Below are 144,179 nucleotides of genomic sequence, written 5' to 3' on the forward strand. Positions count from 1 at the left end.
GTGAGTTTCATTTGCTCCCTTTTTAATTGCTTTTGCAATATACATTTTTGGGCTGAGAATACATGCAATTTATTTTAAACGCAATGGATACAAGTACATACTTAATTCTACACTGAGTTTAAACCGAAAATCCCTTAGCTTTGGTAACTAGTAACTGCCAGTACATAGGATGTGGACTGGTGGACGCGAATAATAGTATATGGATCCATAGGGCTTGACATCCCCGTCCGAGCTAGAGCGCTAGCCTTTTAACGGACGTGTGTTATTTGAGTTTAGGACACGTTGGTTTACGTGTATTAAAACGAATGGGGTATTTATCATTATAACGTTAAAGTTTAGTTACCAGGGTGCTCTGTTATGTAGAATCTATTGATAAACGTTTCTGGATGAAACAACTGAAATCTTGTGATCCATTTTTATATAATCTATTGATAAACATTTCTGGATGAAACAACTAAAATCTTGTGATTCACCTTTACATACAGATTATACGAAACAATAAAACTATGAACTCACCAACCTTTGTGTTGACACTTGTTAGCATGTTTATTCTCAGGTTTACTAGAAGTCTTCCGCTGTTGCTTATATGTTAGACAAGCTATGTGCATGGAGTCTTACATGACATACTTTTCAAGGAAACGTTGCATTCACCAAATCATCACCATGTATCTTATTTTGATTGCATTGTCAACGGAAGTACTATTGTAAACTATTATTTACGGTGATTGTCTATATGTAGAAATCATCAGATGTCGAAAACTTTTGATTTAAATATTCATTTATGGTGTGCCTTTTCAAAAGAATGCAATGTTTATAAAACGTATCATATAGAGGTCAAATACCTCGCAATGAAATCAATGAATGACGTATTGTCCATATGGATTTGGAGCGATCGTCACAATAATGGATGATTTGCTGAATCAGATTCGAAGAATGTAACATATTAATTGTGAATTTATATATCTCTCGGGTATTACCTACCCGTTAAAAAAATTTTCACAATTAATATTTTGTACAAAAGAATTTTATTACAGTCTTTATGAAAATATATATATGTATATTTTCTTCAGATGTAACATAGATTTAATGAGTTAATGTTAAATTAAACTCATTTGATTTACGGTTGAAACTAGAATTGAATAATCCCTAAAGGCTTTAAAAAGTACATAACTTTTACGCAGTATTTCTTTAATGACATTGAAATTATGAATCAATACTTCGTTATTTGTTGATGTATGATGTTCGGTTCGTGGAATTCTTGTGAATTTTGCAAAGTACGAATGACGTTATCTGAAAAGTTTCGGGTACATCAATGATGAAAGTGTAAAATCAAATATATACTTGATTTATTATGAATTGGAATTTGTTGAATTGTGTAGTTAACGCTGGTTAAGTTGAAGTCGAAGGACGTACATTATTGCATATTTGTAATATGAATTAACCGAGTAGTTAAGATTCACACACAATAGCTTAGCACGGAAAGATTTATTTCAATATATATATATATATATATATATATATATATATATATATATATACATATATATATATATATATATATATATATATATATATATATATATATACATATATATATATATATATATATATATATATATATATATATATATATATATATATATATATATATATATATAATATACATATAATTTCTTCAGAGGGAATGAGTTAATTCTTCATAACTCGTTGATACAATATACACGTTATTGATTCGTAATGATGTCCACAGTGATTCTTGAACTGACGGAGTTTGTGATGTTATCGGTGTTGTTGATTCGAATGTTGACTGTACTGACGATGCTGGTAACGCTGACGGCACTGTTGATGCTGCTGGTAAAGCAAGTTTAGCTTGTTAATCACACACCATTTTTGTCAGGGTTTCTACTCTTCCTTCTATCATTTTGGTTCGCTTAACTGATTTATGGTTAGGGCTAGATTAGATAATCTCTAAGACTTTAGAGATTACATAATCGCCGCGGAATGTTTCTCCAATGAAGTTATGAATTAATACTTCGTCAGTTATTGTTGTTGGTACTCCTTGGTATCTATGGTGCGTATGACGTTGATGCTCGTGGGACAGATTGTGAAGTTGAGGTTTACGACGCGGTTGTGGTTGGAGGTGGTAATGGTACTGTAAGCATTGATGATGGTGGTACTGGTTATGCTGCTGATGCTGCTGCTGGTGTTTGTAATCCCTGCACCATATTCTCCAAAGCCACTACCCGAGCACGAAGTTCGTTGACTTCTTCTATTACACCGGGGTGATCGGTAGTTCGGACGAGCGGATAAATATAATCTAGAATTTGGTGTAATATATAATCGTGACGAGATACTCTGGAAATGAGCGAGAAAATGGTGTTTCGGACAGGTTCGCCGGTAAGTGCTTCAGGTTCTTCGTCAAGGGGACAATGTGGTGGATGGAAGGGATCACCTTCTTCTTGTCTCCAATGATTGAGGAGGCTACGAACCCATCTCCAATTCATCCAGAATAGGTGATGACTGATTGGTTGATCTTTTCCGGTCACACTGCTTTCGGAGCTTGAATGGGATTCCATTTCGGAATCTGAGTGACTTGAACTGATGACGAATTCCATTTCGTACGATTGGATAAAGGATTTTTTTTTTCGATATGAAATGATTTTGGTAAACGGATGGTATTCTAATTACATAGAATATATATATATATATATATATATATATATATATATATATATATATATATATATATATATATATATATATCGATCAAAAGATTTCGTAGATTACGGAGGACTTTGCGGGATATGTCAGGCAAAGTTTAAAGTAACAGATACGATAAGATATGATTTAGCAGATATGCTAAGATATGAATTTTTATCTATATACTATTCATGCAATCAATGCAGCAAGACGTGTCTTGACTTAAGAATAATAATCAGGTAATTTTCTAAGGATGGTAAGTAGATGATTTCTGACTAAAAATGATAAGCAAAACTTTTGGCATGCCGACACGGTCGAAGTCCAGACTCACTAATGCATCCTAACGACTTATCAGTTAGACACACTAATGCAGACCTGGTTCGCTAAGACCACCGCTCTGATACCAACTGAAACGCCCGATCCTAATCCATCCGGACGAAGTCCGCATCGATTATAAACGAATCACAATAGTTGGTTACATCGCGAGGTACTTGACCTCTATATGATACATTTTATAAACATTGCATTCGTTTTTAAAATATAAACTTTCATTTACATCGAAGGTTGACAGATATGCATACCATTTCATAATATCCAAACTATAAATGACTTAATCTGTCGTTTACTTAATAATAATCTCTAATGAACTTCAATGACTCGAATGTAACGTCTTTTGAAATATGTCATGAATGACTCCAAGTAATATCCTTAAAATGAGCTAATGCACAGTGGAAGATTTCTTTCAAACCTGAGAATAAACATGCTTTAAAGTGTCAACCAAAAGATTGGTGAGTTCATTAGTTTATAGTAATCATTTCATTTTCATCATTTAAATAGACCACAAGATTTCATATTTCCATTTCTCATAAACATACGTCCCATGCATAGAGACAAAAATTATCATTCATATGGATTGAACACCTGGTAACCGACATTCACAATATGCATATAAGAATATCCCCATCATTCCGGGATCCTCCTTCGGACATGATATAAATTTCGAAGTACTAAAGCATCCGGTACTTTGGATGGGGCTTGTTGGGCCCGATAGATCTATCTTTAGGATTCACGTCAATTAGGGTGTCTGTTCCCTAATTCTTAGATTACCAGACTTAATAAAAAGGGGCATATTCGATTTCGATAATTCAACCATAGAATGTAGTTTCACGTACTTGTGTCTATTTTGTAAATCATTTATAAAAATTACGCATGTATTCTCAGCCCAAAAATATAAAGGGTAAAAAAGGCAAATGAAACTCACCATGCTGTATTTTGTAGTAAAAATACATATAACATCATTGAACAAGTGTAAGGTTGGCCTTGGATTCACGAACCTAAATTAATTATATATATTTATATGATGGTCAATATTTGTCTAATAATAAGTAAGGTCATAGTGTACCACAATCCTAATGCTCGAGACTAATATGCAAAAGTTAACAAAAGTCAATTTGACGCAAAAATGATTTCCAAAATTTATACATGATTATTATATAGTCTTAAATATCGTCGTTTTATATTTTTAAAATATTTTTAAAAGATTTATTAGAGTAGATAATATAATTTATTTATTAATAAATAAAACTTTATATAAAAATATACTTTTATATATCTTAGATAATAAAATATATAAAGTTTATTGAATATCATAAAAATGTTATGATAGGTTTTATTAAGATAATTATATTATTTGTATTACATTTTTATTTGATAAAATAACATTGATAATAATAATAAGTAAAAGTTGTATTATTTTGTATTAATAATTATTATTATTCTACTACTAATAATAACAATATTTATATTTATGAAAATGGTATTATAACAATATGATAATTCTTATTAATAATGAAATTTTATATTAACAATGACATTCCTATTAAAAATAATAATTTTTGTAAAGATACCATTTTTAATATTAACTATAATACTTTTAATAATAATTGTGATATAAATAATGAAAAATGATAGCTTTATCTAAATCAATATCTTTAAATTTCATCATGATACTCATACTCATTATTTCCTAATCAATTTGTTAATAGTTTTTAAATCGTCTTTTATATCGCGTTCATTTTAATGATAGTAATGGTAATCATACTAATTAAGTATTACTAATATTAGTTTTAATAATACTAATAATAATAAATATTATGATAAGGATAACACTAATAACTATTTTAATAATAATAATAATAATAATAATAATAATAATAATAACAATAATAACAATAATAATAATAATAATAATAGTAATTGGATAAAAGTTAGAACGACGATAATAACGACGATAATAATAATAATTTTTACAAAAATTCAATTGACGATAATTTCTAATCCGTTCATCGAATCCGTTCGATATCTAAAGGAAAAGTTCTTAATTTTTCGCTAGCTTTCCAAGGACATGCATATCTTATACCTTATCTCAACCGCAGGTGTAACTAGTTTAAGATTCAACATAACCTATCTAATGGCAATATCAAAAGTACAAGCATGCATAATCCTATATACTCGAGCACTAGTCAGGGATACACTATTAGTATGTAAAAATTAAATTATGAGTACTCACGTATCAATATTGAGATTCAATATCGCAGAAAAGGTACGTAAACGCGACGGAGATGATAAACACTAGATTGGCCTTACGAGCATACCCATGAATCATACTTATCACCTCCATAGCTATAACCCATAATTTCCTTAGCCCTATCCTACTCGAAACCCAGTTTTAAAAAAAAACACGCGTATGACCTCGTCGTAGTATTTTATTTATATTACTAATAATATCGCTCCTACTAATAATAATAATAAGTTTAATAATAATAATAATAATAATAAATAATAAATGAGTATGTATATGTATATTTAGAGAAAATGAGATCGAGCTAGATAAAAAAAAAAATGGTACGCTCGATATTTATAGAGATTTTTAATCTCACCTACTACCTAAACTTCCATAATTTGTGGCTTTACTACGTTTACCTATCATATAAAAAAAACGTGGAAGTGATTAATTTATATAATATTTAATATAATATATTTAATCTTTAAAATTAATTAAATATTATATTATATTTACGCTCATGGTAAAAATATAATTTTTACAAAAATGACACGGTCGTGGTCTCACGACTCATGTACCGCTTTCTGTTTTTCGAGCGCACTTTCGTACGTTTAGAAAACTAGCCTTTTACGTGTACCTTTTACAAAAATTAGACTTACTCATCAATAAATTTCCTTTATAAAAATATAACTTATAAAATTGAGCGTTGTGGTCATTTACCTCTATAAATCAGTGACTCGTTGTTTATCAAAATATATTATTTTAAATCAGGACGTTTTATGACTCGTACCTTTATCAAAATATAGACTTAAATAAATGAAAAATTAACCCACTCAAAGTGTAACTTAATCTTTTAAGTAATTTGTTGACAATTTTAATGATATTAGTTTAGATCAAAACGTTTGTTGACTAATTATAATATAATAATTCATCATCTCGTAAAATATATATATATTTTCAATAAAAAAAATAAACTCGTATATATCGTATATAATGGAAATATTAACGTAATAATATTATATTTAGTTTTTCAAACTAATAATAGTTCAAAGTCTATTTTAAAAACATAAAACACGTAACGTTTACACTCTAAACCTATAATTCCTTTATACGCTAACATTTATTTTAGTTCCCTTAAACTTTCTAAATATAATAACTTAGTATCGATCGAATCAAATAACAAGGGTTATGAAATTCAATCCTCCACCAACTTTTTTGCCTAATCCTCAATAATTAACACTTTTGTTCCTATATACAATCACTTTTCCAAATATTCCGAATACCGTTAAAAATAAGGGTTTCCTAATTCAAAGTGGACCTCATAACAGAGACTATTCATCCTAATTCAATGTATCTTATAAATCAATCATTTTATATTTTCATCTAAATCCATCGATAAGCATATTAAACTTATATTGAAATAAAATACATTCTTGTAAAGTATTATATATCTAATACCTTGTTAACGCCTTCACTTAATAAGTACTATATACACACATCTATATACACATAAATGTTTGTGAATCGTCAGGCATGGTCAAATGGTAACTTGATTACATGAATATAGATTTCAAACTTTCGAGACTTTAACATTATAGATTTTTGCTTATCGTGTCGGATACATATAAAGACTAAAGTTTAAATTTGGTTGGAAATTTTCGGGTCATCACAGCCGTTACCACCGTTGCAGGGGTAACTGGCGGTCCTTTTCACGGAATGGTGTCGATGGTGGTTAACGAGTGGCGGCTGGTGGCGGTTCCGGGTCACTAACCATAGCAAGTGGCCTTAATGACTACGAAGAAACAAAAGAAGTTTAATCTTAGAGATGAACATAGTAATATTATGGTGAATGACAATGAAACTTCCCAATTTTTTGATGCAAAAGTATTTCTAAAAGGTCAAGCACTCCTGTTCTGAATATTTCCAATGATTAGTTATCAGGTGGAGAACATGAAAAGGGTGTGACCCTTTTTTCTAGTTGTGTCGTTGGTTATTTAGTATGCTAGTACTTTTTGTTTCGGCTTGTAAGTTCTAACTTGTTTTATGTATGTCTTAGATGATGCAAGGCGGTTGTGGTTGTTGCTGTTCATTGTACTTTTATTTGTTATTTTTTTTAATAATATTCACCGGGTAAATATTTTTATTTCAAATAAATAATTTCGTAAATGCTAAAACTTGACAAAATGGTTGTACTCGTCCATCCCGTAAATAATAGGTTGTTACACTATTTATAATGTGCATTTTATTGTAAAGATATTAGGACATCAAAAATTAATTTATTTTCATAAAAATAACATTTGGGGGAAAGAAAAAAACTTAATATTCATAGTATATAGATTTATGACAAAATTACACGAATAGTCCTTGTGATTTGCCACGAATAGTCTAAACTTGATTTTTTTAACATTTTAGTTCAGAAATATGCAATTTATTCACGGATATTTAAAAAAAACTTCAGGTCCAATTAACCCAGGCATGTGGCAAACACGCGAAGGCAAAATCATCATTTTGTCATAACCCATTTCACAAACCATGGCTTTCTGGTGTCTCTTTAACCTGGTTACATTTCCTTCTCTTTCTCCATTCATCAAAACTCATTTTATAAATTCAAATTCATTCAATCATAAACCCATCTTTGAAATCAATCATTCTTTAAAATCTCTGTTAAAGGGTGTTGCGATTTTGGAGTTTGTCTTAAATAAACTCGTCAGATCTAAACGTGAAGGTTATGAAGAATGATTGAAATCGAACAAATCTGATCGGTGAAACTGAAAATGAAAAAGAGGTTTGGATATGGTGGTTTCCGACGAAATCAGTTTCGAACGTGGTGGCTTACTGACAAAATTAGTGGTCGTCGCCTGAATTCACACAACAACCGTCTTCATCTTTATCTTTATCTTTATCTTTATCCCAACTTTCACCTAAATGCTTTTTACACACACCATAAAAACACACACTAACACAATTACATGTTCACAACTCAAATTACTTCATTTAAAAGTCAACCCACATCTTCAAATTACTTCAGTTTAAATCTGTAAAATTTAATTTCAATTCTGTTTATAAATGGGTAATCGACTTATATGCAAAATGAAAGGTAACAATAATGGGTCAAAAAGTAGTAGGCGATTTGGGGGTGGAAACCGACCACAAAAGAAATTGCAAACAGATGAAGAGTTATTAAAAATGCAAGCTTTATCACTTGCAATTCAACATCATCAATCGTCTCAAAGATTTGAAGGTTCAATTTCTCGCCGTATTGGATCCACTAGTTCCCGCTGCCAGAATATCCATGTTTCCGATCCAACGTTGAGTAACCCTAAACAGCAAAAACAAGTTAGTCAGTAATTAAATTTGATTAGAGTTGGTTTCCTTCTGTTTTATAATTGGCGGGTTTACTTAGATTAAGTTAAAGTTGGATGTATCTATATGTATTTATGTTTAAGCATGAGTTTTTTTTTTTTTTTTTTTTTTTTTCATGCTTTCGTGTGTTATATATATATCGGTGTGTGTGTCTCTGTATGTATGTATGTATGTATGTATGTATGTATGTATGTATGTATGTATGTATGTATGTATGTATGTATGTATGTATGTATATATATATATATATATATATATATATATATATATATATATATATATATATATATATATATATATATATTGTTTGTCTGTATCAGGGCCGGTTCCGAGAATTTGAGTGTCCGGGATGGTGCGAAGTAAAAGGGCCCCAAGACCCGTACAAGGATAATATTTTTTTTTTGGCCCAAGGTTAATACAAGCAAAAAGGCCCAAAATTACATGGACTAGTATAAGGAAATTTTTTTTTTTTTGAGCCCCTTAAAAAATTGAGCCCTGGACATATGTCCACCTTGTACCCCCATTGGGCCGCCCCTGGTCTGTATGTCTACCTGAAATTAAATGGTTATGTGCACTATTTTATTCATGCTCTTTGCCCTACTGTTGTGCATTACTGCTATATGTGTCCCCTTTATGGTTACTGTGTATGGTTGCTTCTTGCTAGGCGCGCATTACTCGTACATGTACGTATCATTTGCCCTATCTATTTCGTTCTTATGAGCTCTTCGGGTCGGAGGTCCTTTAGGAAGCAATCTCTTTTGCGCTAGAGTAGAGGGAGGGACGACCTTATCTAGGCGCGGGTTCTATACCCGCGGGTGGATTAGTGACTTCCTTCTAATCTAGGGTACGAGGAATGATTGTCTACACTCACCTCCCTCATACCCCACTTTCGTTGGATTGGGTATTGTTGTTGTTGTTGTTGGATGCTTTTTGTTTTATTTTTGGTGTTTAATTTAGTTTGATTATTTAATACGATGACGAATAGAAATAGATATGTATATATTCAGTTTATATGGTTGTGTATGAGAAAATAAATAAAAACAAATATGTATAAGAAAATAAAGCGCATTTGTGTTTAACTTGTGTATTTTGTTGATGGAAGAAGATGATGAAATGGAGATGAAAAAGTTAACGGACAAAAGTGCAAGAATTGTTCAAACTTGTGTAAAATGACAAAAATACCCTCGTGTGCCCCGTATGTGTCTGGGTTAACGGATTAATTTAACGTCTGACAGATGGCTAACTATCCACGAACGAAATTGCGTATTTATGGACTAAAAATGTTAAAAAAGTCAAGTTTGAACAATTCGTATGATTTTTAGCAATCTACAAGCACTATTTCTCTTTGTAATTTTGTCATATTTAATATTAGTATGTACTTAAAAAAATGTTGAAATTCATCACGTTTTATGTTAAGTACATCGATACAACTGTCAAATACAAAATGAAATTTAAAAATTGATCAATATTGATTTTTGGAATGTAAACTTTTTTCTTTCTTTTTATTTATTTATTTTTTTTTTTATAACGTTAATCACATGATATTAATATCTGAAAATTGATATTTGAAAATATTTATGAAAATATCACCCCCGTAACCTTTTATTGTGACATCATGATAATATCACCACCAACAAATTCTCCAGTGACTATGATATAAACTCACGATATTCCCCTTAATTAACCATTCTACTCTCAAAAACCAATGACACGCTGTTTCCATGGTGTCAAAAGCCTTAGACATCAACCAAGTAGAGTAAGAGTTAGAGTTTGCAATACAAAAAAAAGGGTTGGAAGGCTATCAACAATATCAACAAAAAAAAATTTATATCGTCCCTACCATGTGTAAAGATTCTGAATTTCTAACATATATTTGTCATTTTTCTAATTCAAATTTTCATATTTCATTTATTATGATTTTCCGTATATTCCCATATATATATATATATATATATATATATATATATATATATATATATATATATATATATATATATATATATATATATATATATATATATATATATATATAGTTGAGGAATCAAATTAGAACTTTTGACCCTGAGATTTCAAAAATACACTGAAATTCGAACAAAAAAAAAAGAAATTCGAACAAAAAAGTGGGAAGGCGAACAAAAAACGTGATATTCGAACAAAAAAAAGGGCGGGCGAACAGAAAAATGTGAAATTCAACAAATTTGTTTCTACATTTTTGAAATTCGAACAAAAAAATGTAGAACACGTGATAGTCGAACAAAAAAAAAATCGAACGAAAATGTGTTCTACATTTTTGTAATTCGAACAAAAAAAAAATTGTTCATCCGTGTTTTTTTGCTCGAATTTCGTGTTTTTTGCTCTAATTTCTTTTTTTTTGCTCGCCCGTCACTTTTTTTGCTCGAATTTCAGTGTATTTTTGAGTTCCTAGAGTTCTCACACTAAAAAAGTTCTCACTAGATCCTCTCCATATATATATATATATAGTGAGGATCCATGGAGAACTAGAGGGTGTAGAGAACCGAAAGAAACAGTAGAATGAACCTTCATCTTGTTGCAGCCTGACCTTCATCTGCGTGCAGATTGACTCAATCTGCGTGCAGACTGACCTTCATATGCGTGCAGATTGACTCAATCTGCGTGCAGATTCAGCTTATTTTGTGTGCAGATTGATCGAACAGATAGAATCAGCATATGACCTTCAATTTGTGTACAGATTGAACTCAATCTGTGTATAGATTGAACTCAATCTGTACACACATTGAGTTCATCTACAAAATTCACCTACCGAATCGAATGTGCAGATTCTTAAATCAATCGAATTAATGTTTGGAATTGATGTTACCTTGTTCCAATAGCAGCGACTAGAAGATTTTGTGAAAGATTCAAGGTCTGAAAACAACTGAATCGTAAAAATCAAAGTTGCAGTTCATCTTCATCATTCGTTCACTGTTCATCATGAAATTGAGGAATTCGATGATGATTTGGAGTATAATCCTTCAAGGAAGTTGACAATCGCTGCCTTAGGATCTTGTTTTAATCGATTTTAACTTTCAATTTTGTTGATTTTGATGTCTGGTAAAATTAGGTCGTGGTTCGCTGGGTTCTCTCCTATTGAGAGTTCGGCCAGGATCCTTTGACTATATATATATATATATATATATATAGTCAAAAGTTCAAACGAGAACCACAAAAAAGACGAGAACTGCGAGAACTTTTAATTTACGAACATTTTCACATGTGATTAGATTAAATTACTCATAAATGTTGATGAAGAGTAAAAATGAACATAATATAGTTTGAAAAAACATATACCTATATAATCAAATATATAGTTATCCGTTCACAAGTGCATATTTGTTTGTGTAACATGTGAACACTTCATATAATTGACAATTTAACAGGTAATTTGTGGTAATGAACATATGTTTATTAATGATATGAGCATTAATTAACATTTGCATTTAATTTGTTGCATTTAAATGCATAAAAACAATAAAATTAAAAAGTTCTCGTAGTTCTCGCCCTTAGTGTGGTTCTCGTTTGAACCTGCCCATATATATATATATATATATATATATATATATATATATATATATATATATATATATATATATATCATTAAAACTAGCTACCATCGATTAAATAAAACATAACAAACAAAATAGTAAACTCAAGTTTAATTAATTTATTAAGCCAAACTTTATTCTGAAACTGATTAACCAACAATTACTCCCTTAATAAATTTAATACTCCGTATATATAGTCCAAAAGAAATGAATACTCATATAGAAACATAAACATTTTTCAACCAAAGATACAAAAGATAAACTAGTAAGATTCGTACCTAAAAGCGACGAAAGAACTAATTATCTATAATTGAGCTTCACCTACCAAAACTAACCTTACAACTGTAGACGTAACGGAAACCAAAAACACTAAAACAGCACATGATCAAACCAAACAAGCATATACAACCAAGAAACTACCCGAACATAAATAACATACAGGATCCCGAAAGCCTTTTTTTGTTCACAAAAAACATACACAAAAAACACCACAAATAAAATAAAGCTACAAATACAAAGGATCTAAAATTTTTTTAGTTTACCATCAATAAGATCCCGACAACTCTAGGTATCGTTTTAATCTCTTTTAGGTTTGATTCTACGATTCCGAAAGCCTGTTTTTATTCGATTAAAGCTTGTTCTAGTATTTTCCGCCTCTAGATCGAGTCTACGTTTGGTCTAACATCCCTATAGCATCTACATGTTTATATCAATTTCTTATGTGGGACACTCATTAACCGATTAACTTCAACACTCACCCCTTAATCGGTTTGTTCATGCACGTATATCATATAGTGTGGCTAATCCGGGACATGTTCATTTACCTCTCGACTTTTCACGGACCTATGACCTCTCCCTCATCATGTCCCAAGTCATCCCGATTTGAACAGTCATTATTACAATGATTACATCTGTGTTGCCTCGCTGTGATATCATTTGCAGGAAAATCATACCCCTTATAAAATCACACTCAAACTCACTAATATGAAATGGAATAAAAAAACTTTACAGTAGAAAAAACACAATGTAGTTAGACGGTTGTATTTGCAATATTTATTTTCATATTTACCAATTAACTCAACAATCACCCCTTAATCTTTTTGTCCATGCATGTGTATCATATAACGCGGCTAATCCCGGACATGTTCATTTACATATCGAATTTTCAAGGACCCACTACCTCTCCCCTGGTTACGTTCCAAGTCACCCCGATTTGAACCGCTGTAACCACAATGATTACACCCGAGCAACATAGCTCTGATACCATGTATAGAATCGTTTATTGCCCTACAACATGTCCAACATATAAGCTCATGAGTTCCTTAGCACTGTAAAATCAATTGGTGATTGAGTAAGGTTCATCTAATATTATATGCACACATTAGTTGCTAACACTTTTTATGTGAGACACTCATTAACCGAAAAACTTCAACGTTAACAGCTAACTTTCATTTTGAAAAATATGAGGTGGGATTGATAATTTGATTTGTGGTATTGTCTTTATTCGAGAAAGGAGAATGTGATACTGTCAAAGTAATAAGTGAAAGGACAAATTTTCCGATGTGCTAGGCATGTGAGAAAAGTTAAAACAAATTCGAATGATCATCGGATCTATTCATAATTTGTAAATTACAAGGATTACCATTAAAAACAACTAAGAACCATACCCACAAATTGAGATAAATCACAGCCACTATCTGCGTAATTATGTCTTTGTTCAAGAACATGTCATTTTATTTATGGTACGAAAACTAGTTAGACCATTCCCAACCCTGACTGTGACGTTACAGGCAGTTGGTGCGCTTTTTGGTCAAAAGTGTTATCTGACTCTGACTGGACAGTCTCAGTTTCTGACCTTTTTTAAACCAAAATGTCAGTTTTCAGTGTCAGTTTCAGTAGGGTCCACCAGTTTTTTATTTTTACATTTTTTTATATAATTTAACACATTATTTTAAAAAAAATAACTAAAAACAACATTGATAATTTAACAAAATAAAAAGTTCAGACATTAAAAAAAATTACATAGTAGACTTAAAAACTAAAAATAACTAAAAATTAAAAAACACATAATCAAACTACTAGTTGTCCTCGTCTTCAGATGATTCGTCGGGTGCGTCAACCAAACGCGAGAACTGATCAAGGTACAATTTTTGAAGCTTTTCGATATAATCTTTGTGACCCGGGTTCTTGATATCATTGGCATTGAGGGACAAAACACTAGCACCTGCAAAAGTTGTACGGAGTGCCTCTTGTTTTTTTGCGTATTTGACACCTTTACCTTTAGTTCGTTCCGCCTTAGCCTTTGAAATAGTTTCCAAAGCTTCATCCGCTTTTGATGAACGAGTCGATCGACTTGTCTCGCTAGAATAGTTTGATCGTGCCTTTTTGGCCTTTTCTGTGACAACCCGGAAATTTCCAACCAAATTTAAACTTTAATCTTTATATGTTTCCGACACCGGAAATTTCCAACCAAATTTAAACTTTAATCTTTATATGTTTCCGACACGATAAGCAATATTTGTTAAGTTAAATTTCAAGAATTTTAAACTATGTTCATACATTCATTCAACCTCGACCAAGTTCCAAAGAATTCACGAACCATTAAACGAATATGATTATATATGTATATGTGTATATATATTATAACTTGAAACGTAAACAAAATATTAGATTAAATACTTTATATGATTGTATCTGTTTCAAAATGTTTATCAATGGAATTAGAAGATAAGATCAAATGATTGAATTATCAGATATATTGAATTAGGTACATCAACTATCGATGACAAACTACTCTTCATAAGAAAACCAGTTGAAACCGGGTGTAGAATCCCGACGATCCGAAATCGTGAAAATGTCCAAGGACGTATCCTCACTTACTTATAGCATTGTCAACAAAAGGTCTCGAGCAAGAGACATCGACTATTACTTCCAACTAAATTTCGGGACGAAATTTCTTTTAAGGTGTAGGTAATGTAACATCCCGCCTTTTTTCCGTTAAATTTATTTTTAACACCGTCTTTTTTTTTAATAATACCTTTCGTTATTTAAATTCGTAGTTTCCGTTGACTAACGTTCATAATAATTCCGTCATTTAATTATAACATCTCTCGTTAACTTGCGTTTTAAAAATATTCGATCGGTTAAATCCCGCACCCGCTTCTAAACTCGAGGGACTAAAATTGACACGGGACAAACTAGTTGACTAGGTCAACTAGTCCACCCCAATCACCACCATTCAATCACCTCCATCTCTCTCTCTTTCTCTCTAGCAAGAACACACACACAAACACCCAATTCAATCATTCATCATCTAAATTCGATCTAGGAGGCTTACAACAAAACAAATTACATATTTGGAATCCTCTCTTCATCCTCTACAATTTGATACCAACTTCATCTCGTTTGGGTAACATTTCTAAAACTCTAGATTTCTCTAAATTCGTGTTTTCAACTTGAAATTGTGTTAGTTAGTGTCTATGGCTCGTGTCTAGCATGAATATATGATTTACTTGCTCGATTTGTTGTTTTGAGTAACTAGTTTGAACATTTGAAATGGGTTTGCTTAATCTTGCATTTTGGAAGATTAAATGTTGTTAGATTGTTAAAGTGCATGTTTTAAAAGTGTTACTAGTATCATTAGCTTCGTTTTGATGTGTAGGTTGATTAAGAAAACTTCAAAAACATGATTATTGATTTTGAGATGTTTGACTAGGGTTTGATAGTTCTTGACATGAATTTTTGGATGCTTGAATGCCATGAAATGTAAATTGTTAGTGTTTAGTAGTAATGTATGCTTCATTACCTTCAAAACGGCATATCACATGTGTGAATTGGATTCCCGAAACTTAAAATGCATTTGATGAACTTGAAACTTTGAAAATGGATTCTTAATGATCACTTGACGGAAAATCGGTTATTGAAATTGATGTTTTTGTTTGATGAAACGTGTTTAGTTGTCTTCTTTGTCAAATTACCTTTCCAACGATATATAGTATGCATTTTGGATGTTTTCGGTTCATAAAATATGTTAATTTGAGTTTTGGTTCGTGACTTGGACCATTTTTCTGCAAACTGCATGTTTCCCAGGTATTGCGCGCCGCGCATATACCCGCGCGCCGCGCAGAATTAGAAATCCCAGATGTTTGCCTTCGTGGTTAAGTTTTGACCAGGATTTACACTTGGGTGCGCGCCGCGCAACCCATTGCGCGCCGCGCATACTGCCCAGCTCATTTTGTCTTTGTTTTTCATGTCACAAAAATGTTTCACCCTTTACTATAACCCCGTTTACCATGAAACTTGACTATTATGCTCGTATATGACTTCTCATCATGAGAAAATTGTCGGACACCCGACCCGACCCGTTGACCTTGACTTTGACCAAGTTTGACTTTTAGTCAAACTTAACCAAACAATTATACGATCGTTCTAACATGCTTAGTTACTTGTATCGTGCATGAAACTTGACTAATTGATTCACATGCTACATAATCGAGTCGTAACGAGCCATAGGACTAATTGAACATCTTTGACCGTTTGTGTTTACCGTTATTGATACAACCTATATGTTTAGGTCAAGACTAGCTTTGTCTTTGCACGCGTCTACTTGTTGAAGTACTTTATTAACTCTTGCACTCAAGGTGAGATCATAGTCCCACTTTTACTCTTTTTGAACTTATATTTGGGATGAGAAAACATAAACGATTCTTTTGAACTAAGTGAACACAAGAACGGGAAAACAAACATTCTACATACGAGTTTAGAACAAAAATCCTCAATTCGATTATCATTAGTTACACTTGCCGGGTGTAAGCGAGAATTTATGTTATATGGCCATATGGGTTGACAACCCTCATCTTTGACGGTTCGCTACCGTCTACGGATGAAATATATTTTCGAGAATCAGTGTTTGTTCTAGCACTATGGATGGGGTATACAATGGATGGAATGTTAAGCTTTGATAATTGGGTGCTCGTGAAACAAACTTTTAGAATGTATTACTATTATTTCTTTGATGCAAATCTTGTGGTTCACTTGTACTTACTTACTTAAACCTATGATTTCACCAACGTTTTCGTTGACAGATTTCTATGTTTTTCTCAGGTCTTGCACGATATGTGATACATGCTTCCGCTCATTATTTGATACTTGCATTGGATGTCGAGTATACATGCATTTCATGGAGCGTCTTATGACTTTACTTTAAACCGTGTCGCCTAGATTTCATTTGTACTTATAACCTTGTAACTTAACTTTTGGTTGAACAATTCTTTTAAACTTTGGAAACAATCTTTATGTTGAAATGAAGGCGACATATTTTGGTCAAACGTTGTCATAAAGACTTATGACCAGGTAATGGGACCCATGTAGACGACGCCGTCACTTGACGATTTGTCGGGGTCGCTACAAGTGGTATCAGAGCCTTGGTTGTAGGGATTTAGAGTTCATTTGTGTCCACCCCGAGTCATAGGGTACATAGGTGAATCTAGACTACAACCGGCATATAGACTGAAGTAGGAATTATTTGACTAATTGTGCATTTATACTCGAACTCTTCTATCATATCTAACTCGTATTCGATCTTGATCTTACGTTGATAAATTTTGTTGATGCGCCACCTTGACTTTATGAAGTAATGTTAAATGCACATGAGAATCAGGGTAATATAATTTCCGGGATTATATTACGGTGATTCACATGGACGTTCCGACATTATGACATAGAGAATTTAAGGCGAGTCAAGGAAAATTTTCTCTCTATTCTTATTCCATGCCACGGTTAGTATTGTTGAAAATACTAACCAACGATATTCTTGTCTCATGAAGGAACAATGGCTCACCAAGGTCAACACAATACTCCTCTCGAAACTCTAGAACAAGCTCTTCAACGAATGATAACCACCGCCGTGGGTACGGCCGTGGCCAATCACTTTTCTAACAACAACAATCGTGGAGCCGGTAATTCAAGCGAAGGTTGCTCCTACAAGAACTTCATGAAGTACAACCCTCCCACTTTCGATGGAACCGGAGGACCGGTTACTCTCACCCGATGGTTTGAACAAACAGAATCCGTTTTTAGCATAAGCGGTTGTCAGGACCAAGATAAGGTCAAGTTTTCCACCCTCACTCTTACCGGTATCGCTCTCTCATGGTGGAACACGTATGTACAATCAGTGGGTATCGATGAAGCCCTTACACTCTCTTGGACCGAATTAAGAGAAAGAATGATCACCGAATACTTCCCGCGCGATGAGACTCGAAGGCTCGAGCAAGGTCTAAGGAATTTAAAAACGGTCGGGAACGACCTCGAAGCTTATAATCAACGGTTTACCGAACTAGTCACAATGTGTCCAAATATCATGACTCCCGAATCCCTAAGAGTCGAACTTTACATGGATGGCCTCCCTAAGAACATTCAACACAGGGTAATGACACCTCGACCCACTAACCTACAAGAGGCTTTAACAATGGCCCGCCATACTTTAGACACGGCAAATGAAACGGAAACGCCGGCACCAATGGTCGAGAACCAATCGAGCGGCAATAAAAGAACATGGGAAGCCTCTCAATCAAGCAACCACAACCACAACAACCTCTCCAAGAAGCCTTTCGCCTCCAACGACAAGAAAGGCTATACCGGAAAACTACCTTTTTGTAACGAATGCCACAAGCATCACTTTGAAGGATGTGGCAGGTTTCGCCACCGGCGCCAAGGACCCGTCGCTCGAAAGATGCCCAACGCACACAGAACGGGTGCTTGCTTCGAATGTGGCCAACTGGGTCATTTTAGGAATGTGTGCCCAAATAAGAAAATCAACCCCAACGCACGCCATTGAACTTTCAACATCGACACCTAGGATGCCCGAGACGACGATGGACTAGTCACGGGTACGTTTCTTCACAACAAACCGTATACTTCATACTTGTTCGATTCGATTACCGCTAGACGTTTTACAACCAATACTTTGACTTGTACTCATTACCTTCCATCTTTTCCCCTAGATACTATTTAGGCGATTTAAGCGACCAACGGAAAAATATTGTGTGCCTATAAATATTATCAGAGGATATACGTTAAGAAATTGAACTCGACACCAATAAAACTAAGGAACTCAAAACCTATTCATTAAGGAGAAATTGTTGCCCTACATTTATGTATAGATTATTGTGAACTAAGAAATTTTCGGTTGGAAACCGATACCCTCTCCCTCGCATCCATGACCTCATGATTATTTGCACGAATCCCGTATGTTCCAAATCGACCTCCGTTCCGGTTATCATCAATTGGGGGTTAAGTGAGACGATGTCTCCTAAGCCACTTTCCGAACTCGCAACGTTAGTTGTAAATCTCTCTTAGTACCGTTTGATTTATTTAGGGCTCGCCCGTATCCATAAACCTCTTGAACCGCGTATGCAAATTCATATAGACTAATCTGTTATCGTATTTATAGATGACATCTTAACTTATTTAAGTAAAGAAGGAAAACGAACAACATCACCATCTTACGCTCGAACTTTTGAGAAAAGAGCAACTCTATACCAAAGTCTCTGAGTGAGAATTTCTGTTGAACGAAGTCCAATTTTCTAGACCATGATGTTTATGGTCAGGTCGTTACAATCAATCTCGAAATCAAGCCACATGTAATCAGGAAACTCTCCCAACTCAGACCTGTATTCGTAAAAATCTTAGATCTCACCGGTTGTTACCGAAGATTCATTTCTGACTTTTCTCGTGTCACACGACTTTTAAACTCGTTAACTCACTAAGGAAAACTCTAAACCTCTCCGTGTTCGAACCTTGAGCGTGATTCTTCACACCAACATTTCTAGTTAAAATCGTATAGCAACAGATGGAATCAAACATGGAAATATTTCTACTTGAACGCCGAAAGGCATACTCTCTCGTCTCAAAAATCAACATAACTAAAATTCGTTATTTTTCACGAAGAATTCGAATACTAAATTGTGGATCAGATCAATTTTCTCGTCATCCCGTACCACACTACCTACCTCTGTTATTTCACCGTCACCGTCTAATATTACTGGAATTTAAGATAACACACAATCCAACGATACTTCACTCTTCTTTGACTTAACGCCCTTGTGTTTCTGATAATCGGTCAACTATTATTCAACCCCGAACTATACAACTACGTGTACTACCTCGTTTCTCTTTCAGACTTCAACTTTTGACAACTAGAGGCACGTTATGGCAACCTCGAGATGTAAGCTCATCTTATCCTAAGTCCTCGTTTCACTCCTATCTTTATCGCTCGCACTTCCGTTTAAGGGAACTCCTTGTAACATTTCTCCATGGATAGAGAAATTCATCATATTACATTAGTATTCGCCACGAGGGTGAATAGTCCTAACGAACATTTTTCGAACCCTAACTGACTTGTTCAAACGTATCTTAATAGATTCTATTCCAACACGGTGTATCTTTGTCAATTATTCCGTATCGAAATACTCGTTTCACTTCTAGTTTTACAAGAAACCTTGGAGACCCGCTTAGACATGAGTACCGCGTACCACCCACAAACAGACGAACCGAACAAACGAACGATTTACGTCTTCGAAAGACATGTTTCAAACTTGCATGGTCGCTTTTAGTAGATCCCTCTTACAATAGTAGTTACCACTCGTGTCTTCACACGCACTTTCCGAAACCCTATATGACCGCTAATGTCATACCCCTATTCATTTAACCAAAGCATCAACCACCGAAATCTGAACTCCATCAAGAAACAACAATTGAGATCGTTCAAGTCCGAGAAGGGCTCGAGACAAACCATTGTCGCCAGAAGAGTTATACCAAACTTAGATGAAAACCTCACCAAACCCCGTGTGTAACCGCGTAATATTGAGAAACCGCACCTTGGAAGGGTGTGATCCATTTTGAGAAATCAAGAAAGGCTATATCCGCGATATTGAACCTTTTGAAACCTTGGGGGGGCATTGGAACCGCTTCCTACCGTTTAGAACTTCCGACTCAATTAAGTTTCCGTTTACCCTACATTTTTCGTGTGACAAACTTAGAAACGTGTCCTGCGGAACAGGAACGTGCAATCCTGCTAGGTACATCAACTATCGATGACAAACTACTCTTCATAAGAAAACCAGTTGAAACCGGGTGTAGAATCCCGACGATCCGAAATCGTGAAAATGTCCAAGGACGTATCCTCACTTACTTATAGCATTGTCAACAAAAGGTCTCGAGCAAGAGACATCGACTATTACTTCCAACTAAATTTCGGGACGAAATTTCTTTTAAGGTGTAGGTAATGTAACATCCCGCCTTTTTTCCGTTAAATTTATTTTTAACACCGTCTTTTTTTTTAATAATACCTTTCGTTATTTAAATTCGTAGTTTCCGTTGACTAACGTTCATAATAATTCCGTCATTTAATTATAACATCTCTCGTTAACTTGCGTTTTAAAAATATTCGATCGGTTAAATCCCGCACCCGCTTCTAAACTCGAGGGACTAAAATTGACACGGGGCAAACTAGTTGACTAGGTCAACTAGTCCACCCCAATCACCACCATTCAATCACCTCCATCTCTCTCTCTTTCTCTCTAGCAAGAACACACACACAAACACCCAATTCAATCATTCATCATCTAAATTCGATCTAGGAGGCTTACAACAAAACAAATTACATATTTGGAATCCTCTCTTCATCCTCTACAATTTGATACCAACTTCATCTCGTTTGGGTAACATTTCTAAAACTCTAGATTTCTCTAAATTCGTGTTTTCAACTTGAAATTGTGTTAGTTAGTGTCTATGGCTCGTGTCTAGCATGAATATATGATTTACTTGCTCGATTTGTTGTTTTGAGTAACTAGTTTGAACATTTGAAATGGGTTTGCTTAATCTTGCATTTTGGAAGATTAAATGTTGTTAGATTGTTAAAGTGCATGTTTTAAAAGTGTTACTAGTATCATTAGCTTCGTTTTGATGTGTAGGTTGATTAAGAAAACTTCAAAAACATGATTATTGATTTTGAGATGTTTGACTAGGGTTTGATAGTTCTTGACATGAATTTTTGGATGCTTGAATGCCATGAAATGTAAATTGTTAGTGTTTAGTAGTAATGTATGCTTCATTACCTTCAAAACGGCATATCACATGTGTGAATTGGATTCCCGAAACTTAAAATGCATTTGATGAACTTGAAACTTTGAAAATGGATTCTTAATGATCACTTGACGGAAAATCGGTTATTGAAATTGATGTTTTTGTTTGATGAAACGTGTTTAGTTGTCTTCCTTGTCAAATTACCTTTCCAACGATATATAGTATGCATTTTGGATGTTTTCGGTTCATAAAATATGTTAATTTGAGTTTTGGTTCGTGACTTGGACCATTTTTCTGCAAACTGCATGTTTCCCAGGTATTGCGCGCCGCGCATATACCCGCGCGCCGCGCAGAATTAGAAATCCCAGATGTTTGCCTTCGTGGTTAAGTTCTGACCAGGATTTACACTTGGGTGCGCGCCGCGCAACCCATTGCGCGCCGCGCATACTGCCCAGCTCATTTTGTCTTTGTTTTTCATGTCACAAAAATGTTTCCCGCTTTACTATAACCCCGTTTACCATGAAACTTGACTATTATGCTCGTATATGACTTCTCATCATGAGAAAATTGTCGGACACCCGACCCGACCCCGTTGACCTTGACTTTGACCAAGTTTGACTTTTAGTCAAACTTAACCAAACAATTATACGATCGTTCTAACATGCTTAGTTACTTGTATCGTGCATGAAACTTGACTAATTGATTCACATGCTACATAATCGAGTCGTAACGAGCCATAGGACTAATTGAACATCTTTGACCGTTTGTGTTTACCGTTATTGATACAACCTATATGTTTAGGTCAAGACTAGCTTTGTCTTTGCACACGTCTACTTGTTGAAGTACTTTATTAACTCTTGCACTCAAGGTGAGATCATAGTCCCACTTTTACTCTTTTTGAACTTATATTTGGGATGAGAAAACATAAACGATTCTTTTGAACTAAGTGAACACAAGAACGGGAAAACAAACATTCTACATACGAGTTTAGAACAAAAATCCTCAATTCGATTATCATTAGTTACACTTGCCGGGTGTAAGCGAGAATTTATGTTATATGGCCATATGGGTTGACAACCCTCATCTTTGACGGTTCGCTACCGTCTACGGATGAAATATATTTTCGAGAATCAGTGTTTGTTCTAGCACTATGGATGGGGTATACAATGGATGGAATGTTAAGCTTTGATAATTGGGTGCTCGTGAAACAAACTTTTGGAATGTATTACTATTATTTCTTTGATGCAAATCTTGTGGTTCACTTGTACTTACTTACTTAAACCTATGATTTCACCAACGTTTTCGTTGACAGATTTCTATGTTTTTCTCAGGTCTTGCACGATATGTGATACATGCTTCCGCTCATTATTTGATACTTGCATTGGATGTCGAGTATACATGCATTTCATGGAGCGTCTTATGACTTTACTTTAAACCGTGTCGCCTAGATTTCATTTGTACTTATAACCTTGTAACTTAACTTTTGGTTGAACAATTCTTTTAAACTTTGGAAACAATCTTTATGTTGAAATGAAGGCGACATATTTTGGTCAAACGTTGTCATAAAGACTTATGACCAGGTAATGGGACCCATGTAGACGACGCCGTCACTTGACGATTTGTCGGGGTCGCTACATTTGACACCTTTACCTTTAGTTCGTTCCGCCTTAGCCTTTGAAATAGTTTCCAAAGCTTCATCCGCTTTTGATGAACGAGTCGATCGACTTGTCTCGCTAGAATAGTTTGATCGTGCCTTTTTGGCCTTTTCTGTGACAACCCGGAAATTTCCAACCAAATTTAAACTTTAATCTTTATATGTTTCCGACACCGGAAATTTCCAACCAAATTTAAACTTTAATCTTTATATGTTTCCGACACGATAAGCAATATTTGTTAAGTTAAATTTCAAGAATTTTAAACTATGTTCATACATTCATTCAACCTCGACCAAGTTCCAAAGAATTCACGAACCATTAAACGAATATGATTATATATGTATATGTGTATATATATTATAACTTGAAACGTAAACAAAATATTAGATTAAATACTTTATATGATTGTATCTGTTTCAAAATGTTTATCAATGGAATTAGAAGATAAGATCAAATGATTGAATTATCAGATATATTGAATTATGATTACAAGTCTCTGTTGAAAGGCCTACGTTGATTTGAGAAATCTTTCCATTTTAACAATATTCGGAAAATGGTAAAGTGATTTATAAATAAGAACAAATTGTCAATCATTGAGAACTAGACAAAGGATAGTGGAAGATTGAATCTCATAAAGACTTGATTGATCTATTTAGTTTCAAACGTACAAAAACGTTTTCAGTTTAAAAAGAACTTTATTATTAAAACCTATATAACTTTTATAAATATCTTGAACCACTTTTGACAACTCATTACTTAACTAGTATGATAAAGATAACGATATTTATATTTTATTTTATTAAATATATATAACGATTTAAATTAATATTATATATATTTATACGCGTATTATACGTACATAGTTTTATACTTTTACTATACTTAAACTTTACTTTTATTTTATTTTTACTTTACTTTAACTTTAATAATTCACTTTAATAATTCATACTTTAATAATTCACTTTAATAATTCATACTTTAATAATTCACTTTAATAATTCATACTTTAATAATTCACTTTAATAATTCAAAAATCTATTATAAATAGAATTCAATAGGTTTCATTATTTCATAAAAACTTGAAAATATTTTTCTCTAAACTCTCTCAATCGATTTACATATATATATTTACTCCGTATTATTTCAAGATATTATTAGTATACATAAAATATTACGACAGAGTGCTGTCCGAGTGATTTCGAAATTGTTTTTCGAGTAGGATAGGATTAAGGAAATTATGGGTTATAGCTATGGAGGTGATTGAGTATGGTTCATGGGTATGCTCGTGAGGTCAATATAGTGTTTATCATTTTCGTTGCGTCTACGTACCTTTCCTGCAATATTGAATCTCAATATTGATACGTGAGTACTCATAATTTAAGTTTTACATACTAACAGTGTATCCCTGACTAGTGCTCGAGTATTTAGGATTATGCATGCTTGTACTTTTGATATTGCCCTTAGACAGGTTAGGTTGAATCTTGAATTAGTTACACTTGCGGTTGAGATTAGGTATAAGATATGCATGTCCTTGGAAAGCTAGCGAAAAATTAAGAAATTTTCCTTTAGATATCGAATGGTTTCGATGAACGGATTAGAAGTTATAATCAATTGAATTTTCGATATTTTTATTAAAAATGATTATTATTATCTTCGTTTTTATCGTCGTTCTAGTTTTGTCTTATTATTATCATTATTATTATCTTTATCAATAAAAGGGATTAATCATTAAAAACTGTTATTTTTTTTATTATTACTATCGTTATTATCGTTAAAGTTATAATTAGTATTATTATTATTATCCAATTATTATTATTATTATTATTATTATTATTATTATTATTATTATTATTATTATTATTAATATTAGTATTATTATTAGTATTATTATTAGTATTATTATTATATATATATCATTATTTAAAAATGGTTATTGTTATTGTTATTGTTATTATTATTATTACTATATTATCATTAAGATAATTATTAGTATTATCGTTAATAATGTTATAGTAACTATCATTATTAATATTAGTGTAATTAAAACAAGTATTTGTAACACCTAATTATTTTGATTACTATTATTATCATTATTATGAACACGATATAAAAGACGATTAAAAGCTATTAAACGAAACGATTAGGAAATAATGAGTAAGAGTATCATGATGAAATTAAAATATTATAAGATATTGATTTAGATAAAATTATCGTTCTTATTATTTTTATCATTACTATTATTATTAAAAGTATCGTTAGTATTAAAACTATCATTTTAACAAAAATTATCATTTTAATAGAAATGTCATTGTTACTATAAAATATCATTATTATTATTATTTTAAATAGAATTATTATTTTAAAGATAATATTAAAAATTATCGTAAATATTAAAGTTATCATAATTAGAATTATCGTTTTATCATAATGCCATCTTAGTAATTATAAATATTAATATTTTTATAATAATAATTATTATTACAAAATAATATAACTTTTACTTACTATCATTATAGATATTATTTTATTAAATAAATATGTGATACAAACATATTTTACTACGTGTAATAACTTACTTTAATAATACCTATCATATTATCTTTATGATATTAAATGAACCCTATAAATTTTATTACTTAATATATATAAAAGTATATTTTATTATATAAATTTAATATAAAATTTTATTTATTAATAAATAAATTATATTATTTACTCTAATAAATCTTTTAAAAATATTTAAAAATATAAAACGACGATATTTAAACTATATATTAATCATGTATAGATTTTTGGAAATTATTTTGAGTCAAATTTACTTTTGTTGACTTTTGCATATTAGTCTCGAGCATTAGGATTGTGGTACACTATGACTTGACCTAATTTGTTAGACAAATATTGACCAACACATAAATATATATAATTAATTTAGGTTCGTGAATCCGAGGCCAACCTTGCACTTGTTCAATAACGTTATATGTATTTTTACTACGAAATACAGTATGGTGAGTTTCATTTGCCTTTTTACTCTTTATATTTTTGGGACTGAGAATACATGCGCTTTTATAAATGTTTGACGAAATAGACACAAGTAATTGAAACTACATTCTATGGTTGAATTATCGAAATCGAATATGCCCCTTTTTATTAAAGTCTGGTAATCTAAGAATTAGGGAATAGACACCCTAATTGACGCGAATCCTAAAGATAGATCTATTGGGCCTAACAAACCCCATCCAGAGTACCGGATGCTTTAGTACTTCGAAATTTATATCATGTCCGAAGGAGGATCCCGGAATGATAGGGGATATTCTTATATGTATCTAGTTAATGTCGGTTACCAGGTGTTCGCCATATGAATGATTATTTTTGTCCCTATGCATGGGACGTATATTTATGAGAACTAGAAATGAAATTATTGTGGTCTACTAAAATGATGGAAATAAATTATTATGATAAACTAATGAACTCACCAACCGTTTGGTTGACACTTTAAAGCATGTTTATTCTCAGGTGTTAAAGAAATCTTCCGCTGTGCATTTGCTCATTTTAAAGATATTACTTGGAGTCTTTCATAGCATATTTCGAAGAACGTTGCATTCGAGTCATTGAGTTCATCAAAGATTATTATTAAATCAATTTATAGTTGGATAGTGGATATTATGAAATGGTATGCATGCCTATCAATTTTCGATGTAAAGAAAGTTTGTCTTTTAAAAACGAATGCAATGTTTGTAAAATGTATCATATAGAGGTCAAATACCTCGCAATGTAATCAACTATTGTGAATCGTTTATAATGTATATGAACGGGTCCTTTTAGTTGGTATCAGAGAGGTGGTCTTAGCGAACTAGGTCTGCATTAGTGTGTCTAACTGATAATTCGATAGGATGTATTAGTGAGTCTGGACTTCGACCGTGTCTGCATGTCAAAAGTTTCGCTTATCATTTTGTGTCGAAAATTAACTACTTATCATCCTCAGAAAATTACCTGCTTATCATTTTTAGTCTAAGACACATCTTGCTGCATTGATTGCATGAATAGTGTATAAACAAAAATTCATATCTTAGCATATCTGCTAAATCACATCTTATCGTACCTGTTACTTTAAACTTTGCCTGATATATCCCGCAAAGTCCTCCGTAATCTACGAAATCTTTTAATATATATATATATATATATATATATATATATATATATATATATATATATATATATATATATATATATATATATATATATATATATATATATATATATATATTCTATGTAATTAGAATACCATCCGTTAGCCAAAATCATTTCATATCGAAAAAAAAATCCTTTATCCAATCGTACGAAATGGAATTCGTCATCAGTTCAAGTCACTCAGATTCCGAAATGGAATCCCATTCAAGCTCCGAAAGCAGTGTGACCGAAATAGATCAACTAATTAGTCATCACCTATTCTGGATGAATTGGGGATGGGTTCGTAGCCTCCTCAATCATTGGAGAAAAGAAGAAGGTGATCCCTTCCATCCACCACATTGCCCTCTTGACGAAGAACCTGAAGCACTTACCGGCGAACCTGTCCGAACCACCATTTTTTCGCTCATTTCCAGAGTATCTCGTCACGATTATATATTACATCAAATTTTAGATTTTATTTATCCGCTCGTCTGAACCGACAATCACCCCGGTGTAATAGAAGAAGTCAACGAGCTTCGCGCTCGGGTAGTGGCTTTGGAGAATATGGTGCAGAGATTACAAACACCAGCAACAGCATCAGCAGCATAACCAGTACCACCATCATCAACGCCAACAGTACCATTACCACCTCCAACCACAACCGCATCGTAAACCTCAACTTCACAATCTGTCCCACGAGCATCAACGTCATACGTACCATAGATACCAAGGAGTACCAACAACAATAACTGACGAAGTATTAATTCATAACTTCATTGGAGAAACATTTCGCGGCGATTATGTAATCTCTAAAGTCTTAGAGATTATCTAATCTAGCCCTAACCATAAATCAGTTAAGCGAACTAAAATGATAGAAGGAAGAGTAGAAACCCTGACAAAAATGGTGTGTGATTAACAAGCTAAACTTGCTTTACCAACAGCATCAACAGTACCGTCAGCGTTACCAGCATCGTCAGTACAGTCAACATCCGAATCAACATCGATAACATCACAAACTCCGTCAGTTCAAGAATCACTGTGGACATCATTACGAATCAATAACGTGTATATTGTATCAACGAGTTATGAAGAATTAACTCATTCCCTCTGAAGAAATTATATGTATATTATATATATATATATATATATATATATATATATATATATATATATATATATATATATATATATATATATATTGAAATAAATCTTTCTGTGCTAAGCTATTGTGTGTGAATCTTAACTACTCGGTTAATTCATATTACAAATATGCAATAATATACGTCCTTCGGCCGCAACTTAACCAGCGTTAACTACAATCTCTGTCACAATTCAACAAATTCCAATTCATAATAAATCAAGCATATATTTGATTTTACACTTTCATCATCGATATACCCGAAACTTTTCAGATAACATCATTTGTAATTTGCGAAATTCACAAGAATTCCACGAACCGAACATCATACATCAACAAATAACGAAGTATTGATTCATAATTTCGATGTCATTAAAGAAATACTGCGTAAAAGTTATGTACTTTTTAAAGCCTTTAGGGAATATTCAATTCTAATTTCAACCGTAAAATGAGTTTAATTTAACATTAACTCATTAAATCTATGTTACATCTGAAGAAAATATACATATATATTTTCATAAAGACTGTAATAAAATTCTTTTGTACAAAATATTAATTGTGAAATTTTTTTTAACGGGTAGGTAATACCCGAGAAATATATATATTCACAATTAATATGTTACATTCTTCGAATCTGATTCAGCAAATCATCCATTATACTCCTTACTTTCACAACAATATACATTCTTTTATAGAAATCAAAACAACCATACTCATTCAAAATTTAATTACATATTCTGATTTTGAAATCTCAAAATTCAACTTGAGATATGACTAGAATCATCACTCTTAGATCCTTACATCTTTCACAAGCTATATTTTGACTTCAAAATTGTGTTAGAATATCAAATGTATGTTAACGATTATAATCTGTGTTCAAACCCTTCGAAAATTTCTGAAGACACTTCGAATGATGAGTAATCGAGATGATGATCCAACCACATGTTACCCACAGTTATGTACCTGAAAAACTCTTGAAACCAAAGTAAAAGTTTAAACAACGTATCCGCGTCAGATTCTTTGGCATTTATTAGCAAAAATAACTTTGCGACTCCTATTCAAAGTAGCCAGTTTTGTCACAGCTCCAGCAAATCAACTTCGACTTTTCAGTCAGACTAACCTTATTATAACCTTGAGATATACACCATCGTTACCAGGGAACCTTTTACATTCCACCACATTATTAGCAGATGTACCAACAACTTCATTACCCTTTGACTTTAGCCTCTCCAAAAAGTCATTATAATTATTCATTGAAACTCCATCATTTACTCATTCGCATCTTGTAATGAGAATTGCCATACGAATCATTGGAAATTAGCAATCAGTATTTTGAAATCTCGCAGCATGTCTACGCCAACAGTTATATGTGTATATATAACGTCTATCTTCTGGACTTAATTTGAATGTGAAGTTTCTGAAAAACACTCCGAACTACGAATTGGTTCTCCGAAAATGGAAAAAATGCTGATGAAGCAGCAAAAACTATAAACGACTTTAAACGGTAAAAGCTGGATGATAATGATGAAGTGTGCTGGCAAAGCGCAGAAAAAGAGAAGTTTTGGAACTGGAAAACGGATTGAACAAAGTAGGAAGGAGGCTGTGGACAAATTACAAAGACTGAACCTGACTTCAAAGGATCCAAATGATTCAGTACCTGCTGAAGTCATTAACGAATACCTTGCTCCTGACTCTAAACCCCTGCGGACAATATTCTTCATCATCCTCTGATATTAGAAATTCTAAAATATCATCATATCTTTCATTATAAATATCCTCCATATTTCTGAAGATATTTTCTTAATTTTTCTTATTTGAAATCATTTACCTCTTCGCGCTATCTGTATTACATCATAAATGAAACTAGTTTAGTTTCTAAATTCTGAAACATTCAAGTTTAAAATAGGAATATTTTGAAGTAGTGTTGGGAACTGAAGCATGAATTAGTATAATATAATGACACTTGATCAATGTGATTATATTACAGTAAGTCATGCTGAGTTTCTAAATAGAACGTGATGATTCACAGATCATAACATCATCATGTGCCATGTTATACGACTCTTGTATTCTATTTAACCTCTAAAATATCAAGAAAATATTTCTTGATGATTCGGCCTTTTCCAAGGTATTTTAGTAATTTGACAAGTCAAGATTGTGCCATCACAATTTCCTTCCTAGAACATTAACAATGTTCATTCCGAAATTCATATATGTGAATTCTGGACCATTACAAGCGGTGCTTAATAGCAAGAAGAAGAAACGAAAGGACAAAACTCCGAAATAGAAATTGGGGTATAAATTGCAGCAAATAAAAGAGAGCATTAACTGTGAATGATAATGATTATAGAAGACAGAAGCAGAGACTTTGAAATATAAGGGAACATATAAAGCCCAACGACAAACCAGAAATTATAAACCATATATATCGATGCATATAGCAATATAAAGACATGGGAGAACTAGAAACACTATAAACCCAAGAGTATAGTAGAAGTAAATAGATTCTTCCGGCGGTAGATGAAAAAGAAGAATGACCGATATGAAAGTTAGAAGTATATCGAGAATCAGAACTGGATGGAGCATATTGATGAATACTTTAAAATATGAGTTGAGGGGGAAAGAATAGAAGGTGATGAAATATGACTAGGAACTTAGAAATCAATAGATTTAACTCACACAATAGCAGAATAAGTGAATCAAACCCTCTAGTGAATAGGTTAAGTTTTTTTTTGATTAATTTAGTTAAACCACAACTAAATCAAGTGTGATTAGATCAACACCTAGAGCTATTATTCACCACCTGGGTGATTTGGACTGAGAGAGAATCGGAGGAGCTCACTAGATTTGAGTGTGTGTAACAAATGAGAGGCTTAACCTAAAATGAAGAACATAAGACTTTATATACCCCTGCTGTTGACTCACCCATACGATTCATTCATCACACGTGAGAGTTGGCTTCATCAGCCGTACGGGTGATCACTCACTCGTGTCTTCTCATTTAGATTGTAATTGTGACTTAGCTCAGCATCAACCGTGCATATGAGCCTGTCAGCCGTACTAGTGAGGCTTCACTCGTATGTCTGACTAAGTCTAACATAGTCAAACATCTAAATCTCGTTCCTGCAGTTCCTGTAACCACATACAAACACGGATAAGATAATAACGAGCAATCATGGTGGCCTGTAAACTGTTGTACCTGCAATGGACGTGGGTAGATGTCTAGGGACTTGCATAAAATGCATCAACAGAAGGTGTGAGTTGTAAGGAAACGAAGGAGGTGAATTTATAAGAAAATCTCTGACAGAACAATTAAAATGGACGATCGCATTTAAAGCAGATCCTAATTCCCTTGATTACCGGAGAGTCAAATCTTATTACGAAGATTTTCTTCAAATCCCTTAAAATCTGGGAATCAATCATATCTACGTCAAATGATAAGATGAATCTACACTTACTCATTTCACTCTTCTATGTTAGCTTCATTCGTACTCTTCATATAAATGGATTGTTTATCCAAATTATTCTCTGATGATAAAACTCTAATTTTCAGCCCGTATGCATCATGAAAACATACTTATTATCATTCACGACCTTTCCACTCAAATTTCAGGACGAAATTTCTTTAACGGGTAGGTACTGTGACATCCCGGAAATTTCCAACCAAATTTAAATTTTAATCTTTATATGTTTCCGACACCAGAAATTTCCAACCAAATTTAAACTTTAATCTTTATATGTTTCCGACACGATAAGCAATATTTGTTAAGTTAAATTTCAAGAATTTTAAACTATGTTCATACATTCATTCAACCTCGACCAAGATCCAACGATTCACGAACCATTAAACGAATATGATTATATATGTATATGTGTATATATATTATAACTTGAAACGTAAACAAAATATTAGATTAAATACTTTATATGATTGTTTCTGTTTTAAAATGTTTATCAATGGAATTAGAAGATAAGATCAAATGATTGAATTATCAGATATATTGAATTATGATTACAAGTCTCTGTTGAAAGGCCTACGTTGATTTGAGAAATCTTTCCATTTTAACAATATTCGGAAAATGGTAAAGTGATTTATAAATAAGAACAAATTGTCAATCATTGAGAACTAGACAAAGGATAGTGGAAGATTGAATCTCATAAAGACTCGATTGATCTATTTAGTTTCAAACGTACAAAAACGTTTTCAGTTTAAAAAGAACTTTATTATTAAAACCTATATAACTTTTATAAATATCTAGAATCACTTTTGACAACTCATTACTTAACTAGTATGATAAAGATAACGATATTTATATTTTATTTTATTAAATATATATAACGATTTAAATTAATATTATATATATTTATACGTGTATTATACGTACATAGTTTTATACTTTTACTATATTTAAACTTTACATTTACTTTATTTTTACTTTACTTTAACTTTAATAATTCACTTTAATAATTCATACTTTAATAATTCACTTTAATAATTCATACTTTAATAATTCACTTTAATAATTCATACTTTAATAATTCACTTTAATAATTCAAAAATCTATTATAAATAGAATTCAATAGGTTTCATTATTTCATAAAAACTTGAAAATATTTTTCTCTAAACTCTCTCAATCGATTTACATATATATATTTACTACGTATTATTTCAAGATATTATTAGTATACATAAAATATTACGACGGAGTGCTGTCCGAGTGATTTCGAAATTGTTTTTCGAGTAGGATAGGATTAAGGAAATTATGGGTTATAACTATGGAGGTGATTGAGTATGGTTCATGGGTATGCTCGTGAGGTCAATATAGTGTTTATCATTTTCGTTGCGTCTACGTACCTTTCCTGCAATATTGAATCTCAATATTGATACGTGAGTACTCATAATTTAACTTTTACATACTAACAGTGTATCCCTGACTAGTGCTCGAGTATTTAGGATTATGCATGCTTGTACTTTTGATATTACCCTTAGACAGGTTAGGTTGAATCTTGAATTAGTTACACTTGCGGTTGAGATAAGGTATAAGATATGCATGTCCTTGGAAAGCTAGCGAAAAATTAAGAACTTTTCCTTTAGATATCGAATGGTTTCGATGAACGGATTAGAAGTTATAATCAATTGAATTTTCGATATTTTTATTAAAAATGATTATTATAATCGTCGTTTTTATCGTCGTTCTAGTTTTATCTTATTATTATCATTATTATTATCTTTATCAATAAAAGGGATTAATCATTAAAAATTGTTATTTTTTTTTATTATTACTATCATTATTATCGTTAAAGTTATAATTAATATTATTATTATTATCCAATTATTATTATTATTATTATTATTATTATTATTATTATTATTATTATTATTATTATTATTATTATATATATATCATTATTTAAAAATGGTTATTGTTATTGTTATTATTATTATTACTATATTATCATTAAGATAATTATTAGTATTATCGTTAATAATGTTATAGTAACTATCATTATTAATATTAGTGTAATTAAAACAAGTATTTGTAACACCTAATTATTTTGATTACTATTATTATCATTATTATGAACACGATATAAAAGACGATTAAAAGCTATTAAACGAAACGATTAGGAAATAATGAGTAAGAGTATCATGATGAAATTAAAATATTATAAGATATTGATTTAGATAAAATTATCGTTCTTATTATTTTTATCATTACTATTATTATTAAAAGTATCGTTAGTATTAAAACTATCATTTTAACAAAAATTATCATTTTAATAGAAATGTCATTGTTACTATAAAATATCATTATTATTATTATTTTAAATAGAATTATTATTTTAAAGATAATATTAAAAATTATCGTAAATATTAAAGTTATCATAATTAGAATTATCGTTTTATCATAATGTCATCTTAGTAATTATAAATATTGATATTTTTATAATAATAATTATTATTACAAAATAATATAACTTTTACTTACTATCATTATAGATATTATTTTATCAAATAAATATGTGATACAAACATATTTTACTACGTGTAATAACTTACTTTAATAATACCTATCATATTACCTTTATGATATTAAATGAACCCTATAAATTTTATTAGTTAATATATATAAAAGTATATTTTATTATATAAATTTAATATAAAATTTTATTTATTAATAAATAAATTATATTATTTACTCTAATAAATCTTTTAAAAACATTTAAAAATATAAAACGACGATATTTAAACTATATATTAATCATGTATAGATTTTTGGAAATTATTTTGAGTCAAATTTACTTTTGTTGACTTTTGCATATTAGTCTCGAGCATTAGGATTGTTGTACACTATGACTTGACCTAATTTGTTAGACAAATATTGACCAACACATAAATATATATAATTAATTTAGGTTCGTGAATCCGAGGCCAACCTTGCACTTGTTCAATGACGTTATATGTATTTTTACTACGAAATACAGTATGGTGAGTTTCATTTGCCTTTTTACCCTTTATATTTTTGGGACTGAGAATACATGCGCTTTTATAAATGTTTGACGAAATAGACACAAGTAATTGAAACTACATTCTATGGTTGAATTATCGAAATCGAATATGCCCCTTTTTATTAAAGTCTGGTAATCTAAGAATTAGGGAACAGACACCCTAATTGACGCGAATCCTAAAGATAGATCTATTGGGCCTAACAAACCCCATCCAAAGTACCGGATGCTTTAGTACTTCGAAATTTATATCATGTCCGAAGGAGGATCCCGGAATGATAGGGGATATTCTTATATATATCTAGTTAATGTCGGTTACCAGGTGTTCGCCATATGAATGATTATTTTTGTCCCTATGCATGGGACGTATATTTATGAGAACTAGAAATGAAATTCTTGTGGTCTATTAAAATGGTGGAAATAAATTATTATGATAAACTAATGAACTCACCAACCGTTTGGTTGACACTTTAAAGTATGTTTATTCTCAGGGGTTAAAGAAATCTTCCGCTATGCATTTGCTCATTTTAAAGATATTACTTGGAGTCTTTCATAGCATATTTCGAAGAACGTTGCATTCGAGTCATTGAGTTCATCAAAGATTATTATTAAATCAATTTATAGTTGGATAGTGGATATTATGAAATGGTATGCATGCCTATCAATTTTCGATGTAAAGAAAGTTTGTCTTTTAAAAACGAATGCAATGTTTGTAAAATGTATCATATAGAGGTCAAATACCTCGCAATGTAATCAACTATTGTGAATCGTTTATAATGTATATGAACGGGTCCTTTCATTTTCACGGCCCATAGGTCTCAGAAAAGGATCGTCTTTAAAAAGATCATTTTGTTGAGAAAGAGGAATGTCATTCACATCCTCATCGGCATCCAAAGAAACATGTCCACCCGACCCCGATAACACTTTGACTTGTTACACAATACACGCCAAGCATCCATCATGGTTGTGATGACCCGGAAATTTCTGACCAAATTTAAACTTAATCTTTAACGTTTCCGACAAGATAAGCAAAGTCTATGAAGTTGAATCTCAAAATTTTGAACTATTCAATTATTCTTTGACTGTTCTCGACGATTCAAGAACAATATATATATATATATATATATATATATATATATATATATATATATATATATATATATATATATATATATATATATATATATAACTTAATGTGCATATATATATATATATATATATATATATATATATATATATATATATATATGATTTCAAGTTATTTAGTAAATGATATTAACATTCGATTATTGATTCGATTAATATTTAGACAAGTTAAATAAAACGTTTAGGATGAACCAGTAAAACACTAATTTGCTACAGTATTTTCGAATTGCTACAATACCCGAAAAGCTACAGTGTTTTCGAAACTTTATTTTTAAATGATTTAATGTTTTCGACACGATAAGCAAAGTCTGTAATGTTGAGTCTCAAAGTTTTGGAACTGTATTCATGTAATCAATTATTCTTTGACTGTTCTCGAAGATTCACGAACAATATATATATAACTTAATGTGCATATATATATATATATATATATATGATTTCAAATTATTTAGTAAACGTTAGTAACATTCGATTATTGTTTCGATTAATATTTAGATAAGTTAACTAAAACGTTTAAGATGAACAAGTAAAACACTAATTTGCTACAGTATTTTCGAATTGCTACAGTACCCGAAAAGTTACAGTATTTTCAAAAATCACTATTTGCTACAGTAAAACACTATTTCAAAATGAAAATGTATATATTATATATATATTAACAAATAGCGAGACGATGATTTATAGAAGTAAATGACCAAAACACTCAAATGTATAAGTTATATCTCGAGTGGTATAGTTTATGGATAATTTAAGTCTAATTATTGACAAAGGTACGTGTCGCGAAACGTAAAGAGCGAATTTTCTCAGCGTACGAAGGGACATTCGAAAAACTGGAACCGGGACATAAGTCGAGTGACGACGTACGACTTATCGGAACAAAAATTACAAATCAACTATGCAAGGGAATAAAATATAATATATAATTAATTAATTTAAATTGTATATTATATATATATTATAAAAATATGTCGACGAGCTAGTTGCCAAAATTATGTGAGCTGGAAAAATGGGCCATGCGATCGCATGGCCAATGGCCTTCAGAACCATGCGATCGCATGGGGTCTAGGGACAGGCCACACCTATAAAAACACGATCATTTCTGATTCTGTTTTGATTCAATTACTCTGTAAGTATTTATTTATTTTATTTATATTATTATTATTATTATTATTATTATTATTATTATTATTATTATTATTATTATTATTATTATTATTATTATTATTATTATTATTATTATTAAGATTATTATTATTATTAATCTTATTATTATTAGTAGTATTAATATTAATATTATACATAAAATACTACGACGAGGTCTTGAGCGTGTCACTTTCAAAATGGGTTTTCAAGCGGGATAGAGCTAAGGAAATTATGGGTAATGTTCGGGGGTATATTTATGAATCAAACCTAGTGTTTATCATCTCCGTTACGTCTACGTACTTTCCTACAATATTGAATCTCAATATTGATACGTAAGCACTCATATTTTATCTTTTATATATTAATTGTGTATCCATGTCTAGTGCTCGAGTATATATATTTATACATACGTGTATGCTAAATTTCGTCGTTAAACAGTTTATAATAGATCACGAATTAAATACATATATTATGGTAAAAGGTATATGATATACATGTTTTTGGAAAGCTGGCGAAAAATCAATAACTTTTCATTTAGATATCGAATAGTTTCGATGAACGGATTAACAGATATGATCAACTGAATTATAATTGATGTTAATTGGAATTGCTTTTGAATCTGCAATTAATATTTAAACAACTTATTTGTAAGATTGTTAAATTGGATTTTTGAATATTACCAACCGAGTAAATGAATCCTTATATAAGGTACGTCTCGTTTTGTTGAACTATTGTCAAAATTGACTTTTTGAAACGACTTTGGATAACTTTTGTATGTTGATCTCGAGCATTAGGATTGTGATACACTATGACTTGACCTAGCTTGATAAACATTTATTGACCAACATATGTTCTCTAGGTTGAGATCTACGGTTATTTGGTAATCCGAGTTTCGATCACATTTTGGTGAACGAATTTATATGCTGCTAAGGTGAGTTTCATTTGCTCCCTTTTTAATTGCTTTTGCAATCTATATTTTTGGGCTGAGAATACATGCACTTTATTTTAAACGCAATGGATACAAGTACATACTAAATTCTACCCTGAGTTTAAACCGAAAATCCCTTAGCTTTGGTAACTAGTAACTGCCAGTTATAAGAACTGGTGGGTGCGAGTAGTAGTATATGGATCCATAGGGCTTGACATCCCCGTCTGTTCCAGATTTAGAAACCCTAGCCTGAACTATTAAACAACGTATGCTATTTGAGTTTAGTACACGTTAGTTTGCGTGTATTGTACATGTTGGTTGCATGTATGTTAAAACAAGGGTACTTATTATAACATTAAAGTTTAATTACCAGGATGCTCAATCTTGTAGAATATTTTGATAAACGTTTCTGGATGAAACAACTGAAATCTTGTGATCCACCTTTATATACAGATTATGCGAAACACTAAAACTATGAACTCACCAACCTTTGTGTTGACACTTGTTAGCATGTTTATTCTCAGGTTCCCTAGAAGTCTTCCGCTGTTTGCTTATATGTCAGACAAGCTATGTGCATGGAGTCTTACATGGCATATTTTTCAAGGAAACGTTGCATTCACCAAATCATCACCATGTATCTTATTTTGACTGCATTGTCAACGGAAGTACTATTGTAAACTATTATATTACGGTGATTGTCTATATGTAGAAATCATCAGATGTCGAAAACCTTTGATTTAAATATTCATTTATGGTGTGCCTTTTCAAAAGAATGCAATATTTACAAAACGTATCATATAGAGGTCAAATACCTCGCAATGAAATCGATGAATGACGTGTTCGTCCATATGGTAAATCTTTTCCCTTTGTTATTATTTGCATAGATTTGATGTGCTCGGTCTTCGACACCTTAATCGTTGTCACCGCTTCTCCAATTACGTTTGGCTTCATTGTAAGCCGCTTGAAACAAATGACACGCTTGGTTAATGTTATGCCACTTTGACGACAATTGGTCGTCACCTCTTTGCGATCCATTTGGGTTGTTGTTGAATTTGTTGTAAATTGTAGTCCACAACGATACATATTTTTGTGAATTTCCCTTGCAAGAATCCTCCGACGCATCAACCCAACATTGAGCCAACCACGCTTCTTCTAGACTCGACCATTTTGTTTGATTTCTTTGACTTGGACCTTCCTTCGAAACTACATAACAAAGTAAACATATATATATATATATATATATATATATATATATATATATATATATATATATATATATATATATATATATAAACTATATATATAATTCTTATATATGTATAAATGTAACGACCCGACTTCGTTTGCTCAAAAATGCACTTAAAAAAAAATTCCGATTCAATACATCTCGACGGCGTCCAGCAAAGAAGCTTTGGACGGCTTCCAGAAGGTCTGGACGGTGTCCAAATGAACTGCCGTTTACTGATTTGGTTGTCCCACTTACGTGGGCGAAAAACCCGCTTCCCGACACTTTTAAACGAAAACCTTTTCACAACATGTCAATATAAGTTAAACTAAGAGGTTTCCACAATAAAATCAAGTTTTACAACTTCGGGCCCACATCGTCCGTTTTACGAGTTTCGTCCAAAAATACAAGTTTCGACCGTTCTAGTTTAATTTCCAAACGACACTAGAGCATGGTGTTTGGGGTTAAACTACCCAAATTCTTGGCTGAACTTCCAAAAAGCTAAACCCCCGAGAGCCACTACTATTCTAAACGAATACCTTTGCCCTTGTCCACGCCGGAGCCTAAAAAGGTAAACAACGAGAGGGTAAGCTAAAGCTTAGTGAATGCAATAATTATACATACACATATATAACCTACTTACTTGCAATCACTTACACAATACCGCATACAAGCTAGCAATTCGACAATTATGCAAACATTATGCATAAACCAATAACCGCAATTCATAATAAGCTAACGACACCAAAAGCATATAGTTCACAATTTAATATGCTAATAAAAAATTCACACAACCATGGTTAACCAATTATACTAGGGAACGGTACTCGGAAAAGACCGTCGGAGTTCATAACATCCATTAGTGTTACTTAAACACCGCGTAATCACTAATCCCTCCGGGTGATGTCTTGAACACCGCGACTAACTCACCCCCATGACAATGTGGCGTCTTGAACACCGCGACGATTCCACATGTCAATCAAAACAATGAGTGGTGTCTTGAACACCGCGACAATTCCACTCCCATGACAATGTGGTGTCTTAAACACCGCGACAATACCACATGTCAATCAAACCAATGAGTGGTGTCTTAAACACCGTGACAATACCACTCGTTACTTATAATGTGGTGTCTTGAACACCGCAAAAATTCCACATTCATACTACACAAATAAATACATTATATATGCACACGCATAATTATTCCACTCACCTTACACCTTCGGTGAATTGATAAATCAAGCTCGCAACTTCAAGGTGACGTACCGCTATAATCAAAACGTAGCTAGGGACTAGATGAACAACTTTAACACTCGAGCTTTAACCCGAAACAAGCTTCTTCCTCCTTAGATTAAGCTTTCTCACTCTAAAAACCTCCTCTCTCTTAACTTGAAGTGGAAGTGAAAGAGTAGTTGAAAATGAAGTAATGAGGCTCACCAAACTGATCTTGGGACCTTTAAGTCGTCCCCCCATGTGAAATTACCAAAATACCCATTTAAATATCTAAAACAAAACAGCTGGCCCGCCAGTTCATCTGGACGGCGTCCAGGATAACTGGACGGCGTCCAGCCCTTCACACTGGGACGGCGTCCCACCATTTTGGACGGCGTCCCAAACAACTAGGAAATCAGGATCTTACAATAAATATATATATTTATTAATATAAACCGTATATATATAAACCGTATATAATGTATGTATATATATATATATATATATATATATATATATATGTATATATATATATATATATATACACCGTATGTAAACAAAAAAAAAATTCACCTTGCTTCTTTTTATGTTTTCTTTTGCTACGTTGCGTTTCCGAAACCGTATCCGTTTCATTTTAAGTTTCATTCACCGTTTCTTGAGTTTGTGGTTGAGTTCTGGTCACCGTTTCTTGAGGCGGGGTCGGAGTCATCGGATTCATCAACAACGTCAGTGTGATGGGGTGATATTGAGCTTGTTCTAGAAGTCGTTGTTGCTCCAAATAAATATGATGTTGTTGTTCTTGTGTTAGAGTACAATATTGGGGCGCAACGATTGGGATTTGGTGATGATTGCTCGGGTTTGATGAACCACCACCCAAAAATGTTCCGTATTGAAACCAATCGTGGAAATCATTTGGGTTAGGTGGTCTTTGGTTTGGGTTAGCCATATTTTTTTTTTTTAGAAATGATAGAGTAAAAATGATAGAGTAAAAAGTGTTGATGAAGATGAAGTATAAATGTAGAAGTATATATATATATATATATATATATATATATATATATATATATATATATATATATATATATATATAGAAGTAGGAAAAGTTAGAATTAATTAGAATTTGAAAAAAAAATAAAAAAGTCCAAACGGTCATGTATCCGTTGGGGTGGGACCCATGACGTCAAAAACCAGCCAATCAAACGCGAACACGTCAATATGACATTTTTTTTTCCCGCCGGGTGGGCAACTAACGCCCCAACTAACAGAAACTGACGCCGCGTTAACGGCCGTCAATTTCCGTCAGTTGGTGCAACAGGGACTGACGCCGTAAATAAACACCGGGTTGGGGGTGGTCTTACCAGTATATTTGTCTTACGAGTTGCGCCATAACAATTAACAAATGTAATCTTGGGCCGGGCCGGACTGGCTTAGACCCAATAAGAGGCTTAATAATGAGCTCGATTAGTTTTTACAACAATGATAGGCTAGGTTGCAAATTAATTGGTATAACCCTATAACGTACTGCTCCGTATAATTTTAGTGATATGTTGCTGAATCTAATGTTTGTACGTAAGTACGTTATTAACTTAACATTTCTATTATTCTACCATTTAAATCCGTCCCTGTTGTTTTTTTCTGTCAGATTGATACACCAAAAATCCCAAAATGTTTTTTTAATTAAGAATTGTTTTTCTCTGTCAGATTGATACACTAAAAATCCCAAAATGTTTTTTTAATTAAGAATTAAGAATATAAATTGATGTTGTTGTGAGTAGATAAAGTTGCACAAAGTAGGTTTTTGTAGAGGTTTGAAGTTGGGGCAAATATGGTTCAACACACTGTTAATTTGATAGAGGACATGAGTTATGCCAATTACTACGCGTCTATGCTGATTAACACTTGAAAAATATAAAACCGGAATTAGACAATCATTTTGAACCAATTTAAAAATTAATATTTAATCTAAATAATTATAATTATTATTTTCCTTCAATAAATATATTTTAATATTTAGTGATAAGTTTGAGTGAAACTGAAAGATAGAGATAGTTAATTGTAAAGAAAGTATAAAAGACAAAGAAAAGGTTTGTTAAAGGGATGCTAATGGATATTTGATGGATATTTGATCCATCGAATATTCATTCGGATCCGATCCATTTAAATGGATATGGATGATTTAAATAGATGATAAATGGATATGGATATGGATATGGATATGGATATGGATGATGTGAAAATTTAGTTGATCGGGTTTGAATAATAATTTCTCATCCATGGATATATCCATTTACCACCCGAAATACATATATACATATAAATATATACTACGTACATATTTGTAGCGACCCGACAAAATCGTCATTGACGGCGCCGTCTACTTAGATCCCGTAACGTGGTCATAAGTCTTTAAAACAACGTTTGACCAAAATATGTCGCATTCATTTCAAAAGTACTGATGTTTCAAGGTTTACAAAGTAGTTCAACGACTAGTTACATTACAACGTTTAAAGTACAATTGAAACATATGCGACACAATTTAAAGTAAGTCAAAAAGACGCTCCACGTATGCATGTATACTCGACATCCAAGCAAGTACCAAAAAGAGTGCGGAAGCATGTATCACTTAGCGTTCAAGGACCTGAGAAAACATATAGAAAACTGTCAACGAAAAACGTTGGTGAAATCATAGGTTTAAGTAAGTAAGTGAGTAAGTACAAATGAACCACAAGATTTATAACGTTGAAATAATAGTAAACCATTCTAAAATTTGTTATCACGAGCACACAATTATCAAGGCTTAACTTTACACGAACCCCATCACAATAGTGTTAGAACATACTGAAATGTCCCATTCTTATTGATTAAAAACGTTCCATATTAATTGATTTCGTTGCGAGGTTTTGACCTCTATATGAGACGTTTTTCAAAGACTGCACTCATTTTTAAAACAAACCATAACCTTTATTTCATAAATAAAGGTTTAAAAAACTTTATGTAGATTACCAAATAATGATAATCTAAAATATCCTGTTTACACACGACCATTACATAATAGTTTACAATACAAATATGATACATCGAAATCAGTTTCTTGAATGCAGTTTTTACACAATATCATACAAACATGGACTCCAAATCTTGTCCTTATTTTAGTATGCAACAGCGGAAGCTCTTAATATTCACCTGAGAATAAACATGCTTTAAACGTCAACAAAAATGTTGGTGAGTTATAGGTTTAACCTATATATATCAAATCGTAACAATAGACCACAAGATTTCATATTTCAATACACATCCCATACATAGAGATAAAAATCATTCATATGGTGAACACCTGGTAACCGACATTAACAAGATGCATATATAAGAATATCCCCATCATTCCGGGACACCCTTCGGATATGATATAAATTTCGAAGTACTAAAGCATCTGGTACTTTGGATGGGGTTTGTTAGGCCCAATAGATCTATCTTTAGGATTCGCGTCAATTAGGGTGTCTGTTCCCTAATTCTTAGATTACCAGACTTAATAAAAAGGGGCATATTCGATTTCGATAATTCAACCATAGAATGTAGTTTCACGTACTTGTGTCTATTTTGTAAATCATTTATAAAACCTGCATGTATTCTCATCCCAAAAATATTAGATTTTAAAAGTGGGACTATAACTCACTTTCACAGATTTTTACTTCGTCGGGAAGTAAGACTTGGCCACTGGTTGATTCACGAACCTATAACAATATTTACATATATATCAAAGTATGTTTAAAATATAATTACAACACTTTTAATATATTTTGATGTTTTAAGTTTATTAAGTCAGCTGTCCTCGTTAGTAACCTACAACTAGTTGTCCACAGTTAGATGTACAGAAATAAATCGATAAATATTATCTTGAATCAATCCACGACCCAGTGTATACGTATCTCAGTATTGATCACAACTCAAACTATATATATTTTGGAATCAACCTCAACCCTGTATAGCTAACTCCAACATTCACATATAGAGTGTCTATGGTTGTTCCGAAATATATATAGATGTGTCGACATGATAGGTCGAAACATTGTATACGGGTCTATGGTATCTCAAGATTACATAATATACAATACAAGTTGATTAAGTTATGGTTGGAATAGATTTGTTACCAATTTTCACGTAGCTAAAATGAGAAAAATTATCCAATCTTGTTTTACCCATAACTTCTTCATTTTAAATCCATTTTGAGTGAATCAAATTGCTATGGTTTCATATTGAACTCTATTTTATGAATCTAAACAGAAAAAGTATAGGTTTATAGTCGGAAAAATAAGTTACAAGTCGTTTTTGTAAAGGTAGTCATTTCAGTCGAAAGAACGACGTCTAGATGACCATTTTAGAAAACATACTTCCACTTTGAGTTTAACCATAATTTTTGGATATAGTTTCATGTTCATAATAAAAATCATTTTCTCAGAATAACAACTTTTAAATCAAAGTTTATCATAGTTTTTAATTAACTAACCCAAAACAGCCCGCGGTGTTACTACGACGGCGTAAATCCGGTTTTACGGTGTTTTTCGTGTTTCCAGGTTTTAAATCATTAAGTTAGCATATCATATAGATATAGAACATGTGTTTAGTTAATTTTAAAAGTCAAGTTAGAAGGATTAACTTTTGTTTGCGAACAAGTTTAGAATTAACTAAACTATGTTCTAGTGATTACGAGTTTAAACCTTCGAATAAGATAGTTTTATATATATGAATCGAATGATGTTATGAACATCATTACTACCTCAAGTTTAGTAGGTAAACCTACTAGAAGTGACAAGAAATGATCTAGCTTCAAAGGATCTTGGATGGCTTGAAAGTTCTTGAAGTAGGATCATGACACAAAAACAAGTTCAAGTAAGATTTTTACTCGAATTAAGATAGTTTATAGTTATAGAAATTGAATCAAAGTTTGAATATGAATATTACCTTGAATAAGAAAGATAACCTACTGTATATAACAAAGGTTTCTTGATCTTAGATGATTACTTGGAATGGATTAGAAAGCTTGGAAGTAAATTAGTAAACTTGAAGGGATTTTTAAAGTGTTCTTGAAGTGTTCTTCCTATGATGATTATAGCTTGATTCTTGAAGTGATTTTTGATGAAGATGATGATTAACTACTGGAAAAATACGTTCATAATAGTGTGGGTGTGTTGAGAGAGAATTATAAAGAGAATTGGAAGTGAAATGGAGTGAATGATGAGTGGTAATTGTTAAGTGGTGAGTGGGGTTAAAAGGAGTTCTAGTTAGTTGACTAGCTCATAGTAGAAGTTAAAATTGATTAGTCATACATGACATAATCAAGAGTGGAATCCCATGCTAGTTCCTATTGGTATATACTCATAGTAAGTACGTTTTGAAGCTGTGTATAATACGGGTAAGAATACGACTAGAATTCTTGATGAAAGAAAAGAATGGAAAAGTAACTGTAACCATTTTTGTTAAGTATGAGTGTTTTGATATATGTATTGAAGTCTTCCAAAAGTATTTTAATACATCTAAATACACTACATGTATATACATTTTAACTGAGTTGTTAAGTCATCGTTAGTCGTTACATGTAAGTGTTGTTTTGAAACCTTTAAGTTAACGATCTCAATTAATGTTGTTAACCCATTGTTTATTATATCTAATGAGATGTTAAATTATTATATTATCATGATATTATGATATATTAATATATCTTAATATGATATATACACATTTAAATGTCGTTACAACGATAATCGTTACATATATATCTCGTTTCGAAATCCTTAAGTTAGTAGTCTTGTTTATATGTATATAACTCATTGTTAATATACTTATGGATATACTTACTTATCATAATCTCATGTTAACCATATGTATATCCATATATATATCGTCATGTCGTTTTTACAAGTTTTAACGTTCGTGAATCGCCGGTCAACTTGAGTGGTCAATTGTCTATATGAAACATATTTCAATTAATCAAGTCTTAACAAGTTTGATTGCTTAACATGTTGGAAACATTTAATCATGTAAATATCAATCTCAATTAATATATATAAACATGGAAAAGTTCGGGTCACTACACATACACTGTTTCTCGAAAATATATTTTATCCGAATAACGACAGCGAACCGTCTGAATGAGGGTTTGTCAAACCCATATGGCCATACAACATAAGTTCTCGCTTACACCCGGCAAGTGTAACTAATGATAATCGAATTGAGGATTTTGTTCTAACTCGTATGTAGAATGTTTGTTTTCGTACTTGTGTTCACTTTGTAAAATGAAACGTTTATGTTTTCTCATCCCAAATGTAAGTTAAAAAGAGTAAAATTGGGACTATGATCTCACCTTGAGTGCACGGTTTAAAAGGTACTTCACAAAGTAACGTGTGCAAAGAACAATGCTAGTCTTGACCTAAACAAATAGATTGTATCAATAACGGTAATCACGGTCGGTCAAAGTCGTTCAATTAGTCCTATGGCTTGTTACGACTCGATTACATATGACATGTGAATCACGTTGTCAAGTTTCATGCAAGGTATAAGTATAAAAGCATGTTAGAACGATTGCATAAGTGTTTGGTTAAGTTTGAATAAAAGTCAACTTTGGTCAAGTCAAAGTCAACGAAAAAGTCTACACGTTCGGGTCGGGTCCCGAACTATTTTTCTGAGGTTTTTAATCATATCTAAGAATGTTGGCCAAGTTTCATGTTAATCGGAGGTGCGTAGCATAGTTAGAATTAAACGAAAAAGTGAAATTTTGGACAGCCGGGTTTGGAGCGCCGCTCAAGGTATTGGAGCGCCGCTCCATGTATCTGTTCAGCAATCTGGGTAGTTTGAACACTTAATGCACGAATCCAACTTCAAACAACCATAACTAATGAACCGTAAATATTCAAAACACGTATCTTATATCGTTGGAAAGGTAATTTAACGAGGAATACAACTAAACACTTTTCATCACACAAAAACATCATTTACAATAAACAAATCCAAGTTGAAAGCTCATTAAATGCCCACCATAAATGCTTTCAAGTTCATAAATGCACATTTATGATTCGGGAATTAAATGCATACATATAATACGCCGTTTTGTAGGTAATTACGCATACAATACTATCAAATACTTACAAACAACATTGCAAAGCATTCAATGCATTAAAAGTCCATTTTACTTCTATCAAACCCTAATTCAAAATCATAAATTTAACAATTATGTTTATGAAGTTTTTCCAAGTCAACCTACCTACCAAATTGAAGCTAGTGATGCTAGTAACACATTTAATACATGCACTTTTAACATCTAACAATATTTAAGCAACCAAATCTCAAGATCAAACACCCCCATTTTTCAAGTTCATGTTAGTTACTCAAAATAACGAGATCGAACATATAAATCATATATTCATGTTAGACTCGAGCCATAGACAATAATTAACACTTTTATAAGTTGAAAACATCAAGAACAAAGAATCTAGTGTTTTTAGAAAGTTACCCAAATGAGATGAGATTGGTATGGATTCGAAGAGGAAGTCGCAAGGATTCCAAATATGTAATTTGTTTCGAAGAACGCTTGCTAGATCGGATTTAGATGGTGATTCTTTGATTTAGTGTTTTAGAGAATAAAGGTGAAAGTAGTGAAGAAGTGGAGGATGAATGAATGGAGGAGATGGTGTTGATCATTTGACCTAGTCACTCCTTTGCTCAAATGACAACATTAGTCCTTCTACTTTGAAAACGGTTGTGTGAATTACCTAAACGAAATATTTTAAAACGCGTGTTAACGGAAGATGTTATAATTATATAACGGACTTTAAATAGATAGACGGAAAGTAAACGGAAAAAGGCGGGATGTTACAATATTTACTTAAATATATGCGTTTACATTTACATATCCTTATATATTTATACTATAAGCTACTAAAATGTTATCGAAAATATAGATCGTGAACATACAAATAGGGATGACAATGGATCGGATGATGCCATATCCACATACATACCCATTTAATTTTTGCTCATTCATATCCATATCTATATCTATTTAATTAATTTCAGTTCATCCGTCCATATCCATATCCGATGGATTAAGCGGGTTAATGGATATCCGTTGGATATCAAATGAAATGTTAATCTAACGACGATTTTATCAATTTAATATAGATTATAACAAATGTAAATATTTAATCTTTACGTTTTTTATTTGTTACACATGTTTTGATTGTAATTTGTCGCTGATTGTGGATTTAGTTGAGCAAAATACGTTATAGTATAAGTAAATTTACGTTTAAACTAATCTAAATATTTAACTTTGAATATTATTAGTAACAATTTAATAATCGTGACAATCAAAACCCTTCTTTTCGTTAATAATATAAAATTTGTAGGTTTTATGTATATGTATATCGATATGTAGATGTATATGCGTATATTTTAGATTTTTTAGTACGTATATATGCATACATAGATGTATTTCGGGTGATAATGGATGTATATGTGGATGATAAATTGTCATCCATATCCGATCCACGCAATTTTTAGATCATCCATATTCATATCCATATCCGTTAATCGTCCATTTACATCATCCATATCCATTATAAATGGATCGGATCAGGTGGATCTCCATGGATGAAACATCCATTGCCATCCCTACATACAACTATGTGAATAATATAAAATTCGTATCTCTTGCATATATTACATATCATTGTTAAACATACTTTGATAATTTCATTTTATAACAAGAATATTTTTGAAAAACTTAACATCCAACCGACATTCGTTTACCCGCTTCATCCAACGGATATGGATATGGATGAATGAAATATATTTAAATGTATATGGATATGGATTTTAAAAATTAAATGAATATGAATATAGGCTCACCCGATCCATATCTGATCCATGGTCATCCGTATTTGTTATTAATAAGGTGCTTGATTTGAAGCCGATGGAAAAGAGAGTCCTTCAAAAATTGTATTGCATAAAATATAGGCGTAATTTAATAATAGGTGATGATAATGATATTTTTAATTAACTTTTTAATAAATCACTAAATTAATTAGTGTATCTTTTGATTTTAATTGGACAATACAAATTGTTAATGGATGTCTGATACTCTTATTCAACTCTTTTGTTTTCGATCAACTTATATTATTACGTCAAATCAAACTGAAACAACGTTGCTACGACAAAGCAATACTCATTTATTCGTACATAGGAACCAAATAAAACATATGATTTATGAAAATCAATTAATTATGCGTTGGCAGTGACGTACGCTTCGATTGCCTTAAAAACTCCCGTGATTCCTTCTTTTGCTTTGCTTAGGTACTCCTCGGTCGGCTTAACGTCGCCCTTACACTTATATTCGATTGTGTGCTTATAAACCGATCCTCCGTCAGCAGAAGGTAAGATCTTAAGATGATGAGTGATGGACTCCAAATAATCGGCTAAAATGTCACCTTCATAGATGGTGAAACTGACATAACGATTCGGCAAGTCAACGACATCAAACTTTTGCTTTGATGATGTGAACGGTACACCTGCATTTCATAATAACTTAGAACTCTCTTTTACAAAATCTTAAGTACTACTTATTAATAGTCATGTTTGACTTTATCATTTTAACTTTGATTTTAAATATTTTTTTGTTATTTTATATAATACTTGATAAAAATTATACTAAATGAAATCACATATAAAACTTAATTTTATTCATATAAATTTCATCAAATGTTTTATCACACTAAAAAATTTATTTAAGGTAATAGTTAATAAATAAAGTCAAATCAAACTATTAAATTGAAATAGAGGGAGTATATATAAAGTTTTTTTGTTATTTATTATGTAAAAAAAACTGCAAATTTTGTCATGACATGCATAATAATAAACCATCAAATACCAATAATACTTTATAAATAAATCATTTTACTACTATAGCTTAGTGGTTGAGTTCTGATATATCAATAAGAGCAGGGCTGGATATTGAGACGTGCAAGCCGTGCGGTTGCACATGGCCCAACATCTATAAGGGCCCCTAAAAAAATATCCTTACATTACACGTATAGGCTCATTTTTACATATTTTGGTCCTTTTGTTAATAAACAAATCGAAAAATCGAAAAATAAGATACATAATCAATGTCGAATACTCCGTAATATAATATTATGCTCCAATACTCCACGTTCATGCTCCAATACTTAATTGTCGAAGCTTAGTATTATGTTATATAAGAAATTTTTTGTATACAAAAGGCCCACCTTTATTTTTCGAACAGGGCCCATAAAATTAACGGGACGGCCCTGAATAAGAGGTGTTATTAGATTGAGGTGACCAAAAAAAGGTCCAAACACTTTTACAAGATAACTTGTTTAGGTTAAATACTCTCGTTTTAGAGTAGTGTGAACAAAAAAACTGTATTTGAAAAATAAGTGAAAAGTATAGTGACGATGACGATGTATTCTTACCGTCACCATATACATTGGATTGAATTGTTCCGACAACAATCTCGCCTTCTACCGTGATGGACTTGTAGATTTCGGGAGCTGCCTTAGGAGCGAGCTCGTGAAAGTTGGTGATGATTTGGAAAAGATCATCGGCAGGTAAAGCATGCACGATTTCAATCTCATTAGAAACAACAGCCATGATGAAATGTTAATTTGCAAGGAAAATGATTACGAGTTATAATTAAGTAAGAACGTTTAATGATGTTGTTGTGATTAAATGAGGTTACAAATGTTGGTATTTATAGAGAGGATGAGAATATTATTGCCAATTACTCTGTTAACTAACGCATGGAAAATATTAAATGGGAAAAATAAACATGTGTTAACTCAATAAAATATTGAGGCACACCACTATTGACCGGTACCAATTTCCGCAAAATGAGGTCACGGATTTATATTCAGTATTCAGTATTCAGTATCAATATTATATTGATCTGATAATGTAAAAATTTACACTCCCTAATTTTTATTAGTTCTTTGAGGTAAGAACTATAAATTAAATTATTAATATGGATAGAGGAAATTATGGTAAAATAAAGTAAAAAAAATCTTTCAGTGTTAATAGTTTTCTTTTCCATATAGTTGTAAAATCGGAGAAACTAATCTGGCTTTTAAAAAAAAAAAAAAAGTTATTATGATGGCTTAGCCTTTTACTATAATGAACTTATTAATTAATTGAGTATACGTTATTATGAATTCTAGTAAAGGTTAAGTGTCAATCTTGGAAAAATTAAGATAGTGTTAGTTGTTTCCTTTATGATGATGATCATTTAGAGTTAGTGGAACATTTCTCTAATATTTTGTAAGCAAATTTTCGAGGTTGGGATGAGTATTCAAGTAGTGGAATCTTGAAAAATTTTCTAATCTTAACATCAACGAGGTCTTTCACATCAAGACACCTCATATTAATTCGGCTCATGGAAAAAAAATCCGTAAGCTGTCGAATGGGTGTGTGAGACGTGTGAGTACTTGCTTTGGAAGAATCAAAATCTCATGGTCTTTAAAGGTAAAAGTTTTAGTCTTCAGGTAGCTATAAATGAAATTCAAGCAACGTTGTCTGGGTGAATATCGCGTAGGATCAAAGATAAGAAAGATTGAGTGGCATACTTGGCTCACGAACCCTATTTCATACGTCACGTGATAGTTGCTGAACTTGGTTGCTGTCTCAGCGACTTATAATTTGTTTCGCAGTTGTTTTAATTTGATTTGTGAGGCATATAGTGTGTTTCTAATAGTCGTTGTGTTGTTCGTAATCCCTAAATGATTTCGTATCCTCATGCTTTTGGCATGATCTTTGTATCTTGTGTAATTTTGCATTATATATCAATACATCGTTGTTTTTTTTTTAGAAAAAAAAAAAAATTAAATAATCTACGGATAAGAAAAAATTTGATTTATCTATTGCCAATAGATATTACGGAGCAGATATATGATGATTACAAAAGATCCAAATATTTATATCAATTAATAATTACAGTTTTCAAATTGTTTATTTCACTGGATAATTTTTATTTCAACTTGTCACTTTATGGCAAGGAATTATTTTTAAAATAATAACAACTTCATTAACATGATTTGAAATTATGAGCTAAATTTTTTTTAACAGTGAATAAGTTAACAGACGGTAATTACAAAACCAGGAAAAGATAACACATTTGTTAACTTATGCGGAGTAATTAACTATTTGAAGTATTTTAAGGCACGCTATAACTCTTGAGCCTTGAGTAACAAAGTCATTCTTAAGCAAGATTCCTTTCAAGGTTGCATTTTGCATGGGACATACGATTTACTGTAGTTGTTAAGTTTTACGATGAATAACTTGAATTCACTTCGTCTTAATAATACTGCATTTTACATCAAATGAGGTGTATTCGCAAAATGTAGTAACACAGCTCGACCGTTAATCAAAAAAAAATATCCACGTCTCGGATCATATATCCTTTTTATAAATTTTGTTTAATTTGCAACTGCTCATATAGACTCGCACGATACAAAATCGTCTAGTACTTTACCCTAAGTTAACATTAACATTTTATCAGGGTTAATTATTACTCTTTATACTAATTATGTAACCCCTGGTGGCTGGTACTATTCAAAGAGATGATTTAGTCATTTTATCATTTTGTTAAGAGTATTTATGTCATATTTCAGTCATTAAAGAAATAGATCAAGCGACCATAATATCATATTGAGCTTCAGCCCATTCAAAAAAATTAAACAAAAAAATTCAAACAATTTTTTTAAATTAAATAGCACCGACTATAATTTTTAATACATGTTGATTTAGAGTTAGGAACTTACATCACAACGAAGCATCCGGCACTACATTTGTTATGCAACAAATATAAAAATATAAATATATTGTCGTTGGTTCTCAAACATTGTATCGAACACATAAGTGGTCTTTTTCTTCTCTTTTACTCTGTTGAACTTCATTTATGAATTCATTTCACAGTTGACCCTAACATTAACGATCGTTAGTATTTTTCTGTTAAGTATAAAAAAAATTTCAATCATGTACTTGACATATGAAAGGTAATTTTGTCCAATTAATTTTACTCCCTTCATTATCTTCCGTTATGTTCTTATCAAAATTCATGAAAACCTAATTTCTTCTTCACTTTCAAATTATCAAATTTCATATCGGAACCTTAATATCAATCAAAACATAAACAAAATCACATTACAAACATACTATAAGGATCCTTTTATCTTCGATAAATTGAGAAAAACAACACAAAATACCATATCACAATATATCAAATTCTTCACCTCGATACATTTGCTAGGGTGGCTAAAGAAACTTACAAATTGAATTTAATGATGCGAAAACATGATTTGTTATCAAAAGTATCATCTTTTGAACTACTCCGTAATAATTTTGTCGGCACATGATGTTTTTATTGATTTCATCTTTTGGTTTCCCATATCTTTTTTCATTCACCTATGCAAGTTACCAGGAGAAAACTCATTGAAGTAATTAAATTATTTTAGGTTTCTCCTTTAACCTTGTGTTGTAGCTCATTTGGTAGTAGATGTCTCTCTTAGCGAGAAGTTAGAAGTTCGACTTACGTGGAGTGCAACATTATACACAAGGTTGCTCATTTACCCTTGAATTCCATCCAAGGGTGTGCCTTCCGCACATCCCGTTGCGGGGGCAGCGGGGGAGGGGGTTTTACCGCCCATACCCTTGGATTGGACCGGGTTTCCCGCAGCACAGCAGTTGGGGGCGGGTTATGCAACTACGGTGAGTTGAACGCGTGGGTGGTTTAGTCCCCCTAATGATCCCGTACTGCTGTTCAAAATTAAGTCCTTCCCAAGTGATACAAATCAGACGCTATTATTTCGGCCGCAAAAATTTTGGCCGGAAAATCGAACGAACTTTTCTGGCCGGAAAAAACGCCATTATTTTTATCGGAAAAAATGAGCACGACGGAGGGGAGTGTAGAAAAAGGGGATTATCACCAAAATGCCCAAATATTTTGGTCCTCTTGCACCAGAGCCCAAAAAAAAAAAAATTGACAAAATGCCCTCGCAAGGCGCAAGGTACCTTGCGTACAGACAGGCGCAAGTACGCAAGCTTCCTTGCGTCCTTGCGCCTTTATCTTATCAGGATAGAATTTTCAGGATAAGATTTCATTAGATTTTCTAGATTTTCATGGATAGAATTTCGATCATATATAAAGAATGTCCCTGGAACTTGTAATTTATCATTTCCTCACAACTCATTCCCAAAGAATTTCAGTGATTATTGGCTACACAAGGTACATTTTCAAGCATTTTTTTGCACTACCTAAGTATTTATGAATTGTGTTAATGAAGATAAATTTGTTGTTCATATATGTTGTGGGGATTCTTTTGAGTTTATTAACAACATTCCCATGTATTTACCCCTGGATTGTTTTAGAATTCGGCTAAAACTACCTGTTGCACCTATAAAACCAATGAATCAGAGAATATTTTTAAAAAATGTTCTTAAAAAAATACAAATGTCACCCAATTCACCTGTTTCAATGAGATACATTTATAATAACCATGTTTTTGATATTACGGATGATTATGAAGACTTTCAAGAGTTCTTACAATATGCAATTGTAAATGCTCCGATTGATATTTATGTTGTTGAGAAAGTACAAATGAATCTACCACAACGAAACCCAGAAACACACGTACCACAACGAAACCAAGAAACACACCAACCAAAACGAAACCCAGAAACACTCCAACCACAACCAGACCCAGAAACACACTCAACACAAGTCACTGAACCAAACCTTCATAATTTAGAAGCGGAAGAGCCTGAAATGCCGCCTCCAAACACTGAAGAGTTTGATATGTTTAACTATGGTGTTGAAAACGTATGTAAAATTAAAGAAGGAGACCACCCGTTTGAGATATCTGTTGTCGCATCTAGTGATTCAGATGGAGAAAAAGACGAAGACGAAGACGAAGACGAAGAAGATCAATATGAAGAAGAAAAGCAAGATTTATTCTGGAATATGCCACCTCTATTGAGTCAGCAAGAGCAACAGCCTGAATTTACGACTCAAACACCTACCACGTATAGGCTATCAGATTCAATTAAAGTTCGTCAAACTTTTTTGAACAAGGCCGAGTTCATAAACACTCTATTTACAAAATGTCTTGAAGAAAACTTCCAAATTAAGCCTGTAAAGACGGACAAATCTCGATACACCGCTAATTGTGTGTTGCCAAACTATGAATGGAAAATTAGTGCTTACAAAATACGGAACACTGAAAACTTTATGGTAAAGAAATTGCATGACGTACACACATGCTCACGCACACTAATTATGGGAAACAATAAACATGCTACCGAAAAGGTGTTGGGTAGTATGCTTGTGGATTCTTTCAAGTCTGCAAACCGAGAATACAAAGCAAATGATATGAAATGTCCCGTTCTTATTGATTAAAAACGTTCCATATTAATTGATTTCGTTGCGAGGTTTTGACCTCTATATGAGACGTTTTTCAAAGACTGCATTCATTTTAAAACAAACCATAACCTTTATTTTATCAATAAAGGTTTAAAAAGCTTTACGTAGATTATCAAATAATGATAATCTAAAATATCCTGTTTACACACGACCATTACATAATGGTTTACAATACAAATATGTTACAACAAAATAAGTTTCTTGAATGCAGTTTTTACACAATATCATACAAGCATGGACTCCAAATCTTGTCCTTATTTAAGTATGCGACAGCGGAAGCTCTTAATAATGACCTGAGAATAAACATGCTTAAAACGTCAACAAAAATGTTGGTGAGTTATAGGTTTAACCTATATATATCAAATCGTAACAATAGACCACAAGATTTCATATTTCAATACACATCCCATACATAGAGATAAAAATCATTCATATGGTGAACACCTAGTAACCGACATTAACAAGATGCATATATATAAGAATATCCCCATCATTCCGGGACACCCTTCGGATATGATATAAATTTCGAAGTACTAAAGCATCCGGTACTTTGGATGGGTTTGTTAGGCCCAATAGATCTATCTTTAGGATTCGCGTCAATTAGGGTGTCTGTTCCCTAATTCTTAGATTACCAGACTTAATAAAAAGGGGCATATTCAATTTCGATAATTCAACCATAGAATGTAGTTTCACGTACTTGTTTCTATTTTGTAAATCATTTATAAAACCTGCATGTATTCTCATCCCAAAAATATTAGATTTTAAAAGTGGGACTATAACTCACTTTCACAGATTTTTACTTCGTCGGGAAGTAAGACTTGGCCACTGGTTGATTCACGAACCTATAACAATATATACATATATATCAAAGTATGTTCAAAATATATTTACAACACTTTTAATATATTTTGATGTTTTAAGTTTATTAAGTCAGCTGTCCTCGTTAGTAACCTACAACTAGTTGTCCACAGTTATATATACAGAAATAAATCGATAAATATTATCTTGAATCAATCCACGACCTAGTGTATACGTATCTCAGTATTGATCACAACTCAAACTATACATATTTTGGAATCAACCTCAACCCTGTATAGCTAACTCCAACATTCACATATAGAGTGTCTATGGTTGTTCCGAAATATATATAGATGTGTCGACATGATAGGTCGAAACATTGTATACGTGTCTATGGTATCTCAAGATTACATAATATATAATACAAGTTGATTAAGTTATGGTTGGAATATATTTGTTACCAATTTTCACGTAGCTAAAATGAGAAAAATTATCCAATCTTGTTTTACCCATAACTTCTTCATTTTAAATCCGTTTTGAGTGAATCAAATTGCTATGGTTTCATATTGAACTATATTTTATGAATCTAAACAGAAAAAGTATAGGTTTATATTCGGAAAAATAAGTTACAAGTCGTTTTTGTAAAGGTAGTCATTTCAGTCGAAAGAACGACGTCTAGATGACCATTTTAGAAAACATACTTCCACTTTGAGTTTAACCATAATTTTTGGATATAGTTTCATGTTCATAATAAAAATCATTTTCTCAGAATAACAACTTTTAAATCAAAGTTTATCATAGTTTTTAATTAACTAACCCAAAACAGCCCGCGGCGTTACTACGACGGCGTAAATCCGGTTTTACGGTGTTTTTCGTGTTTCCAGGTTTTAAATCATTAAGTTAGCATATCATATAGATATAGAACATGTGTTTAGTTGATTTTAAAAGTCAAGTTAGAAGGATTAACTTTTGTTTGCGAACAAGTTTAGAATTAACTAAACTATGTTCTAGTGATTACAAGTTTAAACCTTCGAATAAGATAGCTTTATATGTATGAATCGAATGATGTTATGAACATCATTACTACCTTAAGTTCCTTGGATAAACCTACTGGAAAAGAAAAAAATGGATCTAGCTTCAACGGATCCTTGGATGGCTCGAAGTTCTTGAAGCAGAATCATGACACGAAAACAAGTTCAAGTAAGATCATCACTTGAAATAAGATTGTTATAGTTATAGAAATTGAACCAAAGTTTGAATATGATTATTACCTTGTATTAGAATGATAACCTACTGTAAGAAACAAAGATTTCTTGAGGTTGGATGATCACCTTACAAGATTGGAAGTGAGCTAGCAAACTTGAAAGTATTCTTGATTTTTTGAAACTAGAACTTTTGGAATTTATGAAGAACACTTAGAACTTGAAGATAGAACTTGAGAGAGATCAATTAGATGAAGAAAATTGAAGAATGAAAGTGTTTGTAGGTGTTTTTGGTCGTTGGTGTATGGATTAGATATAAAGGATATGTAATTTTGTTTTCATGTAAATAAGTCATGAATGATTACTCATATTTTTGTAATTTTATGAGATATTTCATGCTAGTTGCCAAATGATGGCTCCCACATGTGTTAGGTGACTCACATGGGCTGCTAAGAGCTGATCATTGGAGTGTATATACCAATAGTACATACATCTAAAAGCTGTGTATTGTACGAGTACGAATACGGATGCATACGAGTAGAATTGTTGATGAAACTGAACGAGGATGTAATTGTAAGCATTTTTGTTAAGTAGAAGTATTTTGATAAGTGTCTTGAAGTCTTTCAAAAGTGTATGAATACATATTAAAACACTACATGTATATACATTTTAACTGAGTCATTAAGTCATCGTTAGCCGTTACATGTAAGTGTTGTTTTGAAACCTTTAGGTTAACGATCTTGTTAAATGTTGTTAACCCAATGTTTATAATATCAAATGAGATTTTAAATTATTATATTATCATGATATTATGATGTACGAATATCTCTTAATATGATATATATACATTAAATGTCGTTACAACGATAATCGTTACATATATGTCTCGTTTCAAAATCATTAAGTTAGTAGTCTTGTTTTTACATATGTAGTTCATTATTAATATACTTAATGATATGTTTACTTATCATAATATCATGTTAACTATATATATAACCATATATATGTCATCATATAGTTTTTACAAGTTTTAACGTTCGTGAATCACCGGTCAACTTGGGTGGTCAATTGTCTATATGAAACATATTTCAATTAATCAAGTCTTAAAAAGTTTGATTGCTTAACATGTTGGAAATATTTAATCATGTAAATATCAATCTCAATTAATATATATAAACATGGAAAAGTTCGGGTCACTACAGTACCTACCCGTTAAATAAATTTCGTCCCGAAATTTTAAGCTGTTGAAGGTGTTGACGAATCTTCTGGAAATAGATGCGGATATTTCTTCTTCATCTGATCTTCACGCTCCCAGGTGAACTCGGGTCCTCTACGAGCATTCCATCGAACCTTAACAATTGGTATCTTGTTTTGCTTAAGTCTTTTAACCTCACGATTCATTATTTCGACGGGTTCTTCGATGAATTGAAGTTTTTCGTTGATTTGGATTTCATCTAACGGAATAGTGAGATCTTCTTTAGCAAAACATTTCTTCAAATTCGAGACGTGTAAAGTGTTATGTACAGCCGCGAGTTGTTGAGGTAACTCAAGTCGGTAAGCTACTGGTCCGACACGATCAATAATCTTGAATGGTCCAATATACCTTGGATTTAATTTCCCTCGTTTACCAAATCGAACAACGCCTTTCCAAGGTGCAACTTTAAGCATGACCATCTCTCCAATTTCAAATTCTATATCTTTTCTTTTAATGTCAGCGTAGCTCTTTTGTCGACTTTGGGCGGTTTTCAACCGTTGTTGAATTTGGATGATCTTCTCGGTAGTTTCTTGTATAATCTCTGGACCCGTAATCTGTCTATCCCCCACTTCACTCCAACAAATCAGAGACCTGCACTTTCTACCATAAAGTGCTTCAAACGGCGCCATCTCAATGCTTGAATGGTAGCTGTTGTTGTAGGAAAATTCTGTTAACGGTAGATGTCGATCCCAACTGTTTCCGAAATCAATAACACATGCTCGTAGCATGTCTTCAAGCGTTTGTATCGTCCTTTCGCTCTGCCCATCAGTTTGTGGATGATAGGTAGTACTCATGTCTAGACGAGTTCCTAATGCTTGCTGTAATGTCTGCCAGAATCTTGAAATAAATCTGCCATCCCTATCAGAGATTATAGAGATTGGTATTCCATGTCTGGAGACGACTTCCTTCAAATACAGTCGTGCTAACTTCTCCATCTTGTCATCTTCTCTTATTGGCAGGAAGTGTGCTGATTTGGTGAGACGATCAACTACTACCCAAATAGTATCAAAACCACTTGCAGTCCTTGGCAATTTAGTGATGAAATCCATGGTAATGTTTTCCCATTTCCATTCTGGGATTTCGGGTTGTTGAAGTAGACCTGATGGTTTCTGATGCTCAGCTTTGACCTTAGAACACGTCAAACATTCTCCTACGTATTTAGCAACATCGGCTTTCATACCCGGCCACCAAAAATGTTTCTTGAGATCCTTGTACATCTTCCCCGTTCCAGGATGTATTGAGTATCTGGTTTTATGAGCTTCTCTAAGTACCATTTCTCTCATATCTCCAAATTTTGGTACCCAAATCCTTTCAGCCCTATACCGGATTCCGTCTTCCCGAATATTAAGATGCTTCTCCGATCCTTTGGGTATTTCATCCTTTAAATTTCCCTCTTTTAAAACTCCTTGTTGCGCCTCCTTTATTTGAGTAGTAATGTTATTATGAATCATTATATTCATAGATTTTACTCGAATGGGTTCTCTGTCCTTCCTGCTCAAGGCATCGGCTACCACATTTGCCTTTCCCGGGTGGTAACGAATCTCAAAGTTGTAATCATTCAATAATTCAATCCACCTACGCTGCCTCATATTCAGTTGTTTCTGATTAAATATGTGTTGAAGACTTTTGTGGTCGGTATATATAATACTTTTGACCCCATATAAGTAGTGCCTCCAAGTCTTTAATGCAAAAACAACCGCGCCTAATTCCAAATCATGCGTCGTATAATTTTGTTCGTGAATCTTCAATTGTCTAGATGCATAATGTGACGACTCCGTCAAAACACTTAACGGCTCCGTCACTTGGTCCCACAGCTTGATCGAAAATCTATATGAATTTAATAAAACAACCTTGCATTCTTTATTTAAAAATGATTTCCTATAAAGGAAATCTACTAAAATGTATAAGTTTAGAAAAACTATACAATAATACTTTAACCAAAAGTTGACCAAAATAAAGTCAACAAACAACCACTTTTTAATGTAACAAAATAGAATACAAGTTAATGTTTAACAAAAGCTGCCATCATAAATATGCAGACTCTCTAAGCACAGCGGAAGCAATCAATCATGAACCTGAGAATAAAACATGCGAGTAACTGTCAACAAAAATGTTGAGTGAATTATAGGTTTAATATTGCAAACAATATTTAATTTAAACAATAAAAATTTATGTTTGAAAACATAAAAACTCCTTTTTGAACCACCAAATTATATGCTAGAAAACATATAATAAAACATTATTCCATTTTCTGTGAGCCACCTGGTAACCACTTAACCATTTATTTACCCTTGCCAAATACAATAAATAATATACACCGAACAAGTGTATCTACAACAAAATACGAAGTACTAAACATTCCGATTATAAATTGCTAGCGCGACTAGCTCGAAATGGGGTTGTCAAACCCGATAGATCTATCCATAGGATTCGCGTTCACCAGTAGAAACCAGTGATTACAATTACCAGATTAGGGAATATTTTTGTTCGACTCACAATAAATAATTTAAACCAACTTCCACTTGTGTCCAAAATATAAAATAAATTGCATGTATTCTCATCCCAAAAGATTTAAAATAGAAAAATGGGACTATAACTCACCTTAATAGCAACTGAAGAAATCTCACAAACAAGCGAACAACAAATAAAGTAAAGTGATCAAGAAAGATCACAACGCCGACCTATAAATAAAGCAGGCTGATATAAATAACTAACTTAGGTCAAGTCTTAGTATGATAGCTATTGTACATGTTGCAAGTAGACATAGAATAACACTCGGCAAGCATCGGTTTGACTGGAACAGCATACGGACACACACTTTCTATTTTTAGAAAGTTTCTATTTTTAGCAGGTTTCCATTTTTGGAAAGTTTTCTATTTTAGGAAAGTTTCTATTTTTGGAAAGTTTCTATTTTTGAAAAGTTTCTATTTTTGGAAAGTTTCCAAATTTAGAAAGTTCTATTTTTAGAAAGTTTTGAAGTTAGGAAAGTTTCCTTATTTAGAAAGTCAACAGAAGTCAACTGAAAGTCAAAGTCAACCGAAAGTCAACTCAAAAGTCAACCTTGGTCAAACATAGTCAACATTAATTTGAAAAGTGTAAGTTATAATAATAACATAGGTTATAATGTTTATTAAAGTCAAAAGTGTATAATTATGTCTTAACATAAGTTTAATTAAATAAAAATGAATTATTAAAGTTTAGATAAGTTTAAATGATATAATTAATATAACATAAGTATTTAATTAATTAATTAAATATTAGTCATAATATAAGTATTATTAATTAATAATAAATTTTAAATCATATCATAAGTATTATTAATTAATAATGAATTATTAATCATATCATAAATTTCTAATTATACTTATTAAATCATAAGTATTTAATAATTAAATAATAACTAAGTCTTATAATAATTAAATAATTATTTAATCCTTATTATAAGTCCTATAATAATAATAATCTCATAATATAAGTTTAATACTTATCATAAGTATTTTTCATTAATAATAAAAGTATTATTAATCATAAGTTTAATTAAAATGTTAATTAAATCATAAGTCATAATTAAATGATATAATAAATATATATCATAAGTCTTAAATAATAATAATTACTTCTTATATCATAAGTAATTAATCAATAATGAAAATCATTATTTTTCTCATAAGTTTTAATATTTAACCATAAGTTTTAATCAAAAGTTCATCGGGTCGTATCTTGAGCCCCGGGTGTCGGTTTTCGGCGAGCCTTACATATATCTCCGCCTAAGAAAACTACCCGACACTTTGGTACACTCAAGAACACACCAAGAACAGCCCACAAGTCGTGATATACAGCCAATACACTACTTGGAACTTTAATTCAATCAAAAACGTGTTTTAGACGTAACGGGTGATTCGTGGCTTGGATTGAGATGACCCGAACATGAAAGTTCGCCCCACCATCAGTTCTAACACACTAACACACCCTAAAGTCACCAAATATGGTCACAAAGTTGGACCAAACCTGGTTCATACCAAAATCACATTTCAATCTTAACAAAATACCACTTTGATCATAATTAGGGTTCCGAGAATCGAAACGACATGAATCCGGAGTCTAAAATTAACGTATTGATGAGAGGAACTCATCTAGATACTTTATTTTAACATTTATATCAGTCATCATATCAGAAACACACGAAAAAGCTGCTGTACAGAATTTTACAAACCGAAAACATGTGATTATGAGTACATCTATGCATACAAACACCATTACAATAATCCACAAACATCATACTACTAAATAATCATAAAAATACAGAAAATAAATGAAAAATCAAAAGTTCTAGGGTTAGGGTTTATACCCTAATCAATAATCAATGGATGTTATCGCGTAGAGGAGATTGAGAGGAACGCGTTGGTGTTAATCAATCCTTGATCCAAGCTTTAAAATTAATTGATGATGATGATGTTGGTGGTGGAAGTGGCGACGGCTCAAGGGAGCAAAAGGGGAGGAAGAGAGCAAATATCTAAAATTAGGTTTGATAAAATTAGGAATAAAATGTAAAAATGAGGAGTATTGCAAAAATGAATGGGGTATACCCCCCCTCCTTGACAATTTCGGCCAAGAACTGAATGGGGTGGGCCCCATAGTGGCCCAATTTGATAAATGACAAAATCCTAGTGGCCCGAACGCCCGAACGAAACCCGAAACGCGAAAACGCCGCTACGCGATTGATTTTTCGAAGAGATAATAAATACGCGACGAATAAAATATATAAACACTATATATAATCATATGACATCAAAATATCATATTTAAAATAATTAGGACTTAAAAATTCCAAAAGTTCGACCGTTGGTTTGAAAACCGAAAAGATTCGCCGGATAGAAATCCGCGACACGTAGAAACGTACAATTAAAGATATGAATACAAATATTCATATAACACATAATAATTAATATATTATTACAAAAATAATAATATAGGTCATAGAAATGACGTGGCACGAAAAATAATTAACGGTCGTTAAATAATTAACGGCAAAAGATAACGGAAAAAGTAGGGTCGTTACAGTACCTTCCCGTTACGGAAATTTCGTCCCGAAATTTAAGCAGGTGCAGGGGTTTCCTCGGCATCTGGGAACAAATGCGGTTACTTCTGCTTCATCTGACCTTCACGCTCCCAAGTGAATCGGGACCGCGTCCGGTGTTCCATCTAACTCGAACAATAGGAATTTTACTCTGCTTAAGAGTCTTTACCTCTCGGTCCATAATTTCAACAGGTTCTTCAATAAAATAAAGTTGCTTATCAATATGAAGTTCATCAAAAAGAATAGTTTCATTGGCCTCGGCCAAACACTTCTTTAAATTCGATACATGAAAAACGTCACGAATAGCACTGAGTTCTTGTGGCAATTTCAAACGATAAGCCACTGGTCCAACTCTCTCAATAATCCCAAAAGGTCCAACAAATCGAGGATTCAACTTTCCCCTTTTACCAAAACGTACCACACCCTTCCAAGGTGAAACTTTCAACATAACACGATCACCGACCTGAAAGTCGATATCGTTCCTTCTCTTATCAGCATAACTCTTTTGCCTACTCCTGGCAGTTCTCAATCTTTCCTTAATCTGTGCAATCTTCTCGGTAGTCTCGTGAATGATCTCTGGTCATGTGAGTTGAGCATCCCCAACCTCATTCCAACAGACAGGAGACCTACACTTTCTACCATACAGAGCTTCAAATGGTGTGGCTTTAATACTTGCATGATAACTGCTGTTATAAGAAAACTCATCCAGCGGCAAATATTTATCCCACCCATTTCCAAAATCAATAACACACGCTCTTAACATGTTTTCTACATTTGAATGGTCCTTTCACTCTGACCATCCGTCTGTGGATGATAAGCGGTGCTCATATCCAATTTAGTTCCTAGAGCACCTTGTTAGGACTGCCTAAGTCCAACATAATCGATACGGGAACACCATGTCTCGAAATAATCTCCTTCAAATACAAACGAGTAAACTTCTTCATTGAATATGTTTCCTTAATTGGCAAGAAAAGAGTTGACTTAGCGAGTCGGTAACAATCACCCAAATGGTATCATAACCACCCACAACTCCCGGTAATACCTTCCCACTTCCACTCGGGAATTTCAGGTTGCACCAAAAGTCCAGACGGTTTTTGATGTTCAGCTTTAACCTTAGCGCAGGTCAAACACTTAGCCACATACGTAGCCACATCAGCTTTCAAATTAGGCCACCAATACAGCTCCTTAAGATCATGATACATCTTTCCTGAACCAGGATGAATAGAGTACCTAGACTTATGAGCCTCATCTAAAACAAGTTTTCGTAGATCACCAAACTTCGGAACCCAAAGGCATCCCGCAAAATACCGAGTACCATCGGTTTGTACCTCTAACTGTTTACTCAAGCCTCGGACCTTCCCGTTACAAAATTTTCCTCCTTCAAGGCTTCTTATTGTGCCTCAAGGATCTGCCTAGCGAGGTTTGTTTGAATTGTCATATTCAAGGCCCTAAACCTGCGAGGTTCAGCCCTTTCTTTACGACTTAATGCATCAGCCACATCATTGGCCTTTCCCGAATGATATAAAAGTTCGCAATCATAATCATTTAACGTCTCAACCCATCTTCGTTGCCTCATATTTAACTATTTCTGATCAAGAATATGTTGAAGACTTTTGTGATCAGTGTACAATGTACCTTTGACCCCATATAGATAATGTCTGCAAATCTTAAGCGCAAACACAACAGCTCTCAACTCTAAATCATGGGTTACGTAATTCTGCTCGTGAATCTTCAACTGACGTGACGCGTACGCAATAACTTTCTTTCGTTGCATCAAAACACAACCAAAGTCTTGACACGAAGCATCACAATAGATAACAAAATCATCATTACCCTCAGGTAGTGATAATATCGGTGCAGAAGTTAACTTCTTCTTCAGAGTTTGGAAAGCAGACTCTTGTTCACTCTTCCACTCGTACTTCTTCCCCTTATGCGTTAAAGCAGTCAGAGGTTTCGCTACTCGTGAAAAATCTTGAATGAACCTTCTATAATAGCCTGCTAATCCTAGAAACTGGCGAATCTGAGTAGGAGTTTTCGGAACTTCCCACTTTTCAATCGCCTCAATCTTAGCAGAATCAACTTGTATTCCCTATTTACTAACAATATGTCCCAGGAAATTGAACTTCTCTTAACCAGAAAGCACACTTAGAGAACTTAGCGTACAACTCTTCTTTCCTCAATAGATCAAGCACTAACTTCAAATGTTCTTCGCCCTTCATCACTCTTAGAATAAATAAGGATGTGGTCGATGAAAACAGTAACGAATTTGTCCAGATAGGGTCTACACACACGGTTCATGAGGTCCATGAACACAACAGGTGCATTTGTCAATCTGAACGGCATAACAAGAAATTCAAAGTGACTATAACGGGTACAGAAAGCGGTTTTCAGAATATCAGTTTCTTTAGCGCGTAATTGGTGATAACCGGAACGAAGATCAATCTTATAATAAACGGACGAACCTTGAAGTTGATCGAACAGATCATCAATTCTCGGAAGAGGGTAACGGTTTTTAACAGTAAGCTCGTTCAATTCACGATAATCAATACACAAACGAAATGAACCATCTTTCTTCTCAACGAACAAAACGGGAGCTCCCCAAGGGGACGAACTGGGACGGATGAAATAAAGTTGCAATAATGAAGGAAGAAATAAATATGGAGTAGTCACATCGGTGGCATAGATATTTAAGGCAATTCTCTCAAAGGAGTTAACGAGGATCATGGACTCCAAAGTAAATTTTCATTATATTTTCGAAAGGAAGACGTATGAAAGGTGTGATAATTCAACGAGAGTGAACTTCCTTGTACAATGAGCGAGGAAGTCTAGGATTCATCCATATTCTTAAATTTATGTGCGGATGAAAAGAACGCGAATCATGGGTTATAAAGAATGGCCGACTCCAGGTGAGATGAATCTCCAAAAATAATTTCGTGCACCCTAAAGTATCGAATCCTAGGATTGATGTTTACGAGGGTGTTGCGGTTGACAGCGAAAATTGAGAGTAGAAACTCCTCAAACGGTCTAGAGTAATATATATCCATGATACCCATTATAACAACAGTTGGGGTAGAAACCCACCTAGCGCCTTTTCTACAATAAGGTGACCATCGAGTGTACCCCAGAAACTTGATTTAGCGGTCTGCGTTTCGGCCATGTCCAACCATAAGAGGGAAAATTCTATGAGCGCAAAGACTTTCCAACAAATTTTATAAAACCGGCATCCAAACTGGTGTAAGAATTTCTATCAATGGACTTAATGGTAAATTTTCATCCTTAAACGGAGGATGAGAAGAAATGTGATCCAAACACTCTGTAGAGTAATGCGAAAATTCTAATGTAATCAATCAAAGAAGTTTTGAAAAAGCTTTAAACGTCTAATGTAACCCCATAAATGGAACGAAGCTCTTAGTAAATTTAGAAGTATGTACAACGTGTACCATTTTACGTAAATCAATTTGAGTTAACTAGACAACTCAATAAGAGTGGTTTTAAAATAATTTTGAAGGTATAAATTAGTGTATACTAGCCAAAATAGGTAAGGGTAAATTTGTCCATTTGAATTCATACGTACATATATGATTTTATAAATAGTATACATGACAAAGTATTTCATTACTTCTATTCGCCCATAAATCTCGTGAGAACCACCCAATTACACAAATGTGTAAAATTTTTAATGAAAAGCAGGGTATCCGCATCACAGAGGTTACGAGTTGAAGTAAGATTGATAAGGCTAAAAAGGAACATATATTTCATAGCATTATCCCCCAAGAAAGACAAGATTTTAGTTGCAATTGTTCCATTTTCAAGTGATATTCGTTTATATTAAATAAGTGCGAAGACAAAAGGCAGATTCGACAAATTGAAGACAAAAAGGTCCAAAAAGCTCAAAAGTACAAGGTACAATTAAAAAGGTTCAAATTATTGATGAAGAACGTCTAAAAATGACAAGAGTACAAGTTACAAAACGCAAAGTACACGATATAAAATAGTACGCAAGGACGTTCGAAAATCCGGAACCGGGACATGAGTCAACTCTCAACGCTCGACGCAACGGTGTAAAAATTACGAGTCAACTATGCACAAGAATAAAATATAATATTTAAATAATTCATAATAAGAATAATATTAAATAATAAAAAGTTGTTAATTTAGCATAGTTCAGGGGTCGTAAATGAAAATTCAATTTCATATTTTGCCTATAAAAGGCGATGATTATCGATCAATTTAAAAGCACACCTTTTTCTATCTTTTTCTTATTTATCAATATCAATTATCAATATCTATATTCTATATCTCTATCATAATGTTAACTTAATAAGATATAACAATAATCTTAATTTTAATTTTAAATTATGATAATAATAAGATTTATGATAGAGATCGTTTGAGTGTGTAAGTCGAAATTCTGTCCGTGTAACGCTACGCTATTTTTAATCATTGTAAGTTATGTTCAACCTTTTTAAATTAATGTATCGTAACTAAGTTATTATTATGCTTATTTGAGCCGAAGTAATCGTGATGTTGGGCTAAAATATTAAGAAGGGGTTATTGAACTTTGGACCATAATTAAGGTTTGGGCAAAAGACCGACACTTGTGAAAATTGAACTATTGACTATTAATAGATGGGGGGTATTGTCTAATTGAGTGACAACTCATTGGAGTCTGTCGAACCTATCTTCAAATTAATTAACCTAATAATTAATAATGATTATGGTTGTCCTATTTAGTGATGTTCATATGGAATCTGTTATAATCATTTAATTAATCAATTGAGTTGGGTAATTGATTATTCATTCTGATCAAGTGGATGAATTAATATTCATAAACTAATTAAAACAGGGGTGGATTACATACAGTGATAACTGGTGTAATTGTTGACAGAAGTGATAACTGCGTCACAGTTTAAATCCTTAATCAGTTGGAATATTTGACTTCGGGTATAAGGGTAATTTGACGAGGATACTCGCACTTTATTTTTATGACCGATGGACTATTATGGACAAAAACCAGATAGACGTATCAAATAAACCAGGACAAAGGACAATTAACCCATGGTAATAAATTAAAATCAACACGTCAAACATCATGATTACGGAAGTTTAAATAAGCATAATTCTTTTATTATATTTCTCATCGTATCTTTATTTACTGTCATTTTATTACTCGCAATTTTATTTACTGTCATTTTATTTATTGTCATTATTTTACGCACTTTAATTATCGTCATTTATCTTTACGCTTAAAATATAGAATCGACAAACCGGTCATTAAACGGTAAAACCCCCCTTTTATAATAATATTACTACTTATATAATTATATATATTTTGTATAAATATAGTTAAAAACATAGTAAGTATCACCAGCTTCCTGTGGAACGAACCGGACTTACTAAAAACTACACTACTCTACGATTAGGTACACTGCCTATAGTGTTGTAGCAAAGTTTAGGTATATCCCATCCGTAAATTAATAAAACCTGTGTCATATTTTGTAGTATTTTGTATTAAAAATAATACTATTTCGTACCCTCACGCTACATCACCAAGTTTTTGGCGCCTCTGCCGGGGAGCGCTAAAACGCTATATTTTTAATTATAATAATATTGAAATAAAATATAATAATATAATAATATTGAAATAGAATATAATAATATAATAATATTGAAATAGAATATAATAATATAATAATATTTTAGAATATATTTTGAATCGTAAAAGTTTTAAAAAGTCGTATTTATTAAATACTTCAGGGGTATATTATGTAAATTGTAATTAATAATTTCTATCATGTCGCTTTTATGTGAATAGTAAATTAATTAATTTCTTTTCATTTACTATTCATGAATAGTAAATGAATAAAAAAAAAAAGTTTTGAAAAAAAATAATAATTATAAAAAAAATTATTAATTTGTAAAAAAAAAAAATCGTTTTTAAAAAAAAAAAAAAAAAAAAACGTAAACGTAAAAAAAAAAAACAAAAACGTAAAAAAAGAAAAAAAAACGTAAAAAAAAAAAAATTATTTTAAGTTTTATTACCTTTAGATTTTTAGACTCAGTCACAACTTTTAGTATTAAGTTTAGTTTTGCCATAGTTATTTTCATTTTTAGATTTTTAGGCTTTGCCGTAAAATCCCTTAAGTGCTTATTCCTTAGACTAAGTTTTAGGTGCTTTAGAATTTTGCGACGCCATTTTTCGCGCTATTTTCTTATTTTTATTTTTCGACGCGTTTACCTATGTATCAATTACAATTCCAATTAGTGATCTTCATTTGTAGCTTTAATTTTAAGATAGTGATCGTTATAAGGTTGGATTAACCGCGTGTTTACAAACCACTCTTCGTCTTTTTCATTTTTCGACACTTTTCGACGCGCACTCTTTTTCTCTCTTATTTCTCGCCATTCTAGTTTTTAGGACTTAGATTTTTTTCTACTTCTTCTCTAAATTTCTTAAAATTACGAAAATTTATTTTAAGTGGTTAAATTGATAGACATCAAAATTTTCTGGTTCGTAGTAATAGTTGGATTTGTACGTGGACCGGGTTATTGGAGCCAAACAGTACTCAATTATATTGAGACCAAACGAATCGTGCCCCTCTGCTGCATCTTTTGGCTATTCGAAACGTGGGCAAAATCAGAAAAGTCTATTGATTGGATAACTTATTATAATTTTTCTTTCCTTTTAAAAACTAATAGGATATTCAGTGAATGCACCGAGCAAGACGTTCACCACCTTTTGTACGTTCACCACCTGTAACTAGATCAAGACATTTAGCAAATATAACCGCCGTTGATTTTTCTTTAGAATCGTCATCTAGTCGAACAAGAACTCCAACTCAAATTTCCGATAATCCATCTTTTGAACCCGACTTCACAATTAAGAACCCGGAGCATATTCAAGGACAATTCCAAGATCTTGAACCACTAATTATTCCTCCTGAGCCACAAACCATTAAATCAGAATCCTCTAGTGATTCGTATTCAACAAATTCAATTATGGAAGTAACGGAACCTCTAAGTATGGAAGATCGAATGAGAGCCACACGCACGGGCCAAGGTCACGCCATTATTAAGCCAGAAGTTAATGCGCCAGATTATGAAATCAAAGGACAAATTCTACACATGGTAACTAACCAATGCCAATTCAGTGGTGCACCGAATGAAGATCCTAACGAACACCTTCGTACGTTTAAAAGAATTTGTACACTATTCAAAATCCGAGAAGTGGAAGATGAGCAGATCTATCTCATGTTGTTTCCCTGGACTTTAAAGGGAGAAGCCAAAGATTGGTTAGAATCGTTACCTGAAGGGGCGATTGACACATGGGATGTTTTAGTTGAAAAATTTCTTAAACAATTCTTTCCGGCATCTAAAGCCGTGAGACTTCAAGGAGAAATTGTTACGTTCACACAAAAGCCAAATGAAACATTATATGAGGCATGGACAAGATTCGGAAGGATGTTGAGAGGATGTCCTCAACACGGTTTAGACACTTATCAAATAGTACAAATATTCTACCAAGGTGTCAACGTTGCTACAAGAAAAGACATCGACATAACAGCTGGTGGTTCCATTATGAAGAAAACCGCAACTGAAGCTTACAAAATTATTGATAACACTGCTTCCCACTCTCATGAGTGGCATCAAGAAAAAGATATCTTTCGATCATCTAAAGCGGCTAGAGCCGATTCTAGCCATGACTTTGATTCCGTTTCCGCAAAAATAGATGCTTTCGAAAGACGAATGGAAAAGATGAATAAAGATATTCACGCAATACGAATTAGTTGTGAGCAATGCGGTGGACCACACTTATTGAAAGATTGTCACATTGAACTAACGATGGAACAGCGTGAGAATGTTTCCTATATGAACCAAAGGCCGGGAAATAATTATCAAAATAATTATCAACCGCCAAGGCTAAACTTCAATCGAAATCAAAACATTCTTTATAATCCAAATGGACCAAACAACAACTCGTATAACCAACAAGGTCCGAATAACCAACCAACTCAAAACAACACTTTCAATCAACAAAGATCTAGCTTGTATAAACCACCACAACAAACCGAAGAGAAAAAGCCAAATCTAGAAGAAATGATGGCAAAGCTAGTTGAATCTCAAACTCAATTTATTACATCTCAAACCCAAACAAATGATAGGTTTGATCAGTCATTAAGAACTCAACAAGCTTCCATTTTGAATCTAGAAAAACACGTAGGTACTCTTGCTAGCATGATAAGTGAGAGGGAACAAGGAAAGCTACCGAGTAATACTGAAGTAAATCCTCGAAATGAGAATGTTAAAATGGTTTCAACAGACTCTGAAAAACCAGCTCCAGAAGATGGGAAGGTTTTAGATGAGAGTAACAATGAAGAATTTACACCACCACCACCACCCGAGTATGTAAAGCCAGTGGTGGCACCATACAGACCACCCATCCCGTTTCCAAGAAAAGGAGTTGAGTATGAGCAAGTAATAGGTAATAAAGTTTGTGATACCTCTGGAAAGAAGAAGAAAAAGAATAAGAAAGTACAAGAAACAAAAGCCGTAGAAGTAAACCCGGTGAAGACAGTTCCACCAAAACCTCCTCCTAGGATAGGTGATCCGGGTGAATTTATTGTTCCTTGTCTACTTAGTGATTGTGTCATGTATGATGCACTAGCAGATTTAGGTGCAAGTGTGAGTCATCATTATATAAGAGATTAGGTGTAGGTGAGTTAACTCCAACGGATATGAGTGTTCGACTCCTTGATCAAACCATTAAGCACCCAGTTGGAATTGCTGACAACCTACCCGTTCAAGTAGGTAATTTAACCTTTCTAGTCGAATTCATTGTCATTGACATAGAAGAGGACTCAAACGTTCCTCTAATTTTAGATCGACCATTCTTAGCGTCCACCGGGGCGTTATTTGATGTAAGAAAGGGTAGAATGACACTTAGTAATGATGAGAAATCGATCACCTTTATGATTCGACAGTCTAAATATTCACAAACCAAAACCGTTGAACCAACAAAAACGATTGGTAAGAACCATGTTGTTTTACCAACTTCAACGGTAATGCTTAACAATAATAGAACGCCTAAGTGTGGGGAAAATGAAGTAACACCTAATGATGACTTGATAATAAAGAACCCCATAGTTGATACGAAATTAAATAACCCCGTTATTAACAGTTCAATGAAGAAACTTTTTAAACGGGTTATTGATGCTAAAAGTAAGGGAAACTTTAAGTTATATAACCGGTTAGTATCCAATCTGTCGCCTAAAGAAAAGGCGAAGCTAGTTGAATTTGTGGATATTACACAGGAATCCGACCAATGGCTTAAAGAAAAAGTCACGGATATGCAAGTTGATTATGGACCAAGAGAAATTGACGATGAAGTTAATCACAATTTCGACACCACAGCTACCTAAGTGTGGGGAGATTTAAATGTTCTAAAAAAAAATGCTGTCTAGAGTTAATTGTTCTGTTCTCGTGTAGTTCCGAGAATGGAATCCGATTGGTCTTTTCCGCTAGCAGACACTAAAGAACTAGTTTTCTCCCTCCATTCTGAATTTTTGTTTTGTAGGTTTTTTTTATGAAATTAATATGCATTTTAATTTAAGTTTTTAAAAACAAAATTTACTTTAATTCATTAAGTTTAAAAAATGATTTCTAAAATTCGTCGTGAGTTAAAGACTAGGTCGTTGAGCGGAAATTACTTTACCCGAGGGCGGGGCGACAAATTTTGTTATCATTATTTTTAATTTTATTGATTTAAAGTATGCCAAAAATATTATACTTTATAAATTTTTGAAAAGTGGGGTTATAAACCAAACTTCAAAAATATATATATATATATATGTTTGTATTTTATCTTATGTACAAAACAGGGTAAAACAGCGCACTTTCAAAGACTGTCATTAAGTCCAACAAAAAGCTACTAATTTTGATGAAAAGGCGCAAAGTATCAAATGTGATGTAAAATAATATGCTTACAAACTGGGTATTTTTAATCACTTTTCTACACTAATCACCCTCATGAATTTATAATTATAGTCTGATTTCATGCAAATGAGGGCATTGCATGATCTCAAGTGTGGGGAAGGGTTATAAATTCTCTCGGGTTTACACTTAGTTTATTTGCCAAATTTTGTGAAAATTTGAAAAATTTTCAATTAAATGAACTCAAAATCATGTTTATACATATTTATGAACGATGAAAACTAGGTGATAATACCGAAATTATCATTACCTCGAAAAGGACATAAATTGAGAAACACCCTAAAACGCTTGAATTCATTTAAAATGAAATAGAAGAAAATAAAAAGGCAAAGAAAGAAACTAAGTGTGGGAAGAATGTACCAAGTTATTCAATTTAAAACATATATCACATATTTTTGTACAAGATTATTGCAGGTACTTTTGCTTTGGACGATACTAATCAGTTTTACCCGGTTTACTGTAATACATTTGAAAGAAAGATGGATCTACATGATGAATCAATTCCATCATTAAAAGGAAGTAAAGTCTTCCGAAAAAGACACGCGCTTCTTGATTTAGGTCATGAAGTTGTCGTCCATACCAGCTGTAGGTTGACGAAAAATCTAGAAAAGTCATCACTAAAATCAGCAGGAAATCCACGGACCTCAGCATCAAACAGGGTCGCCAAGTGGTCAGATTTATCCTAACCATGAGAAGGATTTATCTCGTACAATGGGGAGGCACCGTGCAAATTAGCTTGATAAGACTAATGAATCAGATCCCCAGAAAAGGATAATCTCCTTAAAGATTAAAAATCAGCTTTTAAGACTGATAATACTCAATCCTAGAGATTAACCTTAAAGATTGAGAATTCAAACTCATGGAATTCGATGATATCTAAACTCGAGCATGAACGAGAAAATATTTTGATCAAAAATACAAACCGATTTGTTTTCTGAAAAACCATTTTCAATGCGTTCATTACCATTGAACGTAAAATCCTAAGAAATTCACCTGGAATTCATTAGGTCACCTGAACCAAATCGGGTGTCAACCGTAAGAACGGTGGTTGCATAGCATGGTCGGAGACAGGACCTTCTGCCAGACCGAAAAATTATAGGATGATCTTTACTATCGCTCCTACCAAGGATAGTTCTAGCATCTGACACGTTAATAAGACCATAATCATCTGCATGTCACGGGACATTGCCTTAACATTTTCTTGTTCATCGCTTTCCTTTACAATCGGACGGTAGTTTACCGAAAGGTAATATACGGAACAAGTAAACTGGATGTGTGCTTTCCGATACCGGGATAGCAGTGGATTACACGAACCTAAAAGTTTTAGCCAAAATATTGATCCACAAATATATTTTGCAACACCGATGATGGATCAAATCAGAAAACTTATCTAGGGTAAAAGCTAGAATGAATTTTCAAAAGATCAAATGTTTTCATAAAGATCCAATTTCCTTAATGGATCTAAATTTTTATAGTCATGTGGGACTGTAAACCATATCGTTACTACCATTGTTTATACCGCCATATCAAAATCACTGATTTACAAAGTGTGAAGAATAAAGAAGTGATTCTAGTATTTCAAGACTATATTGCTTGAGGACAAGCAACGCTCAAGTGTGGGGATATTGATAAGGCTAAAAAGGAACATATATTTCATAGCATTATCCCCCAAGAAAGACAAGATTTTAGTTGCAATTGTTCCATTTTCAAGTGATATTCGTTTATATTAAATAAGTGCGAAGACAAAAGGCAGATTCGACAAATTGAAGACAAAAAGGTCCAAAAAGCTCAAAAGTACAAGATACAATTAAAAAGGTTCAAATTATTGATGAAGAACGTCTAAAAATGACAAGAGTACAAGTTACAAAACGCAAAGTACACGATATAAAATAGTACGCAAGGACGTTCGAAAATCCGGAACCGGGACATGAGTCAACTCTCAACGCTCGACGCAACGGTGTAAAAATTACGAGTCAACTATGCACAAGAATAAAGTATAATATTTAAATAATTCATAATAAGAATAATATTAAATAATAAAAAGTTGTTAATTTAGCATAGTTCAGGGGTCGTAAATGAAAATTCAATTTCATATTTTGCCTATAAAAGGCGATGATTATCGATCAATTTAAAAGCACACCTTTTTCTATCTTTTTCTTATTTATCAATATCAATTATCAATATCTATATTCTATATCTCTATCATAATGTTAACTTAATAAGATATAACAATAATCTTAATTTTAATTTTAAATTATGATAATAATAAGATTTATGATAGAGATCGTTTGAGTGTGTAAGTCGAAATTCTGTCCGTGTAACGCTACGCTATTTTTAATCATTGTAAGTTATGTTCAACCTTTTTACATTAATGTATCGTAACTAAGTTATTATTATGCTTATTTGAGCCGAAGTAATCGTGATGTTGGGCTAAAATATTAAGAAGGGGTTATTGAACTTTGGACCATAATTAAGGTTTGGGCAAAAGACCGACACTTGTGGAAATTGAACTATTGACTATTAATAGATGGGGGGTATTGTCTAATTGAGTGACAACTCATTGGAGTCTGTCGAACCTATCTTCAAATTAATTAACCTAATAATTAATAATGATTATGGTTGTCCTATTTAGTGATGTTCATATGGAATCTGTTATAATCATTTAATTAATCAATTGGGTTGGGTAATTGATTATTCATTCTGATCAAGTGGATGAATTAATATTCATAAACTAATTAAAACAGGGGTGGATTACATACAGTGATAACTGGTGTAATTGTTGACAGAAGTGATAACTGCGTCACAGTTTAAATCCTTAATCAGTTGGAATATTTGACTTCGGGTATAAGGGTAATTTGACGAGGATACTCGCACTTTATTTTTATGACCGATGGACTATTATGGACAAAAACCAGATAGACGTATCAAATAAACCAGGACAAAGGACAATTAACCCATGGTAATAAATTAAAATCAACACGTCAAACATCATGATTACGGAAGTTTAAATAAGCATAATTCTTTTATTATATTTCTCATCGTATCTTTATTTACTGTCATTTTATTACTCGCAATTTTATTTACTGTCATTTTATTTATTGTCATTATTTTACGCACTTTAATTATCGTCATTTATCTTTACGCTTAAAATATAGAATCGACAAACCGGTCATTAAACGGTAAAACCCCCCTTTTATAATAATATTACTACTTATATAATTATATATATTTTGTATAAATATAGTTAAAAATATAGTAAGTATCACCAGCTTCCTATGGAACGAACCGGACTTACTAAAAACTACACTACTCTACGATTAGGTACACTGCCTATAGTGTTGTAGCAAGGTTTAGGTATATCCCATCCGTAAATTAATAAAACTTGTGTAAATTGTGTCGTAATTCGTAGTAAATATAAGTGTATTTCGTACCCCCCGCTACACACATCAAAGATCGTTAAAGCTCGGGTGATGGACTTGAATCGTCTTGCGACATCTCTTCAATAAATGCTACGAGGTCATGAAAACCAATGAGTTAAATAATGTCTTGACTTTTATCAGAACACAAGTCCTTGGGTCAAAACTATTCACGTGCGAAGCTGTCACTAACAAGCGAGTTATAAATGATAAAACATGGGGTAGGTAGTTCGGTTAAGATGAGTCTCTCGCATATCAACAAATAAGATAATGAGTATCTTCCTTACTCATGTAATAACGTTAGAATTTCCGAATGAGTGGTGTACAAATTTTCTTTGACTCGCTTTCTATTCCTCATGTCACAATATTGGGACTTTTTATGAATTAAAGTAATATAATCACGTTGGCCTGACGCCATTATATTTCACTAACTCATAGTTCCATTCCAATATCACTACATAAGGTCAGGACACGTGGTCAACCTCGAATTTCAACACAATTTCCCTAAAACAATTTCTTAACAATGTGCTAAGGATAGCACAAGAGACAAAGACATCGAAAGTAATGAATAGGAGTAACGATGACATAAAAATATCTTCGAAGTACCAAGAATCTCTAAAAGTAAGAATGACGTTTTCCGTTTCAACAACCAAAGCACATAGGCACAACGGCACAAATGCACGTAATATAACAAAAATGTTATATACCTAAACATAATAGCTGACATTGAAATGCCGAGCATTTAGAAGTCAAGAATGACATCTCGCGTAATATAACTCAAACGTTATATACATAACCATAATAGATGACATAGAAATGCCGAGAATTCTAGAACACGTAATGTAACTTAAACGTTATATCAATAAACACTAATTATGACATAGAAATGTCGAGAATTCCAGAAGTCAAGAATGACACCCCCTCGGTTTCACTAACCGGGGTGTTCCTTTAAAAGATGAACTCGCATGAGTCGGAGAATACGTTTAAATCGGAATGGGAGTTCCTCCCGGATTCAGAACATAATAGAAATGTATGTATGATAACAATATACATACCAACACGACACAAATAATCACATATAATAATATATAATAGGCCGGGCAGTAGACTAGACTCACTAATGCACCCTATTGACCCGGGTAACGACATCAATGCAGCCTAATTCCCTACAACCAGAGCTCTGATACCAACTGTGACGACTCCGTCAAAACACTTAACGGCTTCGTCACTTGGTCCCACAGCTTGATCGAAAATCTATATGAATTTAATAAAACAACCTTGCATTCTTTATTTAAAAATGATTTCCTATAAAGGAAATCTACTAAAATGTATAAGTTTAGAAAAACTATACAATAATACTTTAACCAAAAGTTGACCAAAATAAAGTCAACAAACAACCACTTTTTAATGTAACAAAATAGAATGCAAGTTAATGTTTAACAAAAGCTGCCATCATAAATATGCAGACTCTCTAAGTACAGCGGAAGCAATCAATCATGAACCTGAGAATAAAACATGCGAGTAACTGTCAACAAAAATGTTGAGTGAATTATAGGTTTAATATTGTAAACAATATTTAATTTAAACAATAAAAATTTATGTTTGAAAACATAAAAACTCCTTTTTGAACCACCAAATTATATGCTAGAAAACATATAATAAAACATTATTCCATTTTCTGTGAGCCACCTGGTAACCACTTAACCATTTATTTACCCTTGCCAAACACAATAAATAATATACACCGAACAAGTGTATCTACAACAAAATACGAAGTACTAAACATTCCGATTATAAATTGCTAGCGCGACTAGCTCGAAATGGTGTTGTCAAACCCGATAGATCTATCCATAGGATTCGCGTTCACCAGTAGAAACCAGTGATTACAATTACCAGATTAGGGAATATTTTTGTTCGACTCACAATGAATAATTTAAACCAACTTCCACTTGTGTCCAAAATATAAAATAAATTGCATGTATTCTCATCCCAAAAGATTTAAAATAGAAAAATGGGACTATAACTCACCTTAATAGCAACTGAAGAAATCTCACAAACAAGCGAACAGCAAATAAAGTAAAGTGATCAAGAAAGATCACAACGCGGACCTATAAATAAAGCAGGCCGATATAAATAACTAACTTAGGTCAAGTCTTAGTATGATAGCTATTGTACATGTTGCAAGTAGACATAGAATAACACTCGGCAAGCATCGGTTTGACTGGAACAGCATACGGACACACACTTTCTATTTTTAGAAAGTTTCTATTTTTAGCAGGTTTCCATTTTTGGAAAGTTTTCTATTTTAGGAAAGTTTCTATTTTTGGAAAGTTTCTATTTTTGGAAAGTTTCTATTTTTGGAAAGTTTTCAAATTTAGAAAGTTCTATTTTTAGAAAGTTTTGAAGTTAGGAAAGTTTCCTTATTTAGAAAGTCAACAGAAGTCAACTGAAAGTCAAAGTCAACCGAAAGTCAACTCAAAAGTCAACCTTGGTCAAACATAGTCAACATTAATTTGAAAAGTGTAAGTTATAATAATAACATAGGTTATAATGTTTATTAAAGTCAAAAGTGTATAATTATGTCTTAACATAAGTTTAATTAAATAAAAATGAATTATTAAAGTTTAGATAAGTTTAAATGATATAATTAATATAACATAAGTATTTAATTAATTAATTAAATATTAGTCATAATATAAGTATTATTAATTAATAATAAATTTTAAATCATATCATAAGTATTATTAATTAATAATGAATTACTAATCATATCATAAATTTCTAATTATACTTATTAAATCATAAGTATTTAATAATTAAATAATAACTAAGTCTTATAATAATTAAATAATTATTTAATCCTTATTATAAGTCCTATAATAATAATAATCTCATAATATAAGTTTAATACTTATCATAAGTATTTTTCATTAATAATAAAAGTATTATTAATCATAAGTTTAATTAAAATGTTAATTAAATCATAAGTCATAATTAAATGATATAATAAATATATATCATAAGTCTTAAATAATAATAATTACTTCTTATATCATAAGTAATTAATCAATAATGAAAATCATTATTTTTCTCATAAGTTTTAATATTTAACCATAAGTTTTAATCAAAAGTTCATCGGGTCGTATCTTGAGCCCCGGGTGTCGGTTTTCGGCGAGCCTTACATATATCTCCGCCTAAGCAAACCACCCGACACTTTGGTACACTCAAGAACACACCAAGAACAGCCCGCAAGTCGTGATATACAGCCAATACACTACTTGGAACTTTAATTCAATCAAAAACGTGTTTTAGACGTAACGGGTGATTCGTGGCTTGGATTGAGATGACCCGAACATGAAAGTTCGCCCCACCATCAGTTCTAACACACTAACACACCCTAAAGTCACCAAATATGGTCACAAAGTAGGACCAAACCTGGTTCATACCAAAATCACATTTCAATCTTAACAAAATACCACTTTGATCATAATTAGGGTTCCGGGAATCGAAACGACATGAATCCGGAGTCTAAAATTAACGTCTTGATGAGAGGAACTCATCTAGATACTTTATTTTAACATTTATATCAGTCATCATATCAGAAACACACGAAAAAGCTGCTGTCCAGAATTTTACAAACCGAAAACATGTGATTATGAGTACATCTATGCATACAAACACCATTACAATAATCCACAAACATCATACTACTAAATAATCATAAAAATACAGAAAATAAATGAAAAATCAAAAGTTCTAGGGTTAGGGTTTATACCCTAAACAATAATCAATGGATGTTATCGCGTAGAGGAGATTGAGAGGAACGCGTTGGTGTTAATCAATCCTTGATCCAAGCTTTAAAATTAATTGATGATGATGATGTTGGTGGTGGAAGTGGCGACGGCTCAAGGGAGCAAAAGGGGAGGAAGAGAGCAAATATCTAAAATTAGGTTTGATAAAATTAGGAATAAAATGTAAAAATGAGGAGTATTGCAAAAATGAATGGGGTATACCCCCCCTCCTTGACAATTTCGGCCAAGAACTGAATGGGGTGGGCCCCATAGTGGCCCAATTTGATAAATGACAAAATCCTAGTGGCCCGAACGCCCGAACGAAACCCGAAACGTGAAAACGCCGCTACGCGATTGATTTTTCGAAGAGATAATAAATATGCGACGAATAAAATATATAAACACTATATATAATCATATGACATCAAAATATCATATTTAAAATAATTAGGACTTAAAAATTCCAAAAGTTCGACCGTTGGTTTGAAAACCGAAAAGATTCGCCGGATAGAAATCCGCGACACGTAGAAACGTACAATTAAAGATATGAATACAAATATTCATATAACACATAATAATTAATATATTATTACAAAAATAATAATATAGGTCATAGAAATGACGTGGCACGAAAAATAATTAACGGTCGTTAAATAATTAACGGCAAAAGATAACGGAAAAAGTAGGGTCGTTACACATAAGCAATCACCTTCGTTCATTGCATTAATACACAACCGAGACCTTGCTTTGATGCGTCACAATAAATCACAAAATCATCATTCCCTTCAGGCAATGACAATATAGGTGCCGTAGTTAGCTTTTTCTTCAATAACTAAAATGCTTTCTGATGCGGTAGCGGAGTGGTATAAAATACTATTAAATTTTTGCAGAAAATACTATTAAATACGATACCATTTTACACAAGATATTTATTTATTTATAGAATGGATATACTTAAACCTTGCTACAACACTTATAGGCAGTGTACCTAATCGTACAGTAGTGTAGTTTTTAGTAAGTCCGGTTCGTTCCACAGGGAAAATCTTTAAACAAAGCTTAACGCTATATTAGTTTACTTTTATAAAAATACAAATATATATATATATATATAAGTAATATTATTATTATAAAGGGGGGTTTTTACCGTTTAATGACCGGTTTGTCGATTTTAAAACTTTAGTCGCAGTTAAGACCAAATGTAAAATATTAAAAATGAATACAAGACTTAAATTAAAGCATAAAGTAAATAACGATAATGAAATTGCGAATAATAAAAGTGCGATAAAATAAACTTGCGATAATTAAAAAAAACGATAATAAAAAGTGCAATTAAATAACAATAAATAAAAGTGCGATAATTAGAAGTGCAATTAAATATAAAATAAAGGAAATTAAATATGAAATAAAAGAATTATGCTTATTTAAACTTCCGTAATCATGATGTTTGACGTGTTGATTTTAGTTTTATGCCCATGGGTTAATTGTCCTTTGTCCTGGATTATTTAATATGTCCATCTGGTTTTTGTCCATAACAGTCCATCAGTCATAAATATAAAGTGCGAGTGTCCTCGTCAAATTATCCTTATACCCGAAGTTAAATATTCCAACTAATTGGGGATTTAAACTGTAACAAGATTTTAATACTTTGTTTAATAATTACACCAGGATGTCGACTGAGTGTAACCCAAGATTTTAATATTTTGTTATCAATTATACCAAATGTCCTTGTACATAATTTCACCCCTGTTTTAATTATTCTAGTGGCTATTAATCCATTCCCGTGTCCGGTTAAATGAACGATTATTCGTTGGTATAAATACCCCGCCCATCGTGTCCGATTGAGTGTATATGGTAATTTATAGGGACGCCCAATTGTAAATCTTTATATTAACATTAACAAACTATCATTTAGTTAAACAAATATAAAGCCCATTAATAGCTCATAGTCTAATTTCCACAAGTGTCGTTCTTTTGTCCAAACCCCAATTATGGTACAAAGCCCAATTACCCAATTTTAGTAATTAGTCCAACATCATGATTACTTCGTTTTAAATAAGCATAATAATAACTTAGCTACGAGACATTAATGTAAAAAGGTTGAACATAACTTACAATGATTAAAAATAGCGTAGCGTTACACGGACAGAATTTCGACTTACACCCTTACAATATTCGCTAACATACCCTTATTATTAGAATTATAATTAAAATTAAAATTAAATTATAAATATAAATATATCGTATGAATGAGGAGAAAAAAGATGATGAAAATGATCAGAATTCGGTTTGCTTTATAGGGAGTTTCAAAACTGGGGGCTCCGCGACTCGCGGCCTTTTTGGCCTTCAAACTCCGCGAGTCGCGGAGTTTGCTTTTACAGCTCAGAGGAGGTTGGCTCTTTGTTTACCGACGGTTTATAATATATATATAATATATATATAATTAATATAATTAATTATATATTATATTATATTATATTATATTTATATACATAGTTAACTTATAATTTTTAGTCCGTTGCGTCGAGCGTTGAGAGTTGACTCTGGTCCCGGTTCCGGATTTTCGAACGTCCTTGCGTACAATTTTATATTTTGTACTTTGCGTTTTGAATCTTGTACTCTTGTAATTTCTAGACGTTTCTTATCAATAATTGGAACCTCTTTGATTGTCTTTTGTACTTTTGAGCTTTTTGGTCGTTTGCGTCTTCAATTTGTCGAATCTGTCTTTTGTCTTCACCTTTTATTATTTAAACGAATATCACTTGTAAATAGAACAATTTCAACTAAAAGCTTGTCTTTCTTGAGGAATAATGCTATGAAATATATGTTCGTTTTTAGCATTATCAAATATTCCCACACTTGAGCGTTGCTTGTCCTCAAGCAATATCGTCTTGAAATACTAGAATCACTTCTTTATTCTTCACACTTTGTACATCAGTGATTTTTATACGGTGGTATAAACAATGGTAGTAACGATATGGTTTACAGTCCCACATGACTATAAAAATTTAGATCCATTAAGGAAATTGGATCTTTATGAAAACATTTGATCTTTTGAAATCTAGTTTTTACCCTAGATAAGTTTTTCGAAATAACCCTTTACCGGTGTTTGCAAAATATTTTTGTGGGTTTGGTGGGTTTCAGATTTGAAAATTTTAGCTCAAAACTTATGGTTTTGTGTCACCCACTTGCTAACCATGTATTAGGAAAGTAACACGTCCAGTATACTTGCTCCGTATATTACCTTTCGATAAACTACCGTCCGGTTGTAAAGGAAAGCGTTGAACAAGCAACTGTTAAGGCAATGTCCCCTGACATGCTTTTAATTATGGTCTATAACGTGTCGGACGCAATTACTATCCTTTGTAGGAGCAATAGTAAAGCTCACCCTAGGAATTTTTCGGTCTGGCACAAGGTCCTGTCTTTGACCATGCTATGCAACCACCGTTCTTACGGTTGACACCCGATTTAGTTCAGGTGACCTAATGAATTCCAGGTGAATTCCTAGGATTTTACGTTCAATGGTAATGAACGCATTGAAAATAGGGTTTTCAGAAAACAAATCGGTTTGTAATTTTTATCAAAATATTTTCTCGTTCAAGCTCGAGTTTAGATATCATTGAATTCCATGAGTTTGAATTCTCAATCTTTAAGGTCAATCTCTAGGATTGAGTAATATCAGTCTTAAAAGCTGATTTTTAATCTTTAAGGAGATTATCCTTTCTGGGGATCTGATTCATTAGTTTTATCCAGCTAATTTGCATGGTGCCCCCCCATTGTACGAGATAAATCCTTCTCATGGTTAGGATAAATCTGACCACTTGGCGACCCTGTTTAATGCTGAGGTCCGTGGATTTCCTGCTGATTTTAGTGATGACTTTTCTAGATTTTTCGTCAACCTACAGCTGGTCTGGACGACAATTTCATGACCTAAATCAAAAAGCGCGTGTCTTTTTCGGAAGACTTTACTTCCTTTTAATGATGGAATTAATTCATCGTGTAGATCCATCTTTTCTTTTCTTTCATCGGGTAAAACAGTTTAGTTTAGTCCAAAGCAAAAGTATTTTCAGTTATTTGTTACAGATATATGTGACATATGTTTAAGATAACTTGGTAAATTTTCCCACACTTGGCTTTTATTTTCCTTTTTATCGTCCTCTATTCCATTTTAAATGAATTTTAACATTTTGGTTTGTTTCTCAATTTATGTCCTTTCCGAGGTAACAATAATTTCAGTGTTAAAACCTAGTTTTATCGTTCATAAATATGTATAAACATGATTTTGAGTTCATTTAATTGAAAATTTTAAAAAATTTTACTAGAATTGGGTAGTCAGTATATAAGACTAGGGCTGTTCTTTATTATCAGAGAGCACTAGATTCTAATACAACTACTGCTTTACTAGTATTTTTAATGGTAACCAAGTGTATAAAGTAAAAAATTTTAAAATCCGAAAGAATTTAACCCCTTCCCACACTTAAGATCTTGCAAAGCCCTCATTTGCAAGAAATCAGTAACAATTTAAATTATTGAGGGTGATTTGTGTGAAAATGATTAAATTTTACCAAAGTTTCCAAATATATTGGCGTTTGTTTGCTGAATGATAAATGGTGCACATCATTTGTTCATTCCGTCTTGTTGTTATTTCACATATATTTTGCATCTTGTCGTCAAAATTAGTTGCTTTTGCTGAACTTAATGCCAGTCTTTGAAAATGCGTTGTTTTACCCTGTTGTGTACATAAGATAAACTGCAAACATATATACATATTTTTGAAGTTTGGTATATTACCCCACATTCAAAAATTATTAAAATCTAAGAATAAAAGTTAGATAATTATAAAAATGATTACAATATTAACAAAAGTATTAAACGTATCAATAATTACAAATTACAAAATAAATAAAACTAAGTATACTAGGGATGATACTGGTACCAATAGGGGTTCCAGGCATAACCATATGTGCTATAGAATGCTTCGGCAGGGTTATACGTAGGATATGGTGGCTGCATCTCTATAGACCAGGGAGGGAAGATGGGTTTCGGTGTAGGAATATAGTTTCTACCTATATGTTGGCAATGAGCTATGATTTGGTTCTGATGAACTTGCCAATCTTCAAATGCTCTCTGTCTAGCATTTTTGTATTCCTGAGAAGCTATAAACCTTTGCATTTCTTGCATCTCATTCCCCCCTCCTACATTACCTTGCTGTTGGTTTCTCTCCACCTGTGGATGTCTACCATGGTATTGTACTGCGGCGTTATTTCGCCTCTTCAAAACTTTCGTACCATGGTATACATTTAAACCTATAGTATCGCGGGGTTCTGGTTCTTCTACTAATAATCCCCCCCGACTTATATCCATACCGAGATATTCACCAATCAAAGTAATAAAAATACCACCTCCTATTATGCTATGCGGTCGCATCCCCCGAACCATAGCTGATAAATAATAACCCACACAATATGGTATACTTACAGCGCTTTGTGGGTCTCGAATACACATATGGTAAAACAAATCCTGTTCATTTACTTTTTCCTTGTTCTTACCCCTTTGTGTAATCGAATTAGCTAAAAACCTATGAATCACTCTTAATTCGGCTCTATCTATATCCAAATAAGAGTAATTTCCCCCTTTAAAACGGTGATGGCTTGTCATTTGACTCCACACACCGTGTGTATCAAAATTTTCATCTATCTTTCTACCGTTTAGTATCAACCCTCTACAATCGGCAGATGCTAACTCCTCAGGCGTATATATACGTAAAGCCTGAGCCATGTCTAGTAAATACATGTGGCGCATCGAACCGCCTAACAAAAATCTAATAAAAGAACGATCGGTTAAACTAGCTACCCGATCATTCAACTCTATACTACATAACAATTCTTCACACCATACTTTATATACAGGTCTACGCATGGTGAATAAACGTACCCAGTCATTAAAAGAAGAATTACCATACCTCTGTACAAGTAATTCCCTAATTGGCCCGGCCAATTCTACAGCTTCTAAGGGTCCCCATTCTATGACCCTCGGTACCTCAACAACCTTAGAATGAAGAGTATGCAAACCCCTTTGATATTTTGGATAATCTATCCAAAGTCTGTCAAATCTCAGGTTCGGGTGCAATTCTTCCAAGTGCATATCAGAAAAGGTCATGACTGGATGAGGTATATCCTGCTTGTAGTAGTTATCCACCTCCTGTTGTTCCACATTTTCAGCAGGAGCATTGCGGGCTTGGGATGAAGATTCACCCCTTTCAGTCTGCATAACACATCAAACACAATTTTTTTGTGCATCCAAATATGCATTAGTGTCAGAAAAATCATCAATCAAAATAATTACAATGACATGATCAATTTATATCAAACTTAAGCTTATTTTCATATTTTCATCAAATCTACACTTTTTCAAATAAGCATATACGAAAATGTTCGCCAAGTTCATAAGCATTTAACTCAAATAACATGTCAAAATAATCATTACTAGCAATTAAACAAGTCTCAAATGGCATTATCTTTTAAAAATCAAGTTCATGAATTTTAGACTTGAAAAAGTCCACTTTAATTCTCAAAATCATGTTTAGGCTCAAAGTTTGGATCATTTAACTACCTAGACATGTTACACTACTCAATTTAGCAACAATTCATGACAAAAATCGGCCATAACCTGTTTATATCAAAAAGCCCCAAATTTGCTCAAGAACACAAACCCTAGATTACTCAAAATTTGAAGTTTAAGGCTTCTAATCATGTTAAACAGCATCAATCTAGGTTATACAAGCATAATACATAAACAATTTAAGCATAATTACACTAAAAAGCATCAAAATCAAATTGGGGAAAAAATTGCTCAAGAACACCAAATTTCGGATTAAATGGTGTTTAGGTGTAGAAATTTATCGTTTTTCTTGAGTAATTCCTAGATAGCATCCTTCTCAACATGATTTTAGTAAAAAATTTGGTGATTAACGGTTAAAAATTGTGATTTTGGGGTGTATTTTTCGGGTTTTTGCGTGCAGTTTTTCGCAGGTTTTTTCTGTGGGTTTTGTGTGGAATGAGCTGGTTCAGCTCTTATTTTTTTTCTGTAATCCGGTCCTCCCGCGAGTCGCGGGGATTAACCCTCCAAACTCCGCGAGTCGCGGAGTTTGGTAAATTTTTTTTTTTTTTTATAAACTTTAACTTATTAAAACAATTAAGTAATTAATTTTAAAATTTTGTTTCCCTTGTTATTTAGGACGAGGTCGTTTCGGATCGATGTCCTAGTCCGTCCCTCGACAAAATTTTAAAATTTGTCTTTTTGTAGCGATTGTTTTAAAAGCTAAGATTTTTGGTTTTTTTAATGTTTTTGGCATACTTTAATTCAATAAGATTAAAAATAATGATAATAAAAGTTCTCGTCCCTCCCTTGGGTAAAACAATTTCGGTTCAAAGACCTAGTCTTCAACTTACGACGAATTTTAAAAATCATATTTTTAACTTAATGAGATAAAGTAAATTTTTGTTTTTAAATTCACACAACTTAAATATAAAATTCAAAATTAATATTAAAAATTCACACCAAACTTAAAATTTTAAATGTATAAAATTAAAAATTCATATTTTAAAAATTAAAAATTCACACCAAACTTAATTTAAAAATTCATATTATAAATTCATACCAAACTTATATTAATTTTTTAAATATTTACAATTTTAAATATATTGTTTTTACAAAGTTTACAATATTAATTTAAGATTTAAATATTAACATGGTAAAAATAAAATTAAAAATCTTTTTTTTCTTCTTTTTATCCCACTTTAATCAATCAAATATTATCAAAAATATGCGCCCCTCTTTTCGGTAAAGTAATTTCGGTTCCAAAACCTAATTTAACTCATGACGAATTTTTGAAATATTTTGGGTTGATTGTTTAAAGATATTTATACCTTAAGAATAAACGTTAAATTTCGCAGTGATGTAATAAATTTTTTTGAATGATATCAATAATTTCGGTCGCCAAACCTAATTTTATTCAATACCAATTTAATACTTTTTAGCGAACAAATTAGCGTTTATTATCAAAAGGTTAAAAATAAAAATAAAAATAAAAACTGTACAGACATACCTGTGGAATAGATTTCTTAGTTATATGATCTATCCCATTCATAAGATAGTCGGTTTAATTGGTTTTCCATGGCTACATAGGCGTAACCTCGAGCATTCACTGTCTTTTCTTCTAAACATATGAACGGTCCGTCTCTGCATAAAGTAACAAATTCGGTATTTGAATAGGTTTGATTATTTGAACATTTACCTCCATGTGACCATTTTCCGCATTTGTGACATCTTTCTAGGTGTTGTGCTCTTCTTTTCGCTGCGGATTTTGATTTTCCTTTACCAAATTGTAACTTATTATCTTCGCATCTGGATTCTTTTCTAACTCCGTCCATTCTTTCTCTGATTACTGATACTATTTCACTCGGTAGTATGTCATTATTACGTTTAGTGATCAAAGCGTGTAGCATTAGACCATGGTTTAGTTCACAGGCAGTCTTCATTTTGTAAAAACCTAAAAAAAATAAAAATTCAGAATGGGGGGAGAAGACTATTTCTTTAGGGTCTGCTAGGAAAAGACCATTCGGATTCCATTTTCGAGAACTACACGAAAACAGACAATCTAATTCTAACAGAAATACATATTATCCTTTAAAGACTTGATTCTCCCCACACTTAGTTAGCTGTGGTGTCGAAATTGTGATTAACTTCGTTGTCGACTTCCATCGGACCATGTATGTAATGTTTAACTCTGTGACCATTAACTTTAAATTCAATCCCATTTGAATTTATCAATTCTATCGTTCCGTATGGGAAAACTCTTTTGACTATGAATGGTCCAGACCATCTTGATTTCAATTTTCCAGGAAATAGGTTGAATCTTGAATTGAAAAGAAGAACTCTGTCTCCTTCTTTAAATTCTTTTGAACTTCTGATTCTTTTATCATGCCATTTCTTCGTTCTTTCTTTATAGATTAATGAATTATCGTATGCTTCATGTCTTAATTCTTCTAATTCGTTTAGTTGACTTAATCGTAGACGTCCGGCTTCATGTAAATCAAGATTACATGTCTTCAAAGCCCAAAATGCTTTGTGTTCAATTTCTACTGGAAGATGACATGCTTTTCCATAAACAAGTCTAAAAGGTGTGGTTCCAATTGGAGTTTTGTAGGATGTTCTAAAAGCCCAGAGTGCATCCTCCAATTTAATGGACCATTCCTTCGGATTTGATCCTACGGTTTTCTCTAGAATACGTTTTAAAGCTCGGTTGGTATTTTCAACTTGTCCACTTGTTTGTGGATGATATGCGGTGGAGATTTTATGAGTTACTCCATATCTTTTAAGAACTTTCTCAAGTTGATTATTACAGAAATGAGTACCCCGATCACTTATTAAAGCTTTCGGTGTTCCAAACCTTGCAAAAAGATGTTTTAAAAAGTTGACTACAACTCGTGCATCGTTAGTTGGGAGAGCTTGTGCTTTCGCCCATTTAGATACATAATCAATGGCAACGAGAATGTAGAGATTATTATGAGATTTTGGAAATGGACCCATAAAGTCAATACCCCAAATGTCAAATACTTCACATACTTGGATGACATTTTGTGGCATTTCATCACGTTGACTTATTTTTCCGGCCCTTTGACAAGCATCACAGGATTTGCAAAGAAGGTGTGCGTCTTTGTAAATTGTAGGCCAATAGAATCCAGCATCATAAACTTTTCTTGCTGTTAGTTGAGGCCCATAATGCCCTCCTGTTGGTCCTGTGTGACAATGGTTTAATATTTTACTAGCTTCATCTCCAAATACACGTCGGCGTATTATTCCATCGGGACAACTTTTAAACAGATGTGGATCTTCCCAAAAATAGTGTTTTATATCACTGAAGAATTTCTTTCATCTTTGGTACGATAATCCTTTTTCAAGGAATCCACAAACTAAGTAGTTTGCATAGTCTGCAAACCATGGGATTTCTTTATAATCTATCTTCAATAGATATTCATCAGGAAAGTTGTCTTGTATAGCTGATTCATTTAGAACTTCTAATTCGGGATTTTCAAGACGAGAAAGATGATCAGCGGCGAGATTTTCTGCTCCTCTTTTATCTCGGATTTCAATATCAAACTCTTGTAAGAGTAAGATCCAACGGATTAATCTTGGTTTAGCATCTTGTTTTGAAAATAGGTATCTAAGAGCAGAATGGTCGGTATAGACCACCGTTTTTGCTAGAACGAGATATGATCGAAATTTGTCAAAAGCAAAGACAATAGAAAGGAGTTCTTTTTCAGTAGTTGTATAGTTCGTTTGTGCTCCTTGTAACGTCTTACTAGCATAATATATAGGTTGAAATCGTTTTTCAATCCTTTGTCCTAAAACGACTCCCATTGCAAAATCACTTGCATCGCACATTAGTTCAAATGGTAGATTCCAATTTGGTGTTATCATGATCGGTGCATTAGTGAGTTTCTCTTTAAGAATATTAAAATATTTGATACACTCATCTGAAAAGATGAATGGAGCATCCTTTTCTAGGAGTTTATTCATAGGAGTGGCAATTTTAGAAAAATCTTTTATGAAACGTCAGTAAAAACTGGCATGCCCTAGAAAACTCCTAACTCCTCTAACATTGGTGGGATGTGGAAGTTTAGCAATTACATCTACTTTAGCTCTATCCACTTCAATTCCTTCTTTTGAAATTTTATGTCCAAGAACGATGCCTTCTTTAACCATGAAATGGCATTTCTCCCAATTAAGTACTAGATTTGATTGTTCACATCTAATTAGCATTCGTTCCAGATTAACTAGACATGATTTAAATGTATCACCGAAGACTGAAAAGTCATCCATGAATACTTCCATGCATTCTTCTATCATGTCGTGAAAAATCGCCATCATACACCTTTGAAAGGTTGCAGGGGCGTTACAAAGTCCAAATGGCATGCGTTTGTAAGCAAAAGTACCATAAGGGCACGTGAATGTGGTTTTCTCTTGATCTTCGGGTGCTATTGGAATTTGAAAATATCCGGAAAATCCATCTAGAAAACAATAGTAACTATTTCCGGCTAATCTTTCCAACATTTGATCTATGAAAGGTAAGGGAAAGTGATCTTTTCTGGTGGCGTCATTTAATTTTCTATAATCAATACATACACGCCATCCTGTTACAGTCCTAGTAGGAATAAGCTCATTTTTCTCATTTGTAATGACAGTCATGCCACCCTTCTTAGGCACGCATTGAACTGGGCTTACCCATGGACTATCAGAGATTGGATAAATTAAACCTGCATCTAGCAGTTTAATAATTTCTTTCTTAACTACATCTTGCATATTAGGATTTAGTCTTCGTTGGCGTTGCACATACGTTTTATGACCTTCTTCCATAAAGATTTTATGTGTGCAATACGAAGGACTTATTCCTTTAATATCATGAATCTTCCATGCAATGGCTGGTTTATGAGCTTTCAACACAGAAATGAGTTGTGATTTCTCATTTTCAGTAAGAGAAGACGATATTATTACAGGTAATTCAGATTCACCATGTAAATAAGCGTATTCCAAATGGTTTGGAAGTGGCTTTAACTCTAATTTCGGAGGTTCTTCTATCGATGATTTGTATCGATATCTGTCTTCTTCTTTTAGCATTTGAATTTCTTCTGTTGTTGGTTCATATCCATTAGCTATAAGTGTAGCTAACATTTCAGCTTCATCAATTGGTTCATTACCTTCTCCTAAAGAACATTCTCCTGTTCCTTGTAATTCTGGAAATTCTTCTAATAATTCTGCATGTGCATCTATAGTTTGAATATAATAACATGTATCATCTGCAGATTGCGGTTGTTACATTGCTCTATCAACTGAAAAGGTAACACTCTCATCCTCTATACTTAGGGTCAGTTTCTTACCGAACACGTCTATCATTGCTTTAGCCGTGTTTAAGAATGGTCTTCCTAATATGAGAGGAACTTGAGAATCTTCTTCCATGTCCAAAACAACAAAATCTACTGGAAATACTAAAGTACCAACTTTAACTAGCATGTTCTCCATTATCCCTCTAGGATATTTTATTGATCTATCGGCTAGTTGTATGCTTATTCTGGTTGGTTTCAATTCTCCAAGGTCTAGTTTAGTGTATAGTGAATACGGCATTAGATTTATACTAGCACCTAAGTCTGCCAATGCTTCTATTGAACTAAGACTACCCAGAAAACATGGAATTGTGAAACTCCCTGGATCAGATAATTTTTCTGGTATCTTATTCAACAGCACTGTTGAACAATTAGCATTCATAGTAACAGCCGAGAGTTCTTCCATTTTCTTTCTATTTGAAATTAGATCTTTCAAGAATTTAGCATATCTAGGCATTCCTGAAATCACATCAATGAAAGGAAGATTTACATTTATCTGTTTAAACATATCCAAGAATTTGGATTGCTCGGCTTCAAGTTTCTCTTTCTTCATTTTACTCGGGTAAGGAAGTGGTGGTTGGTATGGTTTAACATAAGGTTTATCCTTAACTGTGTTATCTTCATTAACCTTTTCAACTACCGGTTCTTTTTCCTTATCTTGATCAGGTTGTGGTTCTTGTGGAGTAGGAATGGCTTCATCAGAAGTTACAGGTATTTCAGGTGGTTTAAGTGTTGTGCCACTTCTTGTGGTAATGGCTTTAGCTGTTTCACTCCGAGGGTTAGCATTTGTATCACTAGGTAGACTTCCCGGTTTTCTTTCACCTATTAACCTTGCTAGGTTACTCACTTCTTGTTCCAGATTTTGAATAGAAGCTTGTTGATTTCTAAATGCTTGAGCATTTTGTTCATTGGTTTGTTTCTGAGATGTGAAAAACTGCGTTTGAGTTTCAACTAGCTTCGTCATCATATCTTCTAAATTCGGCTTTTTATCATCGGTTTGTTGTGGTGGTTTGTTTTGAAAATTAGGTCTTTGCTGATTATAAGTATTATTGGATACTTGTTGATTGCTAGGACCTTGTTGGTTGTTGTATGGAATATTTCTGTTATAATTCTGGTTTTGATTGTAAATCGGTCTTGGCGGTTGATAATTATTCTGATAATTATTTCCAGGCCTTTGGTTTATGTATGAAATATTCTCTCTTTGTTCCATTGTTAATTCAATACTGAGACAATCTTTTGTCAAATGTGGTCCTCCACACTGCTCACAACTAATTCGTATTGAGTGAATATCTTTAGTCATCTTTTCCATTCGTCTCTCCACAGCATCTATCTTTGCAGAAATGGAATCTAAGTCATGGCTAGAATCGGCTCTAGCTGCTTTAGATGATCTAACGATGTCTTTTTCTTGGTGCCACTCATGTGAGTGGGAAGCAGTATTATCAATAATTTTGTAAGCATCAGTTTCGGTTTTCTTCATAATAGAACCACCAGCTGCTATATCTATGTCTTTTCTTGTAGTGATGTCGCATCCTTGGTAGAATATTTGTACTATTTGACAGGTGTCTAAACCATGTTGCGGACATCCTCTTAACAACTTTCCATATCTAGTCCACGCCTCATATAGAGTTTCATTTGGTTTCTGTGTGAACGTAACAATTTCTGCTTGAAGTCTTACGGCTTTAGATGCAGGAAAGAATTGTTTAAGAAATTTTTCAACTAAAACGTCCCATGTATCAATCGCCCCTTCAGGTAACGATTCCAATCAATCTTTGGCTTCTCCCTTTAAAGTCCAGGGAAATAACATGAGATATATCTGTTCATCCTCCACTTCTCGGATTTTAAATAGTGTGCAGATCCTATTAAAGGTACGTAAATGTTCATTTGGATCTTCCTTCGGCGCACCACTAAATTGGCATTGATTAGTCACCATGTGTAGAATTTGTCCTTTGATTTCATAATCTGGCGCATTAATGTCTGGATGAGTAATTGCGTGACCTTGGCCAGTGCGTTTAGCTCTCATTCGGTCTTCCATACTTAAAGGTTCCAGATTCTCCATAATTGAATTTGTTGAATCGGTATCACTAGATGATTCTGATTTAATGGTTCGTTCCTCAACAATCTCTGTTTGAATAATTGGTGGCTCCGGAGGAAAGTTTAATGGTTCAGGATCTACGAACCGTTCCTGAATATTCTCCGGATTCTCAATTGTGAGGTCGGGTTCAAAAAATGGATTATCGGAAATTTGAACTGAAGTACTTGGTCTACTGGATGACGATTCTAAAGAAAAATCAACGGCGGTTATATTTGCTAAATGTCTTGATCTAGTTACAGGTGGTGAACGTACAAAAGGTGATGAACGTCTTGCTCGGTGCATTCACTGAGTATCCTATTAGTTTTTAAAAGGAAAGAAAAATTATAATAAGTTATCCAATCAATAGACTTTTCTGATTTTGCCCACGTTTTGAATAGCCAAAAGATGCAGCAGAGGGGCAGGATTCGTTTGGTCTCAATATAATTGAGGACTGTTTGGCTCCAATAACCCGGTCCACGTACAAATCCAACTATTACTACGAACCAGAAAATTTTGATGTCTATTAATTTAACCACTCAAAATAAATTTTCGTAATTTTAAGAAATTTAGATAAGAAGTAGAATAAAAATCTATGTCCTAAAACTAGAATAGCAAGAAATAAGAAAGAAAAAGAGTTCGTCGGAAAAAGGTTGAAAAAGAAAAATGGTTGAAAAATAAAAGGTGACGAAAAAATAAAAGAAACTTATAAAACTTAAAAATACTTGACTAACCTAACCTTATTACTACAACTAACTTAAAATTATAATCGCAAATTGAAATTACTAATTGGAATGATAATTGATACATAGGTAAAAGTCGTCTAAAAATATTAAAGCTTACAGGAAAAACTAAATCCCAAATGGAAATAACTTAAAAAGAAACTAAAACTTAAAAAGGCGTCGCAAAATTCTAAAGCACCTAAATCTTAGTCTAAAGAAAAAGCACTTAAGGAATTTTACGGCAAAGCCTAAAAATCTAGGAGTAAAAATAACTATAGCAAAAACTAAGTTTAAAACTAAATATGAGCTAAAAATACAAATATTATGCTACAACGATTAAAAAGGGACAAAATATAAAAATATACAAAAAGTTGTAAAAAGTACAATTTTTATAAAAATATTATTTTTATATTATTTATTTAATAAAACTACTAATTTTACAATTTAATTAAACTAATTTAACTAAAATATAAATTAAATAAAACTTAAATTAAAAATAAACTTAATTATAATAATAATAATAATTAGGGTTAATAATAATAATAATTAATAATAATTCGTAATAAATGCAGGATTAGGGCTTCCTGTTCGTGTGTCAGGTCCCCTCCGCGACTTGCGGTATTCAAAGCTTCAAACCCCGCGACTCGCGGAGTTCAGAAATTCAGATGACAGGTTTAATCTTCGATGCATTTTTCTTTATTTATTTATTTATTTATTTATTTATTTTTTCTGTTTTTATATAAATAAAAGATATTTAAATAAAACTTATATTTTTATAAACTAAAATAAAAATAAAGAAACTTATAAAACTTAAATATTTAACAAAATCTTAAAAATATTTATATTTTTGTTTTTCTTTTTATATTTTCGAATATTTAAAACGTATTTTTACAAAAGCGACTTTTAATAGAAGTAAACTAAAAATCTCTTTTTTTTTATATTAGCGTTGCGCTTCCGGTGTTTAGAAAGTTTCCCGGCAGCGGCGCCAAAAATACTTGATGCGGTAGCGGAGTGGTATAAAATACTATTAAATTTTTGAAGGAAATACTATTAAATACGATACAATTTTACACAAGATATTTATTTATTTATAGAATGGATATACTTAAACCTTGCTACAACACTTATAGGCAGTGTACCTAATCGTACAGTAGTGTAGTTTTTAGTAAGTCCGGTTCGTTCCACAGGGAAAATCTTTAAACAAAGCTTAACGCTATATTAGTTTACTTTTATAAAAATACAAATATATATATATATATATATATATATATATATATATATATATATATATAAGTAATATTATTATTATAAAGGGGGGTTTTTACCGTTTAATGACCGGTTTGTCGATTTTAAAACTTTAGTCGCAGTTAAGACCAAATGTAAAATATTAAAAATGAATACAAGACTTAAATTAAAGCATAAAGTAAATAACGATAATGAAATTGCGAATAATAAAAGTGCGATAAAATAAACTTGCGATAATTAAAAAAAACGATAATAAAAAGTGCAATTAAATAACAATAAATAAAAGTGCGATAATTAGAAGTGCAATTAAATATAAAATAAAGGAAATTAAATATGAAATAAAAGAATTATGCTTATTTAAACTTCCGTAATCATGATGTTTGACGTGTTGATTTTAGTTTTATGCCCATGGGTTAATTGTCCTTTGTCCTGGATTATTTAATATGTCCGTCTGGTTTTTGTCCATAACAGTCCATCAGTCATAAATATAAAGTGCGAGTGTCCTCGTCAAATTATCCTTATACCCGAAGTTAAATATTCCAACTAATTGGGGATTTAAACTGTAACAAGATTTTAATACTTTGTTTAATAATTACACCAGGATGTCGACTGAGTGTAACCCAAGGTTTTAATATTTTGTTATCAATTATACCAAATGTCCTTGTACATAATTTCACCCCTGTTTTAATTATTCTAGTGGCTATTAATCCATTCCCGTGTCCGGTTAAATGAACGATTATTCGTTGGTATAAATACCCCGCCCATCGTGTCCGATTGAGTGTATATGGTAATTTATAGGGACGCCCAATTGTAAATCTTTATATTAACATTAACAAACTATCATTTAGTTAAACAAATATAAAGCCCATTAATAGCTCATAGTCTAATTTCCACAAGTGTCGTTCTTTTGTCCAAACCCCAATTATGGTACAAAGCCCAATTACCCAAATTTAGTAATTAGCCCAACATCATGATTACTTCGTTTTAAATAAGCATAATAATAACTTAGCTACGAGACATTAATGTAAAAAGGTTGAACATAACTTACAATGATTAAAAATAGCGTAGCGTTACACGGACAGAATTTCGACTTACACCCTTACAATATTCGCTAACATACCCTTATTATTAGAATTATAATTAAAATTAAAATTAAATTATAAATATAAATATATCGTATGAATGAGGAGAAAAAAGATGATGAAAATGATCAGAATTCGGTTTGCTTTATAGGGAGTTTCAAAACTGGGGGCTCCGCGACTCGCGGCCTTTTTGGCCTTCAAACTCCGCGAGTCGCGGAGTTTGCTTTTACAGCTCAGAGGAGTTTGGCTCTTTGTTTACCGACGGTTTATAATATATATATAATTAATATAATTAATTATATATTATATTATATTTATATACATAGTTAACTTGTAATTTTTAGTCCGTTGCGTCGAGCGTTGAGAGTTGACTCTGGTCCCGGTTCCGGATTTTCGAACGTCCTTGCGTACAATTTTATATTTTGTACTTTGCGTTTTGAATCTTGTACTCTTGTAATTTCGAGACGTTTCTTATCAATAATTGGAACCTCTTTGATTGTCTTTTGTACTTTTGAGCTTTTTGGTCGTTTGCGTCTTTAATTCGTCGAATCTGTCTTTTGTCTTCACCTTTTATTATTTAAACGAATATCACTTGTAAATAGAACAATTTTAACTAAAAGCTTGTCTTTCTTGAGGAATAATGCTATGAAATATATGTTCGTTTTTAGCAATATCTGTTCTTTAATTCTTTCTTCAATCTGGTTCACTAGTTTGTGAGCCATTCTACATGCCTGTTGTATGGAGGCGGGCTCGTGTGAACTTATATCTTCTTGGATTCTTTCCGGTAATCCTTTCACAAACGCGTCGATCTTCTCTTCCTCATCTTCGAATGCTCCCGGACACAATAGGCACAATTCTGTGAATCGTCTTTCGTACGTGGTAATATCAAATCCTTGGGTTCGTAACCCTCTAAGTTCTGTCTTGAGCTTATTGACCTCAGTTCTGGGACGGTACTTCTCGTTCATCAAGTGCTTGAATGCTGACCACGGTAGTGCGTACGCATCGTCTTGTCCCACTTGCTCTAGATAGGTATTCCACCATGTTAACGCAGAACCTGTGAAGGTATGCGTAGCGTACTTCACTTTATCCTCTTCAGTACACTTACTTATGGCAAACACCAATTCGACCTTCTCGGTCCACCGTTTCAATCCGATCGGTCCTTCGGTTCCATCAAATTCCAAAGGTTTGCAGGCAGTGAATTCTTTGTAGGTGCATCCTACACGATATCCTGTACTGCCAGATCCAAGGTTATTGTTGGTATGTAGCGCAGCCTGTACTGCGGCTATGTTTGAAGCTAGAAAAGTACGGAATTCCTCTTCATTCATATTCACGGTGTGTCGAGTAGTCGGTGCCATTTCCTTCAAAATAGTCAAATGGAACAAGTTAATCATACAGAATATTAAGAGTAGTTAATAGTATTTCGTAGCATAATATGAACTCATTTATAAAAGCTTTTTCTTCATATTAGCGTTTTATAAGTTTAAATTCGGGTAGTACCTACCCGTTAAGTTCATACTTAGTAGCTAATATACAAGTCAACTACTACAATTCTATATGAAAAACTGATTATAATAATATTTTGCGTTCAAACTTTTACACAATATTTTACAAACTTACAATACCGCTTATTTTACATATAGCATGAAATATAGCACACAATAAATTTGATACAAGATGGTTGTGAAGATAATTCTAGCTAGTACACAAGTCGTTCAGCAAAGGCAATAAAGACACGTAATTCATACGTCCAGAAACAAGTCATGCATTCTGGTTTTACTAGGATTACTTCCCATCCTTGGTCTTGTGGAACATAACCGTTATGGGCGTTGATAAGACAGCGTGTTGTAACGTCGTCAAAGGGACGAGGGTTACGTAATGTCCAACAGTCCCGTAACAATCTAAAAACCTCATTTCTTACCCCAATTACCGACTCCGTCACTTGTGGGAATGTTTTGTTTAATAGTTGTAGCCCGATGTTCTTGTTCTCACTTTGGTGAGAAGCGAACATTACTAATCCGTAAGCATAACATGCTTCTTTATGTTGCATGTTAGCCGCTTTTTCTAAATCACGAAGTCCAATATTCGGATATATTGAGTCAAAATAATTTCTTAACCCATTGCGTAAAATAGCATTTGGGTTCCCCGCAATATATGCGTCAAAGTAAACACATCGTAACTTATGGATTTCCCAATGTGATATCCCCCATCTTTTGAACGAAAGCTTTTTATAAACCAAGGCATTCTTGGAACGTTCTTCGAATGTCTTACAAACTGATCTCGCCTTAAATAGTTGTGCCGAAGAATTCTAACCGACTCTAGACAAGATTTCATCAATCATGTCTCCGGGTAGGTCTCTTAAAATATTGGGTTGTCTATCCATTTTGTGTTTTTATACTGTAAAATAGACAAGAGTTAGATTCATAAAAAAAAATACTTATTAATACAAGCAATTTTTACATATATCATAAAGCATAAGCACACTATATTACATATATTACACCACACGAATACAACTATCTTATTTCGACTCGCTTGTTTCTTCTTCTTCTTCGGTTTTGGTTCGTTTTGCCAAGTTTCTAGGGATATATGATGTTCCCCTAATACGAGCCGTAATTTTCCACATTGGTTTAGAAAAACCTGGTGGTTTAGAGGTTCCCGGGTCATTGTTACAACTTAAAGACTTCGGGGGTTGACGATACATATAAAGTTCATCGGGGTTGGAATTAGATTTCTCTATTTTTATGCCCTTTCCCTTATTATTTTCTTTTACCTTTTTAAATTCAGTTGGGGTAATTTCTATAACATCATCGGAATTCTCGTCAGAATCCGATTCATCGGAGAATTGGTAATCCTCCCAATATTTTGCTTCCTTGGCGGAAACACCATTGACCATAATTAACCTTGGTCGGTTGGTTGAGGATTTTCTTTTACTTAACCGTTTTATTATTTCCCCCACCGGTTCTATTTCTTCATCCGGTTCCTCCTCTTCCGGTTCTGATTCTTCTTCCGGTTCCGACTCTTCTTCCGGTTCCTCTTCGGGAACTTGTGAATCAGTCCACGAATCATTCCAATTTACATTTGACTCTTCATTATTATTAGGTGAGTCAATGGGACTTGTTCTAGAGGTAGACATCTATCACATAATATCAAACGCGTTAAGAGATTAATATATCACATAATATTCACATGTTAAAAATATATAGTTTCCAACAAAATTTGTTAAGCAATCATTTTTCAAGTAAACACGGTCGAAGTCCAGACTCACTAATGCATCCTAAAAAACTCGATAAGACACACTAATGAAAAATTCTGGTTCTCTAAGACCAACGCTCTGATACCAACTGAAATGTCCCGTTCTTATTGATTAAAAACGTTCCATATTAATTGATTTCGTTGCGAGGTTTTGACCTCTATATGAGACGTTTTTCAAAGACTGCATTCATTTTAAAACAAACCATAACCTTTATTTCATCAATAAAGGTTTAAAAAGCTTTACGAAGATTATCAAATAATGATAATCTAAAATATCCTGTTTACACACGACCATTACATAATGGTTTACAATACAAATATGTTACAACAAAATAAGTTTCTTGAATGCAGTTTTTACACAATATCATACAAGCATGGACTCCAAATCTTGTCCTTATTTAAGTATGCGACAGCGGAAGCTCTTAATAATCACCTGAGAATAAACATGCTTAAAACGTCAACAAAAATGTTGGTGAGTTATAGGTTTAACCTATATATATCAAATCGTAACAATAGACCACAAGATTTCATATTTCAATACACATCCCATACATAGAGATAAAAATCATTCATATGGTGAACACCTAGTAACCGACATTAACAAGATGCATATATATAAGAATATCCCCATTATTTCGGGACACCCTTCGGATATGATATAAATTTCGAAGTACTAAAGCATCCGGTACTTTGGATGGGGTTTGTTAGGCCCAATAGATCTATCTTTAGGATTCGCGTCAATTAGGGTGTCTGTTCCCTAATTCTTAGATTACCAGACTTAATAAAAAGGGGCATATTCGATTTCGATAATTCAACCATAGAATGTAGTTTCACGTACTTGTGTCTATTTTGTAAATCATTTATAAAACCTGCATGTATTCTCATCCCAAAAATATTAGATTTTAAAAGTGGGACTATAACTCACTTTCACAGATTTTTACTTCGTCGGGAAGTAAGACTTGGCCACTGGTTGATTCACGAACCTATAACAATATATACATATATATCAAAGTATGTTCAAAATATATTTACAACACTTTTAATATATTTTGATGTTTTAAGTTTATTAAGTCAGCTGTCCTCGTTAGTAACCTACAACTAGTTGTTCACAGTTAGATATACAGAAATAAATCGATAAATATTATCTTGAATCAATCCACGACCCAGTGTATACGTATCTCAGTATTGATCACAACTCAAACTATACATATTTTGGAATCAACCTCAACCCTGTATAGCTAACTCCAACATTCACATATAGAGTGTCTATGGTTGTTCCGAAATATATATAGATGTGTCGACATGATAGGTCAAAACATTGTATACGTGTCTATGGTATCTCAAGATTACATAATATATAATACAAGTTGATTAAGTTATGGTTGGAATATATTTGTTACCAATTTTCACGTAGCTAAAATGAGAAAAATTATCCAATCTTGTTTTACCCATAACTTCTTCATTTTAATTACGTTTTGAGTGAATCAAATTGCTATGGTTTCATATTGAACTCTATTTTATGAATCTAAACAGAAAAAGTATAGGTTTATAGTCGGAAAAATAAGTTACAAGTCATTTTTGTAAAGGTAGTCATTTCAGTCGAAAGAACGACGTCTAGATGACCATTTTAGAAAACATACTTCCACTTTGAGTTTAACCATAATTTTTGGATATAGTTTCATGTTCATAATAAAAATAATTTTCTCAGAATAACAACTTTTAAATCAAAGTTTATCATAGTTTTTAATTAACTAACCCAAAACAGCCCGCGGTGTTACTACGACGGCGTAAATCCGGTTTTACGGTGTTTTTCGTGTTTCCAGGTTTTAAATCATTAAGTTAGCATATCATATAGATATAGAACATGTGTTTAGTTGATTTTAAAAGTCAAGTTAGAAGGATTAACTTTTGTTTGCGAACAAGTTTAGAATTAACTAAACTATGTTCTAGTGATTACAAGTTTAAACCTTCGAATAAGATAGCTTTATATGTATGAATCGAATGATGTTATGAACATCATTACTACCTTAAGTTTCTTGGATAAACCTACTGGAAAAGAGAAAAATGGATCTAGCTTCAACGGATCCTTGGATGGCTCGAAGTTCTTGAAGCAGAATCATGACACGAAAACAAGTTCAAGTAAGATCATCACTTGAAATAAGATTGTTATAGTTATAGAAATTGAACCAAAGTTTGAATATGATTATTACCTTGTATTAGAATGATAACCTACTGTAAGAAACAAAGATTTCTTGAGGTTGGATGATCACCTTACAAGATTGGAAGTGAGCTAGCAAACTTGAAAGTATTCTTGATTTTTTGAAACTAGAACTTTTGGAATTTATGAAGAACACTTAGAACTTGAAGATAGAACTTGAGAGAGATCAATTAGATGAATAAAATTGAAGAATGAAATTGTTTGTAGGTGTTTTTGGTCGTTGGTGTATGGATTAGATATAAAGGATATGTAATTTTGTTTTCATGTAAATAAGTCATGAATGATTACTCATATTTTTGTAATTTTATGAGATATTTCATGCTAGTTGCCAAATGATGGCTCCCACATGTGTTAGGTGACTCACATGGGCTGCTAAGAGCTGATCATTGGAGTGTATATACCAATAGTACATACATCTAAAAGCTGTGTATTGTACGAGTACGAATACGGATGCATACGAGTAGAATTGTTGATGAAACTGAACGAGGATGTAATTGTAAGCATTTTTGTTAAGTAGAAGTATTTTGATAAGTGTCTTGAAGTCTTTCAAAAGTGTATGAATACATATTAAAACACTACATGTATATACATTTTAACTGAGTCATTAAGTCATCGTTAGCCGTTACATGTAAGTGTTGTTTTGAAACCTTTAGGTTAACGATCTTGTTAAATGTTGTTAACCCAATGTTTATAATATCAAATGAGATTTTAAATTATTATATTATCATGATATTATGATGTACGAATATCTCTTAATATGATATATATACATTAAATGTCGTTACAACGATAATCATTACATATATGTCTCTTTTCAAAATCATTAAGTTAGTTGTCTTGTTTTTACATATGTAGTTCATTATTAATATACTTAATGATATGTTTACTTATCATAATATCATGTTAACTATATATATAACCATATATATGTCATCATATAGTTTTTACAAGTTTTAACGTTCGTGAATCACCGGTCAACTTGGGTGGTCAATTGTCTATATGAAACATATTTCAATTAATCAAGTCTTAACAAGTTTGATTGCTTAACATGTTGGAAACATTTAATCATGTAAATATAAATCTCAATTAATATATATAAACATGGAAAATTTCGGGTCACTACATGATATACGTGCGGATATAGGACACCGGTTCGGTGTCAGCATATCTTACAATCAAGCATGGAGGGCAAAATGTCATACATTACAGATGCTTCGTGGCAGTGCTGAAGACTCGTTCCGAATGCTTCCCCTTTACCTATATAACATTAGGATCCACAACTCGGAAAGCGTAAGTAATTTGGTCACTGACAAAGAAGATAGATTTTTGATGTGTTACTATTCCCTTGGCGTAGTTGTAAGTATCGATAATCTCTCTCAATTTTTAACTTATAATTGACCTTGTTATAATTGAACACTTTTGACCTGCTAAAATCTATGTAGGTTCGATCATTTGTTCAACATTGTCGACCAGTAATCATCGTCGATGGAGCGCATTTGAAGGCAGGGTACTCGGGGACAAATTTAGTTGCCGTTGCGATGGATGGCAATAATGGAATTCTGCCATTGGCTTATGGAATTGGTGGCGGCGAGACAAACGAGGTTTGGTCATGGTTCTTAGGCAACCTAAGAGATCATTTAATGAGTTATGGTATGAATGATCGTATTTCAGAGCTTACTTTTGTTTCTGATCGTGCTGCTTCAATAGCACATGGTGTTTCAACTGTGTTTCCTGAAGCGTTTCACTGTTTTTGCGCACGTCATTTGTTTGGAAGCATCAAAACTAAATCTAACAAATTCAAATATTTTGAATGGCATTATTGGAAAATGGTGAAAGCTTACCGTGGGTCGGATTTTGAGGATCATCTTAGTGTATTTCGAAGAAGATTGAGAGCATCTTACAATTATTTAGAACAAGTTGGTTTCCACAAATGGTCCAGAAGTAGAGCTGAACATGTTAGGTATTCATACCTTACTAGCAACAGTGTAGAGTCTGTTAACGCACTATCCAAACATGCTCAAAAACTACCTGTTTGCATGTTGTTTGAGTTTTTTCGCGCTTCAGTACAAGATTGGTATTTCAAACATCGCAACCAGTCGGTTAGTCTTACTTCAACGGTTACCCCATATGCTGAACGTAAACTAGGCAAGAGGACGAGAAAATCTAGAAGATGGCAAGCAATTCCATCGACAAACAATCTAATAGAAGTGCGAGATGGCAGAAAAAATGGAATGGTTAATCTCGACGATAAAGTATGTTCATGTGGGCAGTGGCAGTTATCGGGGATACCTTGCGGACATGTTATTGCAGCAGCACGACTTTTCAGAGTGGAGGATGTTACTAAATTTGTATCACACTGGTTCACAACTCAAACTTATATAAATACGTATTTGGAACACATCCTTCCTTTACCCCATCGGTCAGAATGGTCGTATCCGTCGCCCGGCGTTTTACAAATTGTAAACCCTCCCATTAAGGAGAAAAGAGCCCCTGGACGCCCTAAAAGTACAAAACGTATTCCGTCGAAGGGTGAAGATACTGAAAAAACCGTAAGAACTTGCACTCGTTTCAAAGAACCGGGTCATGGTAGGGATACGTGCACAGCTTCTTATGACCGAACAGGTGAATCAACTTCTAAAAGGGTAGTAAAAACATCGGCTTCAAAATCGAAGAAGGGTAAGGAGAAGGCCACAGATGCTGAAGCTTTTAAGGCATATCAGTCTCAGTTTTATGCAACGTGCAACTTAGGGAGCGATAATTAGTAACCCACTATCGCAAGTTTATGTCAATTTTATTTTTTATGTATTGTTGGATTTCGTTTGTTGTAATGTATTGTTGTATTCTAGGTACCTACTGTGTTATTTTATGTAATTTGTTTAACATGATAGGACACGCAAGGACGCAAATCATTATTTGCGTACGCAAGGCTATGCTTGCGTACGCAAGATTTTGCTTGCGTACGTAAGATGTTGCTTGCGTACGCAAGATAGACAAAAATCTACACACGCAAGGACGCAATATTTTGCTTGCGTACAAAAGACGGCCAAAAATATACACACGCAAGGACGCAAAGCTATGCTTGCGTACGCAAGCATAACCTTGCGTCCTTGCGTGTAAAGTCAAATAAAACGGTTGCAAATACAATTTGCCTATTTACACAAAATTTACATACAGGCCAGCAACCTACTAGCTACAATGTATCAATCAACCTGAATCTCTGATGGTGGAGTTGGTGGCGGCGGTTCTTGTGTATCAAAACGTGCACGGAAGAACGTCCTTGCCATTCTGTTTCTATACTGCTCTGCAGCCTTTTTAGGATCTCCAAGGTTGTCAACCTCCTCCCTTCCATAAATAATCCTCTCCATGTGTATGCACACCCAAACCCCACAATCACCCTGACCACCAGTCTGCATTGGCACAATGGGACCAGGCTCAATCATCAACTCCACACTCTCTTTATTTTCATAGTATCCGACAATTTGGGAGTCTTGCATCTTGTTAAAATAGTCAATCGCCTTCAAGTACACTGGCAAGTTGTCACCCAAAATGTTGAAAACTGCGTCAAGTTTTTTTGAACTGACACATTCGGGTAAACTGTCGTACACAAAAACCTTCATTTCTATTAACTTCAACTGAAGCAGCAGGAAATGTTCTTCGTCATAAAAATGTACTGGGATCAAGACCTGTAACAGACAGACAGACAGGATAAAACAAAACAACAGACGCAAGGACGCAAGATAATCCTTGCGAAGGACCCAAAATATACGCAAGGTCGCAAGGTTAACCTTGCGACCAGGAGACGCAAGGACGCAAGGGGAAATATGCGTCCGGTAACAATGACGCAAGGACGCAAGATAAACCTTGCGAAAACCCAAAACACACTCAAGGTCGCAATGTTATCCTTGCGACTAGTAGACGCAAGGACACAAGGAGAGATTTACGTCCAGTAACAAAGACGCAAGGATGCAAAACTGTCCTTGCGTCTGTTCCAGAAACATAAATGTTGTATATATACTAGTGTTTACCTGATCACAGTCAGCCCAAGATGGATATAGGTCAACACTGCCGTCTCCAAGTCCAATTAAGTACATGTAATCTGGAGGATTATGGCCAATAATTCCCTCTCCATCTGTTGTAGATTCCTCCTGTGTGCCCACCTCCTTCTGAGTATTGTCAAAATAAGTGTTGAACCTCTCAAACATGTTCAGGAATCCCAGTGGCATAATAGTCCATCGAGAACTTGCTTTAAGCACCTCAGCTGGAAACTCAGGAGTGGCATAAACTTGACTGGCTCAGGGGAGAAATCTCTGACGATATCTCAAAAGAAATGTAGCCCAGCCGTCAATGTGCTATAAATATAACAAGTTAATATACAGTGTGACCTTAGTATAAAATAAATTGTATAAAAATATATAAAATTAACAAAAGAATAACAAACTTACAAACTTACCAAGTTATCCAAATAACCAGAATGTCTTAATCCCAGTAATCGAAGCCAAAAGTCTTGATTTATAAAAATGAATTGTTCATTTTGAAAGATGAACATGCAACGCGTCTCTTGCTTGCTCTCAATCATTGTCTTTGGATCTTTTACTGGGCCTGCATGCTTTCTACCATCTCTCCAGGCATTAGGTGGCGGTGGTTGGAGAGTTCCTTGATCATTTATAAACCTGTCAATCATCCCCCAAATTTCTTCCTCAGTAGCCCAGTCTTGTTCCTTTCTTTTTCTCTTATTCACTTTAACAGGCTGTTTATCAACACTTACCTACAATAATTCAACAAATAAGGTTAATTTAAATTAATACAAATAGACGTAAGGACGCAAACAATCTCTTGTGTGTGTGGAACCATCGAGACGCAAAGACGCAAGAATAGACTTGGCCTATAAGAAAGCAGACGCAAGGACGCAAATGTTTGCTTGCGCCAGAAAAACTCACCTCTGCTGCTGCATCTGTGTCCATGGGTACCACATCCTGATTAATTTGTTGTTGTCCTTGATCTTCTTCAGTCCCTAATCGTACAACATTCATGCTTTCCACTTTCTCAACCACATCTTTTGACAGCTGAGTTAAAAACAAATGATAATTTAGTAAACAGATATTCGCAAGGATGCAAACTCAACCTTGCGACACGCCGACGCAAGGACGCAAGAATACCCTTGCGTGCCTACTCGCCAGGACGCAAGAACACCCTTGCGACACGCAAGGACGCAAGGTATGTCTTGCGTCCGAAATAGTCACAGAAAACACCATTATTTAGCCATTGTTTACTGCAATAATTTAACATACAACTTTTTTAATTTGCTGAAATGTACCTTCTCAATGGGTTTTCTGTACCCAGGTGTTGTGAATGGGGACCTTAATACACCAGTTGGCTTTCTTTCTCTGATTCCACGTCGAATGTGCATTGGAGAAGGCCTTGCAATCTCATTATCAGACAAAGATCGATTAAAACACGTATCATCATCCTAAACACAATAAAGAAGATAGATAGATAATAAATTAATGGGATAAATCAATATTCAATTAATACCAAAAATAATAAATAAATCAATTCAATTCAATCTACCTGATATTGTTGTTGTTGTTGTTGCGATAAAAGTTTTTCATGTTGCATAACAAGTTGTTTGCAATCAATTAACTCTTTCTCTTGTTTGTCCATCCGCTTTGTCAACAACTCTAACATACGATGTAAATTGTGTACATCGTGAGGGCCCTCTGTATGAACATCTTCTGTTGAATGCACACGGGGTGTCTGCTGGGACCCATCAATAACTGGATCAACTGGATCAACTTCATCTTCCTGCACCTCATCCTCGATCTCATCTTCTGGTACCTTTCCTCCTCGAAAGTACATGTAACAACCCGAGTTTTTTCGTTAAAACTTCCGTTAAATACTTGACGATCGTTAGTTAAATCATACAATTTTCATACGCTAATTTTTTTCTAGAATAGTTAACAGTGGCTACGTGAAACTTTTTCGTATTTAGAGTAATTAAATGCGTACTTGATCTTTAGTGGATTACTTGAATTAATATGTTATATTAATTAGTGAACTTAATTCGGTTGACGAATTAAACTAGAAACGATACGATTAAAGTTAATCGCCTAGAAAACTTTTCAGTTAACGGAACTCAGAAAAACGATAGAATAATTATTCTTAATAATTATTGAACTTATGAAAGAAATTTAATTTATTATTTACTTAATGAATTAAACACGGTGATTTTGTTTCAACGACTAGTTAACGTTCCGGTGATTCGGTACGGTTAATGGCACTCGAAACGAACCACGCGCGAACGAGCTTTTACACAAAACGAGCCCGAGACCCGAGCCCGAGGCCACATGTCCATGACCTCATACCTCATCATCCTTGGTCCCATGAGTAGCTAATGCATGTTGACTATTAGTTTAGGCCCATGTTTGTTGACTTTTGGTTGTTTAGGACACTAACTATATTCTCTTAATTTTTAAGTAACAAGAGAACATGTCCCATTATTTTTCCTATCATTCTTGCTCCATGATTGCAGCCCCATACACACCAAATAATCCCATACCTTCATCCCTACAATTCTCCATCAAGTTTTGATCTCTTGTTTTTGCTTCTTTGATCAATATTGTTGCTTGCATCGTTCTCTACGCGTTTGTATAAACGATTTTGTGATCAAAGGTATAAACACATAAACTCTAATCTCTAAAATCAGATTGTTATTAAGGTTTCATGGATTAGGTTGTCTATTGCTCAAGTCTTGATGTTTGATGAATACTAGATGCGATAAATTGCTCGTCTTGATTGTTTTATGCAAAAACCGAATTTGTATTTGATGTGTACAGTAATTTTAGTTTTTCAATTGTATGATATTATATTATAATTAGATTCTTTGCGAAAAACTATTGATTTTAGGCTTTGGATTCGCTTGATTTCATTTTCGGATGATCAAGTTATGGCCAATTGAAATTAACGTTGTGTTTTTGTAATTGATCAGAAATCTGGGTTTGATAGACCACGAATTGGATTGTGAAATTTATACCATTGGATAGGTAATTTAAAAACACTCAGTTTACACTAGGATATCATGTTGTTTGCTTATGTAAAACCCGAGATATGCTTGAATTAGTGTAAAAGTAGTTTTATACAGCACTTGCATGAAAATGACCTTGTATGATAAAATGTGTTAGCTTCCGTGATTAAAGATTTGAATATTTTAAATCTACACAAAAATTACTTCATCTTTCATGTAGATATCATATGCTAATTGTATCTAGATATTCGGATAATCGCGTGCGAATGTGACTAGCGAAACTAGAATCGAATCTATAAATTGCTCTCTGTTTTATACTCTGTGGATTGTGTTTATTGAATGAGCATGTAAGCTTCTGGAATATGAATTTTAACATGATATGTGACTTATTGTTAGTTTATGTCAATCTCTGAAACCTTATGCATTGGGCACAATAGGGCCATACTTTATGTAAATTCTGATTTGAGCTGAAAAACTGAATGTTCAAATTGCATGAATAAACTGTACAAATTGGCTAAACCAAAATTGCTCGATTTTTTTATATGTGTTAGTTTAAATTGTTTTTGAACTATGGCCACTGGTCTTGTATCTACTTCATGTTCCTAACTCTGGTTATAGCTAAAACCAAATCAGTGCGCGGTCAAAAACTGACTTGGTGAACCCCAAATGTACCCCTTCTGATTCCTAACTTTTAATTATCGTATGAGACCCTGGCCAGACTTTTTGGAATCAATTTTGAGTATACTTATGATCTGGAGTTTTCCATGTTTACTTGAATTTTGTACTATGAGATAATATGCTAAGTTTGCTACATGTACATGAACTTTGTGCACAACGATAAACTGAAATTGTGAAATTGACCAATTATGATCTAAAACGTGTTGTTTGACTTAGGTTTGATATGTTGACCAACATTTGACATGAACCTACTGATGTTGACTTTATTTGACTACTTTGACCAAGTTTGACTTTCGGTTTGACTTCGGTTGACTTTGTTTGACTTGCATGAATCAGTTGACTGTATGTTGACTTCTACTTTGAAACGCGTCGATTCGAGCAATAAGACAACTTATACTATGAAACCACACTTGTTTAAGACATATTTATTGACCAACCTAAATACATATACTTAGGTTGCATTACTCGGCTATAAACCGTACAAGTAAATTGTCTACTTTTCAATCCGAGCTTTATTCAAAGATGAGTCTACAGTCCCGCTTTTTACATGTTTTCAGGGATGAGAATACACGCTGTTATACTTATATTATCAAATGCTTTTTGTATTGACACGAGTACTATATCTACATATTGAGTTTGTACACAAAGCCTCTAGCTTGAATACTTTAAATACCATCGGTGTAGGCACAATTTAGATGGACGGATCCGTTAGGTTGACAACCTCACCCGCTATAAAAACTGTGGTGCATTTACTTTGAACATAATACATTCGTACAAGTGTATAACATTTTTATGAGGTAAAGGCAGGTATAGTGGATTCTATACTTGGGTCATTGCTAGTATTCAGGTGCTCATAGATTATGCAAACGTTTCGCAACTTGAAGTTGTACTTGTAAAATCTCGTGGTCAAGGAAACTAAACTATATTTCTGATAACTGTTTTTCAGATACTATATAACGTTATATAAAACTGTGGTTTACGAACAAATGAGATAAAACTTGACATTGTATTGTCTACGAATATTTGAAACTTGACATGGTATTGTCTACAAATGATTGAAACTTGACATGGTAGTGTCAACAAACTTTTGAAATGGGACACGGAGTTGTCTAACTTTTAACATTGAACCTTGATGGTCTTCCACTAATAACCGTTTTTGAAATGTATTTCTTAAACATACTGTATTGTTTACCTAAAACTTGTAGATTCACTCAACATTGTTGTTGATCCGTTTTGCGTGTTTTATTCTCAGGTATTAATTGCTTCCGCTGTAGAATATTGCTGTTACGTAGAAGTCAAGCCAAGCACTGGGACCAGAGTTAACATTCCGTTAAAGGGATTTTTGACGGGGTGTTAAAGTACACGTCACTCTGAATCCACCATTGACAACTCTTTTCTGTTTCAGTTGGCTGCAGACCACGTAAAGGTCTCTTTTTCTTGGGACACTCATCCTACAATTAATTATTTAATTATCAAATAAGAATATTAGCAGAAACAAATACGCAAAGAAGCAAAGAAAAGCTTGTGTCATTGTAAGCAAGGTCGCAAACAGCTCTTGCGACCACACGCAAGGACGCAAGCTCCACCTCTTGCGTCCACACACAAAGACGCAAGAGACACCTTGCGTCCACTTAAAAAAACACACACAAGGATGCAAGGCATGCCTTGCGCCCATTCTAGAACCTGTCTGTAACCAGATAACAAATAAACTATGCAACAATTTAGGATAGGCTAACATTTTTAAAATGTAACTAACCTGAATATCTAGGAGTTTAAGGTATTCAGACATTTCAAATGACTCGGCAGATGAACGATTCCAAAAAAGAGCCCTCGGTACTCCATTCTTGTCAGTCTTTTTTGCAAATGGTTAAATGGTACGACGGTAAGACTCGAGAATCCAAATATGCAAATATAAAAAAAATTTATGTTACATCTTAAATATTAACATTAAACAATAAATATTCAACCATTTACCTTGAATGCCGACATAAATCCCGCAAAAGTGTACGCCTTTCCACTCTCTAATTGGCTTTCACGAATAACAAACCCTTCACTAACCGCTTCGTAAGTTGGCTCCCAAATACGAGACCCTCAAGGGTACTGATTAACACGCGATAACTCTTCGACTAGCCATAAAACTTTTTATTCACAACATGGATCCCTTGTTTACCCATAAAACCTCTCTCTACAATCAAGATAATTGCTAATCGCACCACATCATCGTCACTAATAAGGCTGTGATCAGATTTTAAAAGCATCTTTTCAACATCACTAATCAAAACATTTTCAGAATCTTTAAAACCCTTAAATAAATGTCGTCTAATAGGTGCGGTCTGGACGTCATAATTCTTTGGGATGTAATGTGCCATGTCCGTCCGGCTACTAAACAAAAAACCCGTAACAAGACAAAATTCACGGCGACCAAATATAATCGAAAAATTGTTCTGGAAATGAAACCATATATCCTCATGCTCATCGGGGTACTTAACATTATCTAGTCTATCCGGCCGCACACTCTTCCGTTGGAGCATGCAATGTACAAGCCCGGGATCATTACCAAAGTATTCTAGATCTAACCATGGACCGAAACACATTTCTTTAAACTTTTTAATTTGATTCTCAGTCATGACCTTCTTCACATCCCCTATAACGCTCAACTTATTCTTCATCATTAACTTTCCTTCCACAAATCCCTGCATAAGTAACAATAAAATCAGCAGAAAGTAACAGGACGCAAGAACGCAAGATAAAACTTGCGTCCGTTTAATTGACCATCGCAAGGACGCAAAGACAAGCTTCTGGGAACACGCAAGGGCGCGAAGATAACCTTGCGTCCACTAGCTTCGCGTACGCAAGCACGCAAACTAGGTCTTGCGTCTGGTCAATTTCCATAATTTTACGAGTAGTTAATGTATGTTTCACTCGAACATATAACCCAAAATACAGTTGCATGTCATAAAACAATGGTTGTACTTCGTTAAACAAAAATACACCTCGAACAGACATTTCATCGAGCAGTTGGTGTGCACATTTATACAATTCGCATCGAAGCTAAAATAAACAGATAACACACACATAAACAACAAAGTAATCACTAACCTGGGAGTTCGCCATCGTTGCAAGGTTGTTTCCTTGATTATTTGCTTGATTACTTCGTGAAAACCCGATTTTTTTTGCGTGAAAACCCTAATACTTCGTGAAAACCCTTGTAGGCTAGTATAAGAAGTCACAGTGGTAGCAAGAGGGGTTAGGTGGTGGTGGAGATGATGAAGGAGGGGAATTTGGTAGTAGTAATGGAAGAGGGTTTGCGTTTGTGCTTGCGTTGTTGTGAATCGCCTGTATGACTTTATTTGCGTGTTTGTGAAGTCGGATGAAAGTGTGGAGTGACAGGTTGAAAAATGTCATTTAACCGTAATTTTTTAAGAAAAGACGCAAATACGCAAGGTCGCAAGGCACCTTGCGCCTTGCGAGGACATTTTGTCAATTTTTTTTTTTGGGGCTCTGGTGCAAGGGGACCAAAATATTTGGGCATTTTGGTGATAATCCGGTAGAAAAAGCTATTTGCTATAAATGAGAAGTGTAGAAAATGACATGAGATGATGGAACCTTAAGTTGTAATGTGTAATAGATAATCAATCAAAGGTACATCTGTAACATCCCGCCTTTTTCCGTTTACTTTCCGTTTAACTATTTCAAAGTCCGTTATATATTTATAACATCTCCCGTTGATACGCGTTTAAATTATCTTGTTTAGGTAATTCACACACCCGCAACCGAACTCGAGGGACTATTTTCGCCAACTGAGCAAAGATGTGACTAGATGGACTAGTCACACCCACCTCCTTTCATTTTCCATTTTCATTTTCCATTTTCTTTCATACTTCCACATTTTTCTCTAATTCTCCATTACAAAGATTCATCATCTAAATCAAATCTAGCAAGCTTCAATCCAAACAAATTACGTATTTGGAATCCTTGCAACATCCTCTTCGATTCCATACCAATTACATCTCATTTGGGTAACTTTCTAAAATCACTAGATTTTGTGTTCGTGATGTTTTTAACTTATAAAGTTGTTAATTAGTGTCTATGGCTCAAGTCTAACATGAATATGTGATTTATATGTTCGATCTTGTTATTTTAAACAACTAGCATAAACATGAACTTTGGTGTGTTTGATTTGGCGATTTTGCTGCTTGAATGTTGTTAAATGTTATAAATGCATGTATTAAATGTGTTCCTAACATCACTAGCTTCAATTTGATGTGTAGGTTGCTTTAGAAAACTTCATAAACTCGATTAGTGGTTTTGATGATGTTGGTTAGGGTTTGATAGGTTTTAATGTGAACATTTAATGTATTGAATGCCATGAATTGTTGTTGGTAAGTAGTTAGTTGTATTGTATGCTTGATTACCTACAAAACGGCGTGTTATATGTATGCATTAAATGCCCGAATCAAGAATGTGCATTGATGAACTTGAACATTAATGATGAGCATTTATTTGATCATTTAATTTGGAAACTCGATATTTGCAAATGATGTTTTTGATTGATGAAACGTGTTTAGTTGTGTTCCTCGTCAAATTACCTTTCCAATGATATAAGATACGTGTTCTAAGTGTTTACGGTTTGTGAATTATGCTAATTTGAAGATTGAATTTTGACTTGAACAATTGAAACTGACCAGGCACCAGACTGAAATGTCCCGTTCTTATTGATTAAAAACGTTCCATATTAATTGATTTCGTTGCGAGGTTTTGACCTCTATATGAGACGTTTTTCAAAGACTGCATTCATTTTAAAACAAACCATAACCTTTATTTCATCAATAAAGGTTTAAAAAGCTTTAAGTAGATTATCAAATAATGATAATCTAAAATATCCTGTTTACACACGACCATTACATAATGGTTTACAATACAAATATGTTACAACAAAATAAGTTTCTTGAATGCAGTTTTTACACAATATCATACAAGCATGGACTCCAAATCTCGTCCTTATTTAAGTATGCGACAGCGGAAGCTCTTAATAATCACCTGAGAATAAACATGCTTAAAACGTCAACAAAAATGTTGGTGAGTTATAGGTTTAACCTATATATATCAAATCATAATAATAGACCACAAGATTTCATATTTCAATACACATCCCATACATAGAGATAAAAATCATTCATATGGTGAACACCTGGTAACCGACATTAACAAGATGCATATATAAGAATATCCCCATCATTCCGGGACACCCTTCGGATATGATATAAATTTCGAAGTACTAAAGCATCCGGTACTTTGGATGGGGTTTGTTAGGCCCAATAGATCTATCTTTAGGATTCGCGTCAATTAGGGTGTCTGTTCCCTAATTCTCAGATTACCAGACTTAATAAAAAGGGGCATATTCGATTTCGATAATTCAACCATAGAATGTAGTTTCACGTACTTGTGTCTATTTTGTAAATCATTTATAAAACCTGCATGTATTCTCATCCCAAAAATATTAGATTTTAAAAGTGGGACTATAACTCACTTTCACAGATTTTTACTTCGTCGGGAAGTAAGACTTGGCCACTGGTTGATTCACGAACCTATAACAATATATACATATATATCAAAGTATGTTCAAAATATATTTACAACACTTTTAATATATTTTGATGTTTTAAGTTTATTAAGTCAGCTGTCCTCGTTAGTAACCTACAACTAGTTGTCCACTGTTAGATGTACAGAAATAAATCGATAAATATTATCTTGAATCAATCCACGACCCAGTGTATACGTATCTCAGTATTGATCACAACTCAAACTATATATATTTTGGAATCAACCTCAACCCTGTATAGCTAACTCCAACATTCACATATAGAGTGTCTATGGTTGTTCCGAAATATATATAGATGTGTCGAAATGATAGGTCGAAACATTGTATACGTGTCTATGGTATCTCAAGATTACATAATATACAATACAAGTTGATTAAGTTATGGTTGGAATAGATTTGTTACCAATTTTCACGTAGCTAAAATGAGAAAAATTATCCAATCTTGTTTTACCCATAACTTCTTCATTTTAAATCCGTTTTGAGTGAATCAAATTGCTATGGTTTCATATTGAACTCTATTTTATGAATCTAAACAGAAAAAGTATAGGTTTATAGTCGGAAAAATAAGTTACAAGTCGTTTTTGTAAAGGTAGTCATTTCAGTCGAAAGAACGACGTCTAGATGACCATTTTAGAAAACATACTTCCACTTTGAGTTTAACCATAATTTTTGGATATAGTTTCATGTTCATAATAAAAATCATTTTCTCAGAATAACAACTTTTAAATCAAAGTTTATCATAGTTTTTAATTAACTAACCCAAAACAGCCCGCGGTGTTACTACGACGGCGTAAATCCGGTTTTACGGTGTTTTTCGTGTCTCCAGGTTTTAAATCATTAAGTTAGCATATCATATAGATATAGAACATGTGTTTAGTTGATTTTAAAAGTCAAGTTAGAAGGATTAACTTTTGTTTGCGAACAAGTTTAGAATTAACTAAACTATGTTCTAGTGATTACAAGTTTAAACCTTCGAATAAGATAGCTTTATATGTATGAATCGAATGATGTTATGAACATAATTACTACCTTAAGTTCCTTGGATGAACCTACTGGAAAAGAGAAAAATGGATCTAGCTTCAATGGATCCTTGGATGGCTCAAAGTTCTTGAAGCAAAATCATGACACGAAAACAAGTTCAAGTAAGATCATCACTTGAAATAAGATTGTTATAGTTATAGAAATTGAACCAAAGTTTGAATATGATTATTACCTTGTATTAGAATGATAACCTACTGTAAGAAACAAAGATTTCTTGAGGTTGGATGATCACCTTACAAGATTGGAAGTGAGCTAGCAATCTTGAAAGTATTCTTGATTTTATGAAACTAGAACTTTTGAAATTTATGAAGAACACTTAGAACTTGAAGATAGAACTTGAGAGAGATCAATTAGATGAAGAAAATTGAAGAATGAAAGTGTTTGTAGGTGTTTTTGGTCGTTGGTGTATGGATTAGATATAAAGGATATGTAATTTTGTTTTCATGTAAATAAGTCATGAATGATTACTCATATTTTTGTAATTTTATGAGATATTTCATGCTAGTTGCCAAATGATGGTTCCCACATGTGTTAGGTGACTCACATGGGCTGCTAAGAGCTGATCATTGGAGTGTATATACCAATAGTACATACATCTAAAAGCTGTGTATTGTACGAGTACGAATACGGGTGCATACGAGTAGAATTGTTGATGAAACTGAACGAGGATGTAATTGTAAGCATTTTTGTTAAGTAGAAGTATTTTGATAAGTGTCTTGAAGTCTTTCAAAAGTGTATGAATACATATTAAAACACTACATGTATATACATTTTAACTGAGTCGTTAAGTCATCGTTAGTCGTTACATGTAAATGTTGTTTTGAAACCTTTAGGTTAACGATCTTGTTAAATGTTGTTAACCCAATGTTTATAATATCAAAAGAGATTTTAAATTATTATATTATCATGATATTATGATGTACGAATATCTCTTAATATGATATATATACATTAAATGTCGTTACAACGATAATCGTTACATATATGTCTCGTTTCAAAATCATTAAGTTAGTAGTCTTGTTTTTACATATGTAGTTCATTGTTAATATACTTAATGATATGTTTACATATCATAATATCATGTTAACTATATATATAACCATATATATGTCATCATATAGTTTTTACAAGTTTTAACGTTCGTGAATCACCGGTCAACTTGGGTGGTCAATTGTCTATATGAAACCTATTTCAATTAATCAAGTCTTAACAAGTTTGATTGCTTAACATGTTGGAAACATTTAATCATGTAAATATCAATCTCAATTAATATATATAAACATGGAAAAGTTCGGGTCACTACAGTACCTACCCGTTAAATAAATTTCGTCCCGAAATTTTAAGCTGTTGAAGGTGTTGACGAATCTTCTGGAAATAGATGCGGGTATTTCTTCTTCATCTGATCTTCACGCTCCCAGGTGAACTCGGGTCCTCTACGAGCATTCCATCGAACCTTAACAATTGGTATCTTGTTTTGCTTAAGTCTTTTAACCTCACGATCCATTATTTCGACGGGTTCTTCGATGAATTGAAGTTTTTCGTTGATTTGGATTTCATCTAACGGAATAGTGAGATCTTCTTTAGCAAAACATTTCTTCAAATTCGAGACGTGGAAAGTGTTATGTACAGCCGCGAGTTGTTGAGGTAACTCAAGTCGGTAAGCTACTGGTCCGACACGATCAATAATCTTGAATGGTCCAATATACCTTGGATTTAATTTCCCTCGTTTACCAAATCGAACAACGCCTTTCCAAGGTGCAACTTTAAGCATGACCATCTCTCCAATTTCAAATTCTATATCTTTTCTTTTAATGTCAGCGTAGCTCTTTTGTCGACTTTGGGCGGTTTTCAACCGTTGTTGAATTTGGATGATCTTCTCGGTAGTTTCTTGTATAATCTCCGGACCCGTAATCTGTCTATCCCCCACTTCACTCCAACAAATCGGAGACCTGCACTTTCTACCATAAAGTGCTTCAAACGGCGCCATCTCAATGCTTGAATGGTAGCTGTTGTTGTAGGAAAATTCTGCTAACGGTAGATGTCGATCCCAACTGTTTCCGAAATCAATAACACATGCTCGTAGCATGTCTTCAAGCGTTTGTATCGTCCTTTCACTCTGCCCATCAGTTTGTGGATGATAGGCAGTACTCATGTCTAGACGAGTTCCTAATGCTTGCTGTAATGTCTGCCAGAATCTTGAAATAAATCTGCCATCCCTATCAGAGATAATAGAGATTGGTATTCCATGTCTGGAGATGACTTCCTTCAAATACAGTCGTGCTAACTTCTCCATCTTGTCATCTTCTCTTATTGGCAGGAAGTGTGCTGATTTGGTGAGACGATCAACTATTACCCAAATAGTATCAAAACCACTTGCAGTCCTTGGCAATTTAGTGATGAAATCCATGGTAATGTTTTCCCATTTCCATTCTGGGATTTCGGGTTGTTGAAGTAGACCTGATGGTTTCTGATGCTCAGCTTTGACTTTAGAACACGTCAAACATTCTCCTACGTATTTAGCAACATCGGCTTTCATACCCGGCCACCAAAAATGTTTCTTGAGATCCGTGTACATCTTCCCCGTTCCAGGATGTATTGAGTATCTGGTTTTATGAGCTTCTCTAAGTACCATTTCTCTCATATCTCCAAATTTTGGTACCCAAATCCTTTCAGCCCTATACCGGGTTCCGTCTTCCCGAATATTAAGATGCTTCTCCGATCCTTTGGGTATTTCATCCTTTAAATTTCCCTCTTTTAAAACTCCTTGTTGCGCCTCCTTTATTTGAGTAGTAAGGTTATTATGAATCATTATATTCATAGATTTTACTCGAATGGGTTCTCTGTCCTTCCTGCTCAAGGCATCGGCTACCACATTTGCCTTCCCCGGGTGGTAACGAATCTCAAAGTCGTAATCATTCAATAATTCAATCCACCTACGCTGCCTCATATTCAGTTGTTTCTGATTAAATATGTGTTGAAGACTTTTGTGGTCGGTATATATAATACTTTTGACCCCATATAAGTAGTGCCTCCAAGTCTTTAATGCAAAAACAACCGCGCCTAATTCCAAATCATGCGTCGTATAATTTTGTTCGTGAATCTTCAATTGTCTAGACGCATAAGCAATCACCTTCGTTCGTTGCATTAATACACAACCGAGACCTTGCTTTGATGCGTCACAATAAATCACAAAATCATCATTCCCTTCAGGCAATGACAATATAGGTGCCGTAGTTAGCTTTTTCTTCAATAACTGAAACGCTTTCTCTTGTTCATCATTCCATTCAAATTTCTTCCCTTTATGCGTTAATGCAGTCAAGGGTTTTGCTATTCTGGAAAAGTCTTGGATGAACCTTCTGTAGTAACCAGCTAGTCCTAAAAACTGGCGTATGTGTTTCGGAGTTTTCGGGGTTTCCCACTTTTCAACAGTTTCTATCTTTGCCGGATCCACCTTAATACCTTCTTTGTTCACTATGTGACCGAGGAATTGAACTTCTTCCAACCAAAATGCACACTTTGAAAACTTAGCGTACAATTCTTCCTTCCTCAATACTTCTAACACCTTTCTCAAATGTTCACAGTGTTCTTGGTCATTCTTTGAGTAAATAAGTATGTCATCAATGAAAACAATGACAAACTTGTCAAGGTATGGTCCACACACTCGGTTCATAAGGTCCATGAACACAGCTGGTGCATTAGTTAAACCAAACGGCATGACCATAAACTCGTAATGACCGTAACGTGTTCTGAAAGCAGTCTTTGGAATATCATCTTCTTTCACCCGCATTTGATGATACCCGGAACGTAAGTCAATCTTTGAATAAACAGACGAGCCTTGTAGTTGATCAAATAAGTCATCGATTCTCGGTAGTGGGTAGCGGTTCTTGATGGTAAGTTTGTTCAACTCTCGGTAGTCGATACACAACCTGAATGTACCATCTTTCTTCTTGACAAACAAAACAGGAGCTCCCCACGGTGATGTGCTTGGTCGAATGAAACCACGCTCTAAAAGTTCTTGTAATTGGCTTTGTAGTTCTTTCATCTCGCTGGGTGCGAATCTGTAAGGAGCACGAGCTATTGGTGCAGCTCCTGGTACAAGATCTATTTGAAATTCAACGGATCGATGTGGGGGTAATCCCGGTAATTCTTTCGGAAATACATCAGGAAATTCTTTTGCGACGGGAACATCATTGATGCTCTTTTCTTCAGTTTGTACTTTCTCGACGTGTGCTAGAACAGCATAGCAACCTTTTCTTATTAGTTTTTGTTCCTTCAAATTACTAATAAGATGTAGCTTCGTGTTGCCCTTTTCTCCGTACACCATTAAGGGTTTTCCTTTTTCTCGTATAATGCGAATTGCATTTTTGTAACAAACGATCTCCGCTTTCACTTCTTTCAACCAGTCCATACCGATTATCACATCAAAACTCCCTAACTCTACTGGTATCAAATCAATCTTAAATGTTTCGCTAACCAGTTTAATTTCTCGATTCCGACATATATTATCTGCTGAAATTAATTTACCATTTGCTAATTCGAGTAAAAATTTACTATCCAAAGGCGTCAATGGACAACTTAATTTAGCACAAAAATCTCTACTCATATAGCTTCTATCCGCACCCGAATCAAATAAAACGTAAGCAGATTTATTGTCAATAAGAAACGTACCCGTAACAAGCTCCGGGTCTTCCTGTGCCTCTGCCGCATTAATATTGAAAACTCTTCGACGGCCTTGTCCATTCGTGTTCTCCTGGTTCGGGCAATTTCTAATAATGTGGCCTGGTTTTCCACATTTATAACAAACTACATTGGCATAACTTGCTCCGACACTACTTGCTCCGCCATTACTCGTTCCGACACCATTTCTTCCTTTCGTTCTATTAACCCCTGGTCCGTAGACCTCACACTTCGCCGCGCTATGACCATTTCTTTTACACTTGTTGCAAAATTTGGTGCAGAACCCCGAGTGATTCTTTTCACACCTTTGGCATAGCTGCTTCTGATTGTTGTTGTTGTTGCGGTTATTATTGTTGTTGGGATGATTGTTGTAGTTGCTGTTGTTGTTGTTGTTGTTGTTGGGCCGTTTGTTGTAGTTGCGATTGATGTTGCGATTGTTGGGATAATTGTTGCGATTATTGTTGTAATTGTTGTTGTTGTTGTTGTATTGGTGATTCTTATCACCGTTTTCCTCCCACTTTCTTTTGACTTGCTTCACATTGGCCTCTTCAGCAGTCTGTTCTTTAATTCTTTCTTCAATTTGGTTCACGAGTTTGTGAGCCATTCTACATGCCTGTTGTATGGAGGCGGGCTCGTGTGAACTTATATCTTCTTGGATTCTTTCTGGTAATCCTTTCACAAACGCGTCAATCTTCTCTTCCTCATCTTCGAATGCTCCCGGACACAATAGGCACAATTCTGTGAATCGTCTTTCGTATGTGGTAATATCAAATCCTTGGGTTCGTAATCCTCTAAGTTCTGTCTTGAGCTTATTGACCTCAGTTCTGGGACGGTACTTCTCGTTCATCAAGTGCTTGAATGCTGACCAAGGTAGTGCGTACGCATCATCTTGTCCCACTTGCTCTAGATAGGTATTCCACCATGTTAACGCAGAACCTGTGAAGGTATGCGTAGCGTACTTCACTTTGTCCTCTTCAGTACACTTACTTATGGCAAACACCGATTCGACCTTCTCGGTCCACCGTTTCAATCCGATCGGTCCTTCGGTTCCATCAAATTCCAAAGGTTTGCAGGCAGTGAATTCTTTGTAGGTGCATCCTACACGATTTCCTGTACTGCTAGATCCAAGGTTATTGTTGGTATGTAGCGCAGCCTGTACTGTGGCTATGTTTGAAGCTAGAAAAGTACGGAATTCCTCTTCATTCATATTCACGGTGTGTCGAGTAGTCGGTGCCATTTCCTTCAAAATAGTCAAATGGAACAAGTTAATCATACAGAATGTTAAGAGTAGTTAATAGTATTTCGTAGCATAATATGAACTCATTTATAAAAGCTTTTTCTTCATATTAGCGTTTTATAAGTTTAAATTCGGGTAGTACCTACCCGTTAAGTTCATACTTAGTAGCTAATATACAATTCAACTACTACAATTCTATATGAAAAACTGATTGTAATAATATTTCGCGTTCAAGCTTTTATACAATATTTTACAAACTTACAATACCGCTTATTTTACATAAAGCATGAAATATAGCACACAATAACTTTGATACAAGATAGTTGTGAAGATAATTCTAGCTAGTACACAAGTCGTTCAGCAAAGGCAATAAAGACACGTAATTCATACGTCCAGAAACAAGTCATGCATTCTGGTTTTACTAGGACTACTTCCCATCCTTGGTCTTGTGCAACATAACCGTTATGGCCGTTGATAAGACAGCGTGTTGTAACATCATCAAAGGGACGAGGGTTACGTAATGTCCAACAGTCCCGTAATAATCTAAAAACCTCATTTCTTACCCCAATTACCGACTCCGTCACTTGTGGAAACGTTTTGTTTAATAGTTGTAGCCCGATGTTCTTGTTCTCACTTTGGTGAGAAGCGAACATTACTAATCCGTAAGCATAACATGCTTCTTTATGTTGCATGTTAGCCGCTTTTTCTAAATCACGAAGTCCAATATTCGGATATATTGAGTCAAAATAATTTCTTAACCCGTTGCGTAAAATAGCATTTGGGTTCCCCGCAATATATGCGTCAAAGTAAACACATCGTAACTTATGGGTTTCCCAATGTGATATCCCCCATCTTTCAAACGAAAGTCTCTTATAAACCAAGACATTCTTGGAACGTTCTTCGAATGTCTTACAAACTGATCTCGCCTTAAATAGTTGTGCCGAAGAATTCTGGCCGACTCTAGACAAGATTTCATCAATCATGTCTCCGGGTAGGTCTCTTAAAATATTGGGTTGTCTATCCATTTTGTGTTTTTAAACTGTAAAATAGACAAGAGTTAGATTCATAAAAAAAATATACTTATTAATACAAGCAATTTTTACATATATCATAAAGCATAAGCACACTATATTACATATATTACACCACACGAATACAACTATCTTATTCCGACTCGCTCGTTTCTTCTTGTTGGGTTTTGGTTCGTTTTGCCAAGTTTCTAGGGATATATGATGTTCCCCTAATACGAGCCGTCGTTGTCCACATTGGTTTAGAAAAACCTGGTGGTTTAGAGGTTCCCGGGTCATTGTTACAACTTAAGGACTTCGGGGGTTGACGATACATATAAAGTTCATCGGGGTTGGAATTAGATTTCTCTATTTTTATGCCCTTTCCCTTATTATTTTCTTTTGCCTTTTTAAATTCAGTTGGGGTTATTTCTATAACATCATCGGAATTCTCGTCGGAATCCGATTCATCGGAGAATTGGTAATCCTCCCAATATTTTGCTTCCTTGGCGGAAACACCATTGACCATAATTAACCTTGGTCGGTTGGTTGAGGATTCTCTTTTACTTAACCGTTTTATTATTTCCCCCACCGGTTCTATTTCTTCTTCCGGTTCCGATTCTTCTTCCGGTTCCGATTCTTCTTCCGGTTCCGACTCTTCTTCCGGTTCCTCTTCGGGAACTTGTGAATCAGTCCACGAATCATTCCAATTTACATTTGACTCTTCATTATTATTAGGTGAGTCAATGGGACTTGTTCTAGAGGTAGACATCTATCACATAATATCAAACACGTTAAGAGATTAATATATCACATAATATTCATATGTTAAAAATATATAGTTTCCAACAAAAATGTTAAGCAATCATTTTTAAAGAAAACACGGTCGAAGTCCAGACTCACTAATGCATCCTAACAAACTCGATAAGACACACTAATGCAATTTTCTGGTTCTCTAAGACCAACGCTCGGATACCAACTGAAATGTCCCGTTCTTATTGATTAAAAACGTTCCATATTAATTGATTTCGTTGCGAGGTTTTGACCTCTATATGAGACGTTTTTCAAAGACTGCATTCATTTTAAAACAAACCATAACCTTTATTTCATCAATAAAGGTTTAAAAAGCTTTAAGTAGATTATCAAATAATGATAATCTAAAATATCCTGTTTACACACGACCATTACATAATGGTTTACAATACAAATATGTTACAACAAAATAAGTTTCTTGAATGCAGTTTTTACACAATATCATACAAGCATGGACTCCAAATCTCGTCCTTATTTAAGTATGCGACAGCGGAAGCTCTTAATAATCACCTGAGAATAAACATGCTTAAAACGTCAACAAAAATGTTGGTGAGTTATAGGTTTAACCTATATATATCAAATCATAATAATAGACCACAAGATTTCATATTTCAATACACATCCCATACATAGAGATAAAAATCATTCATATGGTGAACACCTGGTAACCGACATTAACAAGATGCATATATAAGAATATCCCCATCATTCCGGGACACCCTTCGGATATGATATAAATTTCGAAGTACTAAAGCATCTGGTACTTTGGATGGGGTTTGTTAGGCCCAATAGATCTATCTTTAGGATTCGCGTCAATTAGGGTGTCTGTTCCCTAATTCTCAGATTACCAGACTTAATAAAAAGGGGCATATTCGATTTCGATAATTCAACCATAGAATGTAGTTTCACGTACTTGTGTCTATTTTGTAAATCATTTATAAAACCTGCATGTATTCTCATCCCAAAAATATTAGATTTTAAAAGTGGGACTATAACTCACTTTCACAGATTTTTACTTCGTCGGGAAGTAAGACTTGGCCACTGGTTGATTCACGAACCTATAACAATATATACATATATATCAAAGTATGTTCAAAATATATTTACAACACTTTTAATATATTTTGATGTTTTAAGTTTATTAAGTCAGCTGTCCTCGTTAGTAACCTACAACTAGTTGTCCACTGTTAGATGTACAGAAATAAATCGATAAATATTATCTTGAATCAATCCACGACCCAGTGTATACGTATCTCAGTATTGATCACAACTCAAACTATATATATTTTGGAATCAACCTCAACCCTGTATAGCTAACTCCAACATTCACATATAGAGTGTCTATGGTTGTTCCGAAATATATATAGATGTGTCGACATGATAGGTCGAAACATTGTATACGTGTCTATGGTATCTCAAGATTACATAATATACAATACAAGTTGATTAAGTTATGGTTGGAATAGATTTGTTACCAATTTTCACGTAGCTAAAATGAGAAAAATTATCCAATCTTGTTTTACCCATAACTTCTTCATTTTAAATCCGTTTTGAGTGAATCAATTTGCTATGGTTTCATATTGAACTCTATTTTATGAATCTAAACAGAAAAATTATAGGTTTATAGTCGGAAAAATAAGTTACAAGTCGTTTTTGTAAAGGTAGTCATTTCAGTCGAAAGAACGACGTCTAGATGACCATTTTAGAAAACATACTTCCACTTTGAGTTTAACCATAATTTTTGGATATAGTTTCATGTTCATAATAAAAATCATTTTCTCAGAATAACAACTTTTAAATCAAAGTTTATCATAGTTTTTAATTAACTAACCCAAAACAGCCCGCGGTGTTACTACGACGGCGTAAATCCGGTTTTACGGTGTTTTTCGTGTCTCCAGGTTTTAAATCATTAAGTTAGCATATCATATAGATATAGAACATGTGTTTAGTTGATTTTAAAAGTCAAGTTAGAAGGATTAACTTTTGTTTGCGAACAAGTTTAGAATTAACTAAACTATGTTCTAGTGATTACAAGTTTAAACCTTCGAATAAGATAGCTTTATATGTATGAATCGAATGATGTTATGAACATCATTACTACCTTAAGTTCCTTGGATGAACCTACTGGAAAAGAGAAAAATGGATCTAGCTTCAATGGATCCTTGGATGGCTCAAAGTTCTTGAAGCAAAATCATGACACGAAAACAAGTTCAAGTAAGATCATCACTTGAAATAAGATTGTTATAGTTATAGAAATTGAACCAAAGTTTGAATATGATTATTACCTTGTATTAGAATGATAACCTACTGTAAGAAACAAAGATTTCTTGAGGTTGGATGATCACCTTACAAGATTGGAAGTGAGCTAGCAATCTTGAAAGTATTCTTGATTTTATGAAACTAGAACTTTTGAAATTTATGAAGAACACTTAGAACTTGAAGATAGAACTTGAGAGAGATCAATTAGATGAAGAAAATTGAAGAATGAAAGTGTTTGTAGGTGTTTTTGGTCGTTGGTGTATGGATTAGATATAAAGGATATGTAATTTTGTTTTCATGTAAATAAGTCATGAATGATTACTCATATTTTTGTAATTTTATGAGATATTTCATGCTAGTTGCCAAATGATGGTTCCCACATGTGTTAGGTGACTCACATGGGCTGCTAAGAGCTGATCATTGGAGTGTATATACCAATAGTACATACATCTAAAAGCTGTGTATTGTACGAGTACGAATACGGGTGCATACGAGTAGAATTGTTGATGAAACTGAACGAGGATGTAATTGTAAGCATTTTTGTTAAGTAGAAGTATTTTGATAAGTGTCTTGAAGTCTTTCAAAAGTGTATGAATACATATTAAAACACTACATGTATATACATTTTAACTGAGTCGTTAAGTCATCGTTAGTCGTTACATGTAAATGTTGTTTTGAAACCTTTAGGTTAACGATCTTGTTAAATGTTGTTAACCCAATGTTTATAATATCAAAAGAGATTTTAAATTATTATATTATCATGATATTATGATGTACGAATATCTCTTAATATGATATATATACATTAAATGTCGTTACAACGATAATCGTTACATATATGTCTCGTTTCAAAATCATTAAGTTAGTAGTCTTGTTTTTACATATGTAGTTCATTGTTAATATACTTAATGATATGTTTACATATCATAATATCATGTTAACTATATATATAACCATATATATGTCATCATATAGTTTTTACAAGTTTTAACGTTCGTGAATCACCGGTCAACTTGGGTGGTCAATTGTCTATATGAAACCTATTTCAATTAATCAAGTCTTAACAAGTTTGATTGCTTAACATGTTGGAAACATTTAATCATGTAAATATCAATCTCAATTAATATATATAAACATGGAAAAGTTCGGGTCACTACACAGACCACGTTAAATATCGCGGCGCGGCCCTCCTTGGTCGCGGCGCGGCATTTGCTATGTTTGAGTTCTGACCTACATGGTCAAAATTCGAAAAATGTTTGATATGCTACGCACCTCCGATTCACATGTAACTTGTTCTAACATACTTATATATGAATAAAAACCTCAGAAAAATAGTTCAGGACCCGACCCGAACGTGTTGACTTTGACCCGACCAAAGTTGACTTTTAATCAAACTTAACCAAATACTTATGCAATCATTCAAACATGTTTTTATACTTGTACCTTGCATGAAACTTGATAATTTGATTCACATGCTATAATGATCGAGTCGTAACGAGTCATAGGACTAAATGAACACTTTGACCTATCGTGTTTACCGTTATTGATACAACCTATTTGTTTAGGTCAAGACTAGCTTTGTTCTTTGCACACGTTTACTTCTTGAAGTACTCTTTTACTCATGCACTCAATGTGAGATCATAGTCCCACTTTTACTCTTTTTGAACTTACATTTGGGATGAGAAAACATAAACGTTTCAATTTACAAAGTGAACACAAGTACGAAAACAAACATTCTACATACGAGTTAGAACAAAATCCTCAATTCGATTATCATTAGTTACACTTGCCGGGTGTAAGCGAGAACTTATGTTGTATGGCCATATGGGTTTGACAAACCCTCATTCGGACGGTTCGCTACCGTTATTTGGATGAAATATATTTTCTAGAAACAGTGTATGTTCTAACACTATTGTGATGGGGTTCTTGGTACGTTAAGCCTTGATAATTGGGTGCTCGTGAAACATCTTTTGGAATGGTTTACGTTTATTAAATCTTGTGGTTCATTTGTACTTACTTACTTACTTACTTAAACCTATAATTTCACCAACGTTTTCGTTGACAGATTCTTCCATGTTTTCTCAGGTCCTTAAATGCTTATGGATACATGCTTCCGCTTACTTTATGATACTTGCATGGATGTCGAGTATATATGCATACGTGGAGCGTCTTTTGGCTACTTTTAATTTGTGTCGCATAGGTTTCATTTGTACGTTGAACATTGTAATGTAATTAGTCGTTAAACTACTTTTGTAAACTTGAAACATTCTTTTACATTTGAAATGAATGCGACATATTTTGATCAAACGTCATTTTAAAGACTTATGACCACGTAACGGGACCTCAGTAGACAACGTCGTCAATGATAATTTTGTCGGGTCGCTACAACATCAAATGCTTACAAGTAGTCTTGCTTAAATACAAGATGAAACAAGAACAAAATGATTAAGACACCAACTAAGCCGCCCATTAAAGCTAGATAACAACTAACTCACACATGGACATGACAACTAACTTAATCATAAAAGCAAACCATAGAGCATGGATAAAGGTTTGCCACCAAATCAATAATACACAAAATAATAATACAAGTTCAATCATTTTGCATTACTTTATTGTAACACTCCCCCTTAATGCAAAATTCCTATCATTGCTTGTTTAAGTCACATTTGTTCTTGTGACTTTTGAATGATATAAATTTTTATGAACTTCCCAAACCTCCCTTGACGAGCCTTCATCACGGACATGATCAACACACTCTTTGTTAATTGATGTCACCAACACAAAGAGACCCTTTCGACACTTGATCATCCATTTCCTTCGTGATCCTTGCTCCGGGACATTCATAGAAATTGTTTCACCGATCATGGCAACAAATTTCCACAAATCTTGACCTTGATAATGTAGAGACCCGTCCTAATCCATCCGGACGAAGTCTATATCGATTATAAACGATTCACAATAGTTGATTACATCACGAGGTACTTGACCTCTATATGATATATTTTACAAACATTGCATTCGTTTTTGAAAAGACAATCTTTCATTACATCGAAAGTTGATGGCATGCATACCATTTTATAATATATCTAACTATAATTAACTTAATAATAATCTTGATGAACTCAACGACTCGAATGCAACGTCTTTTGAAATATGTCATGAATGACTCCAAGTAATATCTTTAAAATGAGCAATTGCACAGCGGAAGACTTCTTTCATACCTGAGAATAAACATGCTTTAAAGTGTCAACCAAAAGGTTGGTGAGTTCATTAGTTTATCATAAATAATCATTTCATCATTTTAATAGACCACAAAATTTCATATTTCCATTTCTCATAAATATACGTCCCATGCATAGAGACAAAAATATCATTCATATGGATTGAACACCTGGTAACCGACATTAACAAGATGCATATAAGAATATCCCCTATCATTCCAGGAAATCCTTCGGACATGATAAAACAACATCGAAGTACTAAAGCATCCGGTACTTTGGATGGGGTTCGTTAGGCCCAATAGATCTATCTTTAGGATTCGCGTCAATTAGTAGATCAGTTTACTAATTCTTAGGTTACCAAGTAAAAGGGGCATATTCGGCTTCGATCATTCAACCATATAATGTAGTTTTGATTACTTGCGTCTATTTCGTAAAAAAGTTATAAAAGCAACGCATGTATTCTCAGTCCCAAAAATATATATTGCAAAAGCATTTAAAAAAGGGGGTAATGAAACTCACTATACGATATTTTGTAGTAAAAATATGCATACGACGATACTGAACAATGCAAGTTAGGCCTCGGATTCACGAACCTATATCAATTATATATATTAACACATATAATTGTAATCGAACAAATTTATATATAATTAGTTATATAAATTTTATATTAAAATTTATAGGTTTTCTTAATAAATTAAATATATTTATTTTATATATAAAAATATTAATATCGTTAAGTTATTGGTATTGAGTATAGTTGTCATAGTTATTTGCTAAATTAATAATATTAAATAAAAAGTTGTATTACTATATATAAAATAATAATTTTAATAATAATAATTATAATAAAAATAATGAAGTTTTTGATAATAATGATAATGTTAAAAATAGTAATAATGTTAATGAAAATACTTATAATACTAATAATGTTGATAATACTAGTAAAAATAAATAAAAATGTTTATAAGTTAATAATAACAATGATAATCCTTATATTAATTCTTAATGATAATACTAATACTAATGTTAATAATAATAATCTTAAATCATGTTAATACTAATAATAATAATACTAATAATAATAATAATAATAACTATAATAGTAATAATAATACTTATATAAATGATAATAATGTAAACTATGTTAATAATAATAATAATAATAATAATAAAAATTATGATATCACTAAACATAATAATAATAATAATAATAATAATAATAATAATAATAATAATAATAATAAGAGATATCTTACTACCTTAAGAGATTTTCCAAAAATAAATGCCTCAGACAAGACTTGAACTCACGACCTCTCGTTCCACACAAACACCCTCAAATCCGCCCCTGCATATAGAGAGGATAGTTGGTGAGGGAATCAAATGCAAAATAGTAAAACAATACTAATAATTTAATCACGGGAGATTATCACTGTGTTTATGTTGACATGATGATTACATATATATTTTGTATCAAGTTGTGGAGATCAAAACAAGAAAAGAAAACAGAGATAGTAGATGAATCGTACAACTGGAAGGGAAATATAATATATAGAAGAGATAGTGGTTTGTCTTGAGATATTCCATCTTTCATCGAGCAGAGAATTTAAAAAAAAAAAGAATAAAGTGGTGAGGTTGTTTGATTAACTACTTGCACTATAAATTCATATCATATATAACTGTATACTAATATAATAATAACACTAGTAATATTATATTATCATATATAACTTTATACTAATATAATAATAACACTAGTAATATTATATTATTCATAAAGAAAACATGTAATTAAACAGTTAACAGTCACATAATTTAGATTCTTATCACCGACAGTTTTAACGGGATAATTATCGTACTCCGTTGTTTACTCAGTGGCGAATAAAAGTGTTCAAAAAAATCCCTTATTTTTTAAATTTACTATATTAATTTATTTTGGTCATTATTGTATAAAATTCAATTATTAATTTAATAAATAAAAATTACATCAACTGTCCCTCTCGATTTTGAGTAAAATATGAAAAATGTTGAAACTTATTAATTAGCTTCTAAATTTATTTTTAATAAGTCTAAAATTTATATATCTCATTTTCGAATCACCGTTTATTTTAAAATCACGTAAGTTCGTTTATAACTTATTTATTATCAATCGAATGATAATTGAATGTTACTATCATTTTCCAAATAAATTCGAAACTATATATATATATATATATATATATATATATATATATATTCAATACACTTTATATATATATATATATATATATATATATATATATATATATATATATATATATATATATATATATATATATATATATATATATATTATAATATCCTATTTTTATTTTACTTTACATAAATAAATTTTAGTAACAACACATACAATATTTAAAATTATGTTTCCAATTATTATTTTTATATATATACACATATCTATTTACAATTAATTGTTCTTGAATCGTCGAGAGCAGTCGAAGGTCAATTGAATATATGAAATAGTTCAAACTTTTCGAGACTCAACATTATAGACTTTGCGTATCGTGTCGAAAACATATAAAGATTAAGTTTAAATTTGGTCAAAAATTTCCGAGTCGTCACAGTACCTACTCGTTAAAGAAATTTCGTCCCGAAATTTGATCGAGGTTGTCATGGATAACAATAAAAATGTTTTCCTAATGAAAATAAGTTGATAAAATGGAGCTTTATCACCATTGAGTAAATAGAGATAAAACAATTCAATTACTCGGGGCGTATGAGAGAAGCTATCACAAAAGGGTGAAAAGAGTAAATGCAAGTTCGTCTTAACCGATGACTTAGTCACGGTTGATTTCCGGAATTCAAGGAATTTATAGAAAATCTTCTTAATAAGATTTGGTTCTGCGGTAATTAAGGAAATTAGGATCTTTTTAATTAAATGCGGTAATCTGCCTCGATTGCTATGTATGATATTTCGCTATAAAGTCATCTCTTCCGTCCCATTATTTTCACAACTCCTTTCTTCTCTTCCTTGATTCATATATCCAAAAGATTGTGAAAATGCTAAATTCAATTCTAGTTCTTGACCTCATTTTGACTATCGCAACAATCATCCTTCTATTCTAACTTCCTCCGGAGGAATCAGTTTACTTCTACTTCGTTCTTGGGGTGGTGGTTTTTAAAATCCTTCCTTCCATCTGTATTTCCATATGTCACACCCCCAAATAGGGCCTGGGGTATTTGTGACTAATTATATCAAATCACAGTTGTATAAACGAGAACGACTCTATATGAGACGTTTTATTGAGTTTTGCAGTGGAAGATAAATAGATTACATTGTATTTAATAAACAACGCATTAAATGTCTTTAACTGATATGATATGTAATGAAGACTCCAAGCATAGCAAGCAATCATCATCAAATTAGCAAATGCAAGTCCTTCAAATTATCCATGAATGACTCGTTGAAATGTTGCTTTCAATTAGTAAATACACAGCGGAAGCATTATGTAAGACCTGAGAATAAACATGCTAAATAGTGTCAACCAAAAGGTTGGTGAGTTCATAGGTTTATCATAAATAATTATTTCAATAATAATGTTAGACCACAAGATTTAATAAAGTTGATATAGAAATATCAATATAAAGTGTTGATTGATATAGAAATATCAATCTAAAAGTAATGCTGAGTTTGTAATATCGCGACTAAACAAAAATTACCCCGTAACACTTGTTATTCGTGTCGTTAAATCATTATTATGTAGTCAAAGACCAACGGTCAACTGACTAAAGACGTCACTCTCAGTAGCGCTACTCACAATAACTAAGCTTGCATCTTATACCTCAGCAATTAACGATATTACGGCAGGGATTTAGCATGACAAAGCATGTATATAGCATAAATGTTTGAGTACTTGTGTCTAAACGTAAAACAGTTATAAAAGTTACGCATGTATTCTCAGCCCAAAAATATATATAAAAAGGGAGCTATGAAAACTCACGATATTGTATGATTTTTCGTAGTAATTACGAGTATGATGGCTCTGAACAAGTGCAGAGTTGCCCTCGGATTCACGAACCTATATCAAGTATATATATTAACACATATACTTGTAATCGAATAAGTTTATATATTTCAGTTGTTATACATTTCTATATATATATACTTATATATATATATATATATATATATAGGTATTATTTTGATAAAATGATATTAATAATGATAATGAATAATGAGTTGTATTATTTTGTAATAATAATAATAATATTCATAACGATAATGGTAATATTCATAATAATAACGATACTAAAAATAATGATAATTTTAATAAAAATGATAATTTTACTAAAATGATGTTTTTAATAAAAATGATAGTTTTGATCATAATGATTTACTAATAATAATAATAATAACTTTATTAATAATGATAATACTAATAACAAAAATGATAATGATAATTTGTATTGTTTTCAAAATAATAATAATAATAATAATAATAATAATAATAATAATAATAATAATAATAATAATAATAATAATAATAATAATAATAATAATAATAATAATAATAGAAAAATAACAACAATAATTTAACAATAACTAAATCATAAGTTTTCTACCAATGAAAATAATAATAATAATAATAATAATAATGTTGGTAATGATAATACTAATAATTTTTAAATGATAATACCAATAATAATAAAAATAATAATAGTAGTAGTATAAGTAGTTATGTATACCTCTTAAGAAATGTTGTCCCAATCAGTAAGCCTACATTAATTAAGCCCAAGGAATATAATGATTAAGCCCAAAATTTAAAGCCTGGTACTATGCCTGATGGGCCATAACAGCCCAATTCGGTTTTTAAGTAGTCCAATTTTTAACAGCCCAACACAGTTGGCCCAAATTGTGCAACTATTTATTGATAAAAAAAATAAAGTGCAGCAGCCCAGGTTCGAACCCGCAACCTCTTGCCTAACCCACACACCACAAACCATTGCGTTGCTTGTAACTTTCTGATCTAATCTATACTTTAAATCTTTTTAACTCGTATTTCTGTCATTTAATTATCTTCCTAAACTAATCATCATCATCGTTAATCTTATTCATCATCAAATCTTAATCATTCGAAAATCATCATAGACTTATCATTTATTTCGTGCTTTATCATCATCATCATTATACTAATCTTACGATCATCATCATCATGATATCATATCATAATCGTGTTATCCATCATCATCATTCACGCTCGATATCATCATCAACTCGACATATTTTTCTTCATAATCATTATCGCTTAGCAATCATCATTATCATTCTTGTTATCATCGATCTTTATCATCATCACAGACTCATCTTTGTCACTGATCATTATCTTTCTCATCATTTTCTTCTCCGTGATCGTAACAGGAACCTGATCGAGCAGCAGCAGCTTGAGCAGGTAGGTTTCGAATATATGTTGATCGAAAAAGAAAGGAGACAGAACAGTAGCAGCTCGAGTAGTCTTTGGTTGTTGTTTTGGGTGTTGCAGGTGTGGTAACCGATTGTATTGTTGGAGAAGAAGAATGGAAGGTGATGGTTTAGTCGATGATAAACAGTAACAAAAAATGTTGAGGTTCGTTTATGATCGAGAATACAATCGTATAACAGTGGTAGCGTGTGGGTTTGATGGTGGTTCTAATAGTGGTTTTAAACAGGAAGTTGGAAGGTATATATGTAGCAACGTAACCGTCATTCTTTTAATTAAATAAAAAGGTGAGGCCTAAAATCTAAAAAAAACGTCGGCCATATATATAAAACTTGATTTATATGCAAATGGGATGTAATATAAATGAAATCAATTGGGATAGTGGTGCATTATGCGTTAAATTTGTACACTCACCATCTTTATCTTTACAACTCATCAATATTTTATCATAAAATATTTGCTATTAAATCATCCTTAATATTTATCAAGTGGGTGTGGGGTATTAGATAACAAAGAAGAATAAATCATCTTTCCATTTGTCCAATTTGATTAGTGAATAAAGAAACAGAATAGAATAAGGACATATATATCCCATCGTTGAAATAAACTAAAGCAAATAATTCATGAATTATTGTTGTATTTTAAAAATCGAGTAAAAGTAGTAGTAAGTTGTAGTGATCAATAATTAAGGTGGTGATGTTGGTCGAACAAGAACAAGAAATGGTACAAGTTTATATATATATATATGTGTGTGTGTGTGTGCGTGTGTGTGTGTATGTGTGCAACTTTGTTGTATTATTTAATCATTTTATATATATAAGCAAACGTTGTTGACTAAAAATTACTATTCGGTCAACGTTCATAATATCGTATATAAATATATATAACAACCCTAGGAATATTTTAGTAAAATCTGAAGTCAAAAAGTGAGGGTCGTCACAGTATCCCCCTGTTAATGGAAATTTCGTCCCGAAATTTATTTGTTGCCATCAGTCGGCGTTGCTTGTAAACAGGTGAGGATATGTTCATTTTATTTGGTCTTCACGCTCCCAGGTATACTTGGGGCCTTGCGTGAATTCCACTAGATAGAATATTGTTTTGTTTCAAGAGTTTAAATCTTACGAACTATAATTTCTATAGATTTTTCTATAAAGTGCATTTTATTAGTAATGCGGAGGTCATTCAAAATGATGATGTTATACAAGTATTTTCAGTAAATTGGATACATGAAATGTGTTACGAATAATATTAAGCTCATTTAAACGTTGAGCGTTTATGCCGCAATATTAGGGCAGACAAAATAGAGAGGAGTTCGTGAAAATCACGGTCATGAAATTTGATAGATATTATCATTGTTTACAACAAGAATATTGTAATGATGAATATAAGTTGAAAAATAAAGTTTTATCACTATTGAATAATATGGATAAAACGATTCGATTATAGGAAGTGTATAAACGAAGCTATCGTAAAAAAGGGAATGAGAAAATTAAATGTTCGCCTTAACTTTTGACGTAGTCACGATAAATTTCCGGAATTCAAGGGATTAAAGGAAATCTTTGTAATCTATAAGATTTGATTCTCCGGTATTTACGGAATTTTGGGATTTCTTTGATTAAATGCGGTGAATTGCCTCGATTGCTGTGTTTGGAATTTTGCTATAAATTAGCTTCTTCCATTTCATTATCTTCACCACTTCTATACTTTCTTTCCTTAATTCATATATCCAAAAGATTTGTTAATATGCTCAATCCCGTATTGATACTTATTATTATATTGACCATATATGCAGTCATTCTTCTTTTTCTTTTGCCACCAGAGGAATCTGTTTACTTCTACTATGCTCTTGGGGTTATATTGTTTTTAGTTCTCCCGTGTCTTTATGTTGCTATACGCATTGATATACACGGTTTGTAATTTCCGTGTTGTTATCAGGCTTTATATTTTTCCTTATATGTCGGAGCTCTTTGCCTTTTTATTCTCCTCTCGACTCTAAGTAGAGCGAGTAATAGTCCAGAATTTGTAGGTATGAAGTTTCGAATGATCATAATGTTCTAAGTAGAAATGGACATAATATAATGATTTGATTTGTCAAATTACCAGAATATCCGAAAAAGACCGAATCATCAAGAAAAATATTTTCTTGATATGTTTAGAGGTTAAATAGAATGTAAAAGTCGTGTAACATGGCAAATGATGATTATAAAATCTATGAATCATCATCTTCCATTAAAAACTTAACATGACTTACTATAATATAATTACGTTGGCCTGACGTCATTATATTATACTAACTCATGCTTCAATTCTCAACACTTCTTTAAAACATTTGTAATTTAAATTTGAATTTTACAGAATATAGAAACTAATACAGTTTCCTTTATGATGTAATAAAGATATTGCAAAGAGATAATTAACTGCGGACAAGAATCGTTATGAAGATATCTTCAGAAATATAGAGGATATTTATGATGATATTTTGGAATTTCTAAGTTCGAAAGTTGATGAAAAAAATTTTTCCGCAAGCTTTTAACATGACTTCGGAGCAAGATATTCTCTAAAGATTTCATCGGATCCAGAATTACCTGGATTTTTTGAATATAGGGTTTGGTCCTTGTATTTGTCCTTGGTCTCCTTCATGGTTAGCTCAATCCGCTTTTCAGTTCCAAATTTTCTTTTGAGCTTTTCCAACGTACCATTCTTTATTATCAAACTGTTGGCCCTTAAGGCCATCTGCAATTTTTCTGTTTCCTCTGCATTTAATGCATCCATATTTGAATCATCGATTATCAATCCGAGATGGTTTCAAGAAATTTCATTTTTAGATGATTAAACGCTGATTGTGATCGTCAAGATTCAAATGATGTTTTCAAAAATTTTGAATTTGAAGTGTTTAAGCGTAAGATGCATCATCAATGGATCTAACGGTTGATGAAGAAATGTTGTGATTTTCAAAAGTAAGAAATGGTAAGTTCGGTGGTTTGATGTGATAATTCATCATAGAATACGAATGAATATAATTCATGAATGTAGTGATCTTTAGGAAGATAACACTTGCTAAAGCTTTACTTAAATTCCGATATGTCAAAATCAGAATATGTAATTGAATTTGTATGAAAGTGGTTGTTCCTTAGTGAACGTATACATATATCATGTGAATGTAAGTAGTATAGTTAACAACTGCTGAATCAGAATGGAAGAATGTACAATGTAACATATTTATATGAGATATGAATATCTCTCGGGTTTTACCTACCCGTTAAAATATTTTCACAATTAACAGTTTGTACAAAAGAGAAGATATACGTTCATATATGTATTGTTCAGATATAATATAGATTTAATGAGTTAATATAATATTAAACTCATTTGATTTGCGGTTGAAACGAGAATAAATAATCTCCAAAACCTTAGAGATTTCATAATTGTCGCGAAATATTTCGCTAATGAAGTTATGATTCAATAGTTCATCGTTCATTGTTATAGATATACCTCGGTGTATGATGTTGGTGCTCGTGAAATTCTTGTGAAATTCACAAGATACGAATAATGTTTTCTAGAAAGTTTCAAGTACATCGAAAATAGAAGTGTAAAATCAAACATGTATTTGAATAATACACTTAGTTTATTATGAAATGGAGTTTATTGTGTTGAAGCAGTAGTTAATGACTGTTAAGTCATTAACGAAGGATGTACATCATAGCATATTAGTGATATGAATTAACCAAGTATTACATACTAATTGAGATTCACACGTAATAGCTTAGTACGAAAAGATTTATTATTGTTCCAATCCATATATATAAAGTATACATATATAATTCTTCAGGAAGAATGAGTCAATACATCTTAACTCATTATTACTAATATTCCTTGGTATTTGGGGGCGTATGATGTTGATGTTTGAGGTACTGATTATGATGTTGAGACGTGGGATGCGGATGTCGTTGTTGGTGAAGCTGATGCTGTTGGTAGTGATGCTGATGGTACTGGTGGTGCTGGTTATGCTGCTGGTGCTGCTGATGCTCTTAGATTTCGCACCATATTCTCCAGAGCCACTACTTGAGCGCGAAGCTCGTTGACTTCTTCTATTATTCTGGGATGATTGGCGGTTCGGACAAGTGGATGAATAAGATCTAGAATTTTAGATATTATATATTCGTGACTGGATATCCTGGAAATGAGGGTGAAAATAGTGTTCTGAACGGGTTCGCTGGTAAGTGCTTCAGGTTCTTCACCAAGAGGTGAATTCGGTTGGTGGAAGGGGTTACCTTCTTCTTGTCTCCATTGATTAAGTTTACTATGAACCCATCCCCAATTCATCCAAAATAGATGATGGCTGATTGGTTCGTTTGTTCCGGTTACACTGCCATTGGAGCTCGAGGATCAGTTGAGAAATCCATATTATGTGATTTGAATTAGGGTTTGATATGAGATTTGTGTTGAATACTGGATGATATATTCATCTCCTTGAATATGTATATGTAGCAAAAATATTTTCGTAATTTACGGAGGAAATTTAGGAAAAGTGTTAGACAAAGATTATTGGGATAGATACGATAAGATATAATAATATATGATGTGTCTATACTCTAATAATGGCAGTATGACGTGTCTAGATGATAAGTATGTAATCTGATAATCTTTTGATTAAAGATTTTCAATTCGTAATGACATATTCAGGTCCAGGGGCTTGAGCTATAGGATCCTTTAAATCAGTAATCCAAACGCTTTCTATTCTATGGTTTCGTAGACATCATCCGCCAGGAAAATTCAATGATCAAAACAACAAGAAAGCAAAGAAAGTAATGAATATGAATAGTGATGACATTATAATTTTTTAAGATTCTCGATAACTCAATGACATTTTTTGGTTCGCAAACCGATGCATAAAGGCATAAGGCATATAGGTACGTGATATAACAGGGAGTTATATATGTTTGAGTATAAATAGTAACAAATATAGAAGTTTCAAAATTCATGGATAATATTTCATGTAATACATATGTAATACACAAACCATGATAGATGACTTAGGAATGTCAAAAATTTCAGAAATCATAGTGTCGCATTTAAACGCGGTGGCGTAATTGGATAGTACTTAGAAAAGTGAACATAGTTCTTAGATTGGCTTGGTATTCTAAGATAAGTAAAGTTTCTAAAGTATAGTGTAGCATTTAACAATTAAAGGCAACAATTAAAGGCACTATAGTCAAGGAAAGTTGGAGTCCTACATTGCTAAGGTACCTAATTGTATAAGGCACATTTAAAATGCAATCCTGGTTCTCTACAACAAACCTGCTCTGATACCAATCTGTCACACCCCCAAATAGGGCCTGGGGTATTTGTGACTAATTATATCAAATCACAGTTGTATAAACGAGAACGACTCTATATGAGACGTTTTATTGAGTTTTGCAGCGGAAGATAAATAGATTACATTGTATTTAATAAACAACGCATTAAATGTCTTTAACTGATATGATATGTAATGAAGACTCCAAGCATAGCAAGCAATCATCATCAAATTAGCAAATGCAAGTCCTTTAAATTATCCATGAATAACTCGTTGAAATGTTGCTTTCAATTAGCAAATACACAGCGGAAGCATTATGTAAGACCTGAGAATAAACATGCTAAATAGTGTCAACCAAAAGGTTGGTGAGTTCATAGGTTTATCATAAATAATGATTTCAATAATAATGTTAGACCACAAGATTTAATAAAGTTGATATAGAAATATCAATATAAAGTGTTGATTGATATAGAAGTATCAATCTAAAAGTAATGCTGAGTTTGTAATATCGCGACTAAACAAAAATTACCCCGTGACACTTGTTATTCGTGTCGTTAAATCATTATTATGTAGTCAAAGACCAACGGTCAACTGACTAGAGACGTCACTCTCAGTAGCACTACTCACAATAACTAAGCTTGCATCTTATACCTCAGCAATTAACGATATTACGGCAAGGATTTAGCATGACAAAGCATGTATATAGCATAAAAGTTTGAGCACTTATGTCTAAACGTAAAACATTTATGAAAGTTGCGCATGTATTCTCAGCCTAAAAATATATATAAAAAGGGAGCTATGAAAACTCACGATACTGTATGATTTTTCGTAGTAATTACGAGTATGATGGCTCTGAACAAGTGCAGAGTTGTCCTCGGATTCACGAACCTATATCAAGTATATATATTAACACATATACTTGTAATCGAATAAGTTTAT

The 144,179-nt window shown here is 33.0% G+C and overlaps 3 protein-coding genes and 1 non-coding gene across 4 annotated transcripts; 1 reads left to right on the top strand and 3 right to left on the bottom strand.

The window, feature by feature from the left end:
* Positions 1 to 21,656: 21,656 nt before the first annotated feature.
* On the bottom strand, positions 21,657 to 109,933 carry LOC139846664 (uncharacterized). The gene is made up of 5 exons (XM_071836150.1): positions 109,864 to 109,933; positions 109,377 to 109,691; positions 108,952 to 109,275; positions 108,554 to 108,609; positions 21,657 to 21,666 (listed from the first exon to the last, which is right to left on the bottom strand). Exons 1-3 carry the CDS (start codon positions 109,885 to 109,887, stop codon positions 109,219 to 109,221), a joined length of 396 nt encoding a protein of 131 aa, XP_071692251.1. The 5' UTR covers positions 109,888 to 109,933; the 3' UTR covers positions 21,657 to 21,666; positions 108,554 to 108,609; positions 108,952 to 109,218.
* Positions 50,635 to 52,111, bottom strand: LOC139846497 (root allergen protein-like). The gene is made up of 2 exons (XM_071835981.1): positions 51,875 to 52,111; positions 50,635 to 50,950 (listed from the first exon to the last, which is right to left on the bottom strand). The coding sequence occupies exons 1-2, from the start codon at positions 52,050 to 52,052 to the stop codon at positions 50,664 to 50,666; spliced, it is 465 nt and encodes a 154-aa protein (XP_071692082.1). The 5' UTR covers positions 52,053 to 52,111; the 3' UTR covers positions 50,635 to 50,663.
* On the bottom strand, positions 72,587 to 72,693 carry LOC139851132 (small nucleolar RNA R71). The gene has a single exon (XR_011760492.1). It is a non-coding gene; the product is annotated as a small nucleolar RNA R71 (small nucleolar RNA).
* On the top strand, positions 106,567 to 107,688 carry LOC139848811 (uncharacterized). Its single transcript, XM_071838504.1, has 2 exons — positions 106,567 to 106,881; positions 107,023 to 107,688. Exons 1-2 carry the CDS (start codon positions 106,567 to 106,569, stop codon positions 107,686 to 107,688), a joined length of 981 nt encoding a protein of 326 aa, XP_071694605.1.
* Positions 109,934 to 144,179: the final 34,246 nt, after the last annotated feature.

Source organism: Rutidosis leptorrhynchoides, chromosome 5 (assembly GCF_046630445.1).
Source record: "Rutidosis leptorrhynchoides isolate AG116_Rl617_1_P2 chromosome 5, CSIRO_AGI_Rlap_v1, whole genome shotgun sequence".
In the NCBI taxonomy this organism is placed as follows: domain Eukaryota; kingdom Viridiplantae; phylum Streptophyta; class Magnoliopsida; order Asterales; family Asteraceae; genus Rutidosis; species Rutidosis leptorrhynchoides.

Excerpts from the sequence above, each read along its gene's own strand:
- LOC139846497 (XM_071835981.1), bottom strand. The coding sequence starts at position 52,052 with ATGGCTGTTGTTTCTAATGAGATTGAAATCGTGCATGCTTTACCTGCC. Across the intron at positions 50,951-51,874 it reads ATCCAATGTATATGGTGACG|GTGTACCGTTCACATCATCA; the intron begins GTAAGAATACAT and ends TATGAAATGCAG.
- LOC139848811 (XM_071838504.1), top strand. The coding sequence starts at position 106,567 with ATGAGTTATGGTATGAATGATCGTATTTCAGAGCTTACTTTTGTTTCT. Across the intron at positions 106,882-107,022 it reads CCAGAAGTAGAGCTGAACAT|TCGGTTAGTCTTACTTCAAC; the intron begins GTTAGGTATTCA and ends CATCGCAACCAG.
- LOC139846664 (XM_071836150.1), bottom strand. The coding sequence starts at position 109,887 with ATGGACACAGATGCAGCAGCAGAG. Across the intron at positions 109,692-109,863 it reads ACACAGATGCAGCAGCAGAG|GTAAGTGTTGATAAACAGCC; the intron begins GTGAGTTTTTCT and ends GAATTATTGTAG. Across the intron at positions 109,276-109,376 it reads CTGGTTATTTGGATAACTTG|CACATTGACGGCTGGGCTAC; the intron begins GTAAGTTTGTAA and ends TTATATTTATAG.